We start from the raw sequence: 144,179 nt of genomic DNA, 5'->3' as shown, positions 1-144,179 counted from the left end.
GAATAGTGCCCCATCATTGGTGTCAGTGAGAGGAATAGTTCCCCATCATTGGTGTCAGTGGGAGGAATAGTGCCCCATCATTGGTGTCAGTGGGAGGAATAGTGCCCCATCATTGGTGTCAGTGGGAGGAATAGTGCCCCATCATTGGTGTCAGTGGGAGGAATAGTGCCCCATCATTGGTGTCAGTGGGAGGAATAGTGCCTCATCATTGGTGTCAGTGGGAGGAATAGTGCCCCATCATTGGTGTCAGTGAGAGGAATAGTTCCCCATCATTGGTGTCAGTGGGAGGAATAGTGCCCCATCATTGGTGTCAGTGGGAGGAATAGTGCCCCATCATTGGTGTCAGTGGGAGGAATAGTGCCCCATCATTGGTGTCAGTGGGAGGAATAGTGCCCCATCATTGGTGTCAGTGGGAGGAATAGTGCCCCATCATTGGTGTCAGTGGGAGGAATAGTGCCTCATCATTGGTGTCAGTGGGAGGAATAGTGCCCCATCATTGGTGTCAGTGAGAGGAATAGTTCCCCATCATTGGTGTCAGTGGGAGGAATAGTGCCCCATCATTGGTGTCAGTGGGAGGAATAGTGCCCCATCATTGGTGTCAGTGGGAGGAATAGTGCCCCATCATTGGTGTCAGTGGGAGGAATAGTGCCCCATCATTGGTGTAAGTGGGAGGAATAGTGTCCCACCTCGTTAGTGTTAGTGGGGAGGAGTAGCGTCTCATTGTTGGTGTTAGTGGGGCGCCTGCCATTACACGTACATGAACTTTAACCACTTTAAGACCGGAAGGATAATGACCAGGCCCTATTTCGTAATTCGGCACTGTGTTACTTTAACTTACAATTGCGCGGTCGGTATTTGATCACCTGTGCGATTTCTATTTTTTGTGCTATAAACAAAAGAAAAGTGACAGTTTTGAAAAAACAAAAACAAAAAAAAATATATTTTTCACATTCTGCTATATAACATTCCCCCCAAAAAAAATTAAAAATCAAATTTTTTTTTAACATTTCAAGCTAATCTGCTACATATTTTAAATCAAATTAAGCAATAAGCGTAATTTGATTGGTTTGCGCAAAAGTTATCGCGTCTACTAACTACGGGAAAGATTTATGTCATATTTATTGTTTTTTTTTTTTTTACCAGTAATGGCGGCGATCTGCGATTTTTTGCGGGACTGCGACATTGCGGCGGACAGATCGGACCCCTAACTGACATTTTTGACACTTTTGGGGGGGACCAGTGACATTACTACAGTAATCAGTGCTAAAAATATGCACTGTCACTGTAATAATGACACTGGCAAGGAAGGGGTTAACACTGTGGGTGATCAAGGGGTTAAATGTGAGCCTAGGGGAGTCACTCCAACTGTGTGGGGGGGCGTGGCTTGTGAAATGACCATAGAGACATGTGATCCTATATAGAAGGCGCTCTGTGATCATTCCAGAGAGAAGAACTGTCAGCTGTGTTTACAACATCCGACCGTTCTTCTCTCTCAGCGAGGAAGGATTGCGGGTGTCAGACGGCAATCAGAGCCGCCTGCCCCGTGCATCGGCTTCCCCACTGACGAGCGGGGGCGGGAGAGCGCTGGCGGCGGCGCGAGCTTGCCCCCTAGTCTTTCGAGAGCGAGTGACGTACATGTACGGCGATTTGCCTGGGAGCGGCTGCCTGCCGCAGTATAACTGCGGCGGGTGGTCGTTAACCGGTTAATGGTATCCCAGTCTTAGTCTGTAGGGTTGAATATTGAGTTGGCTCCACCCTTTGCAGCTATAACAGCTTCAACTCATCTGGGAAGGCCGTCCACAAGGTTTAGAAGGCCTGGCTCGTAGTCTCCGCTCTAATTCATCCCAAAGGTGTTCTATCGGGTTGAGGTCAGGACTCTGTGCAGGTCAGTCAAGTTCCTCCACCCCAAACTCGGTCATCCATGTCTTTATGGACCTTGCTTTGTGCACTGGTCCAAATCATTTGGTGGAGGGGGGATTATGGTGTGGGGGTGTTTTTCAGGGGTTGGGTTTGGCCCCTTAGTTCCAGTGAAGGGAACTCTTACGGCGTCAGCATACCAAGACATTTTGAAACAATTTCATGCCCCCAACTTTGTGGGAGGAGTTTGGGGATGGCCCCTTCCTGTTCCAACATGACTGTGTACCAGTGCAGGTCCATAAAGACATGGATGAGTGAGTTTGGGGTGGAGGAACATGACTGGTCTGCACAGAGTCCTGACCTCAACCCGACGGAACATCTTTGGGATAAATTAGAGTGGAGACTGCGAGCCAGGCCTTCTCATCCAACATCAGTGTCTGACCTCCGAAATGCACTTCTGGAAGAATGGTGAAACATTCCCATAGACACTCCTAAACCTTGTGGACAGCCTTCCCAGAAGAGTTGAAGCTGTTATAGCTGCAAAGGGCGGAGCCAACTCCATATTGAACCCTACGGACTAAGACTGGGATGCCATTAAAGTTCATGTGTGTGTAAAGGCCGGCGTCCCAATACTTTTGGAAATATAGTGTGTATTGTGTTTTGTTTTTTATTCATTAATACTGCGCAAATACTGTGTGATCGCCATTTTATTCTCCAGGGTCTCTGCAAAAAAAAAAAAGAAGTATAATGTTTGGGGGTTTCCAAGTAAGTTTCTAGCAAAAAAATGCAGAATTAAACTTGTAAACAAAAAGTGTCAGAAAAAGCCGGTGTGTTTAGAGATCCAAATAAAAAATAATAATAAATAAATAAATAATAATATATAAAAATAATAATATATAAAAATATAAATAATAATATATAGAAATATATATAATAAATAAATGAATGCTTTTAAATTGAAGATAACGCTCATATTGGCAATCAATGGGCGCGGTGAAATGAGCCAATGTATGGGATTGTGTTACAGAAGTCACATTTGTGTCTGCTTTCATGGTTATTCGAGGTGAGTTTTCGCCATGGCGGTATTCAATAAATCTGCTAAGGAGGTCTCTAGGAAGTGGCACCGTGTGCCTCATGCCTCGCTGATCCTGGACATGGAGGCCAGCTGGATTTTTGGTTTGCTCTGCCTCGTCTCCCCCAATCTCTGCCCCACATCTTCCTCTGTCATGTTTATCCTTATTAAACACGGCGCCAGCTTGTCTGATTTCACACCCCACAAGACTTCAGCTGCCGCAGAGCCAAAGAATTCCCTTCAGGTCTGTGGGAAAACGGAGGATGTGACGAATGGCGGAGAAACGTACAGCGCCAGTATACGGCCTCCGCCTCCTAGTGTGCCAAGGAGGGAGTTCTGAGTGTGGCTACACCGGGTCCAGGCTCTGGTGCTGTGTAGAGGAAGCTGGGGATTGGGGATTCAGCAGAGAGACGGCCAATAATAAAAACTTCCCAATTATGTCTTCATTAGAAACTCCTTCAGAGCATTATAGAAGCAGATATACCCGGTGGGGTAGTGTTATACGGCGTAGTGTGAGCTGTCAGCGCCGGGGCAAGTAATGTGCGCCCCCTGAACTTTTAGATACCCCCACCCCAGTCACACCCCAGATACCCCCCCCCCTACTATGATCACTCCCCCATATCCCCCTCCCTCAATCCCTCCACTCTGATCACACCACCCTAATCACAACCCCAGAACCCCCCTACTCTGATCACACCCCCAGATACCCCCCCCCCCTCACTCTGATCACTCCCCCAGATCCCACTCCATCAATCCCTCCACTCTGATCACACCCCCAGATACCCCCTCCCCTACACTCTGATCACACCCCCAGATACCCCCTCCCCTACACTCTGATCACACCCCCAGATCCCCCAAGAATCCCTCCACCCTAATCACACCCCCAGAACCCCCCCCCCCCTACTCTGATCACACCTCCAGATACCCCCCCCCCCCACTCTCATCACACCCCCAGATACCCCTTCCCCACACATTCTGATCACACCTCCAGATCCCCCTCCCCCCACTCTGATCACACCTCCAGATCCCCCAAGAATCCCTCCACCCTAATCACACCCCCAGATACCCCCCTACTCTGATCACACCCCCAGATACCCCCCCCCACTCTGATCACACCCCAGATACCCCCTCCCCTACACTCTGATCATACCTCCAGATCCCCCAAGAATCCCTCCACCCTAATCACACCCCCAGAACCCCCCCCCTACTCTGATCACACCCCCAGATACCCCCCCCCACTCTGATCACACCCCCAGATACCCCCCCCCCCCCACTCTGATCACACCCCCAGATACCCCTTCCCCACACATTCTGATCACACCTCCAGATCCCCCAAGAATCCCTCCACCCTAATCACACCCCCAGATACCCCCCTACTCTGATCACACCCCCAGATACCCCCCCACTCTGATCACACCCCAGATACCCCCTCCCCTACACTCTGATCACACCCCCAGAACCCCCCCTACTCTGATCACACCCCCAGATACCCCCCCACTCTGATCACACCCCCAGATACCCCCCCACTCTGATCACACCCCCAGATACCCCTTCCCCACACATTCTGATCACACCTCCAGATCCCCCTCCCCCCACTCTGATCACACCTACAGATCCCCCAAGAATCCCTCCACCCTAATCACACCCCCAGATACCCCCCTACTCTGATCACATCCCCAGATACCCCCCCCCCCACTCTGATCACTCCCCCAGATCCCCCTCCCTCAATCCCTCCACTCTGATCACACCCCCAGATACCCCCTCCCCACACACTCTGATCAGAACCTCCAGATCCCGATCCCCCCATCCCTCCACTCTGATCACACCTCCAGATCCCCCAAGAATCCCTCCACCCTAATCTCACCCCCAGAACCCCCCCCCCCCTGATTACACCCCAAGATCCCCCCCATTCCTCCACTCTGTTCACACTCCCAGCTCCCTCTTATTCGTCCACCCACCAGAATCCCTCCACCCTAATTACACCCCAACCCCCCCCCCCTACTCTGATCACACACCCCAGATACCCCCCCACACACACACTGATCACACCTCTAGATCCCCTCAGATCCCTCTACTCTGATCACACCCCCAGATTCCCCCCCCCCCGTTCCTCCACTCTGTTCACACTCCCAGCTCCCTCTTATTCGTCCACCCTGAATACACCCCCAGATCCCCCATCAAATCCCTCCACCCTGATCACACCCCAGATCTCTCCACTCTGATCACACCCCAGACCCCCCCTTCCCCCACCCATCCACTTAGATCACTCCCCCAGATCCCTACCATTCGGATCACACCCCAAGATCTCCCTTATTTATCCACTCTAATCACACCCCCAGATTCCCCACCAGATCTCTCCACTCTGATCACACCCCCAGATCCCTCCTATTCATCCACCTTGATCATACCCCCAGATCCCTCCACCCTGATCACACCCACAGATCCACCAGATCTCTCCACTCTGATCACACCCCCCCCAGATCCCTACCATACCTCCATCTTTATCACACCCCCAGATCCCTCCCATTCTGATCACACCCCCAGATCCCTCCCATTCTGATCACACCCCCAGATCTCCCACCAGATACCTCTACGTGGATCCAACCCCCAGATCTCCCCCATTCATCCACTCTAATCACACCCCCAGATCCCCCACCAGATCCCTCCACTCTGATCACACCCCCAGTCCCCCCCCCTCATCTCTCCACTGTGATCACACCCCCAGATCCCTCCCATTTCTCCACTGTGATCCCACCCCCAGTTCCCCCACCAGATCCCTGCACTCTGATGTCCCTTGCAGGCCGGAGATGATCTCCAGCAGGACTTTAGATGCAGCTGCAGCAACCGGAGCCTCCTACACCATGACCTCCCCCGGCACCCCTTGCCTGACCACCCCCCCCCCGCACAGCCTGACACTCACTACCTGCACACACTCGGGATCCGCTCACCATTCCACCCTCCTCTGAATGCTGGATCCATTCTCCCTGCTTTCTCAATGACAGCAGCTAAACATCATATAAACTAAATCCTCAACGCTGTGCCCTCTCTCCTACCAGGTTCAGCAAGGAGGTTTTAGTTGTCCCGCTGCCTGGGCTGCCTTTTGGTGGACGCCTCTCTAAATGTTGCGCCCGGGGAAACTTCACCAGCTGCCCCCCCCCCCCATGCTACGCCACTGGCTATACCCACCTAAAACCTAAATACTGAGCCCACAAACCACATCAACCAGAAAATTTGGAGGTTCTGCATTTTATAGCAACAATTTTGTCAAGGTAAAAAAAAAAACACCTCTCTGTGGAGTTCAACGAAATTTGAAGTCAATCAAGTTCCACTGCATTGCATATTGATAACGTTTAACATGTTTCAGGCATTGGGGGAGGAGCAGTGTAGGCAGCTAACAGGAGGGGAGAGCACCAGGGGTCATCCATACGCGATCAGGGCTACTGTTAGAAATCACGGGGGCCCCATACAGCCTACCTGACAGGGCCCCTCCACATCCAGAAGTGACTCAGGACATAAATTTATCAGTCCCTTTCTCTGTAGCCTATAGCTGCACAGATGAATGAATAGGAAGTGCTCTGAGGCTTCTTCAAACGGAAGCATAGTAAACACAACTTACTATGCTTCAGTGATGAATGAACACAGGAGTGATTGGTACTGATCACTCACTGTGTTCATTCAGGAAAGGAAGAGGCCAATAAATTATATATTTACCGGCCTCTTCCCCCGCTTTCTATCCTGAAACACCCCCCTGTAAGCCTGCACACAGGAGAGGACAGGAGGGAAAACGACAGCACTGCGGGGTAAAGGGGCGCATAGAGGGGGCCCGGACCGCAGATGGAAGGGGGGTGCATGTGCTACCAATCTCCCTGTAGTAAAGCTGGAGGGAAAAAGAAGAGGAGAATCTGGCAGTGCTGCAGGGGGAGACAGAAGAGGATTTGCGTCTGCAATAAGACAGTACAGCCGGACCTCCTGCTCAGCAATTGCCCGGGCCCCCCTTTTGAACTGATGGGGGCGGGGCTCAGTACAGGAGGGCTGGCTGTACTGCCCTATCAGTGCCCCTGTATACGATGATACTCATTCACCGATCAATGCGGCAAGAGGGAGGAGGAAAGGCAATGCAAAAAAAAGCTGAGATTATGAAAAGAATATTCAATGAAGAAAAAATCTTACTTGTAAAATAGAAATGTTAATTGTAATTCATTATGGAGAGAAAAGGCAAGAGTCACACGGCTGTACAGTATCTCACAAAAGTAAGTACACCCCTCACATTTTTGTAAATATTTTATTCTATCTTTTCATGTGACAACACTGAAGAAATGAGACTTTGCTACAATGTAAAGTAGTGAGTGTACAGCTTGTATAACAGTGTAAATTTACTGTCCCCTCAAAATAACTCAACACACAGCCATTAATGTCTAAACCACTGGCAACAAAAGTCAGTACACCCCTAAGTGACAATGTCCAAATTGGGCCCAAAGTGTCAATAGTTTGTGTGGCCACCATTATTTTCCAGCACTGTCTTAACCCTCTTGGGCATGGAGTTCACCATGTTAGTGTTACAAGGTCTCAGGTGTGAAGGTGGAGCAGGTGTGTTAAATTTGGTGTTATCGCTCTCACTCTCTCATACTGGTCACTGGAAGCTAAACATGGCACCTCGTGGCAAAGAACTCTCTAAGGATCTGAAAAAAATAATTGTTGCTCTACATAAAGATGGCCTAGGCTATAAGGAGATTGCCAAGACCCTAAAACTGAGCTGCAGCAGGGTGGCCAAGACCATACAGTGGTTTAACAGGACAGGTTCCACTCAGAACAGGCCTCACCATGGTGGACCAAAGAAAGTGAGTGCACGTGCTCAGGGTCATATCCAGAGGTTGTCTTTGGGAAATAGACGTAGTAGTGCTGCCAGCATTGCTGCAGAGGTTGAAGGGGTGGGGGAGGGGTCAGCCTGTCAGTGCTTAGACCATACGCCGCACACTGCATCAAATTGGTCTGCATGGCTGTCATCCCAGAAGGAAGCCTCTTCTAAAGATGATGGACAAGAAAGCCTGCAAACAGTTTGCTGAAGACAAGCAGACTAAGGACATGGATTACTGGAACCATCTCCTGTGCTCTGATGAGACCAAGATAAACTTATTTGGTGTCAGATGGTGTCAGGCGTGTGTGGGGGCAACCAGGTGAGGAGTACAAAGACAAGTGTGTCTTCCTACAGTCAGGCATGGTGGTGGGAGTGTCATGGTCTGGGGCTGCATGAGTGCTGCCAGCACTGGGGAGCTACAGATCATTGAGGGAACCATGAATGCCAACATGTACTGTGACATACTGAAGCAGAGCATGATCCCCTCCCTTCAGAGACTGGGCCGCAGGGCAATATTCCAACATAACGACCCCAAACACCTCCAAGACGACCACTGCCTTACTAAAGAAGCTGAGGGTAAAGGTGATGGACTGGCCAAGCATGTCTCCAGACCTAAACCCTATTGAGCATCTGTGGGGAATCCTCAGACGGAAGATGGAGGAGCGCAAGGTCTCTAACATCCACCAGCTCTGTGATGTCATCATGGAGGAGGGAAAGAGGACTCCAGTGGCAACCTGTGAAGCTCTGGTGAACTCCATGCCCAAGAGGGTTAAGGCAGTGCTGGAAAATAATGGTGGCCACACAAAATATTGACACTTTGGGTCCAATTTGGACATTGTCACTTAGGGGTGTACTGACTTTTGTTGCCAGCGGTTTAGACATTAATGGCTGTGTGTTGAGTTATTTTGAGGGGACAGCAAATTTACACTGTTATACAAGCTGTACACTCACTACTTTACATTGTAGCAAAGTGTCATTTCTTCAGTGTTGTCACATGAAAAGATAGAATAAAATAGTTACAGAAATGTGAGGGGTGTACTCACTTTTGTGAGATACTGTAAATGCTGGGTGTGTGTGTGTAGCCGGGGTGCCCCTTAATGTTGTGTTATACAGCAGCGGCTCGGCACATACATAGTGCAGATATATAATTGATGCAGAGAATCTATAATTCAGTGACACCGAAATACAGAGATCAAAGTGACAGCTTCACTCAGAACAAATCATGCCGTCAGCTGCTCACAACAACCTATTTTCAGGATCCAAATCCAGAATTGTACCACCACTATGAGGGACAGGGGGCGCCAGTGAGACTGGTAGCTTTACACTGTAGACATGTGCAGTTTAATTCCAAATTGAAATTTGGACAGATTTTTCGTTATTCAAAAATTTGGATACACCCGAATTTTCAAATAACAAACAAATAAATAATTTCAATTTGGAAATAAAAAGCGAACTGCACAAAAGTAACAAAATTAAACAAATCCGAAATAACCAAACATAATTTCGGACGAAATTCTAATTCAAATAGTTTTCAAACCAAATATTTGAAGAGAATAAAAAATAATAGAAAATAAAGGAATAGAATAGAAAAGAATAGATTCGAGATAATATAACAATATAACCGTTTTCCGAAATTTGAACTTCGAATAGAATAAATTTGAATTTGACTAGAATAGAAAAGAATAGAATATACTCTAATTAGAAAAGAAAAGATTAGAATCACAAATAAAAAGAAGGTTGGCTTTTACCGTTCCCGCGCTGGCCCCATTCATATACACTGTCGTGACGCTGGGTACACAGGGATTTTGGCGGCCTCGGCCATCGCGGGACACACCTGTTTTGGAGCTTGGGAGGTTGATTTTGATACTCCTCCATGTTGCTACCAGCTTCACTCCACGTATTCTTACCCACGCTCCTCCCTGTGTGTGGCGTGGTCCGCCTACCTTGTGCACCCTCAGCTCCTGTGGGAGACACCCAGGGTCAGGTTTTACCTCTAGTGCCAGAGCTGATATATCCATGTCATACATATACTCCTGAGGAAGTGGCAATATTAGTCCACGAAACGCGTCGAGTTTGTTTAATGTCATGATCCTACTTAATCAACTTGTCACTTTTGATATACTTTATTATGTTGGTTTTATATGAACCTGAACTTGGGGACCTTTTATGAGCTTTGTCATTGTATCGATGTTTACATTATTTATATGATATGTTTGAATACTTCATGTATCAATAAATGTAATATTATTGTCTTGCCAGTTGTGTCACGTCTCTCATCTAAAGTCCCAACCTTCTTTTTGTTTTTACTTGAATGGGATGGAGGCGCACGAAACTCCCATTGTGCGCCTCACTCAAAGTCCCACACCTCCCCCCTATTTGCAGAATCAAAAATAAAAGAATAGAACAGAAAAAAATCAATAGACTAGAATGGAATAGAAAGAATATAACCATCTTCCGAAATTTGAATTTCAAATGAAATAAATTTGATTCAAATGCAATTCATATCAAATTTGAATGCAATTTGAATCGATTCAAATTTTCCATATTCAGAAAATTCTAATCGATTCAAATTCAAATAAACAAAGCAAATTCCGAAAACGGATGAAACTAATTTACCTAAACGAATTTATGTAACTAATGAATCGAAACAACACACATTTTTTTCAATCTGCACTTGTCTTGTGCGCTGTCCATATGACAGACAGGTGAGTGCAAAAATTTCCATCCACTTACCAATACACAGGGGGCTCATTCACATCATCTCCAGTGAGCTGCACTCGTCTGCAAAGATCAATGAAGATTTAATACAGGGACAAATTCCTGCACTCATGCCATAAGGGCCTCACTCACATGAGGTCCTGAGGCAAGGACCAGGTTGACCCCCATGGGGATGTATTGGTGTTCCATTCATCCCTGAGCACGAAGTCCCACTGGTGTCAATTGGGGTGCAGTGGCTGCACGGATATGCCTGCTGCTCCCAATAGAACATACATGTGGTTGTTTGTACATGAACTCCGTCTTTCTATGTTTGGGGCCATCATGCACCCATGCATGGATGTCAAATTGAGAGCAGGGCCAGGACAAGGGGTGGGCAGGAGGGGAAACTGCCCTGGGCACTGTGGTATCATGTGAGCTGAGGAGATTGGGGGTGGGGATTTGTGTTGGGAGGGGGAATGTGGGCGAATAACAGGGGATAAGAATTGTTTTAGGCGGGGAAATTTGGGGGGGGGGGTTGCTAGGAGTGGTGATTTGTGTTAGGAGGGGGGATGGGAGGAAGATTTGTGCTAGGAGGGGGGCTTTGGAGTGGGGGGGGGAGGATTTGTGCTCGGAGGAGAAATTTGAGGGGTAGAGGATTTGTGCTAGAAGGGGGAAAGTTTTTTATGGGGGGGGTATTTGTTTTGGGAGGGGGAATTTGGGGGACATCAGGGGGTAAGATTAGTTTTAGGCAAGGAAATTTGGGGGGTGGGGGATGGGCTAGAAGTGATGATTTGGGGAGATTTGTGTTGGGAGGGGGGATAGGGAGGAGGATTTTTGCTAGGAGGAGCGATTGGTTGGGGGGGGGGGGGGTGTTGTGTTAGAAGAAGTCATATGGTAGAAGGAGGAAGGGATTTGTGCTAGGAGGGGAGATATGTGATAGTTGGAATGATTGGGGTTTTTTGTGGTGCTCGGAGGGGAAAATGAGGGGGGGGGGTGTTTGTGTTAGGAGGGGGGATTTTTGGGGGGTAGAGGACTTGTGCTAGGAGGGTTTTTTTTTTTTGATGGGGGCTACAGAGGAAGAAGTCCCTTCCAAGGCACCCCTGGCCACGATTGGGCCAGAGTTCACTGCCCTGGGAGACTGTGTCAAAATGCCAGAAAGTCACTCCAACATACTCTGGAACTGGATATCGGATATTTAGGGCCTTTTCTGGACGACAACCAGTACCTACAGTGTGTTGCCCAGGACTACCTGAATATCCTGAGAGATGTATTTGGCCACAAACAAAAGGTTTCTGATCTCATGTACCAGTTAGAGCGTACCTACCAAAATGAGTGAGAGAAGCTATCCGACTACATGAGTCGTCTGGACAAGATCATGCACCAATGCACCAAATCCTACTGAAGAAGGATTTGGATGCTCAGAAAGTAGATGCGGTCTGGGCACAGAAAGTCTTGAGGGGTGCCAAGTCTTTGGATCCCATAACTATTCTGCTAAAGGACCCGGCAAGATGTTGGCATCTTGAAGTATCTAGATTTGATCCGGATTGTGCAGGATGAGGGAGCCATGCTTGAGAACAAAAAGTTCAGAGGTCAGAACCCGTTGGGGTCAGAGTGGCCGGTGCAGCTGATGGCAACCCCGATGTAGAGCTTCTTAAGACTCAGGTGTCACAGCTGATAGAGATGATGGTTCTGCTAACCACCAAGCCCACTGTTCAACCTAGTGATGAAGTTTTGAAGTCCAAGAAACCCTCAAGCTCTACAGTTGCTCAGGCAGAGAAGCTGTTAGGTACCTGTTAGGTAAAGTCTGAAATGGAGCTTGAGTGCTGAGGATTCAGGCGAAAACGTAGTCAGAGATCAGGCCGGCAACAGATTTGGCAAAGCGTTGGATACCGCTTTGTAATCCAAAGAATGGTAAGGCAGGCAGAAGTCATACACAAGCTGGCAGTGAAGTACAGATTCGGCAGGCTGAAGAGGGGTCAAGAATACAGGCAAAAGTTCATACACGATAGTCAGTAAAAGAGCAAACAGCACACCCAGGAAGATATTCCAAACAAACGGGCATTGAGCAACAGGAAGTGCTGCTATTTAAATGCTGGATAAATTGTACATTGTTCACAGCTGGTTAAATTGTACATTGTTCACAGCTGGTTAAATTGTACATTGTTCGCAGCTGGCAGCTGGCAGCAGGTGGAGCTAGTGAGTCCAAAAGTAAAGCATCAGGCTGGAAAATCACTGCAAAAACCCCAGAGCTTCTTTGTGGCACAACAGATAAGGCTGCAAGCTATGAAACAGGGAACCTCCCGGTTCAAGGACACCCAGGTACATGACAGAAGCCAGCAAATCAAAGAATTTGCTTAAACTGCAGAGGAGGGGGATATTATCAATGGGTGTGTCCAAGCCCAGTGAGGTCTGAAGCACAGTGCCAAAAGCTGGTAGGAAACTTCTGAGAGCCCTGGTGAGGGAGCCAACTAGGTGCCGATCTACAATAGCTAGCTCCAAAAGCAATGACGTGAGGAGACCACGGCAGAAGCCCAAACCCTCTCAGAGGAATCCTGTTGTTGTGTCTGAGCAACCCAGTGTCCCACTCCCTTTGACACTTGCTGCCCGGCATTGGAAAGTCAGTGTACAGCAGACTCCCAGAGCTCAACGGAGACTCAAGCCAAATCAGAATTCCCGCAAGAGAGGAGAACTGAACAGGCCATGGCTGCCACTTCCTACAAGTTCCCTGCCAAGCTAGTGGGACCTTCTCGTGTCGTTCCCATCCAAGAAGAGGGGATCTTCACTAAAGCCGTCCTGGATACCGAAGCTCAAGTGACTCAAGTGAAACTTCTATGACAGACACCTTAAGCACCTGCCACTACAGAAGTTGTAAGAGCTAGAGATATGGGTCAACTGGACTCAGAATTCCCCCTATGAAGGCTATCTACCAGTCAAGCTGACTTTTGATCCCTCCATAGCTAGAAAAGCAGACTTTTGACAAATTGGTAGGGGTCTGCCCTTGCCCACCAAAGGCTTGCAAGATTTCCCTGATCATAGGGACCAATACTGATTGTAGCGGAATGGACAAAGATTGTGGTTTGTGTTAAAAGAGTGAGTGACTCTTTCACTTGGGACCATAATATTTCTGAGCAGTGTCCCTCAGGAGATGTGTGGGGATGTATTGCAGATGGCTAGAATATGGCAGAAGTGTTTCATAGACCCATGCCAGTGGGGTGGGGGTTTGTTATTGTTGAATACCTGCATTCCATCATCCTATTGTTCCTGTCTGCCTAGAGTAAGGTTATTATGGGATGTGTAGGTTTGTGTGTGGAATGGCTCGAAGAGGGAGGGGTTTTCGCAGAGTGTAGATCTCTTATGCTTGTGTTTTCAATAAACTGAATTCATTCTAGTTGACTCCCAGAACTGTGTGTCGTCCAGTTACTGGGGGGGAATTTTGCCTTGGATATTTTTGCACTTCCTCAGCTTAAAGGATTATACAGCGGAGATACCTAGGCTGGGTATTAGTGCTCCGTTACACTGATCTTGTCCAAAGGCTGTTGACACCTCTTGTTCTGGAGTTTGGCACTTCATCTACGGGTTTACATCCCATGCTGAGACAAGCCTATCAGCACCTGGTGCAAGAGCAGAAGGCCCCTGCTGAAGGAGTGGGGAAGATATGGCACCTGGACCGGTGTGAGAAAGAGTTACAGCCCAGTGAGGTAGCTGGTCTATGAGCATCTGTCAAGTTAAATTAGAAGCAACCAGTCTCTTTCATTGTCCTTGAAGCGGACAGCCAGAGAGAAGATGTGGGAGTGCAGATAATTCCTGAAGTGATTTCGACTAAAGCGTTGATGAAAAGTAACGGGAAGATCCCTGTCAGTGTCCGCAACAACATGGCCTCCCCTGTGAGAATGCTGGCTCAGATGTTGCTGTGACAAGTGAATCCGGCCACCTCAGTCTCACCGCCTGATTTGGTGGGGGGTAGCGAAGAATACGACTCTCTCATCTGAATGGAAGGAAAGGGCCAAGACTCAGCTCCAGAGATGGCAGGCTGCATTCTCCAAGAGTGAGGTCGATGTGGGGTATGCAAGCAGCGCTTAACACAGAATCCTTCTTCAAGAAGAAAACCTGTTCAGAGACGGATTCCCTTAGAGGACTTGGAAGACCTGTGTGAATAACTGGCAGAACTGAAGAGAGCAGGTATCATCCAAGAGTTCTGAAGTCCATACGCTTCCCCGATAGTGGTGGTACAGAAGAAGAATGGGTCCCGGAGGTTGTGCATCAATTATCAGATGCTGAACTGAAGGACCATTTCCGACTAATATACCACCCGAAGAATAGGAGAAGCCTGGCAGAGCCTGTCAGGGGGGAAATGGTTTAGCGTGCTGGATTTGAAGAGCAGGTTCTACCAAATCCCCATGTACCCTGAGGATAGGGAGAAGACCGCTTTCATTACACGGGTGAGGTTCTTTGAATTTGACCACATGCCTCAAGGCCTGTCTGGCACCCCAGCCACTATCCAAAGTCTAATGGAGAAGACTGTGGGAGACTTGAAACTGATCGAAGTGTTGGTGTACCTAGACAACGTCATCATCATCTTTGGCAAGACTCTGGAGGAGCACGAAGAGTATCTGGAGAAGATCCTGAAGAGACTCCAGGATGAAGGGTTGAAGTTGTCTCTGGAGAGGAGCCAGTTCTATCAACCCTAGGTCAACAACCTTGGCCACATCGTGTCTGCCGAAGGAGTGGCCACAGATCCCCAGAAGCTGTAAGCCATCACCTCCTGGCCGAGATCTACTAATGTGACCGAGCTTAGGTCATTTCTGGGATTCTACTTCTACTATAGAAGATTAGTCGAGGGATTCGCTAAAATACAGTAGCTCGCTCACTCATTGAACTACTGAAAAGCGAAGAGAAAGACGATGACTCAGATCTGACTAAGCCTGTCAGACCAGCTGAAGGGCCCAGGAAACCTCGAGAGCCCATTCAGGAACAGTGGACTGCCCAGTATGAGGAGGCTTTTAGGCAGCTGAAGTGGAGCCTAACAACTGCTCTAGTCCTGGCCTTTGCAGATCCAACCAAGCAATGCAAACTACATGTTGATGCCAGTCGAGATGGGTTAGGCGGGGTGCTAGGGGTGCTATATCAAGTGCATGACGGGCCTGTTGCCTATGTGAGTCAGAGCTTGGCACCCGCCAAGAACTACTCCACCCACAAATTAGAGTTTCTGCCATTGAAGTGGGTGGTGGTGGACAAGCTGAGGGACTACCTGTATGGAGCAGAATTTGTAATCAAGACAGACAATAATTCCCTCACATACATCCTCACTACTGCCAAATTGGATGCACGCACTGACACTTGGGGGTCCAGAACAATGACACACTGACACTTGGGGGTCCAGAACAATGACACACTGACACTTGGAGGTCCAGAACAATGACACACTGACACTTGGGGATCACAGAACAATGACACACTGACACTCGGGGATCCCAGAACAATGACACACTGACACTCGGGGGGTCCAGAACAATGACACACTGACACTTGGGGGTCCCAGAACAATGACACACTGACACTCAGGGGTCCTAGAACAATGAGCCACTGACACTTGGGGATCCCAGAACAATGACACACTGACCCTCAAGGGTCCCAGAACAATGACACACTGACACTTGGGTGTCCCAGAACAATGACACTCTGACACTTGGCGGTCCCAGAACAATGACATACTGACACTTGGGGGTCCCAGAACAATGACACACTGACACTTGGGGGCCCAGAACAATGACAAACTACACTTGGGGGCCCAGAACAATGACACACTGACACTTGGGGATCCCAGAACAATGACACACTGACCCTCGAGGGTCCCAGAACAATGACACACTGACACTTGGGGATCCCAGAACAATGACACACTGACACTTGGGGGTACCAAAACAATGACACACTGACACTTGGGTGTCCCAGAACAATGACACTCTGACACTTGGCGGTCCCAGAACAATGACATACTGACACTTGGGGGTCCCAGAACAATGACACACTGACACTTGAGGGTCCCAGAACAATGACACACTGACACTTGAGGGTCCCAGAACAATGACACACTGACACTTGGGGGCCCAGAACAATGACAAACTACACTTGGGGGCCCAGAACAATGACACACTGACACTTGGGGGCCCAGAACAATGACAAACTACACTTGGGGGCCCAGAACAATGACACACTGACACTTGGGGGTCCCAGAACAATGACACACTGATACTTGGGGGTCCCAGAACAATGACACACTGACACTTGAGGGTCCCAGAACAATGACACACTGACACTTGAGGGTCCCAGAACAATGACACACTGACACTTGAGGGTCCCAGAACAATGACACTCTGACACTTGGGGGTCCCAGAACAATGACACACTGACACTTGAGGGTCCCAGAACAATGACACACTGACACTTGGGGGTCCCAGAACAATGACACACTGACACTTGGGGGTCCCAGAACAATGACACACTGACACTTGGGGGTCCCAGAACAATGACACACTGACACTTGGGGGTCCCAGAACAATGACACACTGACACTTGGGGTCCCAGAACAATGACACACTGACACTTGAGGGTCCCAGAACAATGACACACTGACACTTGAGGGTCCCAGAACAATGGCACTCTGACACTTGGGGGTCCCAGAACAATGACACACTGACACTTGGGGGTCCCAGAACAATGACACACTGACACTTGGGGGTCCCAGAACAATGACACACTGACACTTGGGGTCCCAGAACAATGACACACTGACACGTGGGGATCCCAGAACAATGACACACTGGCAGTTCAGAGTCCCAGAACATGACAGACTCCATTTCTATTTCTGATCAGTAAATGATGAGAGGACAATGAAGGGAAATGTCCTTTAGAAGATCTCACACAAAGTGAAGGAGAAGTGATTAGAAGAAGGAATAATCGGCTGTGACGGAGCTCCTCGGTGAGCGGACTCTGACTCACTCTAGCTGCGGGGTACACTCCGATGTTCCGGCACATTCTTCAAAACTCCAGAATCTGTCAGATCAACCGACGGCTTGGAGAACCTTGCAAAGACCGAGCAGTAAGAAGACGTGACAGTTTGGGGGCTCGGGCCCCTCCGTCACTGCATCAGAATCCTTCCCCACCCCCCATTCCGAGCAGCTTCACATACTGGGGATGAACACAGTCAATGCTGCAAAGCTTTCTGTTGGAGGAGCAATGGAAGGACGTTGTAGTCCTGTGTGTACACGCTGCCTCTGATGATGCTGGAGATCGAAGGGCTGTGCTCAGGTCGTAGCTTCTTGTAGCGGGTCACAAGGTCAGAGACTGCCGCAGGGGCTGATCTGTGTCAGACATTTGTGATGACGGCCAAGGTCCCCGACACGTTTATATGAAATAAAGAGGACCTGTCCACAGTGTACACTGATACAGTGCATCCGGAAAGTATTTACAGCGCTTCACTTTTTCCACATTTTGTTATGTTACAGCCTTATTCCAACATGGATTAAATTTATTATTTTCCTCACAATTCTACAAACAATCCCCCATAATGACGACGTGAGAGAAGTTTGTTTGAATTTTTTGAAAATTTATTAAAAAAAAAAAAGGAAAAAAATCCCATGTACATAAGTATTCACACCCTTTGCTCAATACTTTGGTGAAGCTCCTTTGGCACCAATTACAGCCTCCAGTATTTCTGAGTATGATGCTACAAGCTTGGCACTCCTATTTTTGGGAAGTTTCTCCCATTCTTCTTTGCAGGACCTCTCAAGCTCCATCAGGTTGGATGGGGGAGGGTTGGTGCGCAGCCATTTTCAGATCTCTCCAGAGATGTTCAATCGGGTTCAAGTCTGGGCTCTGGCTGGGCCAATCAAGGACATTCACAGAGTTGTCCCATAGACACTCCTTTGTTATCTTGGCTGTGTGCTTAGGGTCGTTGTCCTGTTGGAAGATGAACCTTCACCCCAGTCTGAGGTCCAGAGCACTCTGGAGAAGGTTTTCATCAAGGATGTCTCTGTACATTGCTGCATTCATCCTTCCCTCTATCCTGACTAGTCTCCCAGTTCCTGCCGCTGAAAAACATCTCCACAACATGATGCTGCTGCCACCACCATGCTTCACTGTAGGGATGGAGCTGGCCAGGTAGTCTCAGAGAAATGGTCGTGGTATGACTGGCATTTCCGCCAGTACTCGTGATGGACGTATCAGGCGCATTTCCGCACGCAGAAGATTGGCAAATGGGCGTATGTTGCACATATGCTGAAAGTATGGTCAATAATTCCAATGTGCGAAGGGATCGGACCGGGTGAAACCAGAATTATTTTTATTGAAAACGTTTCTGCAATGACAAGGACATGAGGTATGACTTTTTATTCTGAGGGACACAGCAACTGCTATTCTGTTCCCCCCAGGAACAAAAGGTCTAACTTTTAGTTCCTCCCATGCCTTGCTTGCAGTTGAACTTTGTGCTGCCATCTACTGGTAGCTTCATAGAAATGCCATAAAACGGAAATGTGTTTTTTTTATGGGGTACCTGACATCCCTTACACGTATGCCGGTTCATCACGGCACATGTTCGCCATAGATGCGTCCCCTTGCTGGCCTTTATAAGAGCTCTACCCAGCCCATCAAGTTGCTGGATTGTCGTCAGCCTCACTGTGTCCTGAGCATTTGCTAACCTACCTTGGATTTCCTCTTGTGACCCGGCTTGTTCCTGACCCGTCTGCTCTCCTCTGCCGGCTTTGACCCTTGGCTTGTCTTACCTACCTTGCTCCAGTTTTGGCTCTTCAGTGTTTGACCCCGGCCTGGCCCACGGATTTGCTACCTATCTGCCTGCTCTCCAGCATATGACCACGGCTTGCATTACGGACTTTGCTTCTGCTTCCTACCTGCCCTTCTGTTGTGACCTTGGTTAAAGTTCCTGTTGCCGCTACCTGCCTGAGTCCTTGGACTGATTTTCTGTGTTTGACCCTCAGCTTGTTTCGTCACCTGTTTCCTGGCTGTACCAGTTGTCCAGTCCATCTGAAGACTCCCAGAAGACTTCTGCCCGGCATCCTTCAGGTGACCACCGGTCTTCTCTATTGACCCTCTTGGCAACCAGTTCTTTTTTGGGCTGTTCCAACCTCAGGGGTGTATCGCACTCAGCCGCAAGGGGAGCCCTCTCTGCATCTCGGTCTCGGATCAGGTTCGTGGTGCCTGGTTTCCTCCAGACATGACGCTTGCCATTCAGGCCAAAGAGTTCAATCTTTGTTTCATCAGAGCAGAGAATTTTGTTTCTCATGGTCTGAGAGTCCTTCAGGTGCCTTTTAGCAAACTCCAGGCGGGCTGTCATGTGACTTTTACTGAGGAGGGGCTTCCATCTGGCCACTCTACCATACAGATCTGATTGGTGGAGTGCTGCAGAGATGGTTGTTCTTCTGGAAGGTTCTCCTCTCTCTACAGAGAAATGCTGGAGCTCTGTCAGAGTGACCATCGGGTTCTTGGTCAGGCCCCCCCTCCCCCGATCGCTCAGTTTGGCCGGGCGGCCCGCTCTAGGAAGAGTCCTGGGGGTTCCAAACTTCTTCCATTTACAGATGATGGAGGCCACTGTGCTCATTGGGACCTTCAATGCTGCAGAAATGTTTCTGTACCCTTCCCCCGATCTGTGCCTCCATAAAATCCTGTCTCCGAGGTCTACAGACAATTCCTTGGACTTCATGGCTTGGTTTGTGCTCTGACATGCACTGTTACCTGTGGGACCTTATATAGACAGGTGTGTGCCTTTCCAAATCATGTCCAATCAACTGAATTTACCACAGGTGGACTCCAATCAAGTTGTTGAAACATCTCAAGGATAATCAGTGGAAACAGGATGCACCTGAGCTCAATTTTGAGTGTCATGGCAAAGGGTATGAATACTTATGTACATGGCAAAGGGGGTGAATACTTATGTACATGGGATTTTTTTTCCTTTTCTACTTTGAATAAATTTTCAAAGATTTCAAACAACTTTCTCTCACGTTGTCATTATGGGGGATTGTTAGTAGGATTTGGAGGAAAATAATGAAGTGAATCCATTTTGGAATAAGACTGTAACATAAAATGTGGAAGGAAGTGAAGCTCTGTGAATACTTTCCGGATGCTCTGTATTATAGAGAATTCAGCCTATTAATGTATTAGTATGTATACGGCTTTTTCCTCAGGGAATAGGTGCAGCCCCCCCCTTTTTCAAGTCACCCCTTATCTCTGCCCCTTACCCACCTCCCAGTATCGCCCCAGTACAAAGTATCATTTTGTAATTTGTATGGAATTTGTTATTTGTTAAAGTGATTGAAAAGTCAGAAGGTGCATTCTATGCATTAGGATAAAAAAAAACCTTCTGTGTGCGGCAGCCCCCCTAATACTTACCTGAGCCCCCTCTCTATCCAGTGATGTACACGAGTGCCTTGGCCTCCTGGGACTCTCTCTCCTGATTGGCTGAGACACCATTGGCTCACGCTGCTGTCAATCAAAGTTAGTTAGCCAATCAGGAGAGAGAGGGGGCACGGCCGAACAGGGGGTTTCGTGATCTAAACGGATACACAGAGCTGCAGCTCGGCTTGGGTGCCCCCATAGCAAGCTGCTTGCTGTGGGGGCACATGGCAAGGGGGAGGGGCCAGGAGCACCGGTGGGGGACCCAAGAAGAGGAGGGAAGTATGATAGGTTTGTGTTTTATAAAGGGGAGGAAAAAAAAACAGGACTTTACAATCACTTTAAGAAAAGTAGTAAAATAGATCCGTTGCAGCCAGCAACAATAACCAAATAACCCCCCACCCCCCCCCCAGGAACAAGAGATCCCTCCCTCAACAACGGAACCCTCCCAGCAACAAATAACCCCCCCTCCAGGAACAACAGAACCCTCCCAGGAACAAGAGATCCCTCACTCAACAACAGAACCCTCCCAGCAACAAATGACCCCCCCCCTCCAGGAACAAGAGATCCCTCACTCAACAACAGAACCTTCCCAGCAACAAATAACCCCCCCTCCAGGAACAAGAGATCCCTCACTCAACAACAGAACCCTCCCAGCAACAAATAACCCCCCCCCTCCAGGAACAAGAGATCCCTCCCTCAACAACAGAACCCTCCCAGCAACAAATAACCCCCCCTCCAGGAACAAGAGATCCCTCCCTCAACAACAGAACCCTCCCAGCAACAAATGACCCCCCAGCACCATAGGACCTGACAACAATAAATTCCCCAGAAGCAACAATAGATCCCCCAAAAGCCAAAATTCACCCTCCAACACTCCCCAGCAGTGCCGGGACAAGATCATCTAGTGCCCAGGGCAAAGATGCCAAATGCATCCCCCCCCCCCCCAAATGTATAAGCATTGTGTGTCAGCAAAAATCCCCCCCCCCCCCACACACTCTAAAAAAAAGATTCCAGCATTATTCTTCCAACGTACCCTCTAAGCATATATTCTCCTTGCAAGCCAAAATTCTCCCTAAACAAACATTTCCCCTCATCCAGTACAAATCCCCCTCCACCAGCTCAAAGCCTCTCTCTTCCTCAAACCCCCCCCCCCCCCCACCACTTCCAGCTAAAATCCTCACCTCCCCAAAATCCCCCCTCCCAGCTCAAATCCTCTCCTCCCAACCTCCCCTCCTAGCAAAAATCCTCTCCTTCTCCCCAAACCCCCCCCCCCCTAGCTCAAATCCTTTCCGTCTCCATACCCCCCCCCCCCCCCCCAGCTGAAATCCTCTCCCTCTCCCACCTACCAGCTCAAATCTTCTCTTTTTCCCCAAAACCCCCCCCCCCCAGCTCAAATCATCTCCTTTTTCCCCAAACCCCCCCCAGCTCAAATCCTCTCCTTTTCCCCAAAACCCCCGCTTAGGTCAAATCCTCTCCTTCTCCCCAAAGCCCCCTTTCCAGCTCAAATCCTTTCCGTCCCCCAAACCCCCCCATCCAGCTCAAATCGATACCTCTCCCCCCTCCCAGCACAAAACCCCTCATCCCAGCTCAAATCCTCTCCTTCTCCCAAAAAAACCTTCATCCTATCTCAAATCCTCTCCTCCCCAAAACCCCTCATCCCAGGTCAAAACCTCTCCTCCTCCCCAAAACGCCCCCTCCCAGTCCAGATCCTCTCCTTCTCCCCAAACCCCCCCCCCCCCCAGCTCAAATCCTCTCCTTCTCCCTAAACCCCCCTCCCCCCCCACAGCTCAGATCCTCTCCTTCTCCCCAAAGCCCCCTTTCCAGCTCAAATCCTTTCCGTCCCCCAAACCCCCCCATCCAGCTCAAATCGATACCTCTCCCCCCTCCCAGCACAAAACCCCTCATCCCAGCTCAAATCCTCTCCTTCTCCCAAAAAAACCTTCATCCTATCTCAAATCCTCTCCTCCCCAAAACCCTCACCCAGGTCAAAACCTCTCCTCCTCCCCAAAACCCCCCCTCCCAGTCCAGATCCTCTCCTTCTCCCCAAACCCCCCCCCCCAGCTCAAATCCTCTCCTTCTCCCTAAACCCCCCTCCCCCCCACAGCTCAGATCCTCTCCTTCTCCCCAAATCCCCCTTCCCAGCTCAAATCCTCTGCTTGCCCCAAACCCCCTCTCCCATTTCAAATCTTTTCTCTTCCTCAAAACCCCCCTCCCAGCTCAAATCCTTTCCGTCTCCCAAACACCCCCCCCCCCCCAATCCCAGTTCAAAACTATCCCTCTCCCCCTTCCCAGCACAAATCTTCTCTTTCTCCCCAAAACCCCCCTTCCCAGCTCAAATTATCTTCCCTCCCAGCTCTAATTATTTCCTTCTCCCCAAAACCCCTTATCCCAGCTCAAATCCTCTCCTCTCCAAAACCCCCTCCCAGATCAAATCCTTTCTGCCTCATCAACGATCCCCCCCCCCCCTCCCGGCTTATATCCTCTTCCCCCTCCCAGCTCAAATCCTCTCCCCCCCCTCCAAGCTCAAAACCTCTTCTCCCCCCTCCCAGCTCAAATCCTCTCCTTCCCCCACCCCCCTAGTACAAATCCTCTTCTTCTCCCCAACCCCCCCCCCCCCCGCTCCCACCTCAAATCCTCTTCTTTTCCCAAAACTCCTCCTCCCAGCTCAAAAGCATGCAGGGGGCCTCTAATGGGGATACAAATATGCAGGGGTCTCTGATGGGGATACAAGCATGTGGGGGGTCTCTGATGGGGATACAAATATGCAGGGGTCTCTGATGGGGATACAAATATGCAGGGGTCTCTGATGGGGATACAAGCATGTGGGGGGTCTCTAATGGGGATACAAATATGCGGGGGGGGGGGTCTCTGATGGGGACAAAAGCATGCAGGGGGTCTCTAATGGGGATACAAATATGTGGGGGCCTCTGATGGGGATACAAATATGTGGGGCCTCTGATGGGGATACAAATATGCAAGGGTCTCTAATGGGGATACAAGCATGGGGGGTCTCTAATGGGGATTCAAATATGCGGGGGGGGGTCTCTGATGGGGACAGAAGCATGCATGGGGTCTCTAATGGGGATACAAATATGTGGGGGCCTCTGATGGGGATACAAATATGTGGGGGGTCTCTGATGGGGATACAAATATTGCGGGGGTCTCTGATGAGGAAACATATGCAGGGGTCTCTGATGGGGACACAAATATCCAGGGGGTCTCTGATGGGGACACAAATATGCAGGTGTGTCTGATGGGGACACAAATATGTGGGGGTCTCTGATGGGGACAGAAGCATGCAGGGGGTCTCTGATGAGGATACAAATATGTGGGGGTCTCTGATGGGGACAGAAGCATGCAGGGGGTCTCTGATGAGGATACAAATATGTGGGGGTCTCTGAAAAGGATTAAAATATCTGGGTGGTCTCTAATGGGGGCACAAATATGTGGGTTATCTCTGATGGGGACAGAAGCATGCAGGGGGTCTCTGATGGGGACAGAAGCATGCAAGGGGTCTCTGATGAGGATACAAATATGTGAGGGTCTCTGATGGGGATACAAATATGCTGAGGTCTCTGATAGTGAAACAAATATGCGGGGGCCTCTGATGGGGACAGAGGCATGCAGATGGTCTCTGATTGGGATCCAAATATGTGGGGGGTCTCTGATGGGGATTCAAATATGTGGGGGGTCTCTGATGGGGATTCAAATATGCGGGGGTCTCTGATGGGGACAGAAGCATGCAGGGGGTCTCTGATGGGGATACAAATATGTGGGGGTCTCTGATGGGGACAGAAGCATGCAGGGAGTCTCTGATGGTGATACAAATATGTGGGGGGGTCTCTGATGGGGACATAAATATGCGGGGGTCTCTGATGGGGACACAAATATGTGGGGGTCTCTGATGGTGATACAAACATATGGGGGGGGGTCTCTGATGGGGACATAAATATGCGGGGGTCTCTGATGGGGACACAAATATATGGGGGGTCTCAGATGGTGACACAAATATGCTGGGGTCTCTGATGGGGATACAAATATGTGGGGGGTCTCATATGGTGACACAAATATGCTGGGATCTCAGATGGTGACACAAATATGCTGGGGTCTCAGATGGTGACACAAATATGCTGGGGTCTCAGATGGGGACACAAATATGTGGGGTATCTCTGATGGGGAAAGAAGCATACAAGGGGTCTCTGGTGGGGATAAAAATATGTGGGGGGTCTCTGATGGGGATACAAAAATGTGGGGGGGTCTCTGATGGGGACACAAATGTGTGAGGGTCTCTGATGGGGACACATATTTGTGGGGGTCTATGATGGGGATACAAATATCCGGGTTTTTTTTTATGGGGACAGAAGAATGCAGAAGTTCTCTGATGGGGATACAAATGTGTGAGGGTCTCTGATGGGGACACAAATATGTGGGGGTCTCAGATGGTGACACAAATATGCGGGGGTCTCTGATGGGGACAGAGGCATGCAGATCGTCTCTGATGGGGATACAAACATATGGGGGGGTCTCTGATGGGGACACAAATATGCGGGGGACTCTGATGGGGACACAAATATGCTGGGGTCTCTGAAGGGGATTCAAATATGGGGGGGTTTCTGATGGGGACAGAAGCATGCAGGGGGTCTCTGATGGGGATACAAATATGCAGGGGGTCTCTGATGAGGACACAAATATGTGGGGGTCTCTTAAGGTGACACAAATATGCAGGGGGTCTCTGATGGGGACAAATATCCAGGGGTCTCAGATGGTGACACACATATGTGGGGGTCTCTGATGGGGACACAAATATCCGGGGGTCTCAGATGGTGACACACATATGTGGGGGTCTCTGATGGGGACACAAATATGTGGGGGGGTCTCTGATGGGGACAGAAGCATGCAGGGGGTCTCTGATGGGGACTGATGCATGCAGGGGGTCTCTGATGGGGATACAAATATGCGGGGGTCCCTGATGGGGATACAAATATCCGGGGGTCTCAGATGGTGACACACATATGTGGGGGTCTCTGATGGGGACACAAATATGTGGGGGGGTCTCTGATGGGGACAGAAGCATGCAGGGGGTCTCTGATGGGGATACAAATATGCGGGGGTCCCTGATGGGGATACAAATATTTGGGGGGGTCTCTGGTGAGGGCAGAAGCATGCAGGGGGTCTCTGATGGGGATACAAATGTGCGGGGTCTCTGATGGGGACACAAATATACAGGGGGGTCTCAGATGGTGACACAAATATACAGGGGGTCTATGATGAGGACACAACTATCTGGGGGTCTCAGATGGTGACACAAATATGCGGGGGTCTCAGATGGAGACACAAATATGTGGGGTATCTCTGATGGGGACAGAAGCATGCAGGGGGTCTCTCATGGGTATACAAATATGTGGGGGGGTCTCTGATGGGGAAAGAAATGCATTGGGGGGGTTTACAGATGTAAAGCCCTGTGTACACTGGAAGTTTAGCCCCCCCCCCCCTCCATGAGGATATAGCATTTTGGTGCGGGTGGAGGACACCGGTGCACCTTCCATCTGTTTGGAGACCCCACACTAGGCCTTTGCACCCCCTTCTTCTTGTATCTTCGCAATCACGAAGAGGTTAAAGGACCGTCCCACCTAGATGTGAGTTCTCCCGGTCATCAGATGAAGAGATCCGAGCTTCCATATCATTTCATAAAAACATCAAAATTAAATCCTGCCAGCGAAATATCATCCATTTCCAGCAGGCAGCCGGGGTTGGCAGGACTGGGAAATCAAGTTCCATTACTGGTACAATGACAGTGATTGGTGACAAGGCATTTTCCGTGTCACTCACAATAGCTATTCAGATCTGAGCGGTACGATGAGGTGGGGGGTGGGGGGGATCTGCGCCTGAGAGATTGTTTAGATCTTTACTCCTCGGGGGGACTCTTTTTAAAGAAAAGCGAATTGGGCCTTTCGCCTTCCCTGCGGAAAGCGGAGACGGCAATATTGTCTCTTAATTGATAAGAAGAGAGCGTCACCCCGCAGTGTTTAAATGTCAGCCGGAGGGATTTGTGTTCTGCATCTCGGAGGCACAATGAAGGAGACGTACGGCCTTTCTCCAGGAACCGTTCTCAGATGAAGACTTCATTAAAAAAGATGATGACTTCATTGCACGCCGCCGAAGGGACGCGCAAGAAACGCACAAAGACATCAGAGCCCCGGACAAGCCAATTGTGTTTACAAAAATAATAGCTATGGCTTCAATTATGTTCATCAATACCTTTCATTGATGTCCTTCCAACAAATTGTGCAGGACAAATAAAGTCAGGTCCATAAATATTGGGACATGGACACAATTCTAATCTTTTTGGCTCTATACACCCCCACAATGGATTTGAAATGAAACAAACAAGATGTGCTTTAACTGCAGACTTTCAGCTTTAATTTGAGGGTATTTACATCCAAATCAGGTGAAAGGTGTAGGAATGACAACTGTTTGTATATGTGCCTCCCACTTTTTAAGGGACCAAAAGTAATGGGACAATTGGCTGCTCAGCTGTTCCATGGCCAGGTGTGTGTTATTCCCTCATTATCCCATTTACAAGGAGCAGATAAAAGGTCCAGAGTTCATTTCAAGTGTGTTATTTGCATTTGGAATCTGTTGCTGTCAACTCTCAATACGAGATCCAAAGAGCTGTCACTATCAGTGAAGCAAGCCATCATTAGGCTGAAAAAACAAAACAAACCCATCAGAGAGATATAAGATATGACAGCTTAAATGCCCACCGAAGACCAAATAACGATAAAAGCTATCCCAAGCGCTCAGAATGAGGACCACTCACCAATATATGTATATATAACGGCTATGCAGCTACTTAACTAAGAAAATAGGAAAAAAGATATATAATAGATAGACACTCCACAGTATCTCTATGTATATATAGTAGCGCAAACTTATCAAAAAGACGGTGCCAAAAATAATGTGCCAACTGCACAAAGTCCAAAAAATGCAATGAATGTCACATAGGCAGCAGGAAAAAATCAGAAATAACAGAAACAGTCCATATTCCTTCACTCTATATCCTGGGATGACAATATACAGAAGCTTGTTTCTCAAAGGGATCACCACCACCACCGTGCTCCAAGGGGGGGAGGAGAATTACCCACTCACCAGATGCTGTGGCCCCACCCACTTTCGTGTTTGAGCATTCAAGCTTATAATGATGGTCACTGGTCCAGAGTATCCACACCGGGAATCACACCAGCACAGTCAAAAGAAGCTCAGCAGCATATGGAGAGGAAGAAAACATAATCCCAATAGCGTGATACCGTTTAAAGGCTTTATTGAATAAAACACAAGGTAGCACACTCACATTTCTTGTATGTCATCAAACGCATATCACAGTCACCAATAGGAGAGGGATGCCCTTCTGGAGATGATGTCCAAGCTCCACGCCGCGGATGCCACGCCTTCTGGGTACTCCAAACTCCTCTTACAAACACCTGGTTACACCGCCTGGTCACGCCCCGACGCGTTTCGTGATTTCCACTTCTTCCCCGGGAGCGTGACCACGGCGGTTTGGCGGTAACCTTAAATACCCTTACTCATCACCCCGCTGGGCGGGGCCAGGATGAAACAGCATCGGTCATTGGTAGTTGCTCCGGTGTATTAACAAATAGCAGTCAAATTCTGCAAAATCTCTCTGGTAACACGCACTATGACCCGGAAGTAGGGCGGGGCCGAAATACGCACCATCAGCAACTGGTGGTTGCCTATAGTATGTTGGCCAATAGCGGACTAAAGCGGCCCAGTTTCCATCTACCTCACCACCAATCATTGTAATTGGGCGTCATGCAACCCGGAAGTATAACACCCCGGAAGTTACCTATGCCCTATACAGGAAGCAGAAAAACACCAAGTGCTCAACGATCCATAGACCGATGTTGCATACATAGAATACAGAGTGTATATACATACTTAAAACCACGCTGTAAATCTTGCCACTACCCATTGGTGGTTACTATCGTGCTCTAGCCAATAATGGTAATTCGGCTGTATATTCAATCAGCTAGCATCCTCCTGTCGATTCAAAGTGGACACCACCCGAACTGGCTGCGCAATATACCTCGTGGCCAGTTCATGCGAGTACTACGGAATTGTACTTTTGAAGAAGACTATATTGCCCAAGCTAACGTTCTGAAGGAGAGATTTATCCAAAAGGGATATGATGAACAATCTCTTGAGGAAGAGATTGGAAATATTCTGGATATCCCTCGGACTGCATGTTTGCAGAACGTGATTAGACCCACGAATGGATCTGATGTTAAACAATGGAGCTTCTTGTCCGATTATTGTGATGACCACAAAAAAATAGAAGCCATCTTCAAAACCCATTGGAACATCTTGCAGATGGACCCCGTATTGGGGCCTGTGCTGCCTGAGGTTCCATCCTTTATTTACCGGAGGGCCCCGAGTTTTGGGGACAGGGTGGTGAAGAAGATCCTTAACCCCCCGGATACATCCTTTTTTCCGGGCAGAAGGGGGTTTCATAAATGTGGAAGATGCAAGTCATGCTCGTTCACCCCTCAAAATCAGAGAAGACGTGAGTCCTTTCATGTTGCAGCAATCAATAAGGACTTTGACATTAAGCATTTCATTACATGTGACACCACGCATGTGGTGTACGCTTTAATGTGTCCCTGCAAAATCATTTACATAGGACGAACCAAACGTACTTTGACTATTAGAGTTGGGGAGCACATCAGCAATATTATTAAGGGTAAGAAAGAGCACAGTGTCCCAGCCCATTTCCGCTCACATCACCAACGGGACCCCAGTTGTTTACAATTCTGGGGTGTTGAGCGGGTGACACCCCCATGGAGGGGTGCCAATTGGGTTAGGGAACTATCAAAGTGCGAAACAAAATGGATATTCCAGACCCAATCTTTGAGCCCTGTAGGATTAAATATAGAGTTGGATTTAAATTGTTTTATTAGTGATTATTGATTTTAGTTTCCAATTCTATATCTATAATTTTATATTTGACCTTTATATTTGACCTTTTCATCCTTTGGATGATGTGCGTTGGGAGGATTATGATCCTCCTGAGTGTCCCCGCAAACAAATATGTCCCTAAACTTGTGACTCATGCTGTTTGGTATTGGTTATGAGTTTAGTGTTATTTTAATGATTTTATCTGTATTTATATTTATATTTATGTATTTTAGTTTTGCCTTATTTCCAGTTGATTCGTGTTCTTTTTCTGTGGAGACATGGTTTTGCCTAATATTAATTCTTTTTGGTTTATGGATTTAATTAGATTCCATTTAGATTACCAAATCTTTGTTGACAATGTAACACTGTTCCATTGGCAGGTGGCGCTGTTGTGCTCAGTGTACTGCGTACACATCAGAACTTTTTGGCTGTATAGGCTTTATCCCGGTGGGTGGAGTTTACACATCCGGCCGGGGGCCTTGCATTATTATTGTTCCGGGTCACGGGTCAACCAAGGAGGACGCTAGCTGATTGAATATACAGCCGAATTACCATTATTGGCTAGAGCACGATAGTAACCACCAATGGGTAGTGGCAAGATTTACAGCGTGGTTTTAAGTATGTATATACACTCTGTATTCTATGTATGCAACATCGGTCTATGGGTCGTTGAGCACTTGGTGTTTTTCTGCTTCCTGTATAGGGCATAGGTAACTTCCTGGGTGTTATACTTCCGGGTTGCATGACGCCCAATTACAATGATTGGTGGTGAGGTAGATGGGAACTGGGCCGCTTTAGTCCGCTATTGGCCAACATACTATAGGCAACCACCAGTTGCTGATGGTGCGTATTTCGGCCCCGCCCTACTTCCGGGTCATAGTGCGTGTTACCAGAGAGATTTTGCAGAATTTGACTGCTATTGGTTAATACACCGGAGCAACTACCAATGACCGATGCTGTTTCATCCTGGCCCCGCCCAGCGGGGTGATGAGTAAGGGTATTTAAGGTTACCGCCAAACCGCCGTGGTCACGCTCCCGGGGAAGAAGTGGAAATCACGAAACGCGTCGGGGCGTGACCAGGCGGTGTAACCAGGTGTTTGTAAGAGGAGTTTGGAGTACCCAGAAGGCGTGGCATCCGCGGCGTGGAGCTTGGACATCATCTCCAGAAGGGCATCCCTCTCCTATTGGTGACTGTGATATGCGTTTGATGACATACAAGAAATGTGAGTGTGCTACCTTGTGTTTTATTCAATAAAGCCTTTAAACGGTATCACGCTATTGGGATTATGTTTTCTTCCTCTCCATATGCTGCTGAGCTTCTTTTGACTGTGCTGGTGTGATTCCCGGTGTGGATACTCTGGACCAGTGACCATCATTATAAGCTTGAATGCTCAAACACGAAAGTGGGTGGGGCCACAGCATCTGGTGAGTGGGTAATTCTCCTCCCCCCCTTGGAGCACGGTGGTGGTGGTGATCCCTTTGAGAAACAAGCTTCTGTATATTGTCATCCCAGGATATAGAGTGAAGGAATATGGACTGTTTCTGTTATTTCTGATTTTTTCCTGCTGCCTATGTGACATTCATTGCATATTTTGGACTTTGTGCAGTTGGCACATTATTTTTGGCACTGTCTTTTTGATAAGTTTGCGCTACTATATATACATAGAGATACTGTGGAGTGTCCATCAGAGAGATAGCAAAAACATTAGGTGTGGCCAAATCAACTGTTTGGAACATCCTTAAAAAGAAAGAACGCACTGGTGAGCTCAGCAACACCAAAAGTCCCGGAAGACCACGGAAAACAACTGTGGTGGATGACCGAAGAATCCTTTTCCTGGCGAAGAAAACACCCTTCACAACAGTTGACCAGATCAAGAACACTCTCCTGGAAGTAGGTGTATGTGTGTCACCTTCACAACAGTTGGCCAAATCAAGAACACTCTCCAGGAGGTAGGTGAATGTGTGTCACCTTCACAACAGTTGGCCAAATCAAGAACACTCTCCAGGAGGTAGGTGTATGTGTGTCACCTTCACAACAGTTGGCCAAATCAAGAACACTCTCCAGGAGGTAGGTGTATGTGTGTCACCTTCACAACAGTTGGCCAGATCAAGAACACTCTCCAGGAGGTAGGTGTATGTGTGTCACCTTCACAACAGTTGGCCAGAACAAGAACACTCTCCAGGAGGTAGGCGTATGTGTGTCACCTTCACAACAGTTGGCCAGATCAAGAACACTCTCCAGGAGGTAGGTGTATGTGTGTCACCTACACAACAGTTGGCCAGATCAAGATCACTCTCCAGGAGGTAGGTGTATGTGTGTCACCTTCACAACAGTTGGCCAGATCAAGAACACTCTCCAGGAGGTAGGTGTATGTGTGTCACCTACACAACAGTTGGCCAGATCAAGAACACTCTCCAGGAGGTAGGTGTATGTGTGTCACCTTCACAACAGTTGGCCAGATCAAGAACACTCTCCAGGAGGTAGGTGTATGTGTGTCAGATCAAGAACACTCTCCAGGAGGTAGGTGTATGTGTGTCAAAGTCAACAATCTAGAGAAGACTTCACCAGAGTGAATACAGAGGGTTCACCACAAGATGTAAACCATTGGTGAGCCTCAAAAACAGGAAGGCCAGATTAGAGTTTGTCAAACAACTAAAAAAGCCTTCACAGTTCTGGAACAACATTCTATGGACAGATGAGACCAAGATCAACTTGTAGCAGAGTGATGGGAAGAGAAGAGTATGGAGAAGGAAGGGAACTGCTCATGATCCAAAGCATACCACCTCATCAGTGAAGCATGGTGGTGGTAGTGTCATGGCGTGGGCATGTATGGCTGCCAATGGAACTGGTTCTCTTGTATTTATTGATGATGTGACTGCTGACAAAAGCAGCAGGATGAATTCTGAAGTGTTTAGGCAATATTATCTGCTGATATTCAGCCAAATGCTTCAGAACTCATTGGACGGCGCTTCACAGTGCAGATGGACAATGACCCGAAGCATACTGCGAAAGCAACCAAAGAGATTTTTAAGGGAAAGAAGTGGAATGTTATGCAATGGCCAAGTCAATCACCTGACCTGAATCCGATTGAGCATGCATTTCACTTGCTGAAGACAAAACTGAAGAGGAAATGCCCCAAGAACAAGCAGGAACTGAAGGCAGATGCAGTAGAGGCCTGGCAGAACATCTCCAGGGATGAAACCCAGCGTCTGGTGATGTCTACGCATTCCAGACTTCAGGCTGTAATTGGCTGCAAAGGATTTGCAACCAAGTATTAAAAATTTAAAGTTTGATTTATGATTGTTAATCTGTCCCATTACTTTTGGTCCCTCAACCACTTAAGCCCCGGAAGATTTTACCCCCTTCCTGACCAGGGCCTATTTTGCGATTCGGCACTGCGTGACTTTAACGGACAATTGCACGGTCGTGCGACGCTGTAATTAAACGTATTTGACGTCCTTTTTTTCACACAAACAGAGCTTTCTTTTGGTGGTATTTGATCACCTGTGCGATTTTTTGATCATGCGCTTTAAACAAAAAAAGAGCGACAATTTTGAAAAAATAATATTTTTCACATTTTTTTATATGAAATTCCCCCCAACAAAAATGTAAAAATCTAATTTTTTTTTAACATTTTAGGCCAATTTGTTTTCTGCTACATATGTTTGGTAAAAAAAATTGCAAAAAGCGTATTTTGATTGGTTTGCGCAAAAGTTATTGCATTTACTAAGGGAAAGATTTTTGTCATTTTTAATTGGGTTTTTTTAACGAGTAATGGCGGCGATCTGCGATTTTTTTTGCGGGACTGCGACATTGCGGCGGACAGATGGGACCCTTGACTGACATTTTTGACACTTTTGGGGGTACCAGTGACATTACTGCAGTAATCATGCTATACATATGCACTGTTACTGTAAAAATGACACTGGGAGGGAAGGGGTTAGCCGCCTGCCTTTCTCCCTCTCCACCCGACGATCGCGAGTGACCGGCGGACACCTAAACCCTATTGAGCATCTGTGGGGAATCCTCAAACAGAAGGTGGAGGAGCGCATGGTCTCTAACATCCACCAGCTCTGTGATGTCATCATGGAGGAGGGGAAGAGGACTTCAGTGACAACCTGTGAAGCTCTGGTGAACTCCATGCCCAAGAGGGTTAAGGCAGTGCTAGAAAATAATGGTGGCCACACAAAATATTGACACTTTGGGCCCAATCTGGACATTGTCACTTAGGGGTGTACTCACTTTTGTTGCCAGCGGTTTAGACATTAATTTTGAGGGGACAGTAAATTTACACTGTTATACAAGCTGTACACTCACTACTTTACATTGTAGCAAAGTGTCATTTCTTCAGTGTTTTCACATGAAAAGATAGAATTAAATAGTTACAAAAAATGTGAGGGGTGTACTCACTTTTGAGACACTGTACTAGGTGTGGGGTTGGCAAGCTGTTAAATAGGCTCTGCCTGACCGAAGATGGCCTCCAGAGCAACACAGGGTGGCAGCATACAATCAAATAGCTTCCCCAGTGACCCAGGAAACCATAGAGGAACCAAGTTTCTCCTGACTTCCTCTCCAACTGCCATGCTACTGCGGACAAGTGCCACCTACAGTCGAGAAAGTATGCTGCAGCTGCCTACAAGCTTACCTTATATTCTAGAACAGGGGTGTCAAACTCAATTTCATTGCAGGCCGCAATGGTTTCCCCTCAAAGTGCCGGTTGGATCTGTAAGACTAGATGTTCAGAGCACCCCACCTCCCCCACATCAACTGTCACAAGCTCCCCACCATCAGAATTTAGGATTCCCCCACCCTCCCTTACATTATGGTTCGCCCCCCTTACCTTTTGCTGCAACAGGGAAGAAGCTGGGGGCAGAGCTGGGAAGCAGAAAGTGCAGGGACTGGAGGAGGGCCAGAGGAGGGCTGGAGTCAACTGCTGGAGACTGCTGAATACTAAGACGGGGGGATCAGACATGAGGGTGCTGCAGTTACACAGAGAGGTACAGGATCTGTAGGAGGAGTTCTGTCCTCCACTCTGCTGCCGACTGCTGAGACGAGCCTCTCTATGGCGGCACAAAGAAGCCAAGATCTGAAGAGGAAGTCATATCCTCTCTGCTGCTGACTTCTGGGACAAGGTTGGGGCCGAGATTAGGGGAGTGCCGCAACTGCATAAGAGGTGCGAGGGCCACATAATATGGCCTGGGGGTTGCATTTGGCCCGTGGGCCTAGTGTTTTACACATGTGTTCTATAACTTCAGGAGCCTGGGGCAGAGGGCGATGGGAAGAGACTACACCTAGTATAGTAGTATGTAAGTTTGTAGTCTCAGGAAGTGACCCCCTTTGGGGTAGGCCTGGTAAAGGTTGGGTTGGAGAGTCCTTTTCTGGGGACATACAGTGAGGAAACTGGAAGAGCTGGGCGGCAATCCTATATTGAAGTGGAATGTGAACGGTGTTGCTGTCGGTAGTAAGGAGGAGGACGCGAAGAACCGTACATTATGTTCCTGCTACAGTAAAATGTTGGAAGGCTGAAGATGTGGACATGCCTAATTTCTGGAGGTGAACCTCGGGCCAAGAGAATGCGAGTGACCAAAGATAGTGGAGGTCTCTCCGTGTTTCAGGTTCCTGTGCAGGAGAATGGTGGCAAATCAGGGCCCTGACAGGGCTGTCTTTAATATTAATTGGACCCTAAGGGAAACATTTTCTTGGGCTCCCCTGAATCCACTTATCTATTTGCAGGCAGCGTGGACTCAAGGGGAAGTTGCTTTGGGCTCCATAACAATGACTGGGCCCTGGGGGAGCTGCCCCTTTTTCCCTGCGTTAAAGTTGGCCCTGCTTACATATGTAACAATTTAGAAATCTGATCTAAATGATATGGAGGGTAAGCTTCTTGGACAAAGGATTAGGGTGGCTTTGCTATATATGAATAATGTCTCAACCCAGGTATAGGGAGGTGGAAATCCTTGGAGATTAAACAAACAGCGATGTCCACTGACTTTGGTGCTGAAGTTGACCAGCTCTTTGGTGATGGAGATGTCCATTGACCGTTGTGCAAAAGCTGTTAGGCGATGGAGATGTCCATTAACCCCGGTGCTGAAGCTAACCAGCTAGTAAGTGATGAAGACTGTTCTGAAGCTGACCAGCTGTTAGGTGATGGAAATGTCCATTAACTGTGGTGCTAAAGCTGATCAGCTGTTAAGTGATGGAAATTGTCCATCAGCTCTGGTGCTGAAGCTGGCCAGCTGTTAGGTGATGGAGATGTCCATTGACTGTGGTGCTAAAACTGTCCAGCTGTTAGGTGATAGAGATGTCCATTGACTGTGGTGCTTAAACTGCCCAGCTGTTAGGCGATGGAGATGTCTATTGACTGTGGTGCTGAAACTGCCCAGCTGTTAGACGATGGAGATGTCCATTGACTGTGGTGCTGAAACTGCCCAGCTGTTAGGTGATGGAGATGTCCATTGACTGTGGTGCTAAAACTGTCCAGCTGTTAGGTGATAGAGATGTCCATTGACTGTGGTGCTTAAACTGCCCAGCTGTTAGGCGATGGAGATGTCTATTGACTGTGGTGCTGAAACTGCCCAGCTGTTAGGTGATGGAGATGTCCATTGACTGTGGTGCTGAAACTGCCCAGCTGTTAGGCGATGGAGATGTCCATTGACTGTGGTGCTGAAACTGCCCAGCTGTTAGACGATGGAGATGTCTATTGACTGTGGTGCTGAAGCTGCCCAGCTGTTAAGCGATGGAGATGTCCATTTACTGTGGTGCTGAAACTGCCCAGCTGTTAGGCGATGGAGATGTCCATTTACTGTGGTGCTGAAACTGCCCAGCTGTTAGGTGATGGAGATGTCCATTGACTGTGGTGCTGAAACTGCCCAGCTGTTAGGCGATGGAGATGTCCATTGACTGTGGTGCTGAAACTGCCCAGCTGTTAGGCGATGGAGATGTCCATTGACTGTGGTGCTGAAACTGCCCAGCTGTTAGGCGATGGAGATGTCCATTGACTGTGGTGCTGAAATTGTCCAGTTGTTGGGTGACTGTCGGTGTCTAAACTACGGCCCTCCAGCTGTTCAGGAACTACAATTCCCATGAGGCATTGTAAATCTCTGACATTCACAGACATAACTAGGCATGATGGGAATTGTAGTTCCTGAACAGCTGGAGGGCCATCGTTTGGACATCTAGCTGTTAGGTAATGGAGACGTCCATTGACTGTGGAGATAAAACTGTCCAGCTGTTAGGTGATGGAGGTGTCCATTGACTGTGGTGCTGAAATTGTCCAGCTGTTAGGCGATGGAGCTGTTCTTTGATTGTTGTGCTGATGCTGCCCAGATGTTAGGTGATGGAGATGGTCAATAGGCTCTTGTGCTGAAGCTGATGGAGCTGTCTATCAGGTCTGATGCTGTCCATTGGCTCTGGCGCTGATGCTGACTGAGCTATCCATGGGTTCTGGTGTTGAAGCTAAACAGCTGTGAAGTGATTGAGTTGTTTGTCCATTGGGTCGGTTTCTAAAACTGTCCAGCTGTTAGTTGATGGAGATGTTCACTGACAGTTGTGCTGATTACCAGCACAACCGTAGCTGCTGACAGGGCTGTCTTTAATATTGCTTGGACCCTGGGCAAAAATTTTCATGCCCCCGTCCCTGAATCCACCTATCAGCTATTTGCAGGCAGCGCAGACTCAAGGGGCCCCAAAACAATGGCTCGGGCCAGGGGCAGCTGTCCCTTTTGTCCTTCGTTAAAGATGGCCCTGCTTACATATGTAACAATTTAGAAAAAAATCAGATCTAAAAGATATGGAGCATAAGCTCTTTGGTCCAAGGATTAAAGGTTCGCTTTCCAACACCTATGAATAAAGTCTCAACCCAGGTTTAGGGAGGTGGAAATCCTTAGTGTTAAAACCAGCAACTAGTGAAATATGGGAAGAAATTCATCTCTGCAGAATCTCATCCACCTTGGCTGAGATAAGAAGAAAATAAATATCTTTATTATCAGAACTTATACTTCCTGTAATAAAGGGGTGTCAAACTCAATTTCATAGAGGGCCACATCAGCATTATTGTTATGTGCGAAGATTAGGGGTGTGCTACATACAGAGTGCAGAGTTTAGGGGTGTTCTATGTACAGAGTGCAGGGTTTAGGGATGTGCTATGTACAGAGTGCAGGGTTTAGGGGTGTTCTATGTACAGAGTGCAGGGTTTAGGAATGTGCTACATACAGAGTGCAGGGTTTAGGGGTGTTCTATGTACAGAGTGCAGGGTTTAGGGATGTGCTATATACAGAGTGCAGGGTTTAGGGGTGTTCTATGTATAGAGTGCAGGGTTTAGGGATGTGCTATGTACAGAGTGCAGGGTTTAGGGGTGTTCTATGTACAGAGTGCAGGGTTTAGGGATGTGCTACATACAGAGTGCAGGGTTTAGGGGTGTACTACATACAGAGTGCAGGGTTTAGGGGTGTGCTATGTACAGAGTGCAGGGTTTAGGGGTGTGCTATGTACAGAGTGCAGTTCCAGGGGATGCCCTTTGCACAGAGTGAATAGTTTCTAGGGTGTACTATGTACCAAACATACAATTCTAGGGTGCACTATGTACAGAGTGCAGGGTTTAGGGGTGTGCTACATACAGAGTGCAGAGTTTAGGGGTGTGCTACATACAGAGTGCAGGGTTTAGGGGTGTGCTATGTACAGAGTGCAGTTCCAGGGGATGCCCTATGTACAGAGTGAATAGTTTCTAGGGTGAACTATGTACCAAACATACGATTCTAGAGTGCACTACGTACAGAATGCAGGGTTTAGGGGTGTGCTACATACAGAGTGCAGGGTTTAGGGGTGTGCTATGTACAGAGTGCAGGGTTTAGGGGTGTGCTACGTACAGAGTGCAGGGTTTAGGGGTGTGCTACATACAGAGTGCAGGGTTTAGGGGTGTGCTATGTACAGAGTGCAGGGTTTAGGGGTGTGCTATGTACAGAGTGCAGGGTTTAGGGCTGTGCTATATACAGAGTGCAGGGTTTAAGGGTGTGCTACATACAGAGTGCAGGGTTTAGGGGTGTGCTATGTACAGAGTGCAGGGTTTAGGGGTGTGCTATGTACAGAGTGCAGGGTTTAGGGGTGTGCTATGTACAGAGTGCAGGGTTTAGGGGTGTGCTATGTACAGAGTGCAGGGTTTAGGGCTGTGCTATATACAGAGTGCAGGGTTTAAGGGTGTGCTACATACAGAGTGCAGGGTTTAGGGGTGTGCTATGTACAGAGTGCAGGGTTTAGGGGTGTGCTATGTACAGAGTGCAGGGTTAAGGGGTGTGCTATATACAGAGTGCAGGGTTTAGGGGTGTGCTATGTACAGAGTGCAGTGTTCAGAGGTGCGCTACATACAGGTGCAGGGTTTAGGGGTGCGCTACATACAGGTGTAGGGTTCAGAGGTGCGCTACATACAGGTGCAGGGTTTAGGGGTGCGCTACATACAGGTGCAGGGTTCAGAGGTGTGCTACATACAGAGTGCAGGGTTCAGAGGTGCGTTACATACAGAGTGCAGGGTTCAGAGGTGCGCTACATACAGAGTGCAGGGTTCAGAGGTGTGCCACATACAGGTGCAGGGTTTAGCAGTGTGCTACGTACAGAAATGGCCTGGTGGGTCGGATTCGGCCCGCGGGCCTTGGGTTTGACACACATGCCGTAATAAATACAGCAAAGTAGCAATGTAACACTGTTATAAATGTTATAGGAGAATACATTGGTACAATATGTTACATAGTTATTCATTGCTTGTAGAGGGCGGGGGAGGGAGGGTTCCCTGTACTGGTGTCAGAGATGATTCCTCATTGGTTGTGACTTCCCGTCACTTTCCTCTGGAATAAGCCTTCCATTTATGATATCATGGCTCTGCGGTGAGCTCAGACTTCACACAACTGCTTACTAATGCAAGCTAACAGTTAACCCTTCCATGGCCAGCGCTCCATTGCTCAGCAGCCTTCAATAAAATTAGGCAAATTTGCAGCATACCTCCAAATCAAACCCCCAACCCCCCCCCCCCGGAATCTGTAAATGACGAGTGCCCCTCCCCCACCCAGGCAAACAAAGAAGAGGAGTCTGCGATGAGTTCTGCACCCAGGTGCAGCATCCGCTACTCTCTCACCTTACTGGGTGACATCCATGTGACATGTATGTGAGTGATGGAGCTGTGCTTACATGTGTCATGTATGTAAAGTGATGGTGCTGGGCTTACATGTGACATGTACTGTATGTGAAGTGAAGGTGCTGGGCTCACATGTGGCATGTATGTGAAGTGATGATGCTTGGCTCACATGTGTCATGTATGTAAAGTGATGGTGCTGGGCTCACATGTGACATGTATGTGAAGTGATGATGCTGGGCTTACATGTGTCATAAGATGTGAAGTGATGATGCTGGGCTTACATGTGACATGTATGTAAAGTGATGGTGCTGGGCTTACATGTGTCATACGATGTGAAGTGATGATGCCGGGCTTACATGTGACATGTATGGTAAGTGATGTTGCTGGGGTCACATGTGACATGTATGTAAAGTGAAGGTGTTGGTCTTACATGTGACATGTAAGTGAAGTGATGGTGCTGGGCTCACATGTGACATGTATGTGAAGTGATGGTGCTGGGCTTACATGTGAAATGTGAAGTGATGGTGTTGGGCTTACATGTGACATATATGTGAAGTGATGGTGCTGGGCTTACATGTGAGATGTATGTGAAGTGATGTTGCTGGGCTTACATGTGACATGTATGTGAAGTGATGATGCTGGGCTTACATGTGACATATATGTGAAGTGATGGTGCTGGGCTTACATGTGACATGTATGTGAAGTGATGATGCTAGGCTTACATGTGACATGTATGTGAAGTGATGATGCTAGGGTCACATGTGACATGTATGTGAAGTGATGGTGCTGGGCTTACATGTGACGTGTATGTGAAGTGATGGTGCTGGGCTTACATGTGACATGTATGTGAAGTGATAATGCTGGGCTTACATGTGACATGTATGTGAAGTGATGGTGCTGAGCTTACATGTGAGATGTATGTGAAGTGATGATGCTGGGCTTACATGTGACATATATGTGAAGTGATGGTGCTGGGCTTACATGTGACATGTATGTGAAGTGATGATGCTAGGCTTACATGTGACATGTATGTGAAGTGATGATGCTAGGGTCACATGTGACATGTATGTGAAGTGATGGTGCTGGGCTTACATGTGACATGTATGTGAAGTGATGGTGCTGGGACTACATGTGACATGTATGTGGTGTGATGGTGCTGGGCTTACATGTGACATGTATGTGAAGTGATGTTGCTGAGGTCACATGTGACATGTATGTGAAGTGATGGTGCTGGGCTTACATGTGACATATATGTGAAGTGATGTTGCTGGGCTTACATGTGACATATATGTGAAGTGATGGTGCTGGGCTTACATGTGACATGTATGTGAAGTGATGGTGCTGGGCTTACATGTGACATGTATGTGAAGTGATAATGCTGGGCTTACATGTGACATGTATGTGAAGTGATGGTGCTGAGCTTACATGTGAGATGTATGTGAAGTGATGATGCTGAGCTTACATGTGATATGTATGTGAAGTGATGGTGATGGGCTTACATATATGTGAAGTGATGGTGCTGGGCTTACATGTGAGATGTATGTGAAGTGATGGTGCTGGGCTTACATGTGACATGTATGTGAAGTGATGATGCTAGGGTCACATGAGACATGTATGTGAAGTGATGTTGCTGGGGTCACATGTGACATGTATGTAGAGTGATGGTGCTTGGCTTACATGTGAGATGCATGTGAAGCGATGATGCTGGGCTTATATGTGCAATGTATGTGAAGTGATGGTGCTGGGCTTACATGTGACATATATGTGAAGTGATGGTGCTGGGCTTACATGTGACATGTATGTGAAGTGATGGTGCTGGGCTTACATGTGACATGTATGTGAAGTGATGGTGCTGGGCTTACATGTGACATGTATGTGAAGTGGTGTTGCTGAGGTCACATGTGAGATGTATGTGAAGTGATGGTGCTGGGCTTACATGTGACATATATGTGAAGTGATGTTGCTGGGCTTACATGTGACATATATGTGAAGTGATGTTGCTGGGCTTACATGTGACATGTATGTGAAGTGATAATGCTGGGCTTACATGTGACATGTATGTGAAGTGATAATGCTGGGCTTACATGTGACATGTATGTGAAGTGATGGTGCTGGGCTTACATGTGAGATGTATGTGAAGTGATAATGCTGGGCTTACATGTGACATGTATGTGAAGTGATGGTGCTGAGCTTACATGTGAGATGTATGTGAAGTGATGGTGCTGAGCTTACATGTGAGATGTATGTGAAGTGATGGTGCTGGGCTTACATGTATGTGAAGTGATGGTGCTGGGCTTACATGTGACATGTATGTGAAGTGATGGTGCTGGGCTCACATGTGACATGTATGTGAAGTGATGGTGCTGGGCTTACATGTGACATGTATGTGAAGTGATGGTGCTGGGCTCACATGTGACATATATGTGAAGTGATGGTGCTGGGCTCACATGTGACATATATGTGAAGTGATGGTGCTGGGCTTACATGTGAGATATATGTCATGTGTGCAGGCTCCTCACATTGCTCTCTCCTGATACTGGAAGAAAGGGGGTTGTGTTGTTTTCCTCTATGTAGACTTCCCTGGGGGTCTCATCCAGCCAGAACCCCACATGTCTATTTGCATATCTCCTGTCTGATTGGAGCAGAGGGAAGAAGGGGAGTGTCTGAGGTGGAGGGCTCCTACCCCAATGAGTTAACATTAGGAGAGGCTCTGATTAGAAGACACTTTTTTATTGTCAGTGATAAGACCCATAGAGGAAGGGCAGCTGTTAACCCTTTCCTGAGAGCAGGAGAGGAAGGGGCACCCATGCCCAGCTGCTTTCCTTTGTCTGGGGCTGCTGTGGATGGAAGCATTGTCTGTGGCTGGTCTCCCAGGGGACACGCAGCGCTCCGGCTCCTGTTGCTCAGTCTCGCTCCACCTCCAGCCTGGGCTTCTGGAATATGAGGCACCATGGGCTGGTGTGATCGTGGGGTCCAGATGCTGCTGACCACCGTAGGGGCTTTCGCAGCCTTCAGTCTGATGACCATAGCCATTGGCACCGACTACTGGCTCTACTCCCGGGCTCACATCTGCAACGGGACCAACTTAACCATGGACGACCCCCAGAGCCAACCCAAGAAGACCAAGGGGGACCTCACCCACTCAGGACTCTGGAGGATCTGTTGTATTGAGGGTGAGTGAGGGGGCTCTGCATCCTAGAAATGATATCATTGCAGCTGAGGGGCCCCCTGTTGGCTCTAAGATGATTCTTGACCAGGTGGTACCTCAGTTTTTTTTATTGTGTTTTTGATGTGGTTGCTTAGCAACCAGCATCTGGAGATCCAGCAGCATCCCTGTGATAGATAGCAAGACATTACGGGGATCTTTACACATCTTTGTGTGCCCTGCTGTGAGAATCCTCCCTTCAATCCTGTACTTAGCTATAGAAAGTAATACATCAGCGTGCCTTACACTGTGATACAATGAAATGTTTAACGTGTCCTCTATGTAATAATACTCTGCAGAACTATTGTGGTATTCCAGGTCTGTTCATGGCTCAGAGAAATATTCTGCAATACAATAGGATGTTTTATCTCATATACAATAAGTTTATACAGATTCTGAAAGGGAGAGACTTTCACATGGTAATGGACATTATGGAAAGGGTTTATTTAGCTGCTATCCTGGTAACACAGACAGCAGCAGGTACAGTGATGGGAGGGGAAGGAATGTCATGAAATCTGGGTTGGAAGCTTATTTTGGGGAGTTTGGATGAAGGAGCTGAAGCTGACCCGCCTGTTAGGTGTTGCTTCCTTCCATGGACTGTGGTGCTGAAGTGGACCAGCTGTTAGGTGATGGAGATTATTCATCAGTTCTGGTGTTGAAGCTGACTAGAGGTGAGGTAATAGAGATGTCCATTGGTTGTGGTGCTGAAGCTAGCCAGCTGTTAGGTGATGGAGATGTCCATTGACTGTGGTGCTGAAACGGCCCAGTTGTTAGGTGATGGAGATGTCCACTGACTGTGGTGCTGAAGTTGACCAGCTGTTAGGTGATGGAGATGTCCATTGTCTCTGGTGCTGAAGCTAACCAGCTATTAGGTGATGGAGCTGTCCATTAGTTGTGGTGCTGAAGCTGACCAGCTGTTAGATGATGGAGATGTCCATTGACGGTGGTGCTGAAATTGTCCAGCTGTTAGGTGATGGAGATGTCCATTGACTGTGGTGCCGAAGCTGACTAGCTGGTAGGTGATGGAGCGGTCGATGAACTGTGGTGCTGAAGTTGACCAGCTGTTAGGTGATGAAGATTGTCCATCGGCTCTGATACTGAAGCTGACCAGCTGTTAGGTGATGGAGATGTCCATTGCTAAAGCCGACCAGTTGTTAGGTGATGGAGTTGACCATTGGCTGTGGTGCTGAAGCTGCCCAGCTGTTAGGTGATGGAGATGTCAATTGACTGTGGTGCTGAAGCTGCCCAGCTATTAGGTGATGGAGATGTCAATTGACTGTGGTGCTGAAGCTGACTAGCTGGTAGGTGATGGAGCTGTCCATTGGCTCTGGTGCTGAAGCTGACCAGCTGTTAGGTGATGGAGATGTCCGTTGCTAAAGCCGACCAGTTGTTAGGTGATGGAGTTGACCATTGGCTGTGGTGCTGAAGCTGACCAGCTGTTAGGTGATGGAGCTGTCCATTAGTTGTGGTGCTGAAGCTGACCAGCTGTTAGGTGATGGAGATGTCAATTGACTGTGGTTCTGAAGCTGACCAGCTGGTAGGTGATGGAGATGTCCATGTACTGTGGTGCTGAAACTGACCAGCTGTTAGGTGATGGAGCGGTTCATTGATTGGTGTGCTGATGCTGCCCAGATATTAGGTGTTTGAGATTGTTCATCGGCTCTGGTGCTGAATCTGACCAGCTGTTAGATGATGGAGCTGTCCATGGGTTCTGGTGTTGCAGCAAAACAGCTGTGAAGTGATTGAGTTGTCTGTCCATTGGGTCTGTTTCTAAACCTGTCCAGCTGTTAGGTGATGGCGATGTCCACTGACTATTGTGCTGATGCTGCCCAGCTGTTGGCGATGGGCATTGTTAGGTGATGGAGATGCTCACTGACTGTTGTGCTGATGCTGCCCAACTGTTAAAGTGTATGTAAACCATTACCTTCTTAAACAACCCATTCCGTTTAAAATAGAAATGAAAGGCAAAACATTTGTGTATAGATATATATATAAAAAAAAATTATTATGAGCATTTTTTTCCTTTTTTATATATTATCACATTCCTTTGTTCTAACCCTAAGCTGCACAAGAGCTGGGGAGGAAACATCAGCACACTAAGCTTGCCAGTGATAGGTGATCGAGCTGTCCATAGACTGTGCTTCAGAAGCCGACCAGCTGATAGGTGATGGAGTTGTCCATTGGCTCTGGTGTTGAAGGGGACTGCGCTATCCATCGGTTCTGGTGTGGAAGCTGCTTGAGCTGTCCATTGGGTCTGTTGCTAAAACTTTCCAGCTGTTAAGTGATGTCTATTGACTGTAACACGCCTCCTGTACTAGAGCGCCCCCACTCTGGATGAAGGAGCACAGGGGGCCCCTTTGGTCAGCAGCATTGTCAGTCTGGGGGGGGGGAGTGCTCGATAGACACCCCTGTCAGTGTTAAATGGTTTGCGTCATCCCTGTAAACTGATACATTCTGCTGGAGAGTCGGTGCTGTGAAAAACAACAGATTTACTTGGCTGGGTCACCAGATAAAACGATAGGGGAAAAAAAGCCCCAAAAAAAAAAAAGAAAACATCTAAGAATTGGTAAGCTACAATATAAGAAATGTTTAATTTGGGCTTTAATGCTCCTTTAAACTGCCCATCTGTTAAGTGATGGTGCTCCTCAGTTGGGTCTGGTGGTGAAGCTGGCCAGCGGTTGTGGTGCTAATGCTGGTCTGTGGTTGGGGAGACCTTTCTTCACACAAAACCTGTTGTGCTGAACGTAGGGACACATCCAACAAAGGAAGGTGGGGATCATTGATAGTTACCCCCATTGCTGCCCCCTCTCCATCCTCTGAGTGGGTAGAAGCCATATGAACAGGGGTGGAGAGTAGACAGAGTTTAGTATGGATGTCATATATATCCATACACGTAGGCTTGTATGGATTTATACTTCTTCCCCATAGTTTTCCCTTTATTTTGCTAATCAGCAGCCAAGCTGTGGCGGTAATGATCTCCTCCGGGGTTGAAGTACTGAGTGGCTGATGTTAGGAGAGTTGCAGCTGAGGTTGGACAGCTTGGTGGTCTTGCTGGTGCACAGTGACTGGAATGAAAAGGTTTTAGGTGATATTAGAGCACACATTAAGGTCATACTTAATATTGATATGAATGATTCTCCCTTGGAATTCCTACTTCATGTGCCACCCATCCCTCTTAGCCACTTCCGCAAGTCGGTATTGCCACATCTTTTGTATGCAGCCAGATCCCTATACATTGGAAGATGACTCGGATACCTGACTGGATCCGTCTGGTTAGCACCATTATGGAGGTGGAGGAATGGGAGGCAACGTGTAGGGATAGACAGAAGAGATTTTGTAGTATTTGGGCCGCCTGGATAAAATATACTTCTGGTGCTACATGGGCAACCCAGCCTACGACCCCCCTACGCCAAGAATTAATGCACTTGAGAAGAATAGATTTGAACAGAACCACGCTGGATAGACTCAGTGTAGTTTAGCAATGTCACGGATTAGGTTTTGGACCCTCGGAACAGTGCTGTATTTTGGCCTAGGCCAACAAGGCCTAGGCCTAGGGCAGCACTTTGCAGGGGGGCAGCAGAAAAGTCCCCCCCCCTCCACCTGATAATCTTTTTGGCCAGTGGTTGCTAGAGCTGCCTCTCGCACCCCCCTCCTCTCTTTCTCACCCCCCCTCTTCCCTCTCTCTCATTCCCCCTCTCTCTCTCACCCCCCCCTCTCTCTCTCTCTCACCCCCCTCTCTCTCTCCCATCCCCCCCTCTCTCTCTCCCATCCCCCTTCTCTCTCTCTCTCATCCCCCATCTCTCTCATCCCCCCTCTCTCTCTCTCTCTCTCTCTCATCCCATCCCCCCTCTCTCTCTCTCATCCCCCTCTCTCTCTCCCTCACCCCCTCTCTCTCTTTCCCCCCTCTCTCTCTCATCCCCCCTCTCTCTCTCATCCCCCCTCTCTCTCTCTCAGCCCCCCTCTCTCTTCCTCTCTCTCTCATCCCCCTCTCTCATCCCCCCCCTCTCTCTCACCCCCCCTCTCTCTCTCACCCCCTCTCTCTCTCATCCCCCTCTCTCTCTTCCCCCCTCTCTCTCTCTTCCCCCCTCTCTCTCTCTCATCCCCCCCCTCTCTCTCTCACCCCCCTCTCTCTCTCACCCCCCCCTCTCTCTCATCCCCCCCTCTCTCTCTCTCTCTCATCCCCCCTCTCTCTCTCTCACCCCCCTCTCTCTCTCCCCTCTTTCTCTCACCCCCCTCTCTCTCTCTCTCTCACCCCCCCCTCTCTCTCTCTCATCCCCCCTCTCTCTCTCTCACACCTCCCTCACCCACCCCCCCTCTTGTGAGATCTCAGGGGTTCATGCTGGGACCTGTAGTCCTTAAATTTTGGAGGGAGTCACATCTGTTAAAAAGGAAGGAATGGGGCAAATTTACATAGGAGGGGGAGGTGGGGGGCGCCCAAATTTAGTCTTGCCTAGGGCAGCACAAAACCAAAATACACCACTGCCTCAGAATACTACCACTACCATCATTGGTGATCCAGGATAGAGTGCTGATTGTTATGGTTCTTGTTCCTCCTTTTTTTTTTTCATTCCCCCCCCCTCCCTATTCCCACTCTCCTGCCTCCCCATTCCATTCATTCTCCTCTTTCTATGTCTTGAACTAAAGGCAGCTAACTCAGGAATGGTATGACATCCTATAAATGTAAATCTAAGATGCTAACTGGAATAGTCACAAGATACACCAAAAGACCTTTATTGCCAATAATCAGTGATAATAACCTGTACCATGTCACCATAGTTGGGCATTTTGCCCGAATCATTGTACTCTGCCTTGGCTTTTTCTTCCTGTTTTGTCTTTTTTTAACCCACTGAAACTTGAAATAAGGATTATTTAAAAAAAATAAAAAATAAATAAAAAGGTTTTATGTCAGGGCTGAATATAGCCTCCCTGGTCTGGGGGTGCAGGAAAAAAGTCAGGGGGCATGGGGTAAACACTGGGCGTGAGTCATGGACAATCTGTCACACGGTGTGATAGAGAACCCGCATTCCCTGTTCAACCGCCGCTCTTCTCTACCACGAGTCACCTCCAGGAAGTAAAGTCAGGTAGTCCAGACAGGAAACAATAGTATGTATTGGGATGTTCTCTTATATCAGGTATCCGTTTCAGAGTCCTCTTTCCACCAGGTGCTCCTATCAGAGACCTTCCCTATATCTGGGTCCCCATGAGATCCCCACCTTATGTCAGGGTTCCCATCAGAGTTCACACTTACATCAGGTGTCCCTATCAGAGACCCTCCCTATATCTGGGTCCCCATGAGATCCCCACCTTATGTCAGGGTTCCCATCAGAGTTCACACTTACATCAGGTGTCCCTATCAGAGACCCTCCCCTATATCGGGCTCCCCATTAAAGTCCCCCCTTACATCAGGTGTACCCTATCAGAGCCCTACCCCACATCAGAGACTCCCCCCCCCTAACATCAAGGTCCCCCTTATATCAGGTGTCCCCATCAGACTGGCTTATGGATCTGTGGAGGCACTCTCAGAGAGTCATACTAGAGTCTCTCTCCTCTCTTCTTACTAGACTCTCTCTTCTCTTCTTACTAGACTCTCTCTTCTCTTCTTACCAGACTCTCTCTTCTCTTCTTACTAGACACTCTCTTCTCTTCTTACTAGACTCTCTCTTCTCTTCTTACTGGACTCTCTCTTCTCTTCTTACTGGACTCTCTCTCTTCTCTTCTTACTGGACTCTCCCTCTTCTTATTAGACTCTCTCGTCTCTTCTTACAAGACTCTCTCTTCTCTTCCTACGAGACACTCTCTTCTCTTCTTACTAGACTCTCTCTTCTCTTCTTACTAGACCCTCTCGTATCTTCTTACTAGACTCTCTCTTCTCTTCTTACTAGACTCTCTCTTCTCTTCTTACTAGACTCTCTCTTCTCTTCTTACTAGACTCTCTCTTCTCTCCTTACGAGACTCTCTCTTCTCTTCTTACTGGACTCTCTCTCTTCTCTTCTTACTGGACTCTCCCTCTTCTTACTAGACTCTCTCGTCTCTTCTTACAAGACTCTCTCTTCTCTTCCTACGAGACACTCTCTTCTCTTCTTACTAGACTCTCTCTTCTCTTCTTACTAGACCCTCTCGTATCTTCTTACTAGACTCTCTCTTCTCTTCTTACTAGACTCTCTCTTCTCTTCTTACTAGACTCTCTCTTCTTACTAGACTCTTTCTTCTCTTCTTACTAGACTCTCTCTTATCTTCTTACTAGACTCTCTCTTCTCTTCTTACTGGACTCTCCCTCTTCTCTTTTTACTAGACTCTCTCTTCTCTTCTTACGAGGCTCTCTCTTTTCTTCTTACTAGACTTTCTCTTCTCTTCTTACTAGACTCTCTCTTCTCTTCTTACTAGACTCTCTCTTCTCTTCTTACTAGACTCTCTCTTCTTACTAGACTCTCTCTTCTCTTCTTACTAGACTCTCTCTTCTCTCCTTATGAGGCTCTCTCTTCTCTTCTTACTGGACTCTCTCTCTTCTCTTCTTACTAGACTCTCTCTTTTCTTCTTACTAGACCCTCTCGTATCTTCTTACTAGACTCTCTCTTTTCTTCATACTAGACTTTCTCTTCTCTTCTTACTAGACTCTCTCTTCTCTTCTTACTAGACTCTCTCTTATCTTCTTACTAGACTCTCTCTTATCTTCTTACTAGACTCTCTCTTATCTTCTTACTAGACTCTCTCTTCTCTTCTTATGAGGCTCTCTCTTTTCTTCTTATTAGACTTTCTCTTCTCTTCTTACTAGACTCTCTCTTCTCTTCTTACTGGACTCTCTCTTCTCTTCTTACTAGAATCTCTCTTCTCTTCTTACTAGACTCTCTCTCTTCTTACTAGACTCTCTCTTCTCTTCTTACTAGACTCTCTCTTCTCTTCTTACTAGACCCTCTCTTATCTTCTTACTAGACTCTCTCTTCTCACTAGACTCTCTCTCATCTTCTTACTAGACTCTCTCTTCTCTTCTTACTAGACTCTCTCTTCTCTTCTTACTAGACTCTCTCTTCTCTTCTTACTAGACCCTCTCCTGTCTTCTTACTAGACTCTCTCTCATCTTCTTACTAGACTCTCTCTTCTCTTCTTACTAGACTCTCTCTTCTCTTCTTACTAGACTCTCTCTTCTCTTCTTACTAGACTCTCTCTTCTCTTCTTACTAGACCCTCTCTTCTCTTCTTACTAGACTCTCTCTCATCTTCTTACTAGACTCTCTCTCATCTTCTTACTAGACTCTCTCTCATCTTCTTACTAGACTCTCTCTCATCTTCTTACTAGACTCTCTCTCATCTTCTTATTAGACTCTCTCTTCTCACTAGACTCTCTCTTCTCTTCTTACTAGACTCTCTCTCATCTTCTTATTAGACTCTCTCTTCTCACTAGACTCTCTCATATCTTCTTACTAGACTCTCTCTTCTCTTCTTACCAGACTCTCTCTTCTATTCTTACTAGACTCTCTCTTCTCTTCTTACTAGACTCTCTCTTCTCTTCTTACTAGACTCTCTCTTCTCTTCTTACTAGACTCTCTCTCATCTTACTAGACTCTCTCTTCTCTTCTTACTAAACTGTCTCTTCTCTTCTTACCAGACTCTCTATTATCTTCTTACTAGACTCTCTCTTCTATTCTTACTAGACTCTCTCTTCTCTTCTTACTAGACTCTCTCTTCTCTTCTTACTAGACCCTCTCGTATCTTCTTACTAGACTCTCTCTTCTCTTCTTACTAGACTCTCTCTTCTCTTCTTACTAGACTCCCTCTTCTCTTCTTACTAGACTCTCTCTTCTCTTCTTACTGGACTCTCTCTTCTCTTCTTACTAGACTCTCTCTTCTCTTCTTACTGGACTCTCCCTCTTCTCTTTTTACTAGACTCTCTCTTCTCTTCTTACGAGGCTCTCTCTTTTCTTCTTACTAGACTTTCTCTTCTCTTCTTACTAGACTCTCTCTTATCTTCTTACTAGACTCTCTCTTATCTTCTTACTAGACTCTCTCTTCTCTTCTTACGAGGCTCTCTCTTCTCTTCTTACTAGACTCTCTCTCTTCTCTTCTTACTGGACTCTCCCTCTTCTCTTTTTACTAGACTCTCTCTTCTCTTCTTATGAGGCTCTCTCTTTTCTTCTTACTAGACTTTCTCTTCTCTTCTTACTAGACTCTCTCTTCTCTTCTTACTGGACTCTCTCTTCTCTTCTTACTAGAATCTCTCTTCTCTTCTTACTAGACTCTCTCTCTTCTTACTAGACTCTCTCTTCTCTTCTTACTAGACTCTCTCTTCTCTTCTTACTAGACCCTCTCTTATCTTCTTACTAGACTCTCTCTTCTCACTAGACTCTCTCTCATCTTCTTACTAGACTCTCTCTTCTCTTCTTACTAGACTCTCTCTTCTCTTCTTACTAGACCCTCTCCTGTCTTCTTACTAGACTCTCTCTCTCATCTTCTTACTAGACTCTCTCTTCTCTTCTTACTAGACTCTCTCTTCTCTTCTTACTAGACTCTCTCTTCTCTTCTTACTAGACTCTCTCTTCTCTTCTTACTAGACTCTCTCTTCTCTTCTTACTAGACTCTCTCTTCTCTTCTTACTAGACCCTCTCTTATCTTCTTACTAGACTCTCTCTTCTCACTAGACTCTCTCTCATCTTCTTACTAGACTCTCTCTTCTCACTAGACTCTCTCTCATCTTCTTACTAGACTCTCTCTTCTCTTCTTACTAGACTCTCTCTTCTCTTCTTACTAGACTCTCTCTCATCTTCTTACTAGACTCTCTCTCATCTTCTTACTAGACTCTCTCTCATCTTCTTACTAGACTCTCTCTCATCTTCTTATTAGACTCTCTCTTCTCACTAGACTCTCTCTTCTCTTCTAACTAGACTCTCTCTCATCTTCTTATTAGACTCTCTCTTCTCACTAGACTCTCTCATATCTTCTTACTAGACTCTCTCTTCTCTTCTTACCAGACTCTCTCTTCTATTCTTACTAGACTCTCTCTTCTCTTCTTACTAGACTCTCTCTTCTCTTCTTACTAGACTCTCTCTTCTCTTCTTACTAGACTCTCTCTCATCTTACTAGACTCTCTCTTCTCTTCTTACTAAACTGTCTCTTCTCTTCTTACCAGACTCTCTATTATCTTCTTACTAGACTCTCTCTTCTATTCTTACTAGACTCTCTATTCTCTTCTTACTAGACCCTCTCGTATCTTCTTACTAGACTCTCTCTTCTCTTCTTACTAGACTCTCTCTTCTCTTCTTACTAGACCCTCTCTTATCTTCTTACTAGACTCTCTCTTCTCACTAGACTCTCTCTCATCTTCTTACTAGACTCTCTCTTCTCACTAGACTCTCTCTCATCTTCTTACTAGACTCTCTCTTCTCTTCTTACTAGACTCTCTCTTCTCTTCTTACTAGACTCTCTCTCATCTTCTTACTAGACTCTCTCTCATCTTCTTACTAGACTCTCTCTCATCTTCTTACTAGACTCTCTCTCATCTTCTTACTAGACTCTCTCTCATCTTCTTATTAGACTCTCTCTTCTCACTAGACTCTCTCTTCTCTTCTTACTAGACTCTCTCTCATCTTCTTATTAGACTCTCTCTTCTCACTAGACTCTCTCATATTTTCTTACTAGACTCTCTCTTCTATTCTTACTAGACTCTCTCTTCTCTTCTTACTAGACTCTCTCTTCTCTTCTTACTAGACTCTCTCTTCTCTTCTTACTAGACTCTCTCTCATCTTACTAGACTCTCTCTTCTCTTCTTACTAAACTGTCTCTTCTCTTCTTACCAGACTCTCTATTATCTTCTTACTAGACTCTCTCTTCTATTCTTACTAGACTCTCTCTTCTCTTCTTACTAGACTCTCTCTTCTCTTCTTACTAGACTCTCTCTTCTCTTCTTACTAGACTCTCTCTCATCTTACTAGACTCTCTCTTCTCTTCTTACTAAACTGTCTCTTCTCTTCTTACCAGACTCTCTATTATCTTCTTACTAGACTCTCTCTTCTCTTCTTACTGGACTCTCTCTTCTCTTCTTACTAGACTCTCTCTTCTCTTCTTACTGGACTCTCCCTCTTCTCTTTTTACTAGACTCTCTCTTCTCTTCTTACGAGGCTCTCTCTTCTCTTCTTACTAGACTCTCTCTCTTCTCTTCTTACTGGACTCTCCCTCTTCTCTTTTTACTAGACTCTCTCTTCTCTTCTTATGAGGCTCTCTCTTTTCTTCTTACTAGACTTTCTCTTCTCTTCTTACTAGACTCTCTCTTCTCTTCTTACTGGACTCTCTCTTCTCTTCTTACTAGAATCTCTCTTCTCTTCTTACTAGACTCTCTCTCTTCTTACTAGACTCTCTCTTCTCTTCTTACTAGACTCTCTCTTCTCTTCTTACTAGACCCTCTCTTATCTTCTTACTAGACTCTCTCTTCTCACTAGACTCTCTCTCATCTTCTTACTAGACTCTCTCTTCTCTTCTTACTAGACTCTCTCTTCTCTTCTTACTAGACTCTCTCTTCTCTTCTTACTAGACCCTCTCCTATCTTCTTACTAGACTCTCTCTCTCATCTTCTTACTAGACTCTCTCTTCTCTTCTTACTAGACTCTCTCTTCTCTTCTTACTAGACTCTCTCTTCTCTTCTTACTAGACTCTCTCTTCTCTTCTTACTAGACCCTCTCTTATCTTCTTACTAGACTCTCTCTTCTCACTAGACTCTCTCTCATCTTCTTACTAGACTCTCTCTTCTCACTAGACTCTCTCTCATCTTCTTACTAGACTCTCTCTTCTCTTCTTACTAGACTCTCTCTTCTCTTCTTACTAGACTCTCTCTCATCTTCTTACTAGACTCTCTCTCATCTTCTTACTAGACTCTCTCTCATCTTCTTACTAGACTCTCTCTCATCTTCTTATTAGACTCTCTCTTCTCACTAGACTCTCTCTTCTCTTCTTACTAGACTCTCTCTCATCTTCTTATTAGACTCTCTCTTCTCACTAGACTCTCTCATATCTTCTTACTAGACTCTCTCTTCTCTTCTTACCAGACTCTCTCTTCTATTCTTACTAGACTCTCTCTTCTCTTCTTACTAGACTCTCTCTTCTCTTCTTACTAGACTCTCTCTTCTCTTCTTACTAGACTCTCTCTCATCTTACTAGACTCTCTCTTCTCTTCTTACTAAACTGTCTCTTCTCTTCTTACCAGACTCTCTATTATCTTCTTACTAGACTCTCTCTTCTATTCTTACTAGACTCTCTCTTCTCTTCTTACTAGACTCTCTATTCTCTTCTTACTAGACCCTCTCGTATCTTCTTACTAGACTCTCTCTTCTCTTCTTACTAGACTCTCTCTTCTCTTCTTACTAGACTCTCTCTTCTCTTCTTACTAGACTCTCTCTTCTCTTCTTACTAGACTCTCTCTTCTCTTCTTACTAGACTCTCTCTTCTCTTCTTACTGGACTCTCTCTTCTCTTCTTACTAGACTCTCCCTCTTCTTACTAGACTCTCTCGTCTCTTCTTACAAGACTCTCTCTTCTCTTCCTACGAGACACTCTCTTCTCTTCTTACTAGACTCTCTCTTCTCTTCTTACTAGACCCTCTCGTAACTTCTTACTAGACTCTCTCTTCTCTTCTTACTAGACTCTCTCTTCTCTTCTTACTAGACTCTCTCTTCTCTCCTTACGAGGCTCTCTCTTCTCTTCTTACTGGACTCTCTCTCTTCTCTTCTTACTGGACTCTCCCTCTTCTTACTAGACTCTCTCGTCTCTTCTTACAAGACTCTCTCTTCTCTTCCTACGAGACACTCTCTTCTCTTCTTACTAGACTCTCTCTTCTCTTCTTACTAGACCCTCTCGTATCTTCTTACTAGACTCTCTCTTCTCTTCTTACTAGACTCTCTCTTCTCTTCTTACTAGACTCTCTCTTCTCTTCTTACTAGACTCTCTCTTCTCTTCTTACTGGGCTCTCTCTTCTCTTCTTACTAGACTCTCTCTTCTCTCCTTACGAGGCTCTCTCTTCTCTTCTTACTAGACTCTCTCTTCTCTTCTTACTAGACTCTCTCTTCTTACTAGACTCTCTCTTCTCTTCTTACTAGACTCTCTCTTATCTTCTTACTAGACTCTCTCTTATCTTCTTACTAGACTCTCTCTTCTCTTCTTACGAGGCTCTCTCTTCTCTTCTTACTAGACTCTCTCTCTTCTCTTCTTACTGGACTCTCCCTCTTCTCTTTTTACTAGACTCTCTCTTCTCTTCTTACGAGGCTCTCTCTTTTCTTCTTACTAGACTTTCTCTTCTCTTCTTACTAGACTCTCTCTTCTCTTCTTACTGGACTCTCTCTTCTCTTCTTACTAGACTCTCTCGTCTCTTCTTACTAGACTCTCTCTCATTTTCTTATTAGACTCTCTCTTCTCTTCTTACTAGACTCTCTCATATCTTCTTACTAGACTCTCTCTTCTATTCTTACTAGACTCTCTCTTCTCTTCTTACTAGACTCTCTCTTCTTACTAGACTCTCTCTTCTCTTCTTACTAGACTCTCTCTTCTCTTCTTACTAGACTCTCTCTTCTCTTCTTACTAGACTCTCTCTTCTCTTCTTACTGGACTCTCTCTTCTCTTCTTACTAGACTCTCTCTTCTCTCCTTACGAGGCTCTCTCTTCTCTTCTTACTAGACTCTCTCTTCTCTTCTTACTAGACTCTCTCTTCTTACTAGACTCTCTCTTCTCTTCTTACTAGACACTCTCTTATCTTCTTACTAGACTCTCTCTTATCTTCTTACTAGACTCTCTCTTATCTTCTTACTAGACTCTCTCTTCTTACTATACTCTCTCTTCTCTTCTTACTAGACTCTCTCTTATCTTCTTACTAGACTCTCTCTTATCTTCTTACTAGACTCTCTCTTCTCTTCTTACGAGGCTCTCTCTTCTCTTCTTACTAGACTCTCTCTCTTCTCTTCTTACTGGACTCTCCCTCTTCTCTTTTTACTAGACTCTCTCTTCTCTTCTTACGAGGCTCTCTCTTTTCTTCTTACTAGACTTTCTCTTCTCTTCTTACTAGACTCTCTCTTCTCTTCTTACTGGACTCTCTCTTCTCTTCTTACTAGACTCTCTCTTCTCTTCTTACTAGACTCTCTCTCATTTTCTTATTAGACTCTCTCATATCTTCTTACTAGACTCTCTCTTCTCTTCTTACCAGACTCTCTCTTCTCTTCTTATTAGACTCTCTCTTCTCTTCTTATTAGACTCTCTCTTCTCTTCTTACCAGACTCTCTCTTCTCTTCTTATTAGACTCTCTCTTCTCTTCTTATTAGACTCTCTCTTCTCTTTTTACCAGACTCTCTATTATCTTCTTACTAGACTCTCTCTTCTCTTCTTACTAGACTCTCTCTTTTCTTCTTATTAGACTCTCTCTTCTCTTTTTTTCTCTCTCTATCTTTTATCTTTCTCTCCATCTCCTCTTCTTTCTCCCTAGATTTTCTCATTCTTGCTCCCTTCTCTTTTTCCTCTTTTCTTTCTCTAGCTCTGTCATTATGTTTTTCATGTCTCCACCTCCTTTCTCCTTCTCTCTTCTGCAATTTACTCCTCCCTTTCTCTCTCTCTAATACCCCCCCCCCCCAATGTTCTTCTCTCCGTGTGACTCTCTCTTTTTCCTTCTCTCTCTTTCCTTTATCATTTTATCTTTATCTCTTCTCCCCATCTTTCTTCTCTTCTTTTTCTCTCATTTTCTCTGGCTCACTCCACCATTCCTCTTTCTAAACCCCCCCCCCCACAAAAAAAAAAAAACACCCCCCAGCACTACCCTCTCACTCTCCTTCCATGCTTCTCTCTCATTCTCTCTTCTCTTTCCTTCTCTATCCCTCTTTCTTACTCTCTTTCCCCCTGTGTCACCCCCCCTCCTTTCTTCTCTTCTCTCTCTGTTCTCTTTCTCTCACCTTCTCCACTTTACTCCTCCCTTTCTCTCTCCAATACCCCTCCTCTCTCTATGCTCCTCTCTCTTTTTCACCTTTTCTATATCTCCTCTCCCTCTCTTTCTTCTATTCTGTCTCTTCTTTTCCTTCTATGACCTTCTCTGGCTCAGTACTCCATTTCTCTTTCTATCCCCCCAACCCTCTTACTCTCTCTCTCTCTCCATCTTCCTCTCTCGTTTTCTCTTCTCTTTTTCCTTTTTTCTTTCCCTCTCTATCCCTCTCTTTCTTACTCTTTCCCCATCCCTAACCCTGCCTCTTCTCTTCTCTCTAATACCCCTCCTCTTTTTCCTCTTCTCTCTTTCCTATTATTTTTCTTTTCTTGTTTCCCCCTTTATCTTTATCTCTGCTCCCTCTCTTTCTTTTCTTCTCTCACTTTTCTCCTCTTTCTCATATTTTCTCTGGCTCACTCAACCCCCCCCCCCCCCCCCAAACCCTTTCACACTTTCTCCATGTTCCTCTCTTATTCTCTCTTCTCTTTTTTTACTGTTTTTCTTTCCCTCTCTATCTTACTCTGTTTCTCTCCTCTGCCCCCCCCCCCACTCTTTCCCTGCCTCTTTCTTCTCTCTATCCCTCTCTTTCTTACTCTCTATCTGCCGCCCCCCCCCCCCCCCGGGTCCGTCCCTAACCCTGCCTCTTTTCTTCCTCTCATTTTCTCCAGTTTTTCGCTCTACTACCCCTCCTCTCTCCATGTTGCTCTCTCTTTTTCCTCCTCTCTCTTTCCTATATCCTTTTTTTCCCTTTCTCTTTTTCTCTACCTCCCCTCTATTTCTCCTCCCTCTCTCTCTCATCCTCCTCTTTCTCATATTTTCTCTGGCTCACTCCTCCATTTTTTCCCTGCCTCCTTCTTATCTTCCCTGCCTCTTTCTTCTCTTTCTCTCTCTCTGTTCTCCTTCTCCAGTTTACTCCTCCCTTTCTCTTTCTCTAATACCCCTCCTCTCTCCATGGTTCCTCTCTTTCTTCTCTCTTTGTCTCTCTTCTCTCTCTTTCTCCTCTTCTCTCTTTTCTTCTCTAGCTCTTATCTTCTCTGGCTCACCCCTCCATTTTTCTCTCCAACCCCCCCCCCCCCCCCAACCCTTTCACACTTTCCTATCCTACTCTTTTTCTGTTTTCCTCCCCTGCCCCCCCCCCCCCCATTTCCTACCTCTTTCTTCTCTCTCTATCTGTTCTCTTTCTCTCATCTTCTCCTCCATTTTTACTCCTCCTTTTCTCTCTCTCTAATACTCCTTCTCTTTCTTCTCTTCTCTATCTCTTATCTTCTCTGGCTCACTCCTCCATTTTTCTCTCCACCCCCCCCCCTCACTCCATCTATCCATGTTCCTCTCATTCTCTCTTCTATTTTCCCCATCTTTTCTTTCCCTCTCTATCCCTCTTTCTTACTCTGTATCCCCCCCTCTGTTACCCCCCTTCTCTTTTTTCCCCTCTCTATCTTACTCTCCCCCCCCCCCTTCTTTCCCTAACCCGGCCTCTTCTATTCTGTCCTCTTCCTCTCATCTTCTCCAGTTTCTTGCTCTATTACCCCCTCCTCTCTAAATGTTCCTCTCTCTTTTTTCTCTTCTCTCTTTATCTCTGCTCCTTCTCTTTCTTCTCTTGCTCTCATTTTCTCTGGCTCACTCCTTCACTCCTCCATTTTTCTCTCCATCCCCCAACCCTTTCACACTTTCTCCATGTTCCTCTCTTATTCTCTCTTCTCTTTTTTGTCCCATCTTTCTTTCCCGCTCTATCTTACTCTGTTTCCCTCCCCTGACCCCCCCCTCCTCCCACCACCATTTCCCTGCCTCTTTCTTCTCTATCCCTGTTCTCTTTATCTCCACTTTTTCTCCCTTTCTCTCTCTAATACCCCTCCTCTCTCCATGTTCCTCTCTCTTTTTCTTCTCTGTTTGTCTCTGTTCTCTCTCCTCCTCTTTCTTCTCTTCTCCATCTCTTATCTTTTCTGGCTCACTCCTCCATTTTTCTCTCCACCCCCCCCCCTCACTCCATCTATCCATGTTCCTCCCATCCTCTCTTCTATTTTCCCTCTCTATCCCTCTTTCTTGCTCTGTATCCCCCTCTGTCACCCCCCCTCCCTTCTTCTCTTTTTCCCTTTTCTTTCCCTCTCTATCCCCCTCTCTTACTCCCCCCCCCCCCTTCTGGCCCTAACCCGGCCTCTTCTCTACTCTTCCTCTCATATTCTCCACTTTTTCGCTCTATTACCCCTCCTCTCTACATGTTCCTCTCTCTTTTTTCTCTTCTCTCTTTTCTTTATCTTTTTTTCCCCTTTCTCTTTATCTCTGCTCCCTCCCCCTCTCTTTCTTTCATCTCTTCTCTCTCTTGTTCTCTCTTTCTCTCTTCTTCTCTGGCTCACTCCTCCATTTTTCTCTCCATTCCTCCCCCCCCCCCCCCCCAACCCATTCACACTTTCTCCATGTTCCTCTCTCATTCTCTGTTCTCTTTTACCCGTCTCTCTTATCCTCTCTTTCTTACTCTTTCCCTCCTCTGCCCCCCCCCCCCCATTCCCTGCCTCTTTCTTCTCTCTATATTCTCTCTTTCTCACCTCCCCCATTTCCCTACCCCCTTTCTCTCTCTCTATTACCCCTCCTCTCTTCATGTTCTCTCTTTTCTCTCTACTCCTCTTTTTTCTATTCTCTCTCTTTTCTTCTCTTATCTTCTCCATTTTTCTCTCCATCCCCCCCCCCCCCGCACCCTCTCACTCTATCCATGTTCCTCTCTCTTTTTCCTCTCTTCTCTTTTCCTCTCTATCCCTCTTCCTTACTCTGTATCCCCCCCCCCCTTCTTCTCGTCCTAATTTCCTTCCTCCCTTTCTCTCTCTCTCTCTTTATTACGCCCCCACCAAACCTCTAACTCACTCTCCATGTTCTTCTCTTTATCTCCTTTTCTCTCTTTCCCTTCTCTCTCCCTCTTTTTATCTCAATTCAATGCAGGGAAATCTGGAATAATGACTATAACACACACAGTATCAGTATTCATACAATGGCATGCAGGATTAGTACAGGGACAGGATTACACAATGACATAATCCGTATGCCAGTCACCCCGTGTGTGCGATCTGAATCTCCCCCCGTACAGGGCAATTTTATTGTATTATTCTGGGTGCTGTATGGGTCAAAAAAGCCACCAATGATAGAGTTAGTGATGGAAATCTTCCAGAATGCTGGGCAATCCCTGCAACCGATCGTGTAATCATGAGAAAAGCAAACAGCTATGTCCCATTTCCTGCACTGAATGTCACATTGTATCAAAGCCCTGAAGATTTTATCACTTTAGGCTGCTGCCTCAATGGCCTCCCCAAACCTGAAGATGAGAGTGCTCAACACATGATACAATCTGTCTGCAGGATTCCAGACTTCTATTTATTCCCTAATCCATTGATCACCGGTGGTAGCTAATCATAGCCAACTGAAATGTTTATCTGGACTAAACAGAAAATGTACTATGAAGCGGAAAATTTCTTCTTGTAATTCATGGAATCTTGGATCATTACTTTACAGATCGCTTCAGTGTTTAGTGGGAGCATATTTCTTTGATCTCTTGGAAATACACTGGGCTCTGCACTCCCGCTGTGCCCATTATAAAAGTTTCCCCCCAGCCCTGTGCTGCTGAGTTCCCGGGTCTGTACCCCCGCTGTGCCCATTATGAGGGGTTCCCACCATCCCTGTGCTGAGTTCCTGGGTCTGTACCCCCGCTGTGCCCATTATGAGGGGTTCTCACCATCCCTGTGCTGAGTTCCCGGGTCTGTACCCCCGCTGTGCCCATTATGAGGAGTTCCCACCATCCCTGTGCTGAGTTCCCGGGTTTGTACACCCACTGTGCTCATTATGAGGGGTTCTCACCATCCCTGTGCTGAGTTCCCAGGTCTGTACACCTGCTGTGCTCATTATGAGGGGTTCCCACCATCCCTGTGCTGAGTTTCCGGGTCTGTACACCTGCTATGCCCATTATGAGGAGTTCCCCCATCCCTGTGCTGAGTTCCCGGGTCTGTACACCCACAGTGCCCATTATGAGGGGTTCCCACCATCCCTGTGCTCAGTTCCCGGGTCTGTACACCTGCTGTGCTCATTATGAGGAGTTCCCCCATCCCTGTGCTGAGTTCCCGGGTCTGTACACCCACAGTGCCCATTATGAGGGGTTCCCACCATCCCTGTGCTGAGTTCCCGGGTCTGTACACCTGCTGTGCCCATTATGAGGGGTTTCCTCCATCCCTGTACTGAGTTCCTGGGTCTGTTCACCCACTGTGCCCATTATGAGGGGTTAATTTTGTTTATTGGAAATTCTTACAATCAATCAACTTATATACAATAAAACCATAATAAATAAATTATAAATAACATATTTACAAAATAATTGAATATAACTATACAAAACAAGAACATAATAAATAAACCAAATTGCACACAGCATAAACCCTACGAGAGAGCCGGACTAAGAAACTTCACCATGCATGGAGCCTTTAATGAAAAATTATATTTTAGGACTGATTTTCAGCTGATAACATTATTGGTTGCCACTTTTAACAGATAATTGAGGCAGCCGTTTCTTAGCCTGACTACTCTCTCCCCCTGGAGAACCAGTGCGCTTCAGTGCACCCTGGGACTCATCATCCATGGAAGATTCTGTACTCAACAAGTCCCATTCATCCTCATCATCTGACAGGACCCCAAACTTATTTGTCAAAGGCAAAACCTCAGGACTGTGGGTAGCTGAACACTTTTTTTTCCTTCTTTTGCCCTTCTTTCTTTTCTCCTCCAACCATTCCACATCTCCCTTGGACAAATTGGAAATAACAGTTTCCCCACTCTTACCCTCCCCTTCACCCCCACTCTCCCTTACCTTATCTACCACCAGGCCAGCCTCTTCACCATTCTCCCCACTCCTCTGCACCCCATGGTCCCTAATGGAAGCCCTGCAATGTCTAGGGGAGGGGACTGGCACTGTACTTGATGCCCCTGCCTCAGCACCTCTTGCCGCCTCTGCAATTTTGGAAGACATAGACACAGAAGGATTGGACACATTCTTAGTAACCGATACCTTACATACAGACTGGGAAGACACTGACACACTGGGCATTGGCACAGACTGGGGCACCACAGACTGGGAAGACACTGACACACTGGGCATTGGCACAGACTGGGGCACCACAGACTGGGAAGACACTGACACACTGGGTATTGGTACAGTCTCGGAGGGAATCGCAGGCACCCTAGCTGCTGAGCTCTGAGCATCCTCCATGTCCAGACGGAAAAACTCTCTCATGAGCTCAGGCTGGTTGTGTACTGCCTCAGGACACTGGCTATAAGGATGCCCAACTGCATTGCACAAGTTGCACCTTATAATATTGCAATCCTTTGCCAAATGCCCTAAATCCTGACACAGAGAGCATTTCATTACTGGACAGGAGGATGCAAAGTGCCCTTTATCCCCACACTTATTGCACAGCTTTGGCTGGCCTGGATAGAAGATGGTCAGTCTGTCCCTCCCTAGGAAAGCTGAGGATGGCAGATGCTGGATGACATTATCAATAACCCTCAGTTTTAGCTGCACAGACCATCCCCCCGTCCATATTCCTCGATCATCCATAATTTTGTGTAAGGGGCTCAGGATGTCTCCATATCTCCTCAGCCATACAGATAAATCCCCTTGCGGTATGGATTCATTGCGCACAAGAATCGTCACCATTTTAATAAGTGGCTGACGTGACACAACTTTGGGGATGAGCCCTCTCCAGTCCGGCAGGCTCCTACACACATGTTCATATTTCTCCCAAAATATGTCCAAAGACTCCGGACGGACAAAGGACAAATCGTACTCATAGGAGCCGGTCGGACTGATCAGGGCAAAGATATCTGCAGGTTTAAAGCCCATCTGCAGAATCTTATCAACCACAGCTCTCCTATATGGCGGAATACCTTCGCCTTCCCATCTGAGCTGTACCACATTCCTCCTTTTAAATAATGAGGAAGATGAAACATTTCCATGCTCCTTCCCTGCTTGCACCCCCCTCCCAAACCCTTCAGCAGCACCAGCATAGGTTTTCCTCCCAGAAACATCAGCAATTACAGCATTGTCTTTAGACACAACCACACCTGATGACAAGGAGCCTGAATCAACCCTTGCAGTCTTTGTAGCAGCAGAGACAAGACCCACCCCCTCCCCCTTCTCTGAGCACTCAGCTGCTTTCCTGGGTTCAATCACAGCCTTGTCTACTGCAGACTCCAAAAAAGTTATAGTACTACTGCTCCCAGCATCTCCTCCACCATGCTCAGGAACAGCCACTGTATTTGGTCCAGGCAAAGCCTCTGCAATGTCCGAGGTGCTCCTCTCTGCAGACTCTTCAACCAGAAGCTCACAGTTTTTTCCAATTTTCTCACCACTTGCATTTAAAAGTGGAATTTTTTCAGCAGGTGCATCAGGTTGCACTGCATGCTGCACATTGTCTATGGGTGTGGGCTGACAGCCCATAGCACTACAACCCTCAGCAAGCACATTGTCATTAAAGTTCACATCACCACCTTGCACACACACTATACCTGCTTTCTGTGTTACCTCTGCAGTGTCATGGTTAATGGCGGGATCAAACTCCCTCCTGGATGTTGCAGGCTTAATGGTGAATTTTCCTCTCTCCACAGGTCTCTCTCTCATAGGGCGAGGAACGGTATCCATCTCCTCATCTGGGGAATCTGCAGAAAAATGGAACTTTCTTCCATCCAGAGGGGATTCCAGCTCAGCGACGAACTCCAACATGCCAGTACCCCCCTCAACCTCCTGCTCAGATGTTCCACATTGCTGCTGCAGAGGGAGGGAGACAGAGGCCTCCGCCATTGGGGGCTCAGCAGATGTTTGAGGTGTTGAAGAGCTGGGCTCATCCTCCGGGCCCACTTTCTCACTCTCTGCTGACTCTGTCGGTACCTGAATCTCCTCACTGGCTGGGTCACTCTCCATGCTGGAAACGGCTCCTCTCCTCATACGGCTGAAACGTTCCTCATTCCTGTATTTCTCCTGAAGTGCTTCACAGCTTTCCTTCAGAGAGCTCACCAACTCTTTCTGCTTCCTCAAAGCTTGCTCCAAGTCCTTCAATTCAGGCCTCAGAGCCGGTCTCTTCTTACTGTACAGTTTGGCACAATACAACTTTTTCTTTTTAAATTCTACTTTCAAAGTTGCCAATTTCTCCTCCTCTTTCTCAATCCGCCTCAGCTTTTCAACAGTCCTCCGTCTAAAGGTAGGCAGGGATTCACCCCTTCTTCGGCCGAGCTCCATGTCTTCCATAGTCTCAGGCCTATCCAGGGGGCCCCCGCCAGGGTCCTCCCCAGGATCCAGCATCCTTCCTGGGGCAGAGAAGCAACTCTAGCCCCTGGCTTCTGGAAGCACACGAGCTAAGGAACCAGCAACCTCACACCTCGCTGTCAGGGAGTGGAATGGCAGTTTCCCACCATCCCTGTGCTGAGTTCCTGGGTCTGTGCACCTGCTGTGCCCATTATGAGGGGTTCCCACCATCCCTGTGCTGAGTTCCTGGGTCTGTACACCCGCTGTGGCTATTATGAGGGGTTCCCTCCATCCCTGTGCTGAGTTCCTGGGTCTGTACACCTGCTGTGCCCATTATGAGGAGTTCCCCCATCCCTGTGCTGAGTTCCTGGGTCTGTACACCCGCTGTGCCCATTATGAGGGGTTCTCAGCATCCCTGTTCTGAGTTCCCGGGTCTGTACACCCGCTGTGCCCATTATGAGGGGTTCCCACCATCCCTGTGCTCAGTTCCCGGGTCTGTACACCTGCTGTGCCCATTATGAGGAGTTCCCACCATAATATTTTAAACCAGGTCAATTGTCAATAATTCTGTATACAGAAGAAGCTAAATGTCGTCCATTTCTCATTAACATCTACTGGCTTGTTTTGGTGTTAAGTCTGGCGGGTTTAGTCGGGGGGGGGGGGGGAGGAGGGGGAGATAGTTCTTAGGGGGGAGCTGTAATATTAAGGACACGTTTTAGCTCAGGGACACTTCGGGGAGATTTCCACTTGATTTCAGCGCTGAAAGCCAAACACAGCGAAAACTAACAAGCAGCAATTAATGCAGCTCTGTGTTCATTAAAAGATAATGAAATGTATTTTTTATTGTAGCCAGTGTAAGGGCCGGAATTGTACTTTTGTATCAGCATTTTGTATTCTCAGATACAGCAGCACTTAGACTAAATACAGGGAAAGGCAGCACCAGGTCTGGGGCAAGGGGTGGGCAGAAGGGAGGCAGCTGCCCTGGGCGCAGCAATAGGGGGGCACCCCTTCACCACACAACATGCTCTTTGATTAGTGGTTGGCTACCAGTGGGCTTCATACGTCTGCTCTGATAGCTACCAAAAACACCCCGCGCATGCACAACTACATTCTAGAATGCAAGTGAACACACGTGTGCAGTGAACACTCCATGCCAACCATGGGCACCTGGGGTGAGGGGGCAGAGAATGGGCACAGGACAAAACATTCGTTATACTGTATGTTTTTCATTAGTGGGGGGGGGGGGGGACAGATCCTGGGTGCAAAACATTCAATGTATCCTGGGCGCCTAAAGGCAAAACATTCATTATATGCTCTTCATTAGCAGTGGGTGGGGGGGGGGGCACAGATCCAGTAGCAGTGTGGGGGCACAGATCCTGGGCGCTGGATGAACTGGGCAGCACTAAGAACCAGCCAGGTGTGCTGCATGGAAATGTGCTGACAAGGAACATGTAGATTGAAGAGGAAAGCAGAGGGAGCAGAGAGATGACCTCACCAGTCTGCTGCTCCTCCATTATCTAGTTACAGGCTTAATTTCTTTAACAGTAGAGAAAAGAAAGGTTTTTGGACTTGCTGTAAAATCTTTGGGGTTGATTTAGTAAAGGCAAATAGACTGTTCACTTTGCAAAGGAAAGTTCAACTTTGCAAGGGAATGTTTCCTAGAGCTTAGTGAATTGGGAAAAGCTCTGACTTCCATCATGCAATCACGTGCAAGCAGATATTTTTTGTGACCGACATGTGTAGTAACTCTCACACTACATTCACTAAGCTCTGGGGGAAAATCCCTTGCAAAGTGAAGAGTCTTCTTGCTTTCTTGGTTGAGTAAATCAACCTCTTTGTTTTAAAAGTTCCTTAGGGATACCGGAAGATAGAAATTCTTGGGTTATACTGCCTTCTGGAGGTGGACACTGGCAAAGAGAAAAAGAAGTTGAAGATCAGTCCCATGTAAGCCAGTGTTCTGTCTGTAACAAAACCCCTGACCCACACTGCGTTTTTGGTCTTCCGTCAGTATACGGCTTCCTTGCAGTCATGAAAATATATACCAGATTTTCCCAGTTGCCCCCCCATACAAAGCTAGCCAACAACTTAGCTTGTACTGGAATCACTCTTTATTGAACAGTCACACAGAATTTATATACAGCATGGACCTCCCTCCACACAGGTCAGGGGTTACCTGATTACATTATCATATGCAGATGAAATTGTATACAGAAACAGAATTAACCTGAACTAATTATCTAGCCATCTGGACAGAACAATGTGAGGTCATTAACATTTAACAATGGGACAGGCAGACTTAACACAATCCACATTCCAGATTTTCCCAGCCGCCCCCCATACAAAGCAAGCCAACAACTTAGCTTGTACTGGAATCACTCTTTATTGAACAGTCACACAGAATTTATATACAGCATGGACCTCCCCCCTCCGGATCATATTACCACACACAGGTCAGGGGTTGCCTGATTACATTATCATATGCAGATGAAATTGTATACAGAAACAGAATTAACCTGAACTAATTATCTAGCTGTCTGGACAGAACAATGTGAGGTCATTAACATTTAACAATGGGACAGGCAGACTTAACACAATCCACATTCCACCTCAATAGATAGGCAATAGGACAAGACTGCCAATGACAGTCTGTCCGTCTCCTACATTGAAGTACATGGAATACACATCTATGTATTTCTATGATTATTTAGGAGTCAGACTTCATGGCAACAGGCTATAGGTCTCACAGTGTAAAGTGGGATTAAATCTTCATTTTTCTTGAGAGATATTACTGACAAATATATTACTGTCCCACTTGAAGCAATCCAAACCATTAAGTATCTGTCTTTCACTCCCAGTGACGGTGAGTACCGTCACACTGTCCAAATAGCCATCTCGTGAAAATTTCCAACCACGTCAACTCCAGTGCTGCTGGACTGGAGTCACGATAAGCTGGCATGACGTCAACACTGCATATGCGCAGATTGTCGGAGGTCAAGGAAAATTATGGAACACCTCCATGTTGGTACAACTAAAACATTTCCCTGTCCTATTGGTAAACTCGGGTAAACAGCGGCCGCTCACTGGAATTTTATTAGAAAGTTGCAGCGATTTGCCCTTGGGACTTTACATGTGGTGCGACACGCCCAATGATGAGATATAAATGCAAGTTTATTGGTACATCCAATGTCAACAAGTCAGTTATTCCATATACAGTACAGTATTCCATAGAGCAGCGTTTCCCAATTGGTGTTCCGCAGAACCGAGAACAAAATTGGTGTTCCGCAGCATTTTGCCACATCAAAGATGGCCACCACCACCTGCTGTTTCCGGAAGGTCGGAAACAGAAGAGATTGCGCAACCGCGATCCCATAAGACAGACGGGATAATTCTGGACTGGGGGCGGGACCAGCACTGAGGCATCTGCCTAAACGAACTTTTCACATCAACCAGGAGGTGATTGGCTGCTAGGAGTCGGTCCTACGCACCAATCACCAGCTTGCTAATGTGAAAGGTTAACCCGGCAGCTCCCGCACCCCATCCAGTGCTGCTGTGCCTTCAGTTCAGGATTGTCCCGCTGCCTTCTCCTCGCTCTGTGTAAGGTAGGAGAGTGCAGGGAGGAAAGGACAGGGCTGTGAACTTGTGAAGGATGGGGAGCAGGGTCATGTAAAGGGGGCAGTGCTGTGGGGGGTTGTGAAGGGGCAGTACTGTGGGGGGGGGGGGGAGGTGAAAGGGGCAGTGCTGTTGGGGGTTGTGAAGGGGCAGTACTGTGGGGGGGGGATGTGAAAGGGGCAGTGCTGTGGGGGGGTTGTGAAGGGGTCAGTGCTGTGGGGGGGATGTGAAGGGGGCAGTGTTGTGGGGGGATGTGAAGGGGGCAGTGTTGTGGGGGGATGTGAAGGGGGCAGTGTTGTGGGGGGATGTGAAGGGGGACAATGTTGTGGGGGGTATGTGAAAGGGGCAGTGCTGTGGGGGGGATGTGAAGGGGACAGTACTGTGGGGGGATGTGAAGGGGCAGTGCTGTGGGGGGTATGTGAAAGGGGGCAGTGCTGTGGGGGGATGGGAAGGGGGCAGTGTTGTGGGGGGGATGTAAGGGGAGACAGTGCTGTGGGAGGAGGGGTGTGTAAAGGGAGACAGTGCTGTGGGGGGATGTGAAAGGGGGCAGTGCTGTGGGGGGGTGGGAAGGAGACAGTGCTGTGGGAGGAGGGGTGTGTAAAGGGAGACAGTGCTGTAGGGGGGGAGGGTGTGAAGGGGGCAGTGCTGTGGGGTGGATGTGAAGGGAGACAGTGCTGTGGGGGGGATGTGAAGGGAGACAGTGCTGTGGGAGGGATGTGAAGGGAGACAGTGCTGTGGGGGGGATGTGAAGGGAGACAGTGCTGTGGGGGGGATGTGAAGGAGGCAGTGCTTACCAGATATAAACCAGATATAAAAACAGATATAAAAAGAATTTGCCAGCAAAAGAGAACATTACACTCATTGAAAGGTTTGTGCTGCGCCGCGCTACTCTATGGCACACATTTTTTTTGTTGGGGTTCCAAATTTTTGCTATACCATGTGAATAGGTTCCATGGGAAAAATGAATTGGGAAACCCTGCCATAGAGCAATCCATGGTGGGAATGAAAATGCATACCAGGAGCTTCCCAGTCCAATGGAACATGAGAATGTGACTTGTAAGTATGGGCCCTTTGGTGGCCCCTTATTGTTTTGCATTAGTACAACATTATCTACTATCTTTATTACATACCACAAACTGTTTTATTTCATAGACTTTATGTATCGCATCAACCCCTGAGGAAGTGAGCGGTTGTTTACGAAACATGTTGGGCTGCCAGGATGCATTTTCATACCCACCATGGATTGTTCCATGGAATACTGTGCCATGTTATAGAAAAAAATTCCAGTGAGCGCCCACTGTTTACCCAAGTTTACCAATAGGACCGGGAATCGTAAATGATTTAGGTGTACCAACATAGCGGTGTTCTCGTCACGCCAGCTGATCATGACTCAGCCGCACCGAAAGTGAGGTGGTTGGAGATTTTGATAAGTTGGCTATTTCAACAGAACATTGGCCCCTAACTGCCATGCTTCAGATTGTAAGCAAGCAGTATATGGGGCTAATAAACAAAGAGGTCCCTTCGTGGACTTCATGAAAGATATTTTAGGTTAATAACAAAAGTCTTATTTGAGGTGGATCATTTTTAGACAATTTAAACATCCAATAGAAGTCCAACTAAAGGGTAGGCATCAGTCACCTAGAGATTCAATGGATGTAAAAATCTAATTAGAAGAATATCCAAAAGGTATCAATACCTGAGCAAGGCTAGATAAAAAAAAAGGGGGGGGGGAACAAATTATGAAAACTTGTACTAACCAGGAAAGGCACCAAAGAAAGAAAGAATCTGATATTCCAGAGCAGGGCAGATGGAACCACTAAGGTGACACTGTTATTTTGAAATAATGATTGGCCTTCGACAATAATGTGAAGGACAACAAAGCAACCACCATAAGGAAAAAAAGATGGGAGAAATTTTAGATGTTGAGTGTTCATAACACAAGAATGTTTAAAAGAAAAGGCCAAAGTCTGGGATACAGAACACAAGACCTCAGGGAAAGGAATACTGGACAAAGTACATCCGACCAAGGACCAACCAGTAGGGGCCAACATTGCATACCCATAACCCCCTGAGTCCAGGGAAAGGAGATCCATAATATAACTATCCGAGAGAGAAGGAAAGGAAAAAATTACATTACCTGGTTACGCCCTGACAATCTCCTGATACCCTGTCACCTAGAAAGGATCTTCCTTTGTCAAGCCTGCCAGCCTTGATAAAGGTGATTCCTCTGAAATGCACTACCTGGTTATGCTCTCCTAATACCCTGACACCCAGAAAGGATCTTTCTTTGTCAAGGCAGCCAGGCTTGACAAAAGTGATTCCTTCTAAATGTGTTACCTGATTATCCCCTGACACTCTCCTGATACCCTGACACCCAGAAAGGATCTTCCTTTGTCAAGTCTGCCAGGCTTGACAAAGGTAATTTCTCCAAAATGCCTCCCCTGGTTACGCCCTGCTGCTCTCCTGATACCCCAACACCCAGAAAGAATCCCCCTTTGTCAAGTCAGCTAGGCTTGTCAAAGGTGATTCCTCCGAAATGCGTTACCTGGTTACGCCGTGATACTCTCCTGATACCCTGTCACCCAGAAAGGATCTTCCTTTGTCAAGCCTGCCGGGCTTGATAAAGGTGATTCCTCAGAAAATGCACTACCTGGTTATGCTCTCCTAATACCCTGACACCCAGAAAGGATCTTTCTTTGTCAAGCCAGCCAGGCTTGACAAAAGTGATTCCTTCAAAATGTGTTACCTGGTTACGCCCTGATGCTGTCCTGATACCCTGACAGCCAGAAAGAATCTACTTTCATCAAGTCTGCCAGGCTTGACAAAGGGTATTCCTTCCCTGATTATAACCTGATGCTGTCCTGAAACTCTGACATCCAGAAAGGATCTTCTTTTGTCAAGTCTGCCAGGCTTGACAAAGGTGATTCCTCCAAAATGCCTCTCCTGGTTACGCCCTGATAATCTCTTGATACCCCGACACCCAGAAAGAATCCACCTTTGTCAAGTCAGCTAGGCTTGTCAAAGGTGATTCCTTTGAAATGCATTACCTGGTTACGCAGTGATACTCTCCTGATACCCTGTCACCCAGAAAGGATCTTCCTTTGTCAAGTCTGCCAGGCTTGATAAAGGTGATTCCTCCGAAATGCACTACTTGGTTATGCTCTCCTAATACCCTGACACCCAGAAAGGATCTTCCTTTGTCAAGTCTGCCAGGCTTGACAAAGGTAATTTCTCCAAAATGCCTCCCCTGGTTACGCCCTGCTGCTCTCCTGATACCCCAACACCCAGAAAGAATCCCCCTTTGTCAAGTCAGCTAGGCTTGTCAAAGGTGATTCCTCCGAAATGCGTTACCTGGTTACGCCGTGATACTCTCCTGATACCCTGTCACCCAGAAAGGATCTTCCTTTGTCAAGCCTGCCGGGCTTGATAAAGGTGATTCCTCAGAAAATGCACTACCTGGTTATGCTCTCCTAATACCCTGACACCCAGAAAGGATCTTTCTTTGTCAAGCCAGCCAGGCTTGACAAAAGTGATTCCTTCGAAATGTGTTACCTGGTTACGCCCTGATGCTGTCCTGATACCCTGACAGCCAGAAAGAATCTACTTTCATCAAGTCTGCCAGGCTTGACAAAGGGTATTCCTTCCCTGATTATAACCTGATGCTGTCCTGAAACTCTGACATCCAGAAAGGATCTTCTTTTGTCAAGTCTGCCAGGCTTGACAAAGGTGATTCCTCCAAAATGCCTCTCCTGGTTACGCCCTGATAATCTCTTGATACCCCGACACCCAGAAAGAATCCACCTTTGTCAAGTCAGCTAGGCTTGTCAAAGGTGATTCCTTTGAAATGCATTACCTGGTTACGCAGTGATACTCTCCTGATACCCTGTCACCCAGAAAGGATCTTCCTTTGTCAAGTCTGCCAGGCTTGATAAAGGTGATTCCTCCGAAATGCACTACTTGGTTATGCTCTCCTAATACCCTGACACCCAGAAAGGATCTTCCTTTGCCAAGTCTGCCAGGCTTGATAAAGGGGATTCCTCCGAAATGCACTACTTGGTTATGCTCTCCTAATACCCTGACACCCAGAAAGGATCTTCCTTTGTCAAGCCAGCCAGGCTTGACAAAGGGGATTCCTCCAAAATGCCTTCCCTAGTTAAGCTCTGATGCTCTCCCACTACCCCATCACCTGGAAAGAATCTTCCTGCACTAAGGCCAGAACAAGGTCTGCATGCAGAAAGCTTTTAGTAACCACACACTGGCCTTCCCTTCCAGCGTTTTCAGCTTTCCATACTAATACTTGTCAACGATCCCTCATGAGCCTGTTGGCTCTACCACAGGACACGTAGGAATATTGATTGGAATATGTGATCATTGAACAGAACTCCTTTACTGCTCCATCTCTAATCATACAGTGAGGGAAAAAAGTATTTCATCCCCTGCTGATTTTGTACGTTTGCCCACTGACAAAGAAATGATCAGTCTGCAATTTTATTGGTCGGTTTATTTTACCAATGAGAGGAAGAATAACAACAAAAATATCCAGAAAAACGCATTTCAAAAAAGTTACAAATTGATTTCCATTTGAATGAGTGAAATAAATATTTGACCCCTTCGCAAAACACGACTTAGTAGTTGGTGGAGAAACCCTTGTTGGCAATCACAGAGGTCAGACGTTTCTTGTAGTTGGCCACCAGGTTTGCACACAGCTCAGGAGGGATTTTGTCCCACTCCTCTTTGCAGATCCTTTCCAAGGATGACGTTTGGTAACTCGAACCTTCAGCTCCCTCCACATATTTTCTATGAGATTAAGGTCTGGAGACTGGCTAGGCCACTCCAGGACCTTGATGTGCTTCTTCTTGAGCCACTCCTTTGTTGCCTTGGCCGTGTATTTTGGGTCATTATTATGCTGGAATACCCATCCACGACTCTTTTCAGTGCCCTGGCTGAGGGAAGGAGGTTCTCACCCAAGGTTTGACGGTAAATTACCCCATCCATCATCCCTTTGATGCAGTGAAGTTGTCCTGTCCCCTTAGCAGAAAAACATTCCCCAAAGCATAATGTTTCCACCTCCATGTATGATGGTGTGGATGGTGTTCTTGGGTTTAAAGGCAGCATTCCTCCTCCTCCTCCAAACGGCGAGTTGAGTTAATGCCAAAGAGCTCAATTTTGGTCTCATCTGCCCACAACACTTTGTAACGCTCCTGCGTTTTTGTAGTAGGCTGGATTTGCAGCTGCAAAATCTCCACTCAGTAGTCATGTAGAGATGTGTTGAATACCAGATCCAACTCTCCAGGACTCATCACCGTGGGCCTGTCAGCTTCAACATACAGATATATACACACTCAATGAGATGTTCCTGGAGTGATAGAATGTATATGATAGTATGAAGGTGATGTGCTGAAGGGACAGGTGTGAACAGTGACAAGGATGGTAATCACTTGATAGGTTTTGTATAGGAGAGTTCAAGATGGTATTTAGGAATGCAGATAGGTTAGTATCGAGTATGCTAACAGGTGGTGAGGACAGCAGATGACAAATACAGGATAGACTAACCCAGTGCAAGGATAGATAGTAGTAGACAGGAGAGCTAGCAATCTATGCAGCAGTGCAGATGATAGATGGTAGTAGGCTGAAGAGCTAGCAATCTATGTAACAGTGCAGATGATAGGATAGTATGGATAGGTAGTAACAGTCCTTAATGTGCATAGGTAGATAGTGCAATAAGGTTATGGAGGGTTCCCCTGCGGGGTACTTATCACTTGTAATGTTAGTAGTTTAGAGAGGTCCAGTAGATAAGGAATGATCCGGTAGCGAGATACAGGGATCAGTAGCGAGGTTCCGGTCTGCTCCAGGTAAAGGGAATAGCTGGAGGTTCCGATCGAGAGACAGGCTTGAAAGCATGTGGATAACAAGGCAGGTTGAACGAACAATGTGAGTGAGACCGCCGGCGGTTGAAATAGCCGCTCTGCGGCGCTCAGCAGTGACATCATCGTTCTTAAAGGTATATGCGTACCACCTGAAGAGAAAGGTGGGACGCATTACAGAGAAAGTGGTGATTAAGGGTACCGGAGGTACCAGAATCTTACACACTTTCACCCAGTTCTCCTCTGAATCATTCAGATGTTCATTAGCAAACTTCAGACGGTCCTGTAGATGTGCTTTCTTGAGCAGGGGGACCTTGCGGGCGTTCCAAGATTTCAGTCCCTTACGGTATAGTGTATTACCAATTGTTTTCTTGGTGACTATGGTCCCAGCTGCCTTGAGATCATTGACAAGACTCTCCCGTGTAATTCTGGGCTGATTCCTCACCGTTCTCATGATCATTGAAACTCCTCAAGGTGAGATCTTGCATGGAGCCCCAGACCGAGAAGATTGACAGTTATTTTGTGTTTCTTCCATTTGTGAATAATAACACCAACTGTTGTCACCCTCTCACCAAACTGCTTGGCGATGGTCTTGTAGCCCATTCCAGCCTTGTGTAGGTCTACAATCTTCTCCCTGACATCCTTGGACAGCTCTTTGGTCTTGGCCATGGTGGAGAGATTGGAATCTGATTGATTTATTGCTTCTGTGGACAGGTGTCTTTTATACAGGTAACAAGCTGAGATTAGGAGCACTCCCTTTAAGAGAGTTCTCCTAATCTCAGCTTGTTACCTGTATAGAAGACTGGGAGTCAGAAATCTTGCTGATTGACAGAGGATCAAATACTTATTTCACACTCATTAAAATGATCATTTCTTTGTCAGTGGGCAAATGTACAAAATCAGCAGGGGAGCAAATACTTTTTTCCCTCACTGTGTTATGCGATAGCCTACGTCAGCCTTTCCACATTGTATTCCAAGCGCCAGGTGTTTATCTTTGTATTTTTATGAATTCACAGACTCATCCCACTCTTGCTTTCTCACCTCCGGCTGCAGGAATGTTAGGTGCTGTTTGATTTTACTTCTTTTTCCTGACAAAAGCCAGTATATCAGACTGTTCTTTATAAAATGGAACAATACCAGCTATACTCAAATAGTAGAGAGAGGATGACACTTTGTATAAGAGGAACTGTCAGAATCCAGGACAATGACAATTTTCAATGAGGATCTATTAGGCATTCCATGATGGGAAATCTAGGAAGATGAAGAGCACTAGAGTGGACATAATGGTCGGTGCTGGAGCAGAATCCCAACAGCTTCAGGAAACTGAATATAATCAGTGCCATATTCAGGAAAATTATGTTTGACAACCTTGCCGGGAGTCTAGAAGCTCCTCTTGGAAGAGACAGGTTTTAGGAAGGATACACACCACAAGGAGTGCAATGATCAGGGTCGTGGATAAGGGGGTACCAACCGGTCCTCTTGAATGAGGCCCAGGCAGCAGGGCAAATTGGATGTGGGTAGGGAGTGTGATCAGCGTGGTGGAGGGGCAATCACTGGAACCAATCCTCTGTGGCTCTCTGTGAAGCAGCTGAAAGCCGGCTTCTCTTCCTTTGCCTCCCATTTGCTTTCAGCTGCTGCAGAGAGAGCCATACAGAGGACTGGTTTTAGTCATCCACCCCAATCCTCGCCACAATAATTCCTCTCCCTGTGTACCAAATGTTTCCCCCTGCTACCCAGGCTCCCCTGTGTGCCCACCCCCACAGTGCTTCCTGCTCCTTCTCCTCCCCCTCCCATTTGCTTTCAGCTGCTGCAGAGAATGCCATACAGGGGACTAGTTTTAGTCATCCCCCCATCCACCCCAATCCTCGCCACAATAATTCCTCTCCCTGTGTACCAAATGTTTCCTCCTGCTACCCAGGCTCCCCTGTGTGCCCACCCCCACAATGCTTCGGGCTCCTTCTCCTCCCCTTCTCCTCCCATTTGCTTTCAGCTGCTGCAGAGAGTGCCATACAGGGGACTGGTTCCAGTAATCCCCCCCACCCCAACCCTCGCCAGACTTATCCCTCTCCCTGTGTACCATAAGTTTCCCCCTGCTGCTCAGGCCCCCCTGTGTGCCCCCCCCCCTCCCCCACCCCCCGCAGTGCTTCCGGCTTCCCTCCTCTCCTTCCCACTGGCAGCTGCAAGCACACAATAGGATCCTTCAAGATGGAGAGTGGGGGAGGGTAAATATGTAATATTTACCAGCCCCTTCCTTTCCTGAATGAACACGGGTGATCATTACCGATCATGACTATGTTCATTCATAACTGAAGAATTGGCGGTATAGGGCCCTGTGTCAGGTTGTCTGTATGAGGCCCCGTGGTTTCTAACAGCAGCCCTACAATGATCCGAATATCAATAGGCTCCAATGTAGAAAAGTGATGGAAGTATGAAAAAAATAAAGTTGTGTGCTCCTAGATACACTCTAGGCCAGGGGTGTCAAAGTCCATTTCAATGCCACATTAGCATTATGGTTGTCCTCAAAGGGCCGGTTGTATCTGTAAGATTATATAAATGTTTGCAGGGCTTTTTTTCTCAGAGAATAGGTTCAGAAACTCAACCACGCCCCTCACCAAACCACATCAAATGATGGGTGTGGCCAAATTGTACTAACAGTGGGAGGATCTTAAAGAAGCAATAAATACCAGGAGTGCATCATGTGTAGAGTTCAGGGGTGCACTACGTACAGAGTGCAGAGTTCAGGGGTGCACTATGTACAGAGTGCAGAGTTCAGGGGTGCACTACGTACAGAGTTCAGCGTTTAGGGGTGCGTTACGTACTGAGTGTGGAGTTCAAAGGTACACTACGTACAGAGTGCAGAGTTTGGGGGTGCGCTATGTACAGAGTGCAGAGTTCAGCAGTTCGCTACGTGCAGAGTTCAGGGGTGCCCTATGTACAGAGGGCAGAGCTTAAAGGTGCACTACGCACAGAGTGCAGGGTTCAGGGGTGTGCTACGTACAGAGTGCGGAGTTCAAAGGTGCTCTACGCACAGAGTTTTACAGCTCAGGGCTGTGCTACGTAAAGAGTGCAGAGTTCAGGGGTGTGCCACGTACAGAGTGCAGAGGTCAGGGGTGTGCCACATACAGAGTGCAGAGTTCAAGGGTGCGCTGCATACAGAGAGAAGTGTTCAAAGGTGCGCTATGTACAGAGTTCAGGGGTGCGCTACGTACAGAGTGCGGAGTTCAAAGGTGCGCTACGCACAGAGTTCAAAGGTGGGCTACACACAGAGCGCAGAGTTCAGGGGTGTGCTGCGTACAGAGCTCAGGAATCTGCTCTCTTTCACAGGACGTTCACATATCACTTCCACCCCTCCCTCCGGGTACGAGGGCCACATAACATTGCCTGGAGGGCCGGATTTGGCCCGCGGGCCTTGTGTTTGACACATGCTCTAGACCAGCCTTTTTAAACCAGGGTGCCCAGGCACACTGGGGTGCCTTGAGCTTTCTTCAGGGGTGCCTTGGCAAAATGCCTAAAATTGTGTCAAAAATTGTGTGCAAGCCAGCAGGTGGATGAAGCCTTTTAGGTATACAAAGCCACGGGTTTCCATTATGCACCATTACGACTTTCTAAACACTGTCATCCTAACAACCAATGACGTCATCAGTTAATAGGAAAGATGGCTGTTGCTTCCACCCTCCTGTGACCCTCTCCCTTAGCACTGGGGTGACATTAGCTGACTGATGGGAAGAAATTGAGGGAGAAGAGAAACATTGGAATACTAGTCAGTACCAGTGTGCAAACGTGTATTTGTTTTGGAAGAATAAATCACCTCTAACGTTGGGTGTCCTATGTGTGGATGTTGCTGCATTATGTAAATCTATATGAACAGTTTTTTTTTTTCATTTTACAATGGGGCACCTTGAGACTGTCCATAATTTTAAAGGGTGCTGTGACGGTACTCACCGTCACTAGGAGTGAAAGACAGATTCTTAATGGTTTGGATTGCTTCAAGTGGGGCAGTAATATTGGTCAGCATTCAGCAATATCTCTCAAGAAGTTTGAAGATTTAATCCCACTTTACACTGTGAGACCTATAGCCTGTTGCCATGAAGTCTGACTCCTAAATAATCATAGCAATACCTAGATGTGTGTTCCATGTACTTCAATCTAGGAAACTGACAGATTGTCATTGGCAGTCTTGTCCTATTGTCTATCTATTGAGGTGGAATGTGGATTGTGTTAAGTCTGCCTGTCCCATTGTTAAATGTTAATGACCTCACATTGTTCTGTCCAGATGGCCAGATAATTAGTTCAGGTTAATTCTGTTTCTGTATACAATTTCATCTGCATATGATAATGTAATCACGCAGAGGGGAGGGAATGTGTACACTGTAATGGGAGTGACTGAGTGTAACTCTCTGTTTTTATTGGATTGTGAATTTAATGTCCTGTTCCCCACAAGGTCCACCTGGGCGATAAGCTCCCCACAAGGTCCACCTGGGCGGTAAGCTTGTGGGGAAAAACTGTATAAAAGAGCAGCTGTACCATTAAACGTTGAGTTCTACTTCACCCTCAATCTAGAGTCCTGTCTCTTATTGGGGGATCTGCTACAAGGGATTGCTATGCTCTTCATACTCCCTTGGATAATCACTAAGCTCTTGTAAAGGCTTGTTCCTGTTCCTGCTTCACTCTCTGGGGAAAGAGTGGTTCACCCACTGGAACCTTGTCGTAGGTCCCAGGCTGGGTAGGAGACGGCGAGACCCCCAACCAAGCTGTGGCGGTTGGTGCGGTCTGCCGTGGTTATGGTATCTGGTGGAGTGCTTGGAGCCCTCGGGAAGCACTAGGAGCATCTGTCAACGGTGGTACCCAGTCGAGGTGGCAGTTGACCCCTTACAGGTGCCTTGACTGAGAAAAGGTTGAGAAACGCTGCTCTAGACAACAAAGGAGGACATAAGTCCTAGGATGTGGGGAGCCCAAATAAATCTGGAATATGTATACTGGGGTACAGAAAATCCAGAAAAGACAAATTAATCCAATACTTAGATACAGGGTCCAAACAAGAAGCTATAGGTTGGAGCCTGAGCAGTCACTCTGAAAGAAAGAAACTTCTGCGAGACCAAACAGATTGAGGAAACAATAACCCACAAAAATTTGGGGTATACAGTACCCCTAAACAGAAGATTTATGGCTAGGACATCTGAATTTTATGTAGGACACACACTTGATGGCCAAGAAGCTGTACAGGTTGGGGTACTTCTGTCTCATTAACTGATCTCTTGATTTGAAGCTTCCCCTGAAGAGAGAGAACTGAGAGGTTTGGGCAACTATCATGTGTTTGACCAAAGAGATGCCGTCCCTCAACAGTAAGTGAATAATAAGGGATTATTTTAATGTACCCTCTACATCCCAATCATGTAGTAAAGCACTGGACAGACATGCAAGTATAGAATAGAAAATAAGAGAATAAAAAAGAAAAAAAATTGAATAGAATAAAATAGAAAGAATAGAGCTGTCTTCTGAAATTCAGATTTCAAATAGAATAAATTCGAATGCCAATTCAATTTTTCAGAATTCAGTCGAACTGAGTTTAGTTTGGACGAATTTGGAAATTTTGAATCGAATTCGTAAACTAATTAACAAACTCCAAAAACAAATTAAACAAATTGACCTAACCACTTGCTAATAGACATGTGCGGTTCGTTTCGTTCCGAATAAATATTCGGACACATTTTTCATATTCTGAGATTATTTTTTTATTTTATTTCAGGTACTAATAAAGGGCCGTCAATTTACGCAGCGCTTTACATGTACATTGTACATTCACATCAGTCCCTGCCCTCAAGGAGCTTACAATCTAAGGTCCCTAACTCACATTCATACATACACATGTAGCACCCTCCTAGGTAGGTGCTAGGCAAAGCATAATGTGGCCCTGTTCTGCTTATCAGGAGGGTCTGTTCTGTTAGTTAGCCTGTCACATGCTTCCAGGTGTGACCTGTTGAGTCTGGGGAGTCTCCCCACTGTATCCAATGAGGGACCTTGTTGGACAGCGGAGGAAACCTAGCCAATAGCACACCAGGGTTTATAACTTTCCCAGTGGGTGGGCATTGCTGCAATGCATCCTGGGATTGGTAATAAATCCGGAGGGAGCATGTGACAGGGTGTCTTTGGGCGGGAAGCCAGGTCCCAGGAGGAGGGTTGACGGCTGTCTCTCCTCCTGTTGCTGAGGAAGGTGGTCCAGGCATTCGGCCATGGATCAGGGGTTGAGCTGTGCTGCAAAAGGATCCAGTGTGTGCTGACCAAGTGGAGCTGCTGGGCAGAATACTTCTGGAAAAACAGTGTTGTGAGTACTCAAGCATCTGCCCAGGGGTCTGCCAGGGGTCAAGGGGATCCAGAAGCCAGCTAACCCAGAGTGATACAGTAAAGGGGGTGCCAAGTTGTTAAACCCTGAAGATTAGAGCGTAAAGGGGGCGCCAGGAAGGGCCCTGAAGTTGCTCAGCAGTGCAGTCTACTATAAAGGTCAGTTACATCAGTAAAGGAGTGCTTTAGGAAGCCAAAGGGACTCTTTCACCGTCAAAGGCAAAGTAAAGTAAGCGGCCTAGCTGTGACTAGCTCAAACAGCGTTAACCAGCGTCAGTCATTGTTTTCTATATCGTCCCAGCATATTGTGCATAGTTCAGTTTAATTGGAGTATTCCACTCATCCCTTCTCCTATCCAAGTTCCTTATAAACCATAAAAAACAAAGAAACTGGACTGGTCCTTGTCTGAGGGAAAAAAAACACTTGGAAACATGTCACAATGGTCTACTGTTGCTAATGGTAACCCAGGGGAACCCACACACAGCAGCTACCAAGTGCTGTATTTTGGCCTAGGCCAACAAGGCCCAGGCCTAGGGTGGCACTTTGCAGGGGGGGTGGCAAAAAAGCCCTCCCCTGCCTCCACCTGAGACTCTATTGGCCACTGGTTGCTAGAGCCGCCTGGCACCTAGCAACCAGTGACGTCATGGCCGTGACTCGCTGGCCCTGCCACTAATTCAAAGTGAAGGAGGATTCAACTTCCTCCCCAATCTCTCTCTCTCCTCCCCCCCTCTCTCTCGCCTCCCCCCTCTCTCCCCCTTCTCTCTCCCCCCTTCTTTCTCTCTCTCCGTTTCTCTCACTCTCCTCCCCCCTCTCCCTCCCCCTTCTTTCCCCCCCATATTTCTCTCTCTCTCTCTCTCTCACTGGTTTCTAGGTGCCGCCTGGCACCTAGCAACCAGTGACGTCATGGCCGTGACTCCCTGGCCCTGCCACTAATTCAAAGTGAAGGAGGATTTAACTTCCTCCCCAATCTCTCTCTCTCCTCCCCCCCTCTCTCTCTCCTCCCCCCTCTCTCTCTCTCTCCGTTTCTCTCACTCTCCTCCCCCCTCTCCTTCCCTCTTCTTTTCCCCCTTCTCTCTCCTCCCCCTTCTCTCTCTCCCCCCTCCTCTCTCCGCGTCTCTCTCACCCTTCACCCCCCTCTCTCTCCTCCCCCCTCCTCTCTCCCACCCCCTCTCTCCCCCCTTCTCTCTCTCCCCCTTCTCTCTCTCTCTCCTCCCCTCTTCTCTTTCTCTCCCCCCTCTCTCTCACCCTCCTCCCCCCCTCTCACTCCCCCCTCTCTCCCACCCCCCTTTAATGAGATCTCAGGTGTTCATGTTGGGACTTGTAGTCCTTCAATTTTGGAGGGAGTCACATCCATTAAATAAGAGGGGGAGGGGGGGGGGCGCCCAATTTTAGTCTTGCCTAGGGCAGCACAAAACCAAAATACACCACTGAGTAATGCTACACACATACTAGGGCCAATTTACACAAGAGCCAATTAGCCTGCCAGCATGTCTTTGCAGATCCAGATATATCCAAATACCCAAATTGCAGTATAAACTAAGTTTATTGAATGCTCCAAAAACCGAAACAAAATTCATCCAAATTTCGGAAATTCTAATTGAAATTCGAATCGGATTTTACACGCAACTGTAAACCTATTTCTGAAATCAAACACTGTGTGAGGACCATTTCAAAATAATGCTGTTTTTTGTTAAGTCAGAAATTATTGAAAGAGTCATTGTAATCATTTGATGAAGATTTTTCTTTTGTTTGTTCACTTTGCTGCATTCAAATGGAAAAAAAAAATCGAAAGTTATTGATTGGAATGTTTTGAAACTGTAAATTTGAAGAAGATTAGAAAAAGGCAAAAAAAACGAATTCAAATTCGAATTCTGAAAGAATCAACCAAATTTAACGAAACGAAATATCTAGATTAACGAATCTAAACGAAAAACTATTTTTTCTCGTCATGCACATGTCTACTTGCTAATCCGGGCTTTTTTCTGACATTTGTTGTTTACAAGTAAAAATCTGTATTTTTTGCAAGAAAATCACTTAAAACCCCCAAACGTTATTTATTTATTGCTTTTAGCAGAGACTCTGGAGAATAAAATGGCGGTCATATTTTTTGTCACCCTGTATTTGCGCAGCGGTCTTTCAAACGCAATTTTAATGAATTTAAAGAAAAACATTAACCACTTGCAGACCGCCTGTTGCAGATATACTGCGGCAGGCTGGCTCGGCGGCCCGCCCCCATTCGCCAGCGGGGAAGCCAATCCACGGGGGCCGGCGGCCGCGATTGCCACCTGGCCCCCGTGATCGCCCACACAGCAGACCGTTGTTCTCTCAGCAATCAATGCAGCAGAGCTCCTGGGATTCTCCTATTTAGGAACACAGGTCTCTGTGTTGATTCCACAAGTCCATCCCCCACAGTTAAAAAAACACCCCCTAGGCTCACACTTAACACTTTGATCGCCCCTGGGTTAATTCCTTCCCTGCCAGTATCATTAGTACAGTGACAGTGCATATTTTTAGCACTGATTACTGTAATAATGTCACTGGTCCCCCCAAAAGTGTAAAAAATGTCAGTTAGGGGTCCGATCTGTCCGCCGCAATGTTGCAGTCCCGCTAAAAATGTGCTGATCGCCGCCATTACTAGTAAAAACAACAAGATAAATAAAAATGACATAAATCTTTCCCCTAGTTTGTAGACGCGATAACGTTTCTGCAAACCAATCAAAATACATTTATTGGGATTTTTTTTAACAAAAATATGTTGCAGAATACAAATTGGCCTAAAATGAAGAAAAAATTGGATTTTTACATATTTTTTTGGGGGGGGGAATGTTATATAGCAAAATGTGAAAAATACTGTTTTTCACATTCTGGGGCACTATTCCTCCAGTGAGAAGATGGGGGTCGAAGTTGAGGGAAGAGTTCTATACTGGGAGGTGGAGAGGAGCTTTGTAGTAGTGTTTCTTCCAGTGACAACTTTCTTCGTTTAGTGACACCACCTACGCAGGGGCATTTCTTTTTTTCAGTGACACCACTAACCCAGGGACCTTTGCTACAAATTTGTGCACCTACTTTAAAATTTGTATGGTATTTCATTGCATGCCCCAAAAAAAACATTTAGGGGCTCACTACTATTGGCCTCGGTCCCTTACTTTACCCAACAGGGGGGGGGGGGGGTTGCAGTTTCCTATCTTTGCCCTGGGCACCGGATGACCTTGTCCCACCATGGTGGTCGCAGTATTTTTTTATCAAGGCGCAGGTATATTAGAGGAATAAGATACCACAGTGAATTGGTTGTCTTTTATGGTGCTGTTTTGATGGATAGTTTGTTATCATACCATAGATAGGCTACATGGCCAATTTTATGTTGTGTAGAAGAGTTCTTCTTTAAGGCGGGGAACGTGTCAGAAGAAATAAGTGTAAAAGACGGCGGTTTGGGACTCGGTGATCGGAATGAGGGGGGGGGGGACAGTAACGGCTCCCAGCTTTGCCTCCTCTCACATCATTAGAAGCGGCTTGTTAACACTGCTGTCTCCCGGAGCTGTGCAGTGAAACGTGCGCACATCTGAGCCCTGCATCGCTCCGCAGCGTCCGTCTCCGCTCTGAAAACATGTTGCTTCTCACTAGAAAAAATAATCTTTTTTTTTTTTTTGTTTTTGTTTCATGGGCCCAAACCCCGTCTCCGGATTTCCTTTTAGCTCAGCCATTCCCTGAAGTTGAGGGCGATTTGCTGCGGCGTTCTACTTTTACACAAAACGATAGCAGGCCGCACTAGGCGCAACGTTTTATTTTTTGCAAGCGTAGATCCACTTTAAAATGCAGTAAGATCTCACTTCCGTGACTGTGCCGACGGCGGCTGTCAGAATCTACACAGAAGCGTCATCGCACCAGATTTCTGCTAGTAAGGGGAGGAGGGGAGGGGGGGGGCTGAGGCCGGCCTCCAGGGGCAAACCGAGGGTACAAGACTGCGAGAATACAAGTCTGCAGCTTTATAGCTGAACATAGAAGGAAGGAGGTTCCAGCAGAGAAGAGCTTTGTACACATTCATATCGTTTTCACCATTTCCCAAATGTCTGAACAAACCTTTCTGCAGATAAACTATGAAGCCGTGGACTTTACTGCCGGGGGCCGGCGCTGTAAGACTGGAGTGGTTTTGGAGCACTGGCTCCTGGCACAGGTCACTATACAGGATAGATAGGGGGTCATTAGTTTAGGACTAAGGGGTTAGCTTAGTATTAGCTTTGGGGGTTAAATCAGCCTTTATCAACCTTTTTATCCCAAAATTAGTAGGAACATTGTAGCTTACACTGAAGCAGTGGTCTCCAAACTGAGCCCTTTGCTTTATTCCTCCCACTAACACCAATGATGGGGCACTATTCTTCCCACTAACACCAATGATGGGGCACTATTCCTCCCACTGACACCAATGATGGGGCACTATTCCTCCCACTGAAACCAATGATGGGGCACTATTCCTCCCACTGACACCAATGATGGGACACTATTCCTCCCACTGACACCAATGATGGGGCACTATTCCTCCCACTGACACCAATCATGGGGCACTATTCCTCCCACTGACACCAATGAAGGGGCACTATTCCTCCCACTGACACCAATGAAAGGGCACTATTCCTCCCACTGATACCAATGAAGGGGCACTATTCCTCCCACTGACACCAATTAAGGGGCACTATTCCTCCAACTGATACCAATGAAGGGGCACTATTCCTCCCACTGATACCAATGAAGGGGCACTATACCTCCCACTGACACCAATGAAGGGGCAATACTCCTCCCATTGACACCAATGATGGGGCACTATTCCTCCCACTTATACCAATGATGGGACACTATTCCTCCCACTGATACCAATGATGGGACACTATTCCTCCCACTGATACCAATGATGGGGCACTATTCCTCCCACTGAAACCAATCATGGGGCACTATTCCTCCCACTGACACCAATGATGGGGCACTATTCCTACCACTGACACCAATCATGGGACACTATTCCTTCCACTGATACCAATGATGGGGCACTATTCCTCTCACTGACACCAATGATGGGACACTATTCCTCCCACTGATACCAATGATGGGACACTATTCCTCCCACTGATACCAATGATGGGACACTATTCCTCTCACTGACACCAATGATGGGGCACTATTCCTTCCACTGACACCAATGATGGGACACTATTCCTCCCACTGACACCAATGATGGGCCACTATTCCTCTAACTGTTACCAATGATGGGCCACTATTCCTTCAACTGATACCAATGATGGGCCACTATTCCTCCCACTGATACCAATGATGGGGCACTATTCTTCCCACTGACACCAATGATGGGGCACTATTCCTCCAAATGACACCAATGAAGGGGCACTATTCGTCCCACTGACACCAATGATGGGGCACTATTCCTCCAACTGATACTAATGATGGGGCACTATTCCCCCCACTGACACTAATGATGGGGCACTATTCCCCCCACTGACACTAATGATGGGGCACTATTCCCCCCACTGACACTAATGATGGGGCACTATTCCCCCCACTGACACTAATGATGGGGTACTATTCCTCCCACTGACACTAATGATGGGGCACTTTTCCCCCCACTGATATTAATGATGGGGTAATATTCCCTCTCCCACTGAAACGAGGCGCTTTGTCATTTTTTTACTCCAACTGACCACCAAGCCTGCGGCATTGTTTACTCCCAATAATGCCAGGACATTTTCTACTCCCACTAGTCACAGTCTGCCCCCCCTGAAGTCTGAAGGACCATAAACTAGCCCCTTGTTTAGAAAGTTTGGAGATTCCTGCATTAGAGGTTAGCGGGAAGAATGTGTCCCTTACAGTGGTGATTAGAATGCCATTCCTACCTACAGCTAAAAATATGAGGGTAATGTAGCTGGCTCTACTAAGACCATTGGCCCCAGAACATTGCGGGCACCATCACAAGGAAGGTCAGTCAGCCACACATGGAGGAACCCCCAGCATTAGCTGGAGGAAGCTTAGGGTTCCATGGAACCTTGAATGAGAATGGTGGGCTTTAATGCTTAAGGAATTAGGAGTGAAGGGCTTACTGTAGGGGCTGGGTTATGTGTAAGGGCTTTATGAGGGTTAGGTATTGAGCGCTCAATTTAGGGGCTGGGTTGCAATACCATTAAAGAAGAGTTGGGTGTGAGTAATTATTTTAGAGGTAGGGTTAGGTGTTAAGGGCTCATTCTTGGGTTGGGTTTAGGGTTGCCATCTCATCCCTTTTAAACCCGAACATATATGAATTACACAGGTTCTGAGGCAAATTCATTGCAGATAAGGCACCAAGTGAGTTTAATTACCACCTTAATCAGCCACAGAACCTGTGTAATTAATATGTGTTTGGTTTTAAAGGGATAAGGTGGCAACCCTGGTTGGGTTACATGTCATGGTGGATGGAGGATAGGAAAAAAATGGTTAATTTTAGGGGTTAAGTAAAGTGTTAGGATTAGAAGAGGGTTAGGTGCTATGGACTAATTTTTGGGAGTTGGGTTAAGTTTTAGGATTAGAAGAGGATGCTGTGTTAAATACTTATTTTAGAGGTTGGGTTAAGTGTTACAGTAGATGTGGGCTAGGTGTTAACGGCTCATTTTTGGGTTCAGGTTCAGGGTTACAGAAGATTTGGGTTAGGTATTAACAGTTAATTTTGGGGTTTGCAAATAATGGGTATTAGCGTTGCGCTGCCCTTAAAGTGCTAAAGAACTATGGTACCTTAAATTGCAAGGTCATATGAAAATGTGTGGTGCACTAAATATATGGTACCTTAATCAATATAATGCAAAGTCATATAAAAATAATTCATAATCAACATATTAACTAACATAAAGTGCAAAAAACATTTACAAAGTGCAAAAGTGCAATCACCAATAAAAATATATGAAAAAAATCAATCGATGAGATCAAATAAGTGTAAAAATGTTCTTAATGAATCAGGTGTATCCCTTCACCAGTGTTGGTAACTCTTATATGGTGCTCTTCTTCATCTTTCATGCCGCCACTTTGCTCTCTAACTTCTCACCTCAATATAACTTGAAATAAGTAGTATATAGTATCAACACATCCTTGAGGTAGCCATAATCCTTTTACGCCAATAGGTGTCCTCAGCGCATTTATTTCCAATACTGTATCGGCCCTATTGCTGGCTGGTGCTCTCAGGGGCCGCTCGAATCACTTGTCATCATGTATTAGTGGATAAGGAAACAAAAGGATACTCTCATAGTGTAATAATGTAAAAAGATTTATTCAACAAATGCAGCAAAACGCTCACAGTTGAAGGTAAAAACATCCAGGGATCGCTCAAAAGCATCTTGCTCGTAGTGGTAACAACGTCACTTCTGGTAACCTCCGTCTACGCCCTTTGCGTTACGTCACAATCATGTAACTTCTTCAGGGCATCCCCTGAAGAAGTCACATGATCGTGACGTAAGGAATAGGGCATAGACCGAGGTTACCAGATGTAACGTTGTTACCGCTATGAGCTTCCCCTGACGAAGTTACGTGATCGTGACTTAATGCATAGGGTGTAGACAGAAGTTACCAGAAGTGACGTTGTTACCTCTACGAGCAACCCCTGAAGAAGTCATGTGATTGTGATGTAACGCGTAGGGCGTAGACGGAGGCTACCAGAAGTGACGTTATTACCGTTACGAGCATCCTCTGAAGAAGTCACATGATCGTGACGTAACGCGTAGGGCGTAGACGGAGGTTAACGGAAGTGACGTTGTTACCGCTACGAGCACCCCCTGAAAAAGTCACATGATCGTGACCTAACGCGTAGGGCGTAGACGGAGGTTAACGGAAGTGACATTGTTACCGCTACGAGCATCCCCTGAAGAAGTCACGTGATCGTGACCTAACGCGTAGGGCGTAGACGGAGGTTAACGGAAGTGACATTGTTACCGCTACGAGCAGATCGCTTGTGAGCGACCACCGCATGTTTTTACGTTCAACTGTGAAGGTATGCGCCCCCCCCGCCTAGCTACCTCTGTAATTGTACATGTTTGGAGCCTGTCAACAAGTCCCGCCCAATGATTCACAGCTGGGACCTGCTGATCGGCTGTGTCCAATCACAGCCCAGAGCTCTGTGTTGGTAAGCAACACAGAGCTCTGTGCAGAGGGAGCAAGCTGTCAGTTTCTCATCCCTACAAAGCAAAGCAGGGATGAGAAATAGAGATCTTTAGTAAAAAGCAGCACACATTACAAACTAGTTAGGTACACATTTAACCCCTTGATCGCCCCAGATGTTAACCCCTTCCCAGCCAGTGTCATTAGTAAATTAAAATTGGACTGATCACTTGATTAATGTCAGTGACAGTTAATCAGTTTCCTCAGTGTCAGACTGACCATCTCAATCCTGTTAGAAGTCGCTGGTCACCGCCATTAGTGGAATAAAAAAATAAATTTAAAAAAATTCTAGTATATATACCATAGTTTGTAGACGCTATAACTTTTACACAAACCAGCAGAATACACATTTGCCAAAATTTATGAAGAAATTCATTTTTTTTTTTTTTCATTTTATGTTATATTGTTTTATAGCCGAAAGTGAAAAATATTGTTTTGTTTTTTTTTTTTTGGTGTTTTTTCATTTATATTGCAAAAGATAAAAAAAAAACAAAGCATGCAGTGATAAAGTGAATCTTTCCCAATGGGGAGATAAGGGGCCTGCCATTGCTATTATTGATAGGTGCCTGGCTGTTATGCCAAGGGTTCTTGGGAGGACAGAGATCCCACTGTGAGGGTCCCTAAGAGCTAAATCAAGCCAAAGGGTAACAACACATGTTTTCCCAAAACTGATTTTATAATATTAAACACCCGGTCACAGAAATTGTCCAAATTTATTTAGAAAACTAGGTTTTTCATCACTTCTGAAGAGTTGTTTCCAATCATTATTCAATGTGCCGGGTAATGTATAGCTTGGCTGGAGGCTGGCTGGATCATTACAGGGGGGTTCTAAAGAGAACCGGTTATGTGGGGTAATCTGGCTGTTCAGCTGCCTTGCACTGAGTAGGACTTTATTAATGGCTCTGTCTGTAAGCCTTCTCTACCTGTCTATGAAGGCGGCAGAGATCAGACAATGGCGGTGTCAGGGGGATACTCCCAGAGGCATTATGGGAATGTAATTCATGGAGAGACAATTGTGTTGTCATGGAGGAAGCATGTAGCAGTCAGAAAGGGCCCCGGGAGTAAAGGTGGGGGGGTTCTATGGATAGGAAATACCTTCTTACCAGTCATTTCTGTCAGCCCTGATCCATGTAATTACCCCCCTTCCCCTATCTTCTCTCATCTATCTCATATCTATCTACCTATCTATCCATCTATGTATGCTTCTATCTATTTCTCTTTCTATGTATACACATATCTATCTACTGTATGTATACAAGTATGCATGTATCTATATATACAGTATGTGTATCCATTTATGTATCTACCTATGAGTCTATGTATTAATCTATGTATGCTTCTATCTATCTATCTATCTATCTATCTATCTATCTATCTATCTATCTATCTATCTATCTATCTATCTATCTATCTATCTATCTATCTATCTATCTATCCATCTGTCCATCCATCCGTCTGTCTATCCATCCGTCTGTCTATCCATCCGTCTGTCTATCCATCCGTCCGTCTATCCATCCGTCCGCCTATCCATCTGTCCGTCTATCCATCTGTCCGTCTGTCCGTCTATCCGTCTGTCTATCCGTTTGCCGTCTATCCGTCCGTCTATCCGTCTGTCTATCTGTCTGTCCGTCTATCCGTCTATCTATCTATCTATCTATCTATCTATCTATCTATCTATCTATCTATCTATCTATCTATCTATCTATCTATCTATCTATCTATCTATCTATCTATCTATCTATCTATCTATCTATCTATCTATCCCTCCTCTCAAGGAAGATGAAGGCTTCAGCAGAATTCTGAGGAGATACAGATCTTGTTTTCTGTGTAGAGATAGTCAGGTGTCAGTCAGGTGTCAGTCAGATTTAGTTCAGGTGTCAGTTGGGTGTCAGTCGGGTGTCAGTCGGGTGTCAGTCAGATTTGGTTCAGGTGTCAGTTAGATTTGGTTTAGGTGTCAGTTGGGTGTCAGTCAGATTTGGTTCAGGTGTCAGTTGGGTGTCAGTCGGGTGTCAGTCAGATTTTGTTCAGGTGTCAGTTGGGTGTCAGTCGGGTGTCAGTCAGATTTTGTTCAGGTGTCAGTTGGGTGTCAGTCAGATTTGGTTTAAGTGTCAGTTGGGTGTAAGTCAGATTTTGTTTAGGTGTCAGTTGGGTGTCAGTCAGATTTTGTTCAGGTGTCAGTTGGGTGTCAGTCAGATTTGGTTTAGGTGTCAGTTGGGTGTCAGTCAGATTTTGTTCAGGTGTCAGTTGGGTGTCAGTCAGATTTGGTTTAGGTGTCAGTTGGGTGTCAGTTGGGTGTCAGTCAGATTTTGTTCAGGTGTCAGTTGGGTGTCAGTCAGATTTTGTTCAGGTGTCAGTTGGGTGTCAGTCAGATTTGGTTTAGGTGTAAGTTGGGTGTCAGTCAGATTTTGTTCAGGTGTCAGTTGGGTGTCAGTCAGATTTGGTTTAGGTGTCAGTTGGGTGTCAGTCAGATTTTGTTCAGGTGTCAGTTGGGTGTCAGTCAGATTTGGTTTAGGTGTAAGTTGGGTGTCAGTCAGATTTTGTTCAGGTGTCAGTTGGGTGTCAGTCAGATTTGGTTTAGGTGTCAGTTGGGTGTCAGTCAGATTTGGTTCAGGTGTCAGGCCATCACTGTGTATCTACAAACACTCCTCTGCTCTGTAATGTGTGAGAAGATCTGGGTCCCGGGGCACCAAGTGTCACATATGTGTTACCCAGGTTACCAATGGCGGGCACTTCGGGGAAGAAGATGAAGACGCAGAACATCGGATAAAATAAGAACAGCCAGAAATGTCTAAACCTCATCTTTTAGGCTCATGGAAGGAAGCCCTTAGGAGGCCATGAGATCCCCTCCTGCATCACTCAGTACATAGAGAAAAGCCGTCCTCATCTCTGTATCACATCTCTATAAGGTGCATTGAACCCAACAAGCACCAGTCCACCTGTTCATATGTGCACCATTCTGGCAATTGGCTCTCTGCTGAAGGGTCAATCAGGTGGAGCTCAGACCTGTACTGAGCAGAATTTGGTGGCTACCATGACTAAACTCAGTCTGAAAATGCTAGATGCCTGGCTGCCTTTGGCTTCAGTTTTTTTTTTTTGCATGGCTGACCTGGAACAAGCATGCAAGGCAGGATTCTTGACTTTACCTGCTGTGTACAAAACGTATTGTTTAAATATTGGATGGAGTGTGGAAGGGTTAGACCCTCTGCCAATCACATCTCTCAGATGATGGCTGTTACGACACCCCAAAGTATGAAAGGGGTTACAGTCGTCTAGGATAATCCACTCCCAAACACCCGGACAGCTATCGACCACTCCAATCCGCCATACATGAAGCACATCAATAATTCCCCCCCATGTACGAGACAAGGCTCTGTAGTGAGGTTTGATCGAGAGTAACTCTCTTCTCTTTTATTGCAAGAAACACAGCATTTATATATACTTTGAGAATACCACATGAACAATGACTGTGTAATTACAGCCAGGTGAGCTCATTAACATGCTTATCAATAGTTTCAGACTCTATTACAGACTTGTATAAAGTACTCGAAATTTCTACTTGAGTAAAAGTACAAGTGCTCGATCAAAAAATTACTTGAGTAGAAGTGGAAGTGCTCGCAGAAAAAGTTACTTAAGTAGAAGTACTAAAGTATTCAACATTTTTTTTACTTAAGTATTGCAAGTAGTTTTTTCAAAAAATTTGCTACTTAAGTACTAAAAGTAAAAAGTACCAGTAGTTTTGAAAAAAAAATTCTACTCAAGTACTGAAAGTAGAAGTACAAGTACTGTGTTATGTAGTTATTAAAGAAATAAGTCAAAAGTTTGAACATCATATTGTTTTTATTATTTCAAATGATTTATTCAAATGATTAACCTGTGTTTGTTAGTAGTTTCTTGATGCACTTTAAGCGCTGTAGCACCATTTATTTGTTTGTTTCATATTTTCTTTTTATTGGAAAGATTTGGTATAGCAGCTTTTATTATACACAGCCTTTATTTTCGTATGCGCTGATTTACAAATGACATTATACACATTTTTTTGAGCTTTATGCAACCTGCCATCTACTGTTCTGGCAGTGGTAATTTTTTTAAAAGTAACGAGTAACTATGCAGCACAAAAAAAAAAATACTTGAGTAGAAGTATCGAAATCATCGAAAAAATGTAGTGAAGTAAAAGTAGAAGTAGGAGAAAAAAATTCTACTCTAGGAAAGTACAGATACTGCATTTCGGTACTTAAGTACAGTACTTAAGTAGTTCTACTTCGTTACTATACATCTCTGCTCTATTAACATACTGTCCTATTTTAGACAAAAGCACTGAGTTAATCAGTAGACATTCTTTAGGAGGGGGCTGCTGGAAACAATCCCCCCCCTCCATCTGCAGCTAATACACATTGAATTTGCAGACATAGTGACAACCTCTTTAAAGGAATTTGGAGAGTAGCAGCTAAAACATAGGGGAACAAAGTCTTTTAAAGCCTGGTCCATAGTCCAAAGGCAGCAGGCGGGCAACCAGGCTCCTCCAATGCAATGGGGCAAGATTGGTCTCGTCACAATGGCATTTTAATTAATATAATAATAATATACAGTATTAGTATATATAGTTCAATAAACAATGGGATGGGGGGTGGAGGGCACTGACAGGACAGGCACAGATCTCTAGGGGAAAGGGGAGAAGTGGAACCCCATTATTCAAGATGGGGGTAATGGAGTACCCATCACCACGGGAAGTGGGTGAACTACTACTTGAGAGATCGTAGTATGACGGAGATAGGGCTGACACCACTCAAGTTTGATGGGAGTTGTAGTTCCATACTGACAGGAGAGACTCACTGTACAAGCAGAGGTCACATTGCAGGTGTATCAGCATTCCATGGACCACATGATGAGTCAGCCATGTTTTATTCTCTTTCTTCAGGTCTGTACAAAGGAAACTGCTTCCGAATTAATCACTTTCCTGAAGACAATGACTACGACCACGACAGCTCTGAGTACCTCCTACGTGAGTACGCAACTTTCATATCATCAGCCAATGAGTGTGCATCGGTGGCGTGTGGCGGGACCAGGAACAGGGGATTGTGGGAAGGAGTGCAGAGGGTTAGCCATGATGCTGGCCATCTTTTACTCCCTGCTCAAATAGGCATGGCTGGGGATAATCTATCTACAGTGAGGGGAAAAAGTATTTGATCCCCTGCTGATTTTGTACGTTTGCCCACTGACAAAGAAATGATCGGTCTATAATTTTATTGGTCGGTTTATTTTACCAGTGAAAGACAGAAGAACAACAAAAATATCCAGAAAAAAGCATTTCACAAAAGTTCTAAACTGATTTGCCTTTTAATGAGTGAAATAAGAATTTGATCCCTTCGCAAAACATGACTTAGTAGTTGGTGGGGAAACCCTTGTTGGCAATCACAGAGGTCAGACGTTTCTTGTAGTTGGCCACCAGGTTTGCACACATCACAATTTGTCTCACTCTTTGCAGATCTTCTCCAAGTCATTAAGGTTTGGAGGCTGACGTTTGGTAACTCGAACCTTCAGCTCCCTCCACATATTTTCTATGGGATTAAGGTCTGGAGACTGGCTAGGCCACTCCAGGACCTTAATGTTCTTCTTCTTGAGCCACTCCTTTGTTGCCTTGGCCGTGTGTTTTGGGTCATTGTCATGGTGGAATACCCATCCATGACCCTTTTTCAATGCCCTGGCTGAGGGAAGGAGGTTCTCACCCAAGATTTGATGGTACATGGCCCTGTCCATCGTCCCTTTGATGCGGTGAAGTTGTCCTGTCCCCTTAGCTGAAAAACACCCCCAAAGCATAATGTTTTCACCTCCATGTTTGATGGTTGGGTTGGTGTGCTTGAGGTCATAGGCAGCATTCCTCCTCCTCCAAACACGGCCAGTTGAGTTGATGCCAAAGAGCTCGATTTTGGTCTCCCCTGACCACAACACTTTCACCCAGTTCTCCTCTGAATCATTCAGATGTTCATTAGCAAACTTCAGACGATCCTGTACATGTGATTTCCTGAGCAGGAGGACCTTGCGGTCGCTGCAGGATTTCAGTCCTTCATATTGTAGTGTGTTGCTAAATGTTTCTTGGTGACTATGGTCCCAGCTGCCTTGAGATCATTGACAAGATTCTCCCGTGTAGTTCTGGGCTGATTCCTCACCGTTCTCATGATCATTGAAACTCCACAAGGTGAGATCTTCCATGGAGCCCCAGACTGAGGGAGAGTGACCGTTATTTTGTGTTTCTTCCATTTGCGAATAATCGCACCAACTGTTGTCACCCTCTCACCAAGCTGCTTGGCGATGGTCTTGTAGTCCATTCCAGCCTTGTGTAGGTCTACAATCTTCTCCCTGACATCCTTGGACAGCTCTTTGGTCTTGGCCATGGTGGAGAGATTGGAATCTGATTGATTGCTTCTGTGGACAGGTGTCTTTTATACAGGTAACAAGCTGAAATTAGGAGCACTCCCTTTAAGAGATTCCTCCTAATCTCAGCTTGTTACCTGTATAGAAAACACCTGGGAGCCAGAAATCTTGCTGATTGATAGGGGATCAAATACTTTTTCACTCATTAAAATGCAAATCAATTTATAACTTTTTTGAAATGCGTTTTTCTGAATATTTTTGTTGTTATTTTGTCTCTGACACCTCCCTCTCCGCACACAGAGCGGAGACGGAGCTGTCATCCGCCTGCTTAGCAGGGGACCGATCGCAGTGGACAGTCCCGCCACAGTTATACATCGCTACTTGACGTTAAATACTGGGGTTATGGTAGCAGAGAGCTACCATAACCCCCGGTATTATTTTTACTGGGCGGGCGGTCCTCTTTCACGTAAAAGTGGCCCCAGCAGCGGATTCACCACGGGATCTCTTTTATGGGCAGCGGGAGAGGTGCCCCCATGGTCGTTTTCCCCACTTACCGGAGCCATCGGTAGCGGGGAAAGTGATCCATTTCTTTCCCTTCCTAGGCAGGAAGTCAAGTGAGGGCAAGCTGGCCCCTACTCCACTCTATGGCCTTGGAGGACCAGAGCGACGTCATACGTCGCTTCCTCCGAACGGCCTTAAAGGGCCCATTATTTTTCATGATGAAAGAAATGGCTTTTTTTTTGGGCTTTTTAGTGTAGATGTGAGATGTGAGGTCTTTTTGACCCCAGATCTCACGTTAAAGAGGACCTGTCCTGCCTATTTCTATTACAAGGGATGTTTACATTCCTTGTAATAGGAATAAAAGTGATCACATTTTTTTTTCTAAAGGGACAGTGTAAAAATAAAAAACAAAAGGTAAAATAAATAGGAACTCGGAGTTTGCGCGCAAAAACGAGCGCATCTGCAAGTCTTGCCCACATACTGTATGTAAACGGTGTTCAAACCACACATGTGAGGTATCACTGCGATCGTTAGAGCGGGAGCAATAATTGTAACTCTGTAACTCTAAACTAGTAACCTGTAGAAATTTTTAAAGTGTTGCCTACAGAGATTTTTTCGGTACCAAAGTTTATTGCCATTCCAGAAGCGTGCGCAATTTTGGAGCATGACATGTTAGGTATCTATTTACTCGGCGTAACATTATCTTTCATAATATAGAAAAAAATTGGGCTAAATTTACAGTTTATTTTTTTTTTTTTTTTAAATGCAGTGAAATTTATTTTTTCCAAAAAAATTGCGTTTGAAAGACCTCTGCGCAAATACCGCATGACAAATAATGTTGCAAGGACTGCCATTTAATTCTCCACAGTCTTCGCGCGTTTTTGAAGCATGACATGTTGGGTATCTATTTACTCGGCGTAACATCGTCTTTCACATTATAGAAAAATAAATTGGGCTTACTTTACTGCTTAGTATTTTTAAAGGCAGTGACATGTATTTTTCCCCAAAAAATTGCGTTTAAAGACTGCTGTGCAAATACCGTGTGACAAATAATATTGCAACGACCGCCGTTTTATTCTCCAGAGCCTTTGCGCAATTTTGAAGCATGGGTTGGGTATCTATTTACTCGGTGTAACATTATCTTTCACATTATAGAAAAAAATTGGGCTAACTTTACTGTTTAGTTTTTTTTAAAAATGCAGTGAAATGTGCTCTTTCCAAAATTATTGCGTTTGAAAGACTGCTGCGCAAATACCGCGTGACAAATAATATTGCAACGACCGCCGTTTTATTCTCCAGAGTCTTTGTGCATTTTTGAAGCATTACATGTTGGGTATCTATTTACTCGGCGTAACATTATCTTTCACATTATACTAAAAGATTGGGCTAACTTTACTGTTTAGTTTTTTTTAGAATGCAGTGAAATGTATTTTTGCCCCAAAAAATTGCGTTTGAAAAACCACTGCGCAAATACCGCGTGACAAAAGCAATTGCAAAAATTGCCATTTTATTCTCTAGAGTCTTTGCTTAAAAAATATATATAATGGTTGGGGGTTCTAAGTAATTTTCTAGCAAAAAATACTGATTTTTACCTTGTAAACAACAAATGTCAGAAATAGGCCTGGTCCTAAAGTGGTTAAAAAAAAACAAAAAAAAAAACAAAAAAAAAACCAAAAAAAAACAAAAACTTTCCAATCACTTTAACCTCCCTGGCGGTATGATTGTTTCGGATTTTAGGTGCTGAAAGCGGTACCATTATTTTGCATGTAATTCTTAAGAATGAGCAGCCCAAACCAACTATTTACATATGATTTTTTTTTACTGTGCGTTCTTCTTTATAACATCTCAGGTATGATAACGTTTGAAACACAAAATCATAAATTATAATATAATAAATAACTATAAATAAGTTAAAGTATGTATATATATATATATTGTATATATATATATATATATATATATATATATATACAGGGAGTGCAGAATTATTAGGCAAATGAGTATTTTGATGACACATCATCCTCTTTATGCATGTTGTCTTACTCCAAGCTGTATAGGCTCGAAAGCCTACTACCAATTAAGCATATTAGGTGATGTGCATCTCTGTAATGAGAAGGGGTGTGGTCTAATGACATCAACACCCTATATCAGGTGTGCATAATTATTAGGCAACTTCCTTTCCTTGGGCAAAATGGGTCAAAAGAAGGACTTGACAGGCTCAGAAAAGTCAAAAATAGTGAGATATCTTGCAGAGGGATGCAGCACTCTTAAAATTGCAAAGCTTCTGAAGCGTGATCATCGAACAATCAAGCATTTCATTCAAAATAGTCATTAGGGTCGCAAGAAGCGTGTGGAAAAACCAAGGCGCAAAATAACAGCCCATGAACTGAGAAAAGTCAAGCGTGCAGCTGCCAAGATGCCACTTGCCACCAGTTTGGCCATATTTCAGAGCTGCAACATCACTGGAGTGCCCAAAAGCACAAGGTGTGCAATACTCAGAGACATGGCCAAGGTAAGAAAGGCTGAAAGACGACCACCACTGAACAAGACACACAAGCTGAAACGTCAAGACTGGGCCAAGAAATATCTCAAGACTGATTTTTGAAAGGTTTTATGGACTGATGAAATGAGAGTGAGTCTTGATGGGCCAGATGGATGGGCCCGTGGCTGGATTGGTAAAGGGCAGAGAACTCCAGTCCGACTCAGACGCCAGCAAGGTGGAGGTGGAGTACTGGTTTGGGCTGGTATCATCAAAGATGAGCTTGTGGGGCCTTTTCGGGTTGAGGATGGAGTCAAGCTCAACTCCCAGTCCTACTGCCAGTTTCTGGAAGACACCTTCTTCAAGCAGTGGTACAGGAAGAAGTCTGCATCCTTCAAGAAAAACATGATTTTCATGCAGGACAATGCTCCATCACACGCGTCCAACTACTCCACAGCGTGGCTGGCAAGAAAGGGTATAAAAGAAGAAAAGCTAATGACATGGCCTCCTTGTTCACCTGATCTGAACCCCATTGAGAACCTGTGGTCCATCATCAAATGTGAGATTTACAAGGAGGGAAAACAGTACACCTCTCTGAACAGTGTCTGGGAGGCTGTGGTTGCTGCTGCACGCAATGTTGATGGTGAACAGATGAAAACACTGACAGAATCCATGGATGGCAGGCTTTTGAATGTCCTTGCAAAGAAAGGTGGCTATATTGGTCACTGATTTGTTTTTGTTTTGTTTTTGAATGTCAGAAATGTATATTTGTGAATGTTGAGATGTTATATTGGTTTCACTGGTAAAATAAATAATTGAAATGGGTATACTGTATATTTGATTTTTGTTAAGTTGCCTAATAATTATGCACAGTAATAGTCACCTGCACACACAGATATCCCCCTAAAATAGCTAAAACTAAAAACTACTTCCAAAAATAGTCAGCTTTGATATTAATGAGTTTTTTGGGTTCATTGAGAACATGGTTGTTGTTCAATAATAAAATGAATCCTCAAAAATACTAATTTGCCTAATAATTCTGCACTCCCTGTATATATATATATATATATAAATATATATGAATATATATATATATATATATGAATATATGTATATATATATATATATATATATATATATATATATATATATATATATATACACACACACACACATATAAGTACAGTAAAACTGCAGGAAAGGGCACTGGGGGGGCAAACTAATGTAAATTTATTTTATTTTGTAGTGTAATCCAATAGGATTACAATATATCAGTGTGTTTGGTGTGTTTTACATTTCAAATTTGCCGCTGGTTCCACCCCCCTGCGAGCGTCACGTCGCAGGAGACGGAAGCCGGGGCTCACAGCATCGGGCGGAAAATCCAGCCGCCGTATGCTGCAGGGACACATCGCGGGATCCCGGGGACAAGGTAAGTACCCTCTAACAGGATCCAGCGATGCTCCCTGGCGGTACCCCGAGTGTGGCTGGGGGTTACCGCTAATGGCACTGAAATTCCACCCCGAGCCACACTCGGGAATACCGCCAGGGAGGTTAAGAGGGGCCTCTGATAAGTTTTGCTAACTTTCTGTGTCCCCACATTTATTCCCACATTTTTTTTGTAGAGTGGGGGAAGGTTAGGTTGCCATGCCTTACACTCCATGACCCGGTGACAACTCCGACCAGCATTTTGTTATACAGGTGTCACAGGGACAGGAAATGTCCTAAAATCACCCGAGATAATGGAATTACCCAGTTTTCCCCATGCGCTGAGCGTCAATCTATAACCCATGCACAAGGCAGTAAAAAACATAAAACATTAAAGCAATCCCCTCCACAACAAAGACTTTCTCTAAGATGTGATGAAGGCACTTTCACCTTAAACGTTTCATCTTTAATTTGCACCCCCCCCCCCCCCCCCACATCCCCATTTACAGCCGTCTTACGGTGGGGATTGTCAGGGAGGTGCGTGCTTTGATGTCTGAGAAGATTACAGCCATTACTGCTCCCATTCTGAAATTACAATTCCGGCTCCTGTCAGCAGATTTTGCGGCACGCTGACTGCACTCGTTAAAGGGGAACATACACATTTCTTCATTAAAAGAACATGTGAATGGTGATTTTTTTTTTTTTTTGACAACCTCGGGTATTGAAGTATACAGAGGAAATCTCATATACCATCAGTAGAGTGATCTGTGCACTCTCTGGGGGGGTTGAGCGCTGCCAACATTAATGATTTTTACCGTTGCTTCCCCAGACACAGATATGTCACATCCCATCTACATATTACCGTCATACAAGAATCCTTCCAGCGGCCCCAGTTACACCATTTAGATGATGGGAGGAATCTTCAAACACTGGAAAGCTTCAACTGCTACATAGTTATACAGGATGAAATAAAAAAGACACCAAAGATACAAAGCAACACAAGAACTGTTACTTCTATGCAACAAAGTATTATTGTAAGATTGTAATAATTACTAATCAGCGCAATACTGTATCTAAAATTATGAACAAAGAAATATCCTCTAACAAACAAACAAAGAGCTGGGGGGGGGGCATAAAAAAATATCCTCTACCCCAATACTAGTGCGCAAGTGCAAAAATTAATTATTAATAATGGATTGCCGCCCGTATTAAAAATTGCTTTGACTGCTCTCCAATGAATATAAATGTAATGAAGATAAAGCGCAATCTCAACTCATCTGTGTGTAACCAGCATGGTTTCTACATAATAAGATCTTTAGGATCGTGAGTCAGGATTGATACAAAGTGACTAAATATAAAAAACTCCACGTGAAATAAACATACACTGTATCTAATACAACAGTATCTGACAAAAGTAAGTACACCCCTCACATTTTTGTAAATATTTTATTCTATCTTTTCATGTGACAACACTGAAGAAATGACACTTTGCTACAATGTAAAGTAGTGAGTGTAGAGCTTGTATAAGGGCTCCATTCACACTAGCGTGACCTGTCAGGCGACTTGGTCGCCTGACAAGTCGCGGTCGGTCGCCCGCCATTGAATAGTACAGGACCCGTTCTAATAGGAGCGACACAAGTCGCTCCGACTTAGAAAAAGGGTCCTGTACTACTTTGGGGCGACCTGGAGGCGACTTGCATTGACTTCAATTATATGAAGTCTGTGCAAGTCGCGCCGAGGTCGCGGTGCACCGCAACTTCACAGGTCGCCCCAGCAAGTCGTGTCGTCCCTGTCTGAACAGGGTCTAACAGTGTAAATTTGCTGTCCCCTGAAAATAACTCAACACACAGCCATTAATGTCTAAACCGCTGGCAACAAAAGTGAGTACACCCCTAGGTGACAATGTCCAAATTGGGCCCCAAAGTGTCGATATTAAGTGTCAAACAAAAGAGAATTCTGAGCCCTGAGCATTCAGACTATTTCCTCATCTCACCTTAAGACTTTATCATAGCCTTGATGTGCTATCATATGGACTACCATTTTTATGTAGTGCTAACAGCTTGCGCCACTTGTTCTATTTCTTGTCAATATTTTCTGTGGCCACCATTATTTTCCAGCACCGCCTTAACCCTCTTGGACATGGAGTTCACCAGAGCTTCACAGGTTGTCACTGGAGTCCTCTTCCACTCCTCCATGATGACATCACAGAGCTGGTGGATGTTAGAGACCTTGTGCTCCTCCACCTTCTGTTTGAGGATCCCCACAGATGCTCAATAGGGTTTAGGTCTGGAGACATGCTTGGCCAGTCCATCACCTTTACCCTCAGCTTCTTTAGCAAGGCAGTGGTCATCTTGGAGGTGTTTGGGGTCGTTATGTTGGAATACGGCCCTGTGGCCCAGTCCCCGAAGGGAGGGGATCATGCTCTGCTTCAGTATGTCACAGTACATGTTGGCAGTGTTGTCACATGAAAAGATAGAATAAAATATTTACAGAAATGTGAAGGGTGTACTCACTCTTGTAAGATACTGTGCATTTTTTGTTTATTTCACTTTTTTATATTTAGAGCCGGTTCACACTGAGGCGATCCGACTTCGAGGGGCGACCGACTTCGGCGCGACTTGCAGGGACTTCACATAATGGAAGTCAATGCAAGTCGCTCCCAGGTCGCCCCAAAGTAGTACAGGACCCTTTTTCTAAGTCAGAGCGACTTGTGTCGCTCCTATTAGAACGGGTCCTGTGCTAATCTATGGCAGGCGACCGAGCGAGACTTGTCAGGCTGACCAGTCGTGCTAGTCTGAATGGGGTCTTAGGCACTTTGTATTGATCCTGACTCACGATCCTAAAGATCTTATAATGTAGAAGCGATGTTGGTTATACATGGATGAGTTGAGATTGCGCTGAATTTTCATTATTGTAAGATTGTTATTCATCTCCTGAGAGTGTCTGGAGTCAAATCCAGAGGATGCAGAATACTGGATTGCTGCGAAGAAGCCGCATTCACACTGGCAATGACATGCAAAGCTGTAACAAAGTATTTGCCACCTTCCTTATTTTTTTTTGCATATTTTGTCACACTTACGTGATTCAGATCATCAAACAGATTGTAATATTACACAACGATAACCCGAGTAAATACAGCATGCATTTATTAAATGATGATTTCAATTATTACCTTCAGCGGTGACAGTGCGCTGCTGGATGGCTTTGTAAGTGTCACAATAATGTGCTAGTATGCAGTGCATCCGGTGGTGCTGGGGGACGAGCACCACTTCCGCCCCCACTAGGCAGCGGGGATGCCGATGCACGGGGGCTGGCGCCAGCGATCGCTCCCCGCTGAGAGAGAAGGACGGTCGGATGTTGTAAACACAGCTGACCAATCTTCTCACTGAAATGATCACAGAGTGCCTGTGATCCTTCGTTATAGGAACACATGTCTCCATGGTCATTCCACAAGCCCCTCCCCCATACAATTAGAAAACACTCCCCCTAGGCTCACACTTAACCCTTTGATCATCCCTAGGTTAACCCCTTCCTTGCCAGTGTCATTAGTACAGTGACAGTGCATATTTTTTGCACTGATTACTGTATTAATGTCACTGGTCCCCCCCAAAAGTGTCAAAAATGTCAGTTAGGGGACCGATCTGTCCGCCGCAATCCCACTAAAAATCGCAGATCGCCGCCATTACTAGTAAAAAATAAATAACTAAATAAAAATGACATAAATCTTTCCCCTAGTTTGTAGACGTGATAACTTTTGCGCAAACCAATGAAAATACGCTTATTGGGATTTTTTTTTACCAAAAATATGTAGCAAAATACAAATTGGCCTAAAAGGAGGAAGAATTTTGATTTTTAAAACATTTTTTGGGGGGGGGGGGATGTTATATAGCAGAATGTGAAATATATATATATTTTTTTTTTTCAGAATTGTCGCTCTTATTTTGTTTATAGCACAAAAAATTTAAAATCGCACAGGTGATCAAATACCACCAAAAGAAATCTCTATTTGTGGGAAAAAAATTACATTGATTTTATTTGGGTACAGCGTCGCACGACCGCGCAATTTTCCGTTAAAGTAACACAGTGCCGAATCGCAAAAAATGGTCTTGTTATTATGGGGGGAAATCGTTTCCGGTCCAGAAGTGGTTAATGACCGTGGAAGGTGGGTTCCGCTCCATATTCATAGCCATGGGAGGTGGGAGCAGCTCTATATTATTGACCATGGAAGGTGTGGGGGGCAGTTCTATATTAATGACCATAGGAGGTGGGGGCAGCTCCATATTAAATGACCATAGGAGGTGGGGGCAGCTCCATATTAATGACTATGGGAGGAGGGGGCAGCTCCATATTAAATGACTATGGGAGGTGGGGACAGCTCAATATTCGTAGCCATAGGAGGAGGGGGCAGCTCCATATTAATGACCATGGGAGGTGGGGACAGCTCCATATTCATAGCCATGGAAAGTGGGGGCAGCTCTATATTCATAGCCATAGGAGGAAGGGACAGCTCTATATTCATAGCCATAGGAGGTGGGGGCAGCTCTATGTTAATGACCATGGGAGATGGGTTCGGCTTCATATTCATAGCCATGAGAGGTGGGGGGCAACTCCATATTAATGACCATGGGAGGTGGGGACAGCTCCAAAATCATAGCCATGGGAGGTGGGGGCAACTCCATATTATTGACCATGAAAGGTAGGGGCAGCTCTATAATAATGATCATAGTAGGTGGGGCCAGCTCCATATTAATGACTATGGGAGGAGGGGCCACCTCCATATTAATGACTATGGGAGGGGGGGGCAGCTTCATATTAATGACCATGGGAGATGGGTTGGGCTCAATATTAATAGCCATGGAAGGTGGGGGCAGCTCCATATTAATGACCATGGGAGGTGGCGATAGCTCCATATTCATAGCCATGGGGAGTGGGGGCAGCTCTATATTCATAGCCATAGGAGGTGGGAGCAGCTCCATATTAATGACCATGGGAGGTGGCGATAGCTCCATATTCATAGCCATGGGGAGTGGGGGCAGCTCCATATTCATAGCCATGAGAGGTGGGGGCAGCTCCATATTAATGACCATGGGAGGTGGCGATAGCTCCATATTAATGACCATGGGAAGTGGGGGTAGCTCTATATTCATAGCCATAGGAGGTGGGGACAGCCCCATATTAATGACCATGGGAGGTGGGGACAGCTCCATATTCATAGCCATGGGAAGTGGGGGTAACTCAATATTCATAGTCATAGGAGGTGGGAGCAGCTCCGTAAAATGACCATGGGAGATGGGTTCGGCTCCACATTCCTAGCCATGGGAGGTGGGGGGCAGCTCCATTTTAATGACCATGGGAGGTGGGGACAGCTCCATAATCATAGCCATGAGAGGTGGGGGCAACTCCATATTATTGACCATGAAAGGTAGGGGCAGCTCTATAATAATGATCATAGGAGGTGGGGCCAGCTCCATATTAATGACCATGGGAGGTGGGAAAACTCCATATTCATGGACATAGGAGGTGGGAGAAACTCCATATTCATGGACATAGGAGGTGGGAGAAACTCCATATTCATGGACATAGGAGGTGGGGGAAACTCCATATTCATGGACATAGGAGGTTGGGGCAGCTCCATATTTTATGGCCATGGTTTTGAAATGAAATCTTCAACAAGTTCATATAGATGTGGTGGTCATGTGTCCACAAACTTGTCCATATAGTGTATTTTCCTGTAGACCCTGAGGCGCAGGGCTGGTAGCCCATAGATGTATCTCAGCTGTGCTTTTGGCTCTTTGGCAGAGATCCCCGATTTCTCATACTTTGTGTCTATGGAGAAGCTCGAAGAATGGTTTCCGTCCCCTCTAACAGATTGTGTTTTCACAACAGAGACACTCAATTAGGAAGGCAGACAATACAAGCTTCTACCTTCACCAGCAGCTGAAAACAGCTCAATCTGGGTCTTGGAAATCAATATCTGCAACAAGCTGACGTCTTTCCATGTTTCCGCTTGGTTTGGCGACTTCAAAACTGAAGAGAAGAAGTGCGCACTTCTTAAAAATAGGCCAGGCCCTGGGTGTTTTCACTGACTGGGAGAAGATCTAGGAGGGGGGTGACCCTATCGCAATTATACACGCGGCAAATCTGTGATAAAATGTCATTTACTGCAGGCGAATATAACATGACGCATCCCAACCGTGAAAAGAATTCTTTCCGGCAAAGTAACCCCGGCCGCGCTTCGCCCCGAATCCACCCAAAGTTCAGATGTATAAAACTGCAGCTTACAGCCATGGTGAAAGGGTTCGGTGAACTCTGCACACCTCTACAGGACGTGACGTATCGGTTGTCGTATCATCACTTACCGCTCCTTTACACTTGCTTTGACTTTACTGTAACACACGCGACCGCTTCAACATGCTTCTTCATGTGTTCTTCATGCTTCAGTGATGCTTTATGAAGCTTTAATGGTAAATGGAACCCCAGTAGAACCCCAGGCTCGTTAGTACCTTTGTTAAGCAGATCACTTGCTCAATAGTACCCCCAGCTCTGCTGATCCTCCCACTCAGTAGTAACCCAACTCTGTTGGCCCCCCACTCAGTAGCAACCCAACTCTGCTGATCCCCCCACTCAGTAGTAACCCCCAGCTCTGCTGATCCCCCCACCTAGTAGTAACTCCAGCTTTGCTGATCCCCTGCTCAGTAGTAACTCCCAGCTCTGCTGATCCCCCCCCCACTCAGTAGTAACCCTCAGCTCTGCTGATCCCCCAACTCAGTAGTATCTCCCAGACCCTCCTTCAGCAGATCCCTACCTTATTAGTACCTTTATTCAGCAGATCACTTGCTCAATAGTACCCCCAGCTTTGCTGATCCCCTGCTCAGTTGTAACCCTTAGCTCTGCTGACCCCCTGCTCAGTAGTATCCCCCAGCTCTGCTCATCCCCTGCTCAGTAGTGACCCCCAGATCTGCTCATCCCCTGCTCAGTAGTGACCCCCAGCTCTGCTCATCCCCTGCTCAGTAGTGACCCCCCTAGCTCTGCTGATCACCTGCTCATTAGTTACCCCCAGTTCTGCTGATCCCCCCAATCAGTGGTAACCCCCAGCTCTGATGATCCCCTGCTCAGTAGTAACTCCCAGCTCTGCTGATCCCCCAACTCAGTAGTATCTCCCAGACCCTCCTTAAGCAGATACCTACCTTATTAGTACCTTTATTCAGCAGATCACTTGCTCAATAGTACCCCCAGCTTTGCTGATCCTCTGCTCAGTTGTAACCCTTAGCTCTGCTGACCCCCTGCTCAGTAGTATCCCCCAGCTCTGCTCATCCCCTGCTCAGTAGTGACCCCCAGCTCTGCTGATCCCTTGCTCAGTAGTGACCCCCAGCTCTGCTGACCCCCCGCTCAGTAGTGACCCCCCTAGCTCTGCTGATCCCCTGCTCATTAGTTACCCCCAGTTCTGCTGATCCCCCCCAATCAGTGGTAACCCCCAGCTCTGATGATCCCCTGCTCAGTAGTAACTCCCAGCTCGGCTGATTCCCCCAACTCAGTAGTAACTCCCAGCTCTGCTGATCCCCCAACTCAGTAGTAACTCCCAGCTCTGTTAATCCCTCCACTCAGTAGTAACCCCCAGCTCTGCTGATCCCCCCCGCTCAGTAGTAACCCCCAGCTCTGCTGATCCCCCTCTCAGTAGTATCTACCAGACCCTCGTTCAGCAGATCCCCATTTTATTAGTACCTTTGTTCAGCAGATCACTTGCTCAATAGTACCCCCAGCTTTGGTAATCCCCTGCTCAGTCGTAGCCCCCAGCTCTGCTGAACCCCCTGCTCAATAGTAACCCCCAGCTCTGCTGATCCCCTGCTCAGTAGTAACCCCCAGCTCTGCTGATTCCCTGCTCAGTAGTAACCCGCAGCTCTGCTGATCCGCCACTCAGTAGTGACCCCCAGCACTGCTGATCCCCCACTCAGTAGTATCTCCCAGACCCTCGTTCAGCCGATCCCCACCTTATTAGTACATTTATTCAGCAGATCACTTGCTCAATAGTATCCCCAGCTTTGCTGATCCCCCACTCAGTAGTAACCCCCAGCTCTGATGATACCCTGCTCAGTAGTAACCCCCAGCTTTGCTGATCCCCTGCTCAGTAGTAACCCCCAGCTCTGCTGATCCCCTGCTCAGTAGTAACCCCCCAGCTCTGCTGATCCCCCACTTAGTAGTAACCCCCAGCTCTACTCATCCTCTGGTTTTCCGGTCCCCGTTCACCCCCTGCTATATTGCTCCCATGCTGCACACCATGTGTGACATCTGCTAGTTTCTTCTGCTCTGCTCCCCTAGCTCTGCTGATCCTCTGCTGCTCTGTCCTAACTTTCCAGTCCCATTCATCTTTAACTATAGTGTTCCCATATTGAACATCACGCGTTCCGTCTGCCAGTTGCTCTGCTGTGGTCCGGAACCCGCTCACATTCCTGATGCTCCACGCTGCACACCAGATGTAACATATGCACCAGACACTCCAAGAATATATACACATGACCCAGAAGTGACTGCTGATGACGTCACTTATTGGTGTACCAGTGCATCCTGGGATATCTCATACCTGCAATAACCACCCAACCAAAACCAAGCTAAAGCTGAATAAATGCTTCTCAAAAGCTGCAGGTGCTGTAAGTGAGCGTTGTAAAGAATCGTTTCCCCCAGAAAGGCAACAGTCAGCTTGACAGTGAAAAAAACATGAGAGTTTACAAGTCCTTGCTACCAGCTTCCATTTATAAACATCACTGATGTACAAGTATCTAAAAGAAAGACAGCCTTCTAATGTATCACATAGGACGTGTTAGGAGAGCTGGAGCCAAAATCTCGTTTGATATCAAAGTGTCAGCTCTGTGTAATGGGGGGGTTACCCTAAGGGTCCCCAGAATAGCTGAAGACTCAGAGTACAAATAACAAGTCCAGTAGAAGTTTTATTTTTCTTTTTTTTTTTTTTGGTGGAGGATGCGGGCAATGATTTTTTTTTTTTTTTTTTAATCTTTTACACAGTGTTCATCCTTCGAATGCATATGTGTCAAACACAAGGCCCAGCCCGAATCCGGCCCACCAGGCCATTTTATGTGACCCTCGCACCCAGGTGGTAGGGGTGGAAGTGAGATGTGGATTGCCTGTGAAAGAGAGCTTAACCCTGCACATTGTGCATAGTACCCCCCCTAAACCCTGCACACTGTATGTAGCACACTCCTCAACCCTGTACTCAGCGCACCCCTGAACTCTGCACTCTGTACAGAGGGCACCCCTGGCCTCTGCGCTCTGTACAGATCGCACCCCTGGCCTCTGCGCTCTGTACAGAGGGCACCCCTGGCCTCTGCGCTCTGTACAGAGGGCACCCCTGGCCTCTGCGCTCTGTACATCTGTACAGAGGGCACCCCTGGCCTCTGCGCTCTGTACAGAGGGCACCCCTGGCCTCTGCGCTCTGTACAGAGGGCACCCCTGGCCTCTGCGCTCTGTACAGAGGGCACCCCTGGCCTCTGCGCTCTGTACAGAGGGCACCCCTGGCCTCTGCGCTCTGTACAGAGGGAACCCCTGGCCTCTGCGCTCTGTACAGAGGGCACCCCTGGCCTCTGCGCTCTCTACAGAGGGCACCCCTGGCCTCTGCGCTCTCTACAGAGCGCACCCCTGGCCTCTGCGCTCTCTACAGAGCGCACCCCTGGCCTCTGCACTCTGTACAGAGCGCACCCCTGGCCTCTGCACTCTGTACAGAGCGCACCCCTGAACTCTGCACTGTGCATGCAGTGCAGCTCTAAGCTCTATACTATGTGCATAGGGCACCCCTAAACTCTGCACTCTGTACACAGCACACCCCTGAACACTGCACTCTGTACGTAGTTCAGCTCTGAGCTCTGTACTATGTGCATAGGGCACCCCTGAACTCTACACTCTGCACACAACACAAGCCTGAACCCCTCACTCGGTACATAGTGCACCTCTGAACTCTATACTGTGTGCATAGGGCACCCCTAAAACTGCAATCTGCACATAGCGCACCCCTGATCTCTGCACATAGCACATCCCTGAACTCTGCCCATATCGCACCTCTGAACTCTGCACTCTGTACATAGGGCACCCCCTAAACCCTGCACTCTTTACATAGCACACCCCTGAACCCTGCACTTGGTACATAGTGCACCTCTGAACTCTGTACTATGTGCATAGGGCACCCCTGAAACTGTACTTGGTACTTAGCGCACCTCTGAACTCTGTACTATGTGCATAGGGCACCCCTAAACTCTGCACTCTGTACACAGCACACCCCTGAACACTGCACTCTGTACGTAGTTCAGCTCTGAACTCTGTACTATGTGCATAGGGCACCCCTGAAACTGCACTTGGTACGTAGCTCACCTCTGAACTCTGTAATGTGTGCAGAGGGCACCCCTGAAACTGCATTCTGTTCATAGTGCATCCCTGAACTCCACACAACGCACTCCTGGTATTTATTGCCCCTTTTAAGATCCTCCCACTGTTTGGCCACACCCATTGTTTGATGCAGTTCAGCAGGGGGGCATGGTTGAGTTCCTGCACCTAATCTCTGAGAAAAGAAAGCCCTGGATAAATGTATATAGTCTTACAGATACAACCGGCCCTTTGAGGACAACCATAATGCTGATGTGGCCTGCAATGAAATTGAGTTTGACGCCCCTGTTCTAATGTAAACACACAGCATGTGCTGTAAGCTATTCAGACAACTTGACTTCCAAGTCTTTGTTGTAATTTTTGAGGATACATTACTCCACAGTGCTTGCAGCGGCAGGGGTCATTGAGGGCAGGTTGTAAATCTATTTCACTGACTAATTACAATTTGTATGTATTATCCATAGCTTGGGCTTCATATCCAGTTTAGTATAATCAGTGTTGGGGGTAACTAGTTACAAAGTAACTGATTACAGTAACTACATTACTTTTTTTGGTAACTAGTAAAGTAACTAGTTACAATACTAATATTGGTAACAGGGGCGTAACTACAGGGGTTGCAGGGGTTGCAATCGCTACCGGGCCCCATGCTCCAGGGGGCCCTGTAGCAAACCAGTGGGTGAACTTCTAGGATCTCAAAGGTCACACTTGCCACCGGGCCCTGGCATTTCACCACTGTGGGGAGGCCCCAAGATTGCAGGAAGGGGGCCCACTGCAGAACTTGTGAAAGGATCCTGATGCGGGACCATAATAAAAGGCCATGCAATGAGAGTAAAGAGCCCCAGGATTAGTGGGAAGAGCCCCGGGCTTGAAGGGAAGGGCCCCGGCCAGGGGTCTGGGGGGCCCTTCATGGTTTCTTGCATCGGGGCCCTGAAGGTTCTAGTTACGCCTCTGATTGGTAACTACACTACTTTACTAGGCTATAGGAGGTAACTACACTACTTTACTAGACTATAGGAACGCGCTTTCCTGTGTTACCCAAGCCGTGCGATACAATCGTTATTTCGAAGAATAGAGAGGGATGAAGTTTATGACTTTTTGTTGCACTTTATGTTTTATTCTGTTTTTTTCAGGTTTTGTTCTCATGTTTCCCAAAGCCTGTATTTATACAATAAACTCTATGCAGAAAGAGTGTCATGTATCTTCTTCTACACGGTCAATTGGGCTCCGTTCACATGTCAGCGTATGGATCGCGGGCAGAACCGGAGATTATTGCAAATTGCGGGACGCCTGTGCGTTGCCCGTTGATTTGCAATAGCCCCCCAAACGCTGAGCGATGTTGCCGCGATTTCCGCCTGCCGAATCGCGGTAACATCGCGCAAAAAAAATACGCTCCAAAGGAGCTCTTGTACTTTTTTGGGCGTAATGTGTCCCGCGATTTTTTTTTGCGCTATGTTACCGCGATTCGGCAGGCGTAAATTGCGGCAACATCGCTCAGCGTTTGGGGGGCTATTGCAAATCAACGGGCAACGCACAGGCGTCCCGCGATTTGCAATAATCTCCGGATCGCGGGCGGAACCGCGGCGGTTCTGCCCGCGATCCATACGCTGACATGTGAACGGAGCCTTAAGAAAGACTAAAGTAAAGTAATAAGTAGTGAAGTTACTTTTCAAATGCAGTAACTAGTAAAGTAATCTCATTACAATTTACAGAAGTAACTAGTAACTAGTTACATTTTTTGAGTAACTACCCCAACACTGAGTATAATACATTTCAACAAAATTTTGGCAAGCTGAAAACTCCCAATATCTTATGGAAGGGGCAGTCTGTATTATCGATGGTGGACTGTGATGGGGGGGGGGGGAACTATGATGGAGAGGGGTCTGTGATAAGGGGAGATTTGTGATGGGGGGGGGGGAAATGTGATGGAGGGGGGTCTGTGATAAGGGGACATCTGTGATGGGGGATCTAGGATGGAGAGAAGTCTCTGATGGGGGAGATCTGTGATGGAGAGGAATCTATGATGTAGAGGAGTATGTGATAAGGGGAGATTTGTGATGGGGGGGAACTGTGATGGAGAGGGGTCTGTAATGGAGGGGGGGTCTGTGATAAGGGGAGTCTGATGGGGGGAGAACTGTGATGGAGAGGAGTCTGTGATAGGGGGGATCAGTGATGGAGAGGAGTCTGTGATGGGGGGGGAAATCTGTGATGGGGAGGAGTCTGTGATGGAGAGAAGTCTGTGATGGGAGCGGGGGATCAGTGATGGGGGGGGGGCATCTGTAATGGAGAGGAGTCTGTGATGAGGGGGGGGGGTTGTGATGGAGAGGAGTCTCTGATGGGGGAGATCTGTGATGGAGAGGAGTCTGTGATTAGGGGGGGGTTGTGATGGAGAGGAGTCTGTGATGGGGGAGGGATCAGTGATGGAGAGGAGTCTGTGATGGGGGGGGGAATCTGTGATGGAGAGGAGTCTGTGATGGTGGGGGGTCTGTGGTGGGGGCGGGGGATCAGTGATGGGGGGGGATCTGTAATGGAGAGGAGTCTGTGATGAGGGGGATCTGGGATGAAGAGGAATCTGTGATTTAGAAGAGTCTGTGATAAGGGGAGATTTGTGATGGGGGAACTGTGATGGAGAGGGGTCTGTAATGGAGGGGGGGTCTGTGATAAGGGGAGTCTGATGGGGGGGGGATCTGTGAAAGAGAAGAGTCTGTGATAGGGGGGATCTGTGATGGAGAGGAGTCTGTGAAGGTGGGGGGGGGGTCTGTGATGGAGAGGAGTCTGTGATGGTGGGGGGGGGTCTGTGATGGAAAGGAGTCTGTGATAGGGGGGATCACTGATGGAGAGGAGTCTGTGATGGGGGGGGGGTCTGTAATGGAGAGGTGTCTGTGATGGGGTGGCGGGGGGGATCTGTAATGGAACGGTCTGTTGCAAGGGGAGTCTGTGATATGGAGTTTGTGGTTTTGGAATTGAACATACTGGTATGTAAATCTGCATATAGACAAGGTGCTGTTGCATGTAAATCTGACTTCCTGACGAATTGAATTTTAGTTTTAATTAGCATAATATAAAATAATGGATGTGGGGGGCCTTTTGGTGGGTGTGATTTCTTTTTTTTTTGGGGGGGGGGGCAGAATTTCATTCTTGGACCCAGGCAGCACAATGTCTTGGGCCAGCCCTGGCCACGTCTTTCCTAACAGGTGTTGGGCTTTTGAACAGAAGATGATGTTCCTTGGTGGCCCGGCGTGAGCCTGGAGTCGCAGAACGCAGACGCCGCAAGCTACACATCCCCCCCCCGTCAATCACCCCTTTTTCCCAGCCCAGCTTTCATTATACATAAATGTCACCCGGCCGTGACACCAGACTCTGTGAGACAAAATGCCACGCTGCTCGGGTCTTACCGGCTCAGAACTGGGAAGAATAATTACCGGAGGTCATTAAATACCAGCAGAAGCTGGTGAAGGGGGCTTGAAAATCTGCTGTGCGTGCTTTGGGGAAATAATATCCTCTGCTTATAATTACTTCTTACCTTCAATAAAACATGCCATCTCGGCTTTACTGCAGAGAATCCTACTCGTCTCATTACATCATGTTATTAATATAGTAACACAGCTTGAAGTACTGTGATCAATTATACACCGCCATAAAACAGCGCCCCCTAGAGGATGTAAAGAAAATAGGGGCTGCACAGAGCAATAAGGTCTACTAAGGATTTCAGAAAAGATGGGGGGGGGGGGGGGGGAAGTTCAACCATGTAGCAAACTGCACATATCATTATTATTATCTCCCGAAACATAATTTCTAGGAAGCGAACACCTTTCCTGCAGAAGAACAAAGATACATTTCTATTTGCACATAAAAGCTCTTCCTGGAAGGGTGTGTATAGATATACAGTGAGGGGAAAAAAGTAATGGCTCCCCTGCTGATTATTGCACGTTTGCCCACTGACAAAGAAATGATCAGTCTGTAAACTGACAAAGAAATGATCAGTCTGTAATTTTATTGGTCGGTTTATTTTACCAGTGAGAGACAGAATAACAACAAAAATATCCAGAAAAACGTATTTAAAAAAAAGTTATAAATTCATTTGCATTTTAATCACTTCACCCCAGCCCTATTTCGGACACTTTTTGTTTACAAGTTAAAATCAGTATTTTTTCCTAGAAAACTACTTAGAACCCCCAAACATTATATATATATTTTTTTAGCAAAGACTCTGGAGAATAAAATGTCGGTCATTGCAATATTTTTTGTCACGCGGTATTTGCGCAGCGGTCTTTAACCACTTTACCACCGGAAGATTTTGCTGTCTTACGTCCGGGCCACTTTTTGCGATTCGGCACTGTGCGACTTTAACTGACAATTGCGCAATCATGCAACGCCGTACCCAAACAAAATTTGAGGCCTTTTTTTCCCACAAACAGAGCTTTCTTTTGGTGGTATTTGATCACCTGTGCGCTTTTTATTTTTTGCGATATTAATAAAAAAAATGCGAAAATTTTGAAAAAATAACAATATTTTTCACATTTTTTTATATGAAATTCCCCCCAAAAAAATGTAAAAATCAAAATTTTTTAAAATTTTTGGCCAATTTGTTTTCTGCTACCTATGTTTGCTAAAAAAAAAAATCACAATAAGCGTATTTTGATTGGTTTGCGGAAAAGTTATTGCGTTTAATAACTAAGAGAAAGATTTCTGTAATTTTTGGTGTTTTTTTTTTTTTTAACGAGTAATGGCGGCGATCTGCGATTTTTTTTGTGGGACTGTGACATTGCGGCAGACAGATCGGACCCTTGACTGACATTTTTGACACTTTTGGGGTTACCAGTGACATTACTACAGTAATCAGTGCTATATATATATGCACTGTTACTGTAAAAATGACACTGGAAGGGAAGGGGTTAATTTTATTGGAGAGGGAGGGGTTAATGTATGCCTGGTGCTTACTGACATGTGTGGGGGGAGGGGACTGAGTGACACAGGGACAGATCGCATGTTCGGCTATGCTGAACCCTGCAATCTGTCTCTGTTTGTCACTTAGGAGATCCGCCCGCTTTGTTTACACAAGCAGGCGGATCTTCAGACTCGATTCCCCGACGATCGGGGAAGAGCGGCGGAGATCGCCTCTGCTCCTCCCCTGGCCCGACTCCCGCTGTGACTGAACACAGCGGGAGCGAGCCATTTTGCCGCAGTGCAGTCAACGTGACTGGTCGGCAAGTGGTTAAAACGCCATTTTTTTGGAAACATTTTGAAAAATTAAATTTCACTGCATTTAAAAAATACTAAACGGTAAAGTTAGCCCATTTTTTTTGTATATTGTGAAAGATGATGTCACGCCGAGTAAATAGATACCCAACATGTTACGGATTAAAATTGCGCACACCCGTGGGATGGCGACAAACTACGGTGAGTAGAGATCTCAATAGGCGACGTTTTAAATTTTTTTAATGGTTACCAGTTTAGAGTTAGAGTGTAGCTCTTTTTTTAAATTATTGCCCACGCTCTGGCGATCGCGCCAATACCTCATATGTGTGGTTTGAACAGTGATTTAATTCGCGGTTCGACTTCCGTATATGTTTTTTTTTCGTGCGTGAGCTAACGGTGACGGAGGCAGCTAAAGAAATTTTTTTTTTTTTCCTATTTATTTTATTTTTTTTTTAAACTTTATTACAGGTTTTAAAAAAAAAAAAATCTGATCACTTTTATTGCTGTCACAAGCAATGTAAACATCCCTTGTGACAGCAATATGCAGTGACAGCTACACTTTATGGAGGGATCGAGGGTCTAAAAGACCCCAAACCCCTCCACTACACTTCCCTGTATGCAAAACGCAGAAAACTGCATTTTTGCATACAGCCGGTTTTTTAAATCTGCCGCCTTTTGCAGCAGAGTAACCCGGAAGTAACGTCATGGACGCCGCCTCCGGGTTACGTCATCGGAGACCCGATCGAAGCCATTTCCGGCTTCGATCGGGACTCCATCCAGCGGGCGGATGCGCCGGCTGGGTGCTCGGGTCTCCCAGTGGGACAAGAAGCCCGTTCAAAGTCACGGAAGGCGGCGGGAGGGGGGGGACGTCCCCTCCCGCTCACCCGGGTAACGATTGAGTGGCTCCCGCATTGGTCGTTACCGACGGAAAGCCGACCGTCGGCTGTAAACCACGGTACCGGGATGATGCCTCTAGCTAGAGGCATCATCCCGGTATAACACTGCCGACGTAGATCTACGTTACTTTGCGGTAAGTGGTTAATGTGTGAAATAAGTATTTGTTTCCCTATCAATCAGCAAGATTTCTGGCTCCCAGGTGTCTTCTATACAGGTAATGAGCTGAGATTAGGAGGATTCTCTTAAAGGGAGTGCTCCTAATTTCAGCTTGTTACCTGTATAAAAGACCCCTGTCCACAGAAGCAATCAATCAGATTCCAATCTCTCCATCATGGCCAAGACCAAAGAGCTGTCCAAGGATGTCAGGGAGAAGATTGTAGACCTACACAAGGCTGGAATGGCTACAAGATCATCGCCAAGCAGTTTGGTGAGAGGGTGACAACAGTTGGTTGGAAGAAACAGAAAATAACTGTCAGTCTCCCTCAGTCTGGGGCTCCATGCAAGATCTCACCTCGTGGAGTTTCAATGATGATGGAGAACAGTAAGGAATCAGCCCAGAACTACACGGGAGAATCTTATCAATGATCTCAAGGCAGCTTAGGAATATAGTCACCAAGAAAACAATTGGTAACACAATACATTGTTGAAGGACTAAAAACCTGCAGCACCCGCAAGGTCCTCCTGCTCAGGAAATCACATGTACAGCCCGTCTGATGTCTGCTAATGAACATCTGAATGATTCAGAGGAGAACTGGGAGAAAGTGTTGTGGGCAGATGAGACCAAAATCGAGCTCTTTGGCATCAACTCAACTCGCCGTGTTTGGAGGAGGAGGAGGAATGCTGCCTATAAACCCCAAGAACACCAACCCCACCGTCCAACATGGAGGTGGAAACATTATGCTTTGGGGTGTTTTTCTGCTAAGGGGACAGAACAACTTCACCGCATCAAAGGGACGATGGATGGGGCCATGTACCATCAAATCTTGGGTGAGAACCTCCTTCCCTCAGCCAGGGCATTGAAAATGGGTCATGGATGGGTATTCCAGCATGACAATGACCCAAAACACATGGCCAGGGTGACAAAGAAGTGGCTCAAGAAGAAACACATTAAGGTCCTGGAGTGGCCAAGCCAGTCTCCAGACCTCAATCCCACAGAAAAATGTGGAGGGAGCTGAAGGTTTGAGTTACCAAATGTCAGCCTCGAAACCTTAATGATTTGGAAAGGATCTGCAAAGAGGAGTGGGACAAAATCCCTCCTGAGATGTGAGCAAACCTGGTGGCCAACTACAAGAAATGTCTGACCTCTGTGATTGCCAACAAGGGTTTCTCCACCAAGTCATGTTTTGTGAAGGGGTCAAATACTTATTTTACTCAATAAAATGCAAATCAATTTATAACTTTTTTGAGATGTGTTTTTCTGGATATTTTTGTTGTTATTCTGTCTCTCACTGGTAAAATAAACCGACCAATAAAATTATAGACTGATCATTTCTTTCTCAGTGGGCAAACCTACAAAATCAGCAGGGGAGCAAATACTTTCTCCCCTCGCTGTAAGCAGCATATTCATACAGGTCATTCTTTATGAAAGGAAAAATCCAGTGTTACTGTACCTTTAAACTGTGAGCGACGATCGGCGGGCCATTTCTTGCATCACATTCAGATCTGTGCGGGCAAAAAAATGAAATAACATAAAGATGAATATACTTAAAAAAAAAAAAAATGAATAAATTCAAACAGTGACATTTAACGGAATTCATGAAAAATGCATTGCTCGAAAATATTTCTCAGATTGAGGTTTGGCGCTGCCCTTGTGTCCCCTCCAGGCACAAAGCGGCCGGTCACACAAACTGTGACCACAGGAGCTTAGTCTGTGAAAGCTGGCGGTGTAAAACCCAACTGGATGACCGGCTCATTTCAGATGGAGTGGACTCCGTCAAGTGGATCCGCCGGCTCAACAGAGAATCTCTTCGCTCATTCCCACTTAGACAGACACACACACAAACATACATTATATTACCAAAAGTATTGGGACGCCTGCCTTTACACACACATGAACTTTAATGGCATCCCAGTCTTAGTCCGTAGGGTTCAATATTGAGTTGGCTCCACCCTTTGCAGCTATAACAGCTTCAACTCTTCTGGGAAGGCCGTCCACAAGGTTTAGGAGTGTCTATGGGAATGTTTGACCATTCTTCAAGAAGGGAATTGGTGAGGCCAGGCACTGATGTTGGATGAGAAGGCCTGGCTCACAGTCTCCGCTCAAATTCATCCCAAAGATGCTCTATTGGGTAGAGGTCAGGACTCTGTGCAGGTCAGTCAAGTTATTCCACCCCAAACTCGCTCATCCATATCTTTATGGACCTTGCTTTGTGCACTGGTGCGCAGTCATGTTGGAACAGGAAGGGGCCATCCCCAAACTCCTCCCACAAAGTTTGGTATGCTGATGTCATAACCGCTTGCCGACCGCCGCAAGTACATATACTGCGGCGGTCAGCCCCGGCCAGGCAAAGTGACGTATCGGTACGTCACTAGCCTGTCACTGGCTTGTGAGCCAATAGCGGGTGAGCGCGCGCCCGCGGAGGCACGAGCCCGCCCCGGCTCGTTCCCTAACAAGTCAATGCGTGTGACCGGTGGATCCGATGTCCGCCGGTCACTCACGATCGTCCGCCGTGAAGGGAGAAAGGCAGACGGCTAATGTAAACAAATGTGTAAAAATGGAGATCATTCTACTATGTAGGACTGTTGATCTCTGTTCTTACACTAGTAGCCATGTCCAATCAAAGTTAGAAGCACGCCCCTAGGGACATACTTAACCCCTCCTTCCCCAATAAAGTTAACCCCTTCCCTGCCAGTGTAATTTTACAGTAACAGTGCATATGTATAGCACTGATTACTGCAGTAATGTCACTGGCAGTAGCGTCACTGGGCGGGTGCGGGGAGGGCGGTCCGCACCGGGTGACACCCGCCAGAGGGGTGACACCACCTAAGCCTGAACCTCCTCCCAACCTTCCTGAAATGCCCGCAGCGTGTGCAGGCAGCGGGTTGTCTACACGCCGCGGCAACACTTTGTATGTTGGCCGGGATGTCTCACCAGCTGCCTGCAGTCTTCTCTTGTCACTGTGTGTACGGACTCGGACTACACTGAAGCCGCCCCTCCCCTTCTTGCTGTGATGTTTACTTCCTTTCCTGACTGTACACAGAGCAGAAGGGGGGAGGAGGCACACCACACTGCTTGAATTGCATTCTCCATCAGGATAAGAGAAGCTGGGACAGATAAATTGCAGGTAACCCTTCCACTGCTGGCACTTTATCACTGGAAGGGATCATCCATGTTCTTTTTAACTTAAAAAAAATTGAACTTCAACAGTATTTTACATTTAGGAGAGTGCTGCTGTAATAGGTCATGTACTATGCATCCAGTCTCTTGTACACTACAGAAGCATGCTCCCAGTCTCAAACAACCCCTGTATAATGTCCGCAGTCTCTGTCCGTCTTCTGTATAATGTCCGCAGTCTCTGTCCGTCTCCTGTATAATGTCCGCAGTCTCTGTCCGTCTCCTGTATAATGTCCGCAGTCTCTGTCCGTCTCCTGTATAATGTCCGCAGTCTCTGTCCGTCTCCTGTATAATCTCCGCAGTCTCTGTCCGTCTCCTGTATAATGTCCGCAGTCTCTGACCGTCTCCTGTATAATGTCCGCAGTCTCTGACCGTCTCCTGTATAATGTCCGCAGTCTCTGACCGTCTCCTGTATAATGTCCGCAGTCTCTGACCGTCTCCTGTATAATGTCCGCAGTCTCTGACCGTCTCCTGTATAATCTCCGCAGTCTCTGTCCGTCTCCTGTATAATGTCCGCAGTCTCTGTCCGTCTCCTGTATAATGTCCGCAGTCTCTGTCCGTCTCCTGTATAATGTCCGCAGTCTCTGACCGTCTCCTGTATAATGTCCGCAGTCTCTGTCCGTCTCCTGTATAATGTCCGCAGTCTCTGACCGTCTCCTGTATAATGTCCGCAGTCTCTGACCGTCTCCTGTATAATGTCCGCAGTCTCTGACCGTCTCCTGTATAATGTCCGCAGTCTCTGACCGTCTCCTGTATAATCTCCGCAGTCTCTGTCCGTCTCCTGTATAATGTCCGCAGTCTCTGTCCGTCTCCTGTATAATGTCCGCAGTCTCTGTCCGTCTCCTGTATAATGTCCGCAGTCTCTGACCGTCTCCTGTATAATGTCCGCAGTCTCTGTCCGTCTCCTGTATAATGTCCGCAGTCTCTGACCGTCTCCTGTATAATCTCCGCAGTCTCTGACCGTCTCCTGTATAATGTCCGCAGTCTCTGACCGTCTCCTGTATAATGTCCGCAGTCTCTGACCGTCTCCTGTATAATGTCAGCAGTCTCTGACCGTCTCCTGTATAATCTCCGCAGTCTCTGTCCGTCTCCTGTATAATGTCCGCAGTCTCTGTCCGTCTCCTGTATAATGTCCGCAGTCTCTGTCCGTCTCCTGTATAATGTCCGCAGTCTCTGACCGTCTCCTGTATAATGTCCGCAGTCTCTGTCCGTCTCCTGTATAATGTCCGCAGTCTCTGACCGTCTCCTGTATAATGTCCGCAGTCTCTGTCCGTCTCCTGTATAATGTCCGCAGTCTCTGTCCGTCTCCTGTATAATGTCCGCAGTCTCTGTCCGTCTTCTGTATAATGTCCGCAGTCTCTGACCGTCTCCTGTATAATGTCCGCAGTCTCTGACCGTCTCCTGTATAATGTCCGCAGTCTCTGACCGTCTCCTGTATAATGTCCGCAGTCTCTGTCCGTCTCCTGTATAATGTCCGCAGTCTCTGACCGTCTCCTGTATAATGTCCGCAGTCTCTGTCCGTCTCCTGTATAATGTCCGCAGTCTCTGTCCGTCTCCTGTATAATGTCCGCAGTCTCTGTCCGTCTCCTGTATAATGTCCGCAGTCTCTGTCCGTCTCCTGTATAATGTCCGCAGTCTCTGACCGTCTCCTGTATAATCTCCGCAGTCTCTGACCGTCTCCTGTATAATGTCCGCAGTCTCTGACCGTCTCCTGTATAATGTCCGCAGTCTCTGTCCGTCTCCTGTATAATGTCCGCCGTCTCTGTCCGTCTTCTGTATAATGTCCGCAGTCTCTGTCCGTCTCCTGTATAATGTCCGCAGTCTCTGTCCGTCTCCTGTATAATGTCCGCAGTCTCTGTCCGTCTCCTGTATAATGTCCGCAGTCTCTGACCGTCTCCTGTATAATGTCCGCAGTCTCTGACCGTCTCCTGTATAATGTCCGCAGTCTCTGTCCGTCTCCTGTATAATGTCCGCAGTCTCTGACCGTCTCCTGTATAATGTCCGCAGTCTCTGTCCGTCTCCTGTATAATGTCCGCAGTCTCTGACCGTCTCCTGTATAATGTCCGCAGTCTCTGACCGTCTCCTGTATAATGTCCGCAGTCTCTGTCCGTCTCCTGTATAATGTCCGCAGTCTCTGTCCGTCTTCTGTATAATGTCCGCAGTCTCTGTCCGTCTCCTGTATAATCTCCGCAGTCTCTGACCGTCTCCTGTATAATGTCCGCAGTCTCTGTCCGTCTCCTGTATAATGTCCGCAGTCTCTGACCGTCTCCTGTATAATGTCCGCAGTCTCTGTCCGTCTCCTGTATAATGTCCGCAGTCTCTGTCTGTCTCCTGTATAATGTCCGCAGTCTCTGACCGTCTCCTGTATAATGTCCGCAGTCTCTGACCGTCTCCTGTATAATTTCCGCAGTCTCTGACCGTCTCCTGTATAATGTCCGCAGTCTCTGTCCGTCTCCTGTATAATGTCCGCAGTCTCTGTCCGTCTTCTGTATAATGTCCGCAGTCTCTGTCCGTCTCCTGTATAATGTCCGCAGTCTCTGTCTGTCTCCTGTATAATGTCCGCAGTCTCTGACCGTCTCCTGTATAATGTCCGCAGTCTCTGTCCGTCTCCTGTATAATGTCCGCAGTCTCTGTCCGTCTTCTGTATAATGTCCGCAGTCTCTGTCCGTCTCCTGTATAATGTCCGCAGTCTCTGTCTGTCTCCTGTATAATGTCCGCAGTCTCTGACCGTCTCCTGTATAATGTCCGCAGTCTCTGACCGTCTCCTGTATAATTTCCGCAGTCTCTGACCGTCTCCTGTATAAGTCCGCAGTCTCTGTCCGTCTCCTGTATAATGTCCGCAGTCTCTGTCCGTCTTCTGTATAATGTCCGCAGTCTCTGTCCGTCTCCTGTATAATGTCCGCAGTCTCTGTCTGTCTCCTGTATAATGTCCGCAGTCTCTGACCGTCTCCTGTATAATGTCCGCAGTCTCTGTCCGTCTCCTGTATAATGTCCGCAGTCTCTGTCCGTCTTCTGTATAATGTCCGCAGTCTCTGTCCGTCTCCTGTATAATGTCCGCAGTCTCTGACCGTCTCCTGTATAATGTCCGCAGTCTCTGTCTGTCTCCTGTATCATGTCTGTAGTCTCTGACCATCTCTTGTATGTGGGAGGAATTTTGCCCTTTCCTTACCCCTACACTGAGTTACACAAAGTAGGGAGGTATGATTAAGCAGTGACAACAGGCTCTTTTCCTCGCTCAATCACCAGAGAACAGGTAGCGATCTGCGGGCTGTCAGTTTATCTTCCCCACTTCCCCCCTCTTTTCTCCTGTCAGCAGTGCAGGAGAAGAGAGAGCGGCTCTCATCTGATTGCCGCCCAGCTTACTGCCCGGTCTGTTTCCCTTCACGCTGGCCACCGCGGAGGGCCAATCAGAAGAGACTAGGGGGCATCATGGGACATGTAGTCCCGGAAGATTGGTGGCCCCATTTGTTGTCCACAGGGAGCAGACCACAGCCCCCAGAATGCACTCTGCTAGGGGGAGAGATTGAGGACTGGGAACCTGGGAAAAAGCTGAGGGAGTGAGTGCTCCACCATAAAGAGGACTGTGCTGGGGTTAGTCAGAGAGAGCCACACTGCCCAGCACTACCAGAGAGAGGGCCACACTTCCCAGCACCACCAGAGAGAGAAAGACTGTGTCACTGCCAGGGTACAGATGGGCTACACTACTGACCAAAGTCAGCCTGGTTAACCCAGAGGAAGCGAACGTATAACCAGAGGGATCACTGCTGCATTTTTGCTGGGTCTGGCAGGATGGCCTGTCAGCCATTATCCGTTACCGCTCCTAGGGACTGAGCCTTTAGGAAGTGCCTAACCTGCTATCCTGTAGGCCTTATTGACCGTCGCAACCTGCTTCAAAAAACTTGAACGCTGAGCTGCTGCCCGGCCCAAATATAGGGGGGGGGTGACACCATGTTTTACCGCACCAGGTGACACCAACCCTAGTGACGCCACTGGTCACTGGTACCCCAAAAGTGTCAACAATGTCAGTCAAGGGTCCGATGTGTCCACCGCAATGTCGCAGTCCCGCAAAAAAAAAAAACGCAGATCACCGCCATTACTCGTTAAAAAAAAAAAACAACAAAAATGACAAAAATCTTTCCCTTAGTTAGTAAACGCGATAACTTTTGCGCAAACCAATCAAAATACGCTTCTTGTGATTTTTTTTACCAAGCATATGTAGCAGAAGACAAATTGGCCAAAAATGTTAAAAAATTTTGATTTTTAAATTTTTTTGGGGGGGAATTTCATATAAAAAAAATGTGAAAAATATTGTTATTTTTGCAAAATTGTCACTCCTTTTTTGTTTATAGCGCATGATCAAAAAATCGCACAGGTGATCAAATACCACCAAAAGAAAGCTCTGTTTGTGGGAAAAAAAGGACGTCAAATTTGTTTAGGTACAGCGTCGCACGACCGCGCAATTGTCCGTTAAAGTCACGCAGTGCCGAATCGCAAAATAGGCCCTGGTCAGGAAGGGGGTAAAATCTTCCGGGGCTTAAGTGGTTAAGAGTTCCCTTCACTGGAACTAAGGGGCCAAGCCCAACACCTGAAAAACAACCACACACCATAATCCCCCCTCCACCAAATGATTTGGACCAGTGCACAAAGCAAGGTCCATAAAGACATGGATGAGCGAATTTGGGGTGGAGGAACTTGACTGGATTTGCCGCGGGATCACCCTTACAGTGCGGCGGGAGAGGTGCCCCCCTCCCGCCGCTTCCCGGTCATTTTCACCGCTTACTAGACCCACCGGCAGCGGGGAAAATGATCCGGTCCGCGCTCCTCACAGACTGGAAGTCGAGTGAGGGCAAGATGGCCCCCCCGTTCGACTCTATGGTCTTGGAGGACCGGAGCGACGTCAAACGTCGTCTCCTAGCAACGCATTTAAAGAGCCAATTTTTTTTCATCATGAAAAAACAATTACTTTTTTTTTTTTTTGATACGTAGATGTGAAGTCTTTTTGACCCCAGATCTGACATTAAAGAGGACCTGTCCTGCTTATTTCTATTACAAGGGATGTTTACATTCCTTGTAATAGGAATAGAAATGATCAAATTTTTAATTTTTTAAAAAAAAATAATAGATAAAATAAATAGGAAAAAAAAAATAAAAATGAAAGCGCCCTGTCCCCGTTAGCTTGCGCCCAGAAGCGAACACAAGTCCCGCCCACATATGTAAACGGTGTTCAAACCACACATGTGAGGTATCACTGCGATCGTTCGGGCGAGAGCAATAATTTCACCTCCTCTGTAACTCTAAACTGGTAACCTGTAGACATTTTTAAAGTGTTGCCTATGGGGATGTTTAAGTACCAATGTTTGTCGCCATTCCACGAGCGTGCGCAATTTTGAAGCGTGACATGTTGGGTATCTATTTACTCGGCATAACATTATCTTTCACATTATAGAAACAAAATTGGGCTAACTTTACTGTTTTCTTATTTTTTAATTCACAAAAGTGAATTTTTTTCCAAAAAAATTGTGTTTGGAAGACCGCTGCGCAAATACGGTGTGATAAAAAAATATTGCAACAATCTCCATTTTATTCTCTAGGATCTCTGCTAAATATATATATATATATATATATATATATATAATGTTTGGGGGTTCTAGCAAAAAAAAAAAACAACCGATTTTTAACTTGTAAACAACAAGTGTCAGAAATAGGCCTGGTCCTTAAGTGGTTAAGAGGGACCCCCTATTGTGGTAAAGTTGATGAACTCCAGTCATTAAACCTAGCCACACATTTGCTTGTGACTCCATGAGGGAGATTATCCTCAACTTCCTGACCCCCTACAAAAAATAGGAGGGGGGTGCTTTTTGCAGGGGAGGACTGGGCCAGGGGGTAGGGGGGCAATTGCCCACTGGGCCACTCTGATGCACCGCTTCTGCCTCACACATGCCTAAAGGATTCCTGGTGAAGAGAAGTCCCCACCACTGACCTACTGAGTGCGGGATGAAGACAAGGACAGAACACAGGCCTCCCCCCCAGCATGGATGGTGTAAACCATGGGTGTCTAACTTTTTCTGGGCCACATTGAGTGTAGAGAAATTTTCTCGGGCCGCATATAAAATATATACTATAGTTAAGGTATATAAGTAATAAAACGCTGCCGCTCCCTTCCCGCGATGCTGCCCCCCCCCCAGCACTAATTTAACACAACTAGAGGATGATCCCTTCCGAGGCAGCCTCTGCCTACAGTTAGTTGGAAGCCGCTGTGGCCGTGCCCTGAACCGACTTTCTTCCTCCCCAGCAAAAAAAATAAAAATTGTCAGGGGGCAGTGGGCCGCATTGCCTGCGGTTCTGGGCCGCATGCGGCCCCCGGGCCTCAGGCTGGACATGCCTGGTGTAAACTATGTCTGAGTAGAGGCCGGTTCCATGTCCCACTGGAGACTCCTCTGCCCCAACCAAGCTGTCTCAGCTCCCCCAAACCGCCCCCTGCTGGCCAGGTTGGGAACCCGGATTCAGCCGGTAAGTAGAGAGTATTTGGAGCCGAGCTTCAGCTTGGAATGGGGATCAGGAGGAGGCCGGGAAGCGAGAGAGTGGGAAGAGGCACCCATGGGTCTCTGGTTTGTACTGCCCACTGGGCCGAAAGTTGCCAGTCTGCCCCTAACAGAAGACACCAACAGCAATAAAAACATTGTCATGAGTTCCATCCCTTCCTCACTCTGCTAAATATAGATTTTTATCTGACAGAAAGTGGTGCGAAAATCACCCCAATAGAGATACGGATGAAATAAGGACCAAACAGAGGCTCTGACCCCCTCACATGGTCTATCCACAGCAAAATACTTTTAGCTGGAGTTGGGCTGTAAGGATAAAAGGTTGCAGGTTTTGCATTTCATGACCCAATCAGAATGTTGTTTTTGCCAGTAATGGGAAAATGTGAGGTCCTTCCCGGTCACTGATCATTGTATTGTTGTCCCCAGGCATTGTCCGCGCCTCCAGCGTCTTCCCCATCCTCAGCACTATCCTGCTATTACTGGGCGGCCTGTGCGTTGGCGCCGGGCGGATTTATAATCGGAGGAATAACATCATCCTCAGCGCCGGGATACTCTTCGTGGCAGCCGGTAAGCATCCATTCATACACAGGAAATATCTAACAGACAATACAGGATTCTGTGCCTAGAGGGCGCCACTGCTGACTCCCTTCTCATAATTCCCTGCTTGTCTTTCTGATCTGATAAACTCAAAAAATTCTCAAGTAAAAGTTAAAACTACAACACTGCTTTCTGTTAAAACAAAAGAAAAAATATATATATTTCAAACTAGAGTTATAATAAAGACTCAGAAAGGATAGTAATAATACGGTCAGGTTATTTGAAATGAACAACCTTATCTTGAATTACAGTGCCTTGAAAAAGTATTCACACCCCTTGATATTTTCCACATTTTCTAATTTTACAACCAAAAACGTAAATGTATTTTATTGGGATTTTATGTGATAGACCGACACAAAGTGGCCATAATTGTGAAGTGGAAGGAAAATGATAAATGATACAAATAAATCTGTGAAAAGTGTGGCTGCATTTGTATTCACCCCACTTTACTCTGATACTCCTCACTAAAATCTAGTGGAACCAATTGCCTTCAGTAGTCCCCTAATTAGTAAATAGAGTCCACCTGTGTGTCATTTAATCTCAGTATAAATACAGCTGTTCTGGAAAGCCCTCCGAGGTTTGTTAGAGAACCTTAGTGAACAAACAGCATCATGAAGGCCAAGGAACACACCAGACAGGTCAGGGATGAAGTTGTGGAGAAGGTTAAAGCAGGGTTAGGATATAAAAAAATCTCCCAAGCTTTGTCCATCTCACAGAGCGCTGTTCAATCCATCATGGGAAAAGGGAAAGAGTATGGCACAACTGCAACCCTACCAAGACATGGCCGTCGACCTAAACTGACCAGCCGGGCCCCTACCAAGACATGGCCGTCCACCTAAACTGACCGGCCGGGCAACCCTACCAAGACATGGTCGTCCACCTAAACTAACCGGCCGGGCCCCTACCATGACATGGCCATCCACCTAAACTGACCGGGCAAGTAGTGCATTCATCAGAGAAGCAGCAAAGAGGCCCATAGGAACTCTGGAGGAGCTGCAGAGATCCACAGCTCAGGTGGGAGAATCTGTCCACAGGACAACTATTAGTCGTGCGCTCCACAAATCTGCCCTTTATGGAAGAGTGAGAAGAAGAAAGCCATTGGTGGAAGAAAGCCATAAGAGGTCCTGTTTGCAGTTTGGGGGAAGCCATGTGGAGGACACAGCAAACATGTGGAAGAAGGAGCTCTGCTCAGAGGAGACCAAAATTCAACTTTTTGGCCTAAAAGCAAAACGCTATGTGTGGCGGAAAATTAACACTGCACATCACCCTGAACACACCATCCCCACTGTGAAACATGGTGGTGGCAGCATCATGGTGTGGGGATTCTTTTCTTCAGCAGGGACAGGGAAGCTGGTCAGAGTTGATGGGAAGATGGATGGAGCCAAATACAGGACAATCTTAGAAGAAAAGACTTGAGACTGGGGCGGAGGTTCACCTTCCAGCAGGACAACGACCCGAAACATCCAGCCAGAGCTACAATGGAATGGTTTACATCAAAGCATATTCATGTGTTAGAATGGCCCAGTCACAGTCCAGACCTAAATCACATTGAGAATCTGTGGCAAGACTTGAAAATTGCTGTTCACAGACGCTCTCCATCCAATCTGACAGAGCTTGAGATATTCTGCAAAGAACGGGCAAAAATGTCCTCTCTAGATGTGCAAAGCTGGTAGAGACATCCCCAAAAAGACTTGCAGCTGTAATTGCAGGGAAAGGCGGTTCTACAAAGTATTGAGTCCGGGGGGTGAATACAAATGCAGCCACACTTTTCACAGATTTATTTGTATCATTCATCATTTTCCTTCCATTTCACAATTATGGCCACTTTGTGTCGGTCTATCACATAAAATCCCAATAAAATACATTTACGTTTTTGGTTGTAACATGAGAAAATGTGGAAAAGGGGTGTGAATACTTTTTCAAGGCACTGTAAATCACAAAGATCAGGATATAAAATAGACCACAGGCCTGATTCATCAAGCTGAAATCACACTTACTGCATACTAACTAGTGCTTAAATGTTACTAAATCCACAACAGTAAAATCAGTGTGTATATGCAGTAAAACATGCTTGTTATACTTACTGTGGAACCTAAGGGGTTAATCCTCTGCATTGTGTAATAAAGCTGTTTGATCTTGTCTTCTCTGATCCCCCCCTTCTTCCACTGTCCCCAATATATTTCCTGATAGAACAGAGGCTAGGGAACAAGCTGCACATGCTTAGTTTGGTGTGTATTACTAGAGAGTTTTCGTTTTCTTGGGAGAGTGCATATGATCAGCACAGAGCCAATCAGCACTGTCCAGAGGGTCAGGGGTCCTGCAGCCTCATAGGACAGTCAGAGGTAAATGCAAACTCCTCCTACAAGCTTTAACCAGACACTGATAGAAGTCACAAGACTGCTATATACTGCTGAGAAAATATATTTAGCAGTTCATTTAAAAATAATTGCATTTCCATGTTCTGTGTACTGTGGAAGATCAGATACACTGTATGCAGAGTCCTGGGGGGGTCAGATATAGTGAATGCAGAGTCCTGAGGAGATCAGATAAAGTGAATGCAGAGTCCTGGGGAGATCAGATATAGTGAATGCAGGCTCCTGGGGAGACCAGATATAGTGAATGCAGAGACCGGGGGATATCAGATATAGTGAATGCAGAGTCCTGGGGAGACCAGATATAGTGAATGCAGGGTCCTGGGGAGATCAGATATAGTGAATGCAGAGTCCTGGGGAGACCAGATATAGTGAATGAAGAGTCCTGGGGAGATCAGATATAGTGACTGCAGGCTCCTGGGGACATCAGATATAGTGAATGCAGGCTCCTGGGAAGACCAGATATAGTGAATGCATGGTTATGGGGAGACCAGATATAGTGAATGCATGGTCCTGGGGAGACCAGATAAAGTGAATGTAGAGTCCTGAGGAGACCAGATATAGTCAATGCAGAGTCCTGGGGAGACCAGAATTAGTGAATGCAGAGTCCTGGGGAGACCAGATATAGTGACTGCAGAGTTCTGGGGAGACCAGATAAAGCGAATGCAGAGTCCTGGGGGGATCGGATATAGTGAATGCAGAGTCCTGGGGGGATCGGATATAGAGAATGCAGAGTCCTGGGGAAATCAGATATAGTGAATGCAGAGTCCTGGGGAGAACAGATATAGTCAATGCAGAGTCCTGGGGAGACCAGATATAGTGAATGCAGAGTCCTGGGGAGATCAGATATAGTGAATGCAGAGTCCTGGGGAGACCAGATATAGTGAATGCAGGCTCCTGGGGAGACCAGATATAGTGAATGCAGAGTCCTGGGGAGATCAGATATAGTGAATGCAGAGTCCTGGGGAGACCAGATATAGTGAATGCAGGCTCCTGGGTAGACCAGATATAGTGAATGCAGATCCTGGGAGACCAGATATAATGACTGCAGAGTCCTGGGGAGATCAGATATAGTGAATGCAGAGTCCTGGGGAGACCAGATATAGTGAATGCAGAGTCCTGAGTTTAGTAACACTTTGAGACTACAATGCTACAATGACATACAACAATTTTGACTAAGGAACATTTTAACATGTCTGATAGAGGGAGGCCCTGTCACTGTACGAATATAGGAAAATGTGACACAGGATTGGCATTAAGGAAAATTGTGAGGTTCAGAACTATCATTTCTGACTGGAGAAAGTTGTGTTTTTGTCTCTTTCTCCAGATTTTGTAGTTTTTATTCAGAACTCTCAATCATGTGTCTGGGTTTTGCTACACGCCTGCAAACTGGCTGACTACACAGGTATGCAGGGTTATTATAAACCCAGGTCCGAGGATCGCTCAGAGCTCCCAGTTTGGAGACAGCTACCCATTTAAAAAAAGCCAACTCCGAGTGTGGTAGACGGAAGGTCTCATCCGGGGTAAGGGCCCTAAGCCAGAAGTGCAGGAAGTCCCACTAAAAATCATTTATTTGGACCAGTAATAGTTATATTAGCAAATAGGTACAAACTTCCAATTTCCAAGGTGGCAGAATGGGTATTTCCGGTTCGGGCCTGACGTCACTTTCTGACACGTTTCGTCCAATTGACTTTGTCAAGACACGGAGACAGTTTGGAGAATAAAAGCTCTATTGGACCCATTTATTTGTATATAGGTTAATGAATCTGGGAAGAGCCTGGGATATTGAATATACACACACCTGGGGAATAAGGGACTGTTTGCTATAAAGTGCTGGATGACGTAGACTAAATTTGGTTAACATCCACCAGGGGGCATTGTGGATTCATCTGGCTGCTGTGAAATTCATTGTGGGGACACTTGTGCACTTGATAATAACATATAAATATTGAGTATAGATGTATAATTGTCCCAAGCATTTATAAATCCACTCACTGTTGACTGACTTGCTACCTGTGCTGGAAGTCTATTCTAAGCATCAACTGCTCTTTCAGTAAAAGAATGGGCAAAAGATCAGGTGGGGGGAGGTCACAGGCAATGTTGATGATTCCCTACCCTTTTTGGGTTTTTTAAGTCCACTTAAGGATGTCAAAAGTTCACCTTCTCCTTAATGAATCAGGGCTAAGGGATCACATTAGAAGGCCCAGTCTTTGCTGACATCATAATGGCAAACAAGGTGGCCAACATCAATACTGGAACATGTTCTTATTTACGTTGGACTGATAACTTCACAGAAGAGGTTAGTAGTAGTTGGCCACATCTTCTTCTGTAACAAGTCTAAAACATGTGACTAACTCCGACTAACTATTCCACAACATGAATTATGGAGAACCTTCTGAGACTTATTCATAGAAAAGGCCAATGCAGAACCTAAGCTCATCTTCCAGATTTGAAATCCAATGCCATTACTATAAGATCTAGATTTCTCAACCAGGGTTCCATTGAACCCTAGGGTTCCTCCAGAGGTCACGAAGGGTTCCTTGAGCAATGAGAAATTTCTGCCTCTCACTGACACCATTGATCTTTTCAGCTATCTGTAAGACGGTAATTCTTCCCAGTGACCACGAGTGTAAGAAGCATTCTTCCCACTGACCATCACACTAATGTACCATGACTTGTAGTTCTAGTAATTATCAGGGGTTCCCTGAGACCAGAAAGGGTTCCTCTGTGTTGAACAGGTTGAGAAAGGCTGCTATAGATAAAGATTGAGCCTTTCTTCTCTCATAGTAGAGGTTAGCGAATTTTTGCCTCTACAGCAGTGGTTCTCAACTCCGGGCTTCGGGACCCACTAACAGGCCAGGTTTGCAAGATAACTGAAATTCATCACAGGCAATATATTTTGCTGCTCAGTGATTGCAGTATTCTAGTCTGCATCTCCCCAAGGGGATACTTAAAATCTGGCCTGTTAGTGGGTCCTGAGGACTGGAGAACCACTGCTCTACAGCCATCCAATGTCATTCCTCATTAGGTATGAAAAGCAACCAGCATTTCATAACTAGCGATAGCATTCATAAAGCTATGCCTTATATAATCTTCGAGTTTTATAAATGTAACAATGTTCTGTACCTCTTGTAGGGCTCAGCAACATCATTGGCATCATCGTGTACATCTCCAGCAATGCAGGGGACCCCAGCGACAAGAAAGACGAGGATAAAAAGAACCAATACAATTACGGCTGGTCGTTCTATTTCGGGGCCTTGTCCTTCATCGTGGCTGAGACTATAGGAGTATTGGCTGTAAACATTTACATTGAAAGGAACAAAGAGATCAGGTTTAAGTCGAAGAGGGAATTTCTTAAGACATTATCTTCTCCATATGCCAGGATGCCAAGCTACAGGTACCGTAGAAGGAGGTCGAGGTCCAGCTCTCGCTCCACGGAAGCTTCTCCTTCTCGGGAGGTGTCCCCGGTTGGAATTAAATATGCCACAACCATCCCGATGGGCGAGATTTCTATGTACACACTTTCTAGGGAACCTTTGAAAATCACCACAGCGGCCAGCTTTAACCCGGACATGGACGGCAATTTCATGCAAGTCCACAACTGTTTCCAGAAAGAACTGAAGGAAGGTCTTAACATCAATGTGGTTAATCGAAGGACGACCCCGGTTTGATCATGGATTCTTGGTGTGGTGAGGATTTTATTTACAAAGGAAAGCTATAAGTGGACATTCATGGATAGATAACCATAATGGTGCCACCAAACTCTAAAACAGTGTTACATGAAAGTGCCATCGAGTAAAGAAGAAGAATGGGTAGGTCACGCTCAGTACTTCCCCTACCCAGAAGACAGTTTAAGTGGATATGTGTACTCCTAACCAAATGTTTGTAGACTGTTCATTGTTTATTTCTTCCTTAAAAAAAGTAAAAAAGCTGTGCACTTTTTGGTTTCTTGTGTCGTGAAGAACACAGGAAATTCCAGTTAGAAAACGTATTGATGACCAACACTTGGTTTCTGCTGGACACTGAAACATTTGGTAAAGAAGTAAGGGTGGAATTGCCCTCAACTCCTTTTGCCAGAATAAGCCATGTTGAATTTATATTGCCAACCCTGTTTTATTGTATTAGAAGCTCCAAAGCAAATCTACCACTATGGCCTCCACTTAACACTGGTGGTTAACAGAATGGAAATAACCATCAAGAGTGGTTGACAGAATGGAAATAACCATCAAGAGTGGTTGACAGAATGGAAATAACCATCAAGAGTGGTTGATGGGATGGAAATAACCATCAAGAGTGGTTGACAGAATGGAAATAACCATCAAGAGTGGTTGACAGGATGGAAATAACCATCAAGAGTGGTTGACAGAATGGAAATAACCATCAAGAGTGGTTGATGGGATGGAAATAACCATCAAGAGTAGTTGATCGAATGGAAATAATTGTCAAGAATGGTTGATAAAATGGAAATAATCATCAAGAGTGGTTGATAGAATGAAAATACCATCAAGATTAGTTGATGGAATGAAAATGCCATCAAGAGTGCATCGGAGTCGTGACACATACTTGTTTCACCCATTCTTATTATGGATTATCCATGGTATATTTAAAACGTGATGCACTGGGAAAAGGTTTTGCTGTCGACATATTAGCAATCTAGAACCGCAAAATGTTCCCTCCATGATGGAGAGACTAAAGTGCTGATCTGTCCGAGTGGCCCAAGGCAGACACTGTGGATTTTATGTTTAGCTTACTTGATTTCCTCCCTCTCTTCCCCGGTCTTGGAAGGAAATGGCACAGACTTGGACCGCTGACCCCGGCGCTGCCTTTTGTATCCGTGTTTTGGATTCTGACCTGACTGTTTGGAACTTTGACTGTTACGTGAACAATGTTAAAAACAAAATATGGGCCAATTTCATGCATGATCTGCAAAATGAAAATATTAAAACAATCTCAGGCCAAAACCAACAACAATGCATAAGACCCCATTCAAACTAGCGCGACTTGTCAGGCAACTTGGTCGCCTGACAAGTCGCGGTGGGTCGTCTGCCATTGATTAGCACAGGACCCGTTTTCTAATAGGAGCGACACAAGTCGCTCAGACTTAGAAAAAGGGTCCTGTACTACTTTGGGGCGACCTGGAGGCGACCTGCATTGACTTCAATGATATGAAGTCCGTGCATGTGCACCGCGACTTCACAGGTCGCCCCAGCAAGTAATGTCGCCCCTATGTGAATGGGGTCTAAAACATAACGTTAGAGAAAAGTAAAAAAGAATTAAGTCTTGATATAATGTATTTCTTTGTTTTATAAAAACCAAGAAAATCCAAGTGACCCAATAATTATAGATCATATTATAAGTGAGATTTGCCCCTATTTGGCTCATAAAAAATGCGAAGGAAATAAATAAATATCGAGACAAAATAAAAAGGTAAAAATTTAAAACAAGGGACAGGGCTCACTTACACTTGCTTCAACTTTAACACACATTAAAGCGCCTACCACTTTAACATGCTTTTTTTTTATGTGTTTTTGATGCTTCTGTGATGCTTTTTTTAAGCTTAAGGCTCCATGTACACGGGACGCTGGAAATGGCCGTTTAGGAGCAGTTGGGCGTTTTTTTCAGAAGCCCCTGAACCCATCTACACTTTATCTTATCTGTCCATGTACACCAGGTCATTTACAGTCATTTGCAGGCAGTTGCGTTCAGGGACTGTTTTTAGAACGCAATTATTTGCGTTCGAACGTGTGTTTCCCGGCGTTTCAAATGCACAAACGCGTCCTAACGCGTCTGAACGCGTCCTAACGCGTCCGAACGCGATGACCCGCGTTTAGCGTTCGCGTTTTTCCATTTTAAAGGGAATAATTTTTTTTGACCTCTAGGAACGCTTCTAAATGCAAACGCCCGCAAACGCCGCTAAACGCCCGCTAAACGCGGGTACAAACGTGACCGAACGGACGTTTCAAACGTCCTAAAAATTCCAGCATTCAGAGGGACTTTTAACAACGTCCCGTGTACATGGAGCCGGAAGATTGGAAAAATGCCCTGTGTCTGTAGATTTTCTATTTGTTTTAAAGGGGCCCAGTAAAATTCCTGATCGGTAGTACCCCTACTCAGCAGATCCTCAGCTTATTAGTACCCTCATTCAGCAGATCTCCAGCCTATTAGTACTCTTGTTCAACAGATCCACTGCTCAGTAGTACCACCAGCTCTGCTGATGCTTTTCTCAGTAGTACCCCCAGCTTTGCTGATCTTCCACAAAGTAGTAACCCCCAGCTCTGCTGACCCCCCCCCCCCACACTCAGAAGCAACTGCCAGCTTTTCTGAACCCCCACTCAGTAAAACCCGCCAGTCTGATCCTCCTCTCTCTAATGCTCTTCTCTCTGGTCCCCGTTCACCACCCGCTATATTCCACCCACGCTGCTCACCATGTTTGACATCTGCAAGTTTCTCCTGCTCCGGTCCCCCAGTTCTGCTGATCCTTTGCAGCTCAGTCCTCACTCTGCAGGCTCCGTTTACCATTCGCTATAGTGGTTCCCATGTTGCACACCACGTGTGCCATCTGCTTGTTGCTCCACTCCAGTATGGACCCCACTCACCTTCCTGCTGCTCCACGCTGCACACCAGATATGGCGAATGCACCAGACACTCCCAGAATATATACACATGAACTGGAAGTGACTGCTGATGACTTCTTTCCGATTCGCTTGTTGGTTTCCCAGTGCATCCTGGGATATCTCATACCTGCAATACCTCCAAAACAAAGCTAAGCTAAAGCTGCATAAAAGCCACGCTGCAGGCAGGGTTGGTGCCAGACTATTTTGCACCATAGGCAAGCCCAGCTACTTGCAAAACCACCCCCCCCCCCCCCCCCCCAGTCAGCAATGTAATATCTGTGAAGAAAAAACCTCAGAGTAACAGAGATCGTATGCAGCCCCTAAATGAACACAAGGCTGTGACAGGCTTGCCAGTCCAACTGCCCCATCCAAGGAAAGAAGCAAAGGGTAGTACCACAAGTTGAAATAACTATGTACCTGCGCTGCTTGTGCTTGGACACCAAATAAATATGTGTCAATAATAAAGTGCTAGTGCAAAACTGTGCTAAGTGCAACTATAAATCATGTGCATACAAATCAAGTGTGACTGAACTAAATATCAACAATAAATATTGATTATAGATAATAAAATTCGATAAATCAATAAAAACATTCCATATGCAAAAAAGGAAAAAAATCTCATATACACCAAAAATATATATATATAAAGAGTTCATAGATTTCTATAATCTTCATCCAGTAATCTTAAAGTGAAAGTCTCTGTGCTTATCCAAGTGCCTCGTGCTTAATAAATAAATAATAAAGTGCCAGTGCTCAGTCCAAGTGAGATAGTGCTCCCCTCTTGGTTCCCCACTCACCAGAAGCTGAGTATGAATTTGCCTTATCAATGGTCCTATGGAGTAGGCACCTCTATAGATCGTCAGCAGAAGGAGGGCACTGATCCACTGCCCCACACTCTATCCAGATATTGCTCCCCCAGTTCATGCAAAGAAAAGGGCCATCATCGTGTAGTATGTTTATCCATTTATTATCACGCAACATAAAATTACACTTACACTGTGTAGGGAAACAATCCGCCTTGTGCAAACCCGCGGGACGCCAAGCAAATGGCCGTGCGTTCCACCCGCGTAACCGGAAGTGGTTGCAGCCGGAAGTGACGTATTACGTATTCGGACGGCTTGACGCGTTTCGCTCCGCCAATCAGAGCGTTATTTATTTTTTATGATAACGCTCTGATTGGCGGAGCGAAACGCGTCAAGCCGTCCGAATACGTAATACGTCACTTCCGGCTGCAACCACTTCCGGCTTCCAACTTCCGGTTACGCGGGTGGAACGCACGGCCATTTGCTTGGCGTCCCGCGGGTTTGCACAAGGCGGATTGTTTCCCTACACAGTGTAAGTGTAATTTTATGTTGCGTGATAATAAATGGATAAACATACTACACGATGATGGCCCTTTTCTTTGCATGAACTGGGGGAGCAATATCTGGATAGAGTGTGGGGCAGTGGATCAGTGCCCTCCTTCTGCTGACGATCTATAGTGGTGCCTACTCCATAGGACCATTGATAAGACGAATTCATACTCAGCTTCTGGTGAGTGGGGAACCAAGAGGGGAGCACTATCTCACTTGGACTGAGCACTGGCACTTTATTATTTATTTATTAAGCACGAGGCACTTGGATAAGCACAGAGACTTTCACTTTAAGATTACTGGATGAAGATTATAGAAATCTATGAACTCTTTATATATATATATTTTTGGTGTATATGAGATTTTTTTCCTTTTTTGCATATGGAATGTTTTTATTGATTTATTGAATTTTATTATCTATAATCAATATTTATTGTTGATATTTAGTTCAGTCACACTTGATTTGTATGCACATGATTTATAGTTGCACTTAGCACAGTTTTGCACTAGCACTTTATTATTGACACATATTTATTTGGTGTCCAAGCACAAGCAGCGCAGGTACATAGTTATTTAAATTTTTGAAAGGTCCCACCTTTTATACCTGCGGCAGCTTATTATTTTGGGTAGTTATTAATTATTTATATCATATACATTTAATATTTATATTTATTGACACCAAGTGATCCTAAGCGCAAACCCCTCACATTTCATTAGTACCACAAGTGCCTCCACAAAAGGCCAAATGACCTGCCAAGCTGCCCTACTGTATATACTCCCCATGGAAGAGAATGCACCGCCCACAACAGTCCCCCATCTGGTGTGTGACACTCATCCGGTCCAAGACCCATATTTCAACCATGTATGCACAAGATGGCCGATCACACATTCGTAGCAGAAACCATTGACCAATATGTTGAAAGAGGGTAGGGTGGTAGCATATTGAGCTCCAGGCATTGGAGCCAATAGGGAAAGCAGAACAAGCTGTCTGCATGGTCCTAAAGATCCAGGCATTTAAAAAAAAAAAAACATACAACAACAGGGACTACTGTAGGTCAAGGTCAAACAGTACAAACCAGCGGCCGTGGCTGTGCTCTAGGCAGCAGTGCAGCCTAGGCATCTGCCTAGTTTGCCTAGTGGTAGCACTGGCCCTGGCTGCAGATGCTGTTAGCAAGGATTGTAATGGACTTCTATGGAGGCTTTGGAGATGCTTTAAAGCAGTGGTCCTCAACTCCGGTCCTCAGGGCCCACTAACAGGCCAGATTTTAAGTATTACCTTGGGGAGATGCAGACTAGAGCACTGCAATCACTGAGCAGCAAATTATATCACCTGGGATGTATTTCAGTTATCTTGCAAACCTGGCCTGTTAGTGGGCCCTGAGGACCACTGCTTTAAAGCACCAAGAAAACAACATGGGGTATCATTTTTTGAGGCAAAGCAAGCACAACGTGTGAACAGGACTGTAAGGAAATACTTTTATTTAGTGACAGGAGCTTTGATTGGCATTCAGAGCGCTTTCAAAAAAAGTGTGTCCAATGCCACATTCTGAAGCAAGTGTAAATGAGCCCTTATAGCCTTAAAATAAAGACCTAAAAAATACAGTAAACCCCCCTCCATTGCGGGGGTTACGTTCCGGACCCAGCCGCGAAAAGTGAAAATCCGCGAAATAGAAAAACCCTATTAAAATGCATTGTAGGCATGATTCTTTTACTGTCACTGTACGTGTAAAAGCATTTTAAGGTCTTTAAACACACTTTTAAAACAATAGAAACTCATTTAAACACATAAAAGATACTGAGAGACAGAGCAAGAGCTATGGAAAACACAAAAATATTTCATTTTTAATGATTTATATAGTAAAATAACATTACAAAAAAAAACGCAATATACCGGGACCGCAAAAACTGAACCGCGATGGAGCGGGGGTTTACTGTATAGGCAAATCCTAAATCTTACATATCTAATCCCTATTCACGCAATGTTTACCAATTTTGTACTAAGACTTTTTTCATGACTGTTCTTTTTAAATAACCTTATTACTTCAAAACTGTGCCCAGGTTCTAAGTTATTATTGTTCATTACTTATTGCAACAAGGTTTGTACTCTACGCTGTGGATCATTTAGGTGGAAGGAGAATATGATTATTATACTATATTATGGTTTCTAAGAAAGCTATGGATCTCCATTCATACCAGATCTGTAGTGTGCCCTCTACAGGTAACTACCAAAACACAGGGTCTCCAATATGTCCTACCATTATGGTGACACCTCTACAATGAAGTGCCAAAAACAAGAACAGCACCCATCCGGTTTGTTTTTTTGGTTAGGTGTTCAATTTTAGCGCATTAGAACATGTTTGTCAAGATTGGGACATCACTGTGCATCTGGGAATTTATTTCAACAGTCATCAAAACTTTCCTCCATGATGGCTATTACCCAAATTTACTCAGGAACACCAACATTCTTGTTCCACCAACCCGTTCAGTCCATTGTTTTGGTAGTTGCTTGTGTTCCACTGTGAATCTTTGACTGTTAGAACCAACAAGCCCTACCCTGGTTGTATAAAGACTTTTACCAACTTCAAATGCCAGATTTTTATTTTATTTGATGTAGTGAAGAAGTAATGAGCCCCAGCAGTGGACACCACTCAACCAATTCCTTCACCATTCCATTAATCAGTGCAATACTTTCTAACAAGAAATTTAATAGGCTTGACCTTTAGAAAAACCAGCACCTGACCAGTGGTTTACGAGGCGGTTGATTTTGCCTTTTTTTTTTAGGGCAGCATTCAAGTATTTGAGGAACTAAAGCATATCATGAATGGCTAAAATCCAAAATGTCATGACAAACAAATATATATATATACGCAAAAGTCTTTTGTAAGATTTTATGCTGTTATTCAGCCATTGTATATATATTATAAGTAATTTTCTGAGTCGCAAAATTTCAAATTAATATTCTGCTTGTTAAAGAAGCCTAGATTTTCTCTTGATCGTATTGCTTTTGTAGAAATTTTACAGTATTTGTATACAATGATAGTCTCATATGACGCTTGATGAGGTGATATGACCTGATGGTTAAATGTTCGCATTCACTTGGTTTGCACCAGATCATCTGGATACTTGGACGGATTATTGGACAGCCAGATATTTGGTAAAACAGGAGTATGATCAAAGTTCAAAGATCTAGGTGAACATCTCAGTGACATGGTCCCCAAAAGAAGAACTGGATAACTGCTTACACAATTATTGTCCAACGCTTCTTTCTATCCATAGGATATCCAGTGGGATGACAAGGACATGGGATATCCAATGGGATGAAAAGATCATTGGATATCCAATGGGATGACAAGGACATGGGATATCCAATGGGATGACAAGGACATGGGATATTCAATGGGATGAAAAGATCATAGGATATCCAATGGGATGACAAGGACATGGGATATCCAATGGGATGAAAAGATCATAGGATATCCAATAGGATGACAAGAACATGGGATATCCAAAGGGATGACAATGACATGAGATATCCAATGGGATGAAAAGATAATAGGATATCCAATGGGATGACAAGGACATGGGATATCCAATGGGATGAAAAGATCATAGGATATCCAATGGGATGTCAAGGACATGTAATATTCAATGGGATGAAAAGATCATAAGATATCCAATGGGATGAAAAGGACATTGGATATTCAATGGGTTGAAAAGGATATAGGATATCCTATTGGATGAAAAGGATATAGCATATCCTATTGGATGAAAAGGATTTAGGATATCCTATTGGATGAAAAGGATATAGGATATCCTATTGGATGAAAAGGATATAGGATATCCTATTGGATGAAAAGGACATAGCACATCTAATGGGATGAAAAGGACAAAGGAAATCCAATGGGATGAAAAATACATAAGATATACAATGGGATGAGAAGTACATACAGTAGGATATTCAATGGGATGATAAGTACATACAGTAGGATATTCAATGGGATGAGAAGTGCATACAGTAGGATATCCAATGGAATGAGAAGTACATACAGTAGGATATCCAATGGAATGAGAAGTACATACAGTAGGATATCCAAATGGATGATAAGTACATACAGTAGGATATCTAATGGGATGAGAAGTACATAAAGTAGGATATACAATGGGATGAGAAGTACATACAGTAGGATATCCAATGGGATGAGAAGTACATACATTAGGATATCCAATGGGATGAGAAGTACATACAGTAGGATATCTAATGGGATGAGAAGTACATACAGTAGGATATCTAATGGGATGAGAAGTACATACAGTAGGATATCTAATGGGATGAAAGGGACATAGGATATCCAATGGGATAAAAAGAACATTGGATATCCAATGGGTTGAAAAAAAGACATAGGATATCCAATGGGTTGAAAAGGAAATAGGATATCCAATGGAATGGGAAGAATATAGGATATTCAATTGGATAAAAAGGACATAGGATATCCATTTTGTATTGGAGGACTTCTAGCATTGGGAACTGTTTGTCCCCCACCTCTGAGGTGATGTTTGCCTAATTAGGGAACAATTAGCAGAAAAGGTTTTGAATTACATGAAAGAGTGACCCACTAAAAGTAGTCCTCAACCTTTTGTACTACTTACCCTTTCATGGGTCATCCCCAAGCTCAGGTACCCTAAGAATTTATAAGCTCAATGTCTCTTAGAAAAGTTTAAGCTCCCCTTTTTTTTAGTCAAACAAATGTAAAGAAATATCTTTTACAGAAAAAAATTAATTAAATCGACTTTCCAGTTAAGGAACTACACGTTGCTGCTTGTTTTCTGCAATTGTTTCTGTAATCTGGTGCCAGAGGTGACGGCTGTGCCAATTCTTCCCCGCTGCCACCTCCAGTAACTGCCACTCTTAAAAAAAAATATATTTTCTGGTTGTTTTCTTTACTGCCACAAAATATTACCGTCTCTGCGCTCACCTCTCTGCCTGTCTCGCCTAACATGAAGAGAAAGTTCTGAAAAACTGAATGGGTCTACTTCATTTGTCTTTTCCCTCCAAAATTTTGTAAGAATAAAGAAACAGAAATTATTCCATTCGTGAAGTGTAATGTCGTTTCTTTTTTTAACGCAGCCATTCTCAACTAGGGTTCTGTGGGGCTCTGAGGTTCCTCCAGCAGTTGCTAGGGGTTTCTTGAGTTGGCCACCACTTTAAGGACCATTCTTGGCACTGACCTCAAATGTAAGGAATATTCTTCCCACAAACCACCAATTTAGGGAGCATTCTTCCCATTGACGACCAATGTAAGGGGCATTCAGCCCACTAGCTACCAAGGTAAGGGACATTCTTCCCACTGACCAACAATTAAAGGAGCATTCTTCCCACTGATCACCAATGTAAGGGACATTCTTCCCACTGAGCACCAATGTAAGGAACATTCTTCCCACTGATCACCAATGTAAGGGACATTCTTCCCACTGATCACCAATGAAAGGGACATTCTTCTCTCTGACCACTAATAAAAGGGACATTCTCCACACTGACCACCAATGTAAGGGACATTCTTCCCACTGATCACCAATGTAAGGAACATTCTTCCCACTGACCACCAATGTAAGGAGCATTCTTCTCACTGATCACCAATGTAAGGGACATTCTTCCCACTGACCACCAATGTAAGGAACATTCTTCCCACTGACCACCAATGTAAGGGGCATTCTTCCCACTGACCACCAATGTAAGGGACATTCTTCCCACTGACCCCCAATGTAAGGAGCATTCTTCTCACTGACCACCAATGTAAGGGACATTCTTGCCACTGATCATCAATGTAAGGGACATTCTTCCCACTTACCACCAATGTAAGGGACATTCTTCCCATTGATCACCAATGTAAGGGACATTCTTCCCATTGATCACCAATGTAAGGGACATTCTTCCCTCTGATCACCAATGTAAGGAACATTTTTAGCCAAGAAAATGACAACCAATTAATTGGTTTTAGCAGGGGTCCCTTAGATGTGAAAATTATTTTAAGGGTTCCTCTGGGGTAAAAAGGTTGGGAAAGGCTAATTGTGGCTTAATGAATATTGGGAAACTGTCTTTAGTTCAACCACCCAGTCATGTACAAGCATTCACCTCATGTTCAATATTGGCTGGAGAGGTGAGATGGTGAGGTATGAGGGGGGCAGAGGTGAGATGGGGTGGGAGGGCAGAGAGATGAGATGTTAAGGAATTGGGGGTGGAGGCAGAGAGGTGAGTAGGTGAGATATTTGGGGGGGGGGCAGGATAAGATACTGACATATGAGGGGGAGATCAGACAGGCGAGATGGTGAGGTATGGGGGGGGGGGCAGAGATGTGAGATGGTGAGGTATGGGAGGGGGGGGCAGAGAGATGAGATAGTAAGGTATGAAGGGGGGCAAAAAGGTGAGACAGTGAGCTATGAAGGGGGCAGAGAGGTGAGATAGTGAGGTATGAGGGGGACAGAGAGGTGAGATGGTGACATAAGAGGGGCAGAGAAGTGAGATAAGGTACGAGGGGGCAGAGAGGTGAGATAGTGAGGTATGAGGGGGACAGAGAGGTGAGATGGTGACATAAGAGGGGCAGAGAAGTGAGATAAGGTACGAGGGGGCAGAGAGGAGAGATAGTAAGGTATGAGGGGGACAGAGAGGTGAGATGGTGACATAAGAGGGGCAGAGAAGTGAGATAAGGTACAAGGGGGCAGAGAGGTGAGATATTGAGGTATGAGGGGGACAGAGAGGTGAGATGGTGACCTATGAGGGGGCAGAGAGGTGAGATGGTAAGGTATGGAGGGTGGGGGGGCAAAGAGGTGGGATGATGAGGTATGGAGGGGGGGCCATAGAGGTGGGATGATGAGGTATGGAGGGGGGGCCAGAGAGGTGAGATGGTGAGGTATGAGGGGGCAGAGACATGAGGTATGAGGGGGCAGAGAGGTGAGACGGTGAGGTAATAGGGGGACACAGAGGTGAGATGGTGAGGTATGAGGGGGACAGAGAGGTGAGTTGGTGAGGTATGAGGGGGACAGAGAGGTGAGATATGGGGGGCATAGAGGTGAGATGGTGAGGTATGAGGGGGCAGAGAGGTAAGATGGTGAGATATGAGGGGGGCAGAGAGGTGAGGTATGAGGGGGCAGAGAGGTAATACGGGGAGGTATTAAGGGACCAGAGAGGTGAGATGGTGAGGTATGAGGAGAGCAGTGCAGTGAGATGGTGACGTACAAGGGGGCAGAGAGGTGAACCGTTGACGTATGAGGGGGCAGAGAGGTGAGATAGTGAGGTATTAGGGGGCCAGAGAGGTAAGATGATGAGGTATGAGGAGGGCAGAGCGGTGAGATGGTGAGGTATGAGGGGGCAGAGCGGTGACATGGTGACGTATAAGGGGGCAGAGAGGTGAGATGGTAAGGTATGGAGGACGGGGGCAGAGAAGTGAGATGGTGAGGGATGAGTGGGGCAGAGAGCTGAGATGGTGAGGTATGAGGGGGCAGAGAGCTGAGATGGTGAGGTATGAGGGGGGCAGAGAGGTGAGGTGGTGAGGTATGAGGGGGGCAGAGAGGTGAGATGGTGAGGTATAATGGGGTAGAGAGGTGAGATGGTGACCTATGAAGGGGCAGAGAGGTGAGATGGTGACCTATGAAGGGGCAGAGAGGTGAGATGGTGAGGTATGAGGGGGCCAGAGAGGTGTGATGGTGAGGTATGGGGGGGGGGCAGAGAGCTGAGATGGTGAGGTA

The 144,179-nt window shown here is 46.2% G+C and overlaps 1 protein-coding gene across 1 annotated transcript; it reads left to right on the top strand.

The window, feature by feature from the left end:
* The first annotated feature begins 42,738 nt into the window (after positions 1–42,738).
* Positions 42,739–132,732, top strand: CACNG4 (calcium voltage-gated channel auxiliary subunit gamma 4). Its single transcript, XM_082272114.1, has 4 exons — positions 42,739–43,158; positions 93,291–93,374; positions 125,931–126,071; positions 131,609–132,732. The coding sequence occupies exons 1-4, from the start codon at positions 42,936–42,938 to the stop codon at positions 132,142–132,144; spliced, it is 984 nt and encodes a 327-aa protein (XP_082128240.1). The 5' UTR covers positions 42,739–42,935; the 3' UTR covers positions 132,145–132,732.
* The last annotated feature ends 11,447 nt before the right edge of the window (positions 132,733–144,179 follow it).

Source organism: Pelophylax lessonae, assembly GCF_965119305.1.
Source record: "Pelophylax lessonae genome assembly, chromosome: 11".
NCBI lineage: Eukaryota > Metazoa > Chordata > Amphibia > Anura > Ranidae > Pelophylax > Pelophylax lessonae.
Note: the sequence above shows the minus strand (reverse complement) of the source record. Positions and strands in the feature narration are given on the sequence as shown.

What these genes read in the sequence shown, in the direction of transcription:
- CACNG4 (XM_082272114.1), top strand. Translation starts at nt 42,936, where the DNA reads ATGGGCTGGTGTGATCGTGGGGTCCAGATGCTGCTGACCACCGTAGGG. An exon ending in GAGGATCTGTTGTATTGAGG is followed by an intron (nt 43,159 to 93,290) that starts GTGAGTGAGGGG and finishes CTCTTTCTTCAG; the next exon opens with GTCTGTACAAAGGAAACTGC. An exon ending in CAGCTCTGAGTACCTCCTAC is followed by an intron (nt 93,375 to 125,930) that starts GTGAGTACGCAA and finishes TGTTGTCCCCAG; the next exon opens with GCATTGTCCGCGCCTCCAGC.